Raw genomic sequence first — 144179 nt, forward strand, 5'->3', positions numbered from 1 at the left:
TATTTTATGGCTGAATCCCTTCTCATATAATCGGCGTATATTTTTTGTTGACAGTGTAATCTGCCTTCGGTACAGAATCTAAGCCGGTTTGGTCATTTGCTTAGAGAAAAAATGAAATCGGTATTATGCGCTCTAACGGTTTCCTTCACCTAGCAACATGCTGCTGGTTTGCTTTGTCCCCTGGTGGATGCTGTATGTGGGCTTGTTGAATGAATACATGATTGCATTGGAATGTTATGCTATATCCGCTCCTTCCGAGAAGCTCATTAATGGTGTGTGAGGAAAAGAACTAGCTGTGGGCCACATGAATGCATACATTCATCAGGGTAAAATCCCAAAGGAGTACCAATTACCAAGTTAATGCAGCTTCTATTTAAAGTTAGATTGCAAAGCCACGGTATAAAGCCTGGTGCCTTCAAAGGGAACCAGTTTTAATTGATCAACCTGTAGTCCTTGAATCCAAATGAGCCCTGTTCTTATTCCATGGGAAACCCCCCTACTTTGGAGGGCAGAACCCTAATTCCAGGTCAGCCGAAGAACACTACAGAGAAGTTCACAGGATGGTTCATTCAAATGCTTAACGTTCCTTAAATGGACTTGATCAGAATGGGAGGCTTTTTGTAAATCCTCTAACTGCTCTTGTTAAAAATGAGGGATTCGTTTGGGAATTTATCATTTCTCATGCCCTGGGCCCAACTTGTAAAATTCTACTGTGTCATTCAGTTACTCAGCAAGTAACCTTGGAAGCAAAACTCATTACCTTCCAATTGAAATGTAAAAACCCCAAAAATCCATTGCTGTGGAGCCATAGCGACCCTCTAGGTCAGAGTAGAACTGCCCCATAGGGTTTCCAAGGAGCACCTGGTGGATTCAAATTGCCGACCTTTTGGTTAGCAGCCATAGCTCTTAACCACTACGCCACCAGGGTTTCCCTTGAAATGTAAAGATCATTAAAAAAAAAAAAAAAAAAAGAGTGGTTGAAATGGACCGGAGAGCCTTGTGTGCTCCTGGTGACTTCTCTGCTCCCAAGGGAGACACTTGTCAAGGGTCCCACGAGGTCATGAAACCTGTGGGGTCTTCCTCCCAAAAAAAACCATGGGGGGGTTAAACAAGGTGATTTGATGGGCGAATTTAGTCTGTGTTCCCCCAGCACCTAGCATAGAGTCTGACGCTTAGCAGGCACCCAGGAACGGTGGGCGGAGTGGAGGTCCTGTTATACTAGAGACTCACCTTTCAGCAGCGTCTAGGCTAACTGTACTATGTCCAGCATGCACGCTAACAACTGGGCATCATACCTTATCTTTAGTGACTCGGACTGGCGGTGGCTCTCGTTTTTTTTCTCTCTCTCCTAATGAAATTTCTTCAACTACTTGTACCTTGTCCCCCCCATTGGAAAAATTGTGTCATAATGGGTCGTTTACAAACCTATAAGATATATAATGCTGTTTCAACGTGATGTATGAGTTTTTAAAGAGCCCATTTAGAGTGAAATGTGTGAATTTTTCAAATTATAACTTCACTGAAAGCAAAGCCTTTTCCCCTATATTACACTCAACGTGCTGTCCAATGATGACAGAACATGGAGCTTCCTAAATCCCACATACAGTGAATTTGAGTCTGAGAATAAAATACCTATGAAATTGAAAACTCTATCCAACTTGTCTAATGACTTTGGTCTGTATTATGCTGCACATGTGACTTGGCAGGCTGCATTAAGAGTTGAAGACAATTTTTCTAACGTCAAACCAGAATTGAATTTTGAAACTGAAAATGGCTCACTTATATTTAAACAGAGAGAATGCTGAGGTAAATTTGAAACCCTTCCTGACAACCGCAGTTAGGAAGTAGTAGGACGGCCTGGGCAACACGAAGACGCATTCTTGAGAATCTGCTCTAATGACAGATTAGGCTGACATATTTGTTCTGATTGCTATCACCCACCACATACACATATATCACACTTAGGTCCGCAGGAGAAGCAGAGCCCAGTGCAATGCCTGGGACCTATGACCAGCAGGGCCCCTTCAGGAAAACCTAAACTCAGGCCCCCTGAGTCTGCAGCCAGTCACATGTGAGGGCAGTGATTGTCCAGCTTGTGGAGACCCAGCTCTAGGAAACAGATGAGCAAGAGAGTAATTTCTATTTGGCATCTTTAGAAGTATATCTGTTTTGTTTTTTTGTTTTGTTTTTAATGGCAGGCTCTGAAGCAAGAATAAAAGTCATTTAGCCTGATGGGGGGCAATGAGTTTATGTTAATGGGGAGAAATAATTTGGAAAAGGAGGGTGAGAATGGCTGTACAACTTGAAGAATGTAACCAGTGTCACTGAATTTTGTATGCACAAACTGCTGAATTGGGGTGCGTTTTGCTGTTTATATTTTCAACAATTATAAAAAAAAGAAAAAAAAAGTCATTTAGCCTGGGAAATGGTATTAGGGACTCTACATATCAGGTAGGTGGCACACTTGCCTTCAGAACAGTGTGGTCTTTACAACCCTTTCCCCTAAAGCTTCCTATTTGGAAGTTTCCCAAGCATTTCAGAAGATCATAAGCCCCTAGAGGACCACGAGTGATTAGTTTTGTTTATGGTAGTATTGTGTGTTGAGTAAGTTTACATCAAGCCTCTCCCTCCTCAGCAGGAGGAGGCCTGGTTCATCTTTTTGTGGATAGCTAAGGTATGACCTGCCTCTCTCTTTTGTCCTGATCCCTAGGCTTTACTTTATTGTGACCGATAATGAACTCTATTCCATCTGGGCGAGGGGAATTTGCGAGCCTCTATGGGAGTAAAATGCACTCATGATAAAGGTCATCCTCGTAGGGAGGAATATCAATGATGTCCAATTCCTCCGGCAATATGTAACTTTATATGCAATGATCAGTCAGCCATGTTTTTACCCATGGCACCCAGTTCCGAATTAGAAGCCCCCACTTAGGCAATGTGGCATTTGGCTGTCTCTTACATCTCATTTCTCTTCTTGTTTGGGAATATGCAACTATCTGAGGATATGAAAATTAATTTAGTCTGGATTCACATTTTCGTTTACTCAAGTATTTATTTGAACTCGTAAAAAGTGTATTGACATAATTTAAAAGGTGAAGAACTAAAATACATTCCAAATATTGACCAAAATATTGTGGGAAGTAGCTTACAGAAGTTCTAATCAAAATCATTGTTATGCACATTTTCTTACCCCTCTCCAAAAAATCATATCCTTCCTCAAAACTACACCCTCCAAGTGGTGAATTCATGGGCTGGTTTGCTCTGCAAGGTGCCAAAAATGAAGACAAATTAAGAAATGCAGCCAACTAGAAGGAAAAGATATAAATATACAAATAGAACATTTCTTTTAGAGTCTGAGGCATTCAGGAGATTCATAATCTTCATACAAATATATAAAATTTTTTAGTGAGCCATATTCATTTGAATCCATTCTTTCTCTTCAATTCTTCACATCAAACCTGCATTAAAAAATAAATAAATAAAACAACAAAGGAACCATTAGTTTTCATGGAACCATTAGTTTCCATATTTTTAGGAACAGCTTATAAATCAGTATAATAGGAACAAGTCAAAAATGAAGGGCCCATTTTAACTTGGAAACTTCATTCTCTCAATTTCATGAATGTGAACTATGAGTAGAAGGTGTGACCATCAATTTTGCCTCTAGTGATTTAAGTAATTCCAACCTAAATTAGGCTGGCTTCCTTCTGAAGGATTAGAGTATAATGCTAATTTTACGATTAGGACTTTCAAGACCCTTGTTGCCTGTGGTAAATTTGCACTGTTGTCCTTGTTAGTTGCCCAGTCTACACAACTCATGGTGTGGCGACCTTACCTGTAACAGAACTAAACGTTGCCTGGTCTTGCACCATGTTCATGATCATTGGTGTGTTTGAATTCATTGTTTCAGCTATTGTGTCAATCCATCTCATTGAGGGTTTCCCTCCTTTTTGCTGACAGATTTGCATTAATGGCTTCAATTCTTCACCCCAGCCTATATCCACACCCATTGCCATACACATTTACATTTTCCCGCTCTTACGGGATTTTTTTTTTAATAGAAATTATCGATTTTCAATCCATGCCAGTCTCCAAGACAGAGCAAGATAGACCCTTCTTCTCAACCCAGGATTCCCAGGTGAAATGTATTATGGATTGAATTGTGTCCCCCTCCCCCGCCAAAAAAAACATATGTTGAAGTCCTAACCCCTGCACTGGTGAATGTGACCTTGTTTGAGGAAATAGGGTTTTTCTTTGCAGATGTTATCTAAGTTAACAAAGTCATGGTGGAATAGGGTGGGTCCTAATCCTAGACCCTTTTGAGTGGTGTCTTATAAGAGAAGGATAGACCTGAAAACAGAGTTACACACAGGAAGAAGACAGCATGTGAGGATCTATCTACAACAGCAAAGGAACACCAAAAATTGCTGGCAGCCACTAGAAGCTAGGAGAGGGGCATGGAACACTTCCTCCCTCAAAGCCCTCTAAGGAATCTACACTGCCAAGATCCTGAATTTGGATTTCCAGCCTCCATAAATGTGAGAAAATAAATTTCTGTTCTTTAAAGTCACCCACTTTGGGGCAGCCCTATGAAACTAAGACCAAAACAAAAACCAAACTCGCTGCCATCGAGTCAATTCCAACTCATAGCAACCCTAGAGCACAGAGTAGAACTGCCCCAGAGAGTTTCCAAGGAGCGCCTGGTGGATTCAAACTGCCGACCTTTTTGTTATCAGCCATAGCTCTTAACTGCCGGGGGCCAGCCTCAGCAAAGAACAGGGTCACCAGAGGAAGGGTAGAGTTTGGCGAAAAAGAATGAGACGTAGTGTGTCTTATATTTTCATTCTGCAGAAAAAAAAAGCCTCCTCTTTATTTTTTACATGGTCTTTTATATCATAAGCTTACATAAGCATAACATTGCATGATCAACAAAGGGGCAGTACAGGATATAATCATCATAGATAACATCATTTTCCAGAGACATAATTTTCCAAGTGACACGTAGTACAGTTCTGCATACGCACACAAATACAATGAGTTTCTGTTTAATTGAAGAGAACATTTTGTTGATTTATTTTTACACAAAGTAACAATTGACTTCATACTGCTTTACACTTATGCTTAATCTTGCAACACCTTCCACAGTTTTTATAACAATTAATCTTTTTGCAAAACCATTGCCACATAGGCTTTGTCCATCTTGTCCAGGGTGGCCAAGTTCTTGAAGTCCAGCCACTTTGGGTTACGTCATATCGTCCACGATTATGCCAGGGACAATTAGCCCAATCTCTACACCCCCAAGCCTGTTTTGGAGTAATAAAACTTCCTTTTACTCTATATGGTCTCCAATCAGCGTCATAATCCCAATTTCTTGCCAATAGAAATTCAAAATATTGTTTTTCCACTTTTATGGGATCATGTGTGGGTGGTGGTTTAATCACAAAAGGGCCTCAGTAAGTACCAGGATTCCACCATCCTGTTTTTGTTTTCCATAGTTGAGCTATTCGTTTTCCCTCTAAGACAACTTCATGTTGATCCCCAGGTAATACACGGGCTGTCCCTACCCGGGATTTCACCAGGGGATTATGAGTAGGACGCCCCCCTCCAAAGGTCCCTAAATCTATAATGGAATTTTATGCTTATACATTCTGCTATACACAGGCTGAAAATGAAACAGAAACAGAACACAGATGACAGAGATATTCCTGACTTTTCAGGAATTCTTCGATGTTTATGCTGGGGGCAGTGGGTGCAGAGGGGCCGCCCTTGCAGCCTGGCTCCCAGCACTTAACCACTACACCGACAGGATTTCCTGAAACTAAAACAGTGAAGTATATTTCCTCATGCCTGAGTTTAGCTATGTGACTTGCTTTGGCCAATAAAATGAGGCAGAAGTGATGGTGTACCAGTTCTGAGCCTAGGCCTCAAGAGTTATCACGTGTTTCTGCTTATTCCTTTGCACCATTGCCACTGCCATGAGAAGGATATACCCAGGCTGGTCTGCTGATCCCAGGAGAAGGATGAGAAACACATGGAGCAGAGCCAACCCAGCTAAAGCACCCCAGCCAAGCCCCGTCTAGAGCTGAACGCACAGCCGAACTGCAGATGCTTGAGCCCAGCCAAGATCAGCCAAGTCCAACCTAGATCAGCTAAGCCACAAACACATGGCCTATAATAATAAATTATCTTATTTTAAGCCATTGAATTCCGAGAGTGGTTTGTTGTTAACAATAGCTAATTGATATGGTGCCGTTTCTTTTAAAGGCTCTTGTAAAGCAGGGATTCTTGAACATTATTTACACATGTGTTTTTCATTCTTCTTCGTCATTCCTTGTGTTTTACTTATGTGGATGGGCTGATTCTTTTCCAAGAAATGGGATGCTCACATTTTTTTTTAATTATTATTATCAATGGCTAAAGAAAGAAAACTTCACAGTCAAGGGCCCTGCCCTGCTGTGACAGACACTATGGTTGGCTCTTTCCACATCTATTCCTTACCACCTTCTTCCTTGGTTTTCTCTACTACAAAGGCTGGTAAACCAAACACTATTTCCCAGGCTCTCTTACAGCTGGGGGTAGCCAAGGGACCCAGTGCTGGCCAGTAAACCCTAAGGAGAATTCTGCAGCAGAGATCTTTCAGAAACTTTGCTTTCCTCTATTTGCTTTAGAGATAGCAAAGCCCATTGTGTCATTTATAGCACTGCTGTGATGTAGGTTGTATTATACTTATTTTTGAGATGAAGTACACAGAGATTCAAAAAGCAAAGTGACTAGCTCAAGTCTAAATAGCTGGTAAATGGAAAAGTTGGGATTTGAACTCAGGTGTCCTGACTCTGGGGCAGGGCTTTGAACTGGTTCCACTGGTTTGAACCCCTGCTGAGAATTTGCATTTCCACCCCAGATATACTGAATCAGAATCTACAGTTTAACAAGATCCACAGGTGATTCTTGTGTATAATAAATTTTGAGAACCACTGCTCTACTAGTGGTCCTCAGAATTGGTCCCTAACCAGCAGCATTAGCATAGCTGGGAACTTGTTAGAAATGCAAATTCTTTGCAGGGGTTCGAACCAGAGTGAACTGGTTTGAAGCCCTGCTCTGGGGCTCTTCCAACTCCACTAACAAGGAAGTTTTGATGGTTCTTAAACCAGAGGGAAAGATACCAAAAACTATACCCATTGCCGTGGAGTCAATTCCAACTCATGGAGACCCTATGGGACAGAGTGGAACTGCCCCATAGAGTTTCCAAGGCTGTAATCTTTACAGAAGCCAGCTGCCACATCTTTCTCCTGTGGAGCAGCTGGTGGGTTCGAACTGCCAACCTTTCAGTTAGCAGCCGAGTGCCTCTCTCCTCTCAGACCTCTCCCACTATAGTTGTCCTGCCACTAGACTGTGACCTTAAGGGTATGAACAGGTCTGTCTTAGTCATTTAGTGCTGCTATAACAAAAATACCACAAGTGGATGGCTTTAACAAAGAGAAATTTATCATCTCACAGTCTGGTAGGCTACAAGTCTGAATTCAGGGCACCAGCTCCAGGGGCAGGCTTTCTTTCTGTGTGGGCTCTGGGGGAAGGTCCTTGTCATTAATCTTCCCCTGGTCTAGGAGGTTTTCAGCACAGGGGCCCCAGGCCCAAGGTGCACACTCTGCTCCTGGCTCTTCTTGCTTGCTGTAATGAGGTCCCCCTCTGCTCACTTCTCTTTTGTATCTCAAAAGAGACTGACTAAAGATGCAACCTGATCCTGTAGATTGAGTCCTGCCTCATTAACATAATTGCCTCTAATCCTGCCTCATTAACATCATAGAGGCTTGGATTTTCAACACAGGATAAATATATCAGATCACAAAATGGAGGACAATCACACAATCCTGGGGATCATGGCCTAGCCAAGGTGACACACATTTTTGGGGAACACAATTCAGTCCATAGCAAGGTCCTATTCATTTTTACATCCCCATCGCCTATCACAGGACCTGATACATAGCAGGAGCCCAGGGATGGATAGATTGGACCACTGGATAGGTGAGAACAGGAAAAGAACCAGAGTTAGAGTTACAGCCAAACCCACATTCTTCCATGGGAGGCTGCAGGAATGAAAGGGGCACAGACACAGTATGATGTTATGTCCCCACAGGGGTATCGTCTGCTCTAAGTCCTACCCCAGCCCCATCGTGGTCTAGGTGTGCTCAAGCCATTATACTGCTGCAGTCACTGTGCTGGGTGATACATGGCCAGTCTTTCAGGCTAAGGGAGAGGCATCCTGCCTTTGAAGGTGAAACATTCCTTGGGCTTCTCTGAGCAGCACAGAAGGGGTGATGATCCATAGCAAATTGTCACTGAAGCATGTTCTATGAGATGTGATTTCTCTCCAAGCATTCAGATTGTAAAATACAGAAATGGCAACCGTTTATATGGCAAATTGGATATGGACTTTGTCCACCAAATATCTGTCGCAGGTAGGCACTCATGGCTACTTAGAGAAAGGAGGAGCCATATGCACTGACCCACACGATACCCCTGACAATTGGGTTCACCTTGTGGGCCTCTCTGTGAACAGGGAAATCTTGATCCAGTCTGCCCAGACCATCGTGGCCACTGGAAGAGGACCATATTATTTTAAAGAATCAATGCCTGAATTCTTTACACAGCATGAGACTCAGGGCCCATGCTCTTCCCATCATTCAATGTGACCAAGAGCTAGGCAAGCAGGGACAACTCTGGTTGAAGAAGGGGTGTGGGGGCAATGCCACCAGCTTGTGCTTCTATCCCATGGGGGCGGAGATGGTGCCAGATTTGACCATTCTACCATTGACTATACATGACTATATATGAGTCGATTCCAACTTATAGCCACCCCTATAGAACAGAGAACTGCCCCCATATGGTTTCCAAGGAGCAGCTGGTGGATTCGAACTGCAGCCAAACTCTTAACCACTGCACCACCAGGGCTCTGACTATATACAGTCACCCCATCTAATCTACAGAGTGACTCTGATTCTTCCTTGTAGAAGGAACCAGCAGGTGACAGCAGATGGGTAGAGGACCCACCAGGGTGTCCTGCAGATCACAGCCCTCTCCCCCTCACCCAGGTTCCAGGAGAGGCCAAGAGGGCACAGCAACCCTAGACCAGGCCCCTCCTGGTGGCTAAGGTCAGATCTGGTCCTTCTCAGTGTACACAGCCCCCAGGGGACCAGTCTCTACCCCGGCCCCTGTGAGAGTTGGCATGTGCATACAGGCATGCCTATATAATCCTGGAAGACGTGAATTCAGGGTCCCAGAGGTCTGGGCCCACTGCTTGGTCTAGGCTTGGGAAGCAAGGGGAAGGGATCCAGAGCTAAAATTGCCCGTGCTGTAAAGCACACTTGTTTGTCGGGTCATTGGAATGCAAGTGCGCTGGGCAGTATCCCGGGCCACACTGCTCTGCTGCCGAGACAACAGCTGTCCCCTATTCTCCTGTGTCCTCTTCAGGACATTTGTGAGAACCATGGGGACTGTGGGCACTCTGCTGAGATGTCACCGTCTAGCTACCCCATATACCTTTTGTACCCAAATCGAAAAAGACGCAGAAGCCCAACTTGGAGTTACCTTTGGGGAAGGCCCACTTTGACTGGCGCAGGGATGAGACACTGAATATCTCCCTCGTGTTGTCCTAAGTCCAGACTGAGAGCATGTGATGTTTACGCCTTGCCATGACCCATTTATAGCTGTGTAACTCAGAGTTGCCACAGCACCACATGCATCATTTAGGAAATGGAGTCCACTCAACACTTGTCTGCATTTGGTCCTTAATCAGACACTTGGGGGCAATGCAATGATTACTTCCTCCTATGTGGTGCTAAATCATAGAGTCATAAACACAGTGACACTCAAAAGTAGCCGAGGCCAAGGCTGGTTCCACGTGCAACGACCAACCCGCACACCCGTAGCTGACTGGTCAAAGCTTTGGAGTAGTCCGAGGGCACCAGAAATAAGAAGCATGCCTGGCATTTGTGCCGTTCTCTCTAGTTCACAAAGCACGTTCACACACACTGTCCCCTGTCATGATCACGACCATACCGTGAGGCAGCAGGCAGGTGAGCATGCCCCCAGTCATGCTAAAACTGAGGGACAGATGCAAAGTCACACACCCGAGGGCAGAGAGGTGGCAAGTGCACCCCAGGAACTCTGACCTGGAACACTTCTTTTATCCCAAACGGCTACTCATAAAGTAAAGGAACCAAAAATCTAAGTCAAAACTCGGAAAAGCTGTTTCTCAAACTATGAAGCAGCCACTAAAATTGGGTTTTGCACGTCACGATGCTTTTGGTGGCTAATGTGAAATCATTTCTACCAGTAACTATTAAAAACAGGGAAAATGAGGAAGGGACAAAGAGAAGGACATACTTTTGTAAAGTTCTGGCCCTGAAATCCAGATCAAAACAGTGTTATGTGCAGGACATGGAGAATTTAGTTGAACTCTAGGAAAAGGCAAATAGCATATCTAGGTCAAATCTCATTAAAATAAATTCAAAAGGAATTTGACAATTAAGGAGCCCTGGTGGCACAGTGATTAAGCACTCAGCTGCTAACTGAAAGGTTGGTGGTTTGAACCCACCAGCTGCTCCTCAGGAGAGAGATATGGCAGTCTGTTTCCATAAAGATTTATAGCCTAGGAAACCCTACGGGACAGTTCTACTCTGTCCTATAGGGTTGTTATGAATCAGAATCAACTCAACAGCATACAACAACAACAACAATGTCATACATATTGAAATTTTCTTGTACTGGATGCCAGGCTGGGGCTGGTGGCTGAGGCCCAACATTGAATTTGCGTGGTGAGCTATTGGTGGAGAAAGGTGTATAATCCCAGGCCAGTCACCACTGCCAGCTCCGGTTCTTATAGTCCATTTCGCTCAATCCAGCAGAATATATTCCTCCCCCTTTTTAAAGGAACCATAGACTTCCTGGGAGAAACAATGACCCAAAGCTTTCCTAGCAAAGCACAGGTCAATGATACCTAGAGGTAGAAGAAGTGATAAACAAGGAGACTGCTATCTTAACCAAGAGGCTTGCGGATTTTCCAAAGATGGCAAAGCCTATGTTGTTTACGCCTTAGCAGCCCAAGGCCTAGAGACGATGATGCTTACATCAGAAATACCCAACCACCCACCTCCCCCGCAATGGAAAACCAATTTCTTGACATGTAGTTAACAGAACATATGAAACACATGTAGACATCCCTGTCTTTCTCCAACAATGCATTCCTAAAAACCATGTGTCACAGAGATTGCCTTAAAGCTGAAAAGCCGATCATCTGTTTTTAGAGTAACAATGATAGTAGTGAGTAGTCCAAAGACTCAATATTCAAATAAAAAAATATGGCCATTCATGTACTATCAGGCAAAAATGTAGCTATAAAATATATAGGAAATTTCAACAACAAGACAAAAAAAATCCAATTAAAAAATGGATGAAGGACATGAACAGGCAGTTCACCAATGAGGACATTCAGGTGGCCAGCAAATACATGAAAAAATGCTCACAATCATTGCCTTTTTTTTTTCCATTAAAAACATTAGAGAGATGCAAATCAAAACTACAATGAGATGCCAATCTCACCTCTGCAAAAATGGCAATGATCAAAAAAACAGAAAACAACAAATGTTGGTGAGGTTGTAGGGGGACTAAAACTTTTACATTGCTCGAGGGATTGTAAAATGGTACAACCACTATGGAAAACAGTATGGTGCTTCCTCAAAGAGCTAGAAATAGAAATACCTTATGATCCAGCAATCCCACTCCCAGGTATATATCCTGGAGACAGGAATAGACATATGCACACCTATGTTCATTGCAGCGTTATTCACAATAGCAAAAAGATGAAAACAACCTAAGTGCCTGTCATGGATTGAATTGTGTCCCCCCAAAATATCTGTCAACTTGGCTAGGTCATGATTCCCAGTATTGTATGATGGTCCACCATTTTGTCACCTGATGTGATTCCCCTATGTGTTGTAAATCCTGTCACTATGATGTAATGAGATAGATTAGTGGCAGTTGTATTGATGAGATCTACAAGATTAGATAGTGTCTTAAGCCAATCTCTTTTGAGATACCAAAAGAAAGAAGCAAGCAAAGAGACATGGGGACCTCATACCACTAAGAAAGCAGTACCGGGAGCAGAGCACATCCTTTGGACCTGAGGTTCCTGTGCTGAGATACTCCCAGACCAAGGGAAGACTGATGACAAGGACCTTCTTACAGAGCTGATAGAGAGAGAAAGGCTTCCCCTGGAGCTGGTACCCTGAATTCAGACTTCTGGCCTACTGGACTGCGAGAGAATAAACTTCTTTTTGTTAAAGCCATCCAATTGTGGTATTTCTGTTATAGCAGGACTAGATGACTAAGGCAGTGCCCATCAACAGATGAATGAATAAATGAATTGTGGTACATACATACAATGGAATACTATGCAACTATAAAGAATAATGAGGAGTCTACAAAACATCTTGTAACATGGATGAATCTGGAGGGAATTACGCTGAGTAAAATAAGTCAACCACAACAGGACAAATACTGTATAGTCCCACTCACATAAAAAGCCAAGAATAGGTGTACACACAGAAAGCACTATTCTTTGATGGTTACCAGGGATGGGAGAGGGAAGGAGGGGGAACCACTTTGTAGATATTAGACACTTCTTATTTTTGGTTATGGGAAAGGCAATACACAATATGGGTGAAGTCTGCACAACTTGTCTAAGATAAATGAAGACACTAAGAAGTATGCAGGAATAAGGGACAATTTCGGTAAATGCATAACATGATTTTGCAACAACGATAATAACCCAAAAAAAATGTGTATTTATGGCCCCCGGACACCCTTTTAACTCAGTACTGAAGTCACTCCTGAGGTTCACCCTTCAACCAAAGATCACACAGGCCCGTAAAACAAAATGAGACTAAATGGGCACACCATCCCAGGGGCAAGGATGAGAAGGCAGGAGGGGACAGGAAAGCTGGTAAAGGTTGAGAAACGGAGAGTGCTGACATGTCATGGGGGTTGGCAACCAATGTCCCAAAACAATATGTGTATTAATGTTTTAGTGAGAAACTAATTTGCTCTGTAAACCTTCATTTAAAGCACTCACACACAAAAAATATGTTACACAGGTAGACATGTATGCACATATATGTATATGAAGGCACATGTGAGGACACGGGGTACATGTGTGCAGGCATATCTGTAGGCATATGTATATACATGTTTATGTGCACTGCATATATATTCATATATATATAAGAAACCACATAGGGGGCATAGTTATGGATACTTCCTAGATATAACCAAACACCTCGTGGTATTGGTTTACTGAGTTTGAAGGCTTGGGACCATAGTCTCGTGAGACAATTCAGTCAACTGGCATAACATAGTTCATAAAGATAATGTTCTACATCCTAATTTGGTGAGTAAGGAAGAAACTAGTCCACAGGACTAATAGCCCACTTGAACCACAACCTCATCTAGCCTGAGACTAGAAGAACTAGATGGTGCCTGACTATCACCACCAATTGTTCTGACCAGGGACACAATAGAAGGTCCCAGATAGAAGGTGAGAAAAATGTAGAATAAAACTCAAATTCCTAAAAATATGCCAGACTTACTGTACCAATAGAGACTAGAGAAACCCGCAAGACTTTCACCCTAGGATACCCTTTGAACTTGGAACTGAACCTACTCCCAATGGTCACCTTTCATCCAAATAATAGACTGGCTTATAAAATAAACAATATCACCCAAGAATACTGTGCTCCCTTAAATAATCAACTATATGAGACCAAACAGTCAACATTTACCCTAAAGCAAAATATGAGACACTAAGGGGGGGCGGGAAGCTAGATTAATGGAAACAACAAAAAGGATGGAAATAATGCGAATGTTGAAACATTGTGAAAAACGTAACCAATGTCATGGAACAAGTTATATAAAATTGTTAAATGGGTACCGAATTTGCTATGTAAATTTTCAACTAAAACACAAGAAGATACTTTTTTAAATCTATAGCTATAAAGGTTTATAATCTTTTAAAACAGTAAAACTACTTTCAAAGATGAATGGAACTCAGGTTTTAGAACTACTCTTCATTTTAGAAATTAGGAAATCAAAATCCAGAGAGGCTGACTCACTTGTCCAAAGTCACACAGCTAGTTAATGACTGATGGGGCATTAAAAGCCTGTCTGGAGCTCTTTCCCCTACCCTAAACTCTCTTTTTCAAAGCTCGTGTAAAATGGGCATAAACAATCTGTACATATTGACAGTATCTTCGAGGCCCCTTGCATGAAGCGAACACCTGATACACAGAAATAGATCTGCAGTGTAGCAAAGATTGGACCTAACAAATATTCATATACTTCTTCTAATGAACACCAAAATTCAGTATTTCTTGCTTTCTCAGAATTTTTAGATTTTTTTATGAAGTAAAATGCACAAATCTTAAGTGAAAAGCTTGATAAGCTTTTCTGTATGTGCACACCTATATATGGCTTTCATTTTCACATAGCTCTTAAATACTACTATATATACCAGCATATTCTTAAGGTTTTGTTTGTTCACTTGTTTGAGAAATATCAGCTCCAAAAGATGATAAAACAAGCTTTAGTTTTGAAAGAGAGAATGAGATAGAGGGAAAGAGAGAGAAAGAGGGAGAAAAGAGGAGAGAGAAACCTTCCATGATCAGATAAATTGAGAGACACTGGGTTAAACAAACCATTTTCTTAGTTTCGGGGCTCCTCAGAGCTTTAAGTATACAAATGTATACTGTATATGTTGAGTGTGGGGACGATACCATGTAGTATTTTCAAAATCCATTACTGAACCTTTTTTTCCCATTTTCTGTTTGTATTCTTTTTTCATTTATCATTCATTAGATTCTACTTTGGAACCATATTTCATCAGGTGGATGCATCACAGTTTAATTGTAATCCTATTATTGGACACTTAGGCTCTTACTCTGTTTTTACTGTTATAAATGAATAAAACTTTTTTCCCATTAACATTTTCTTTAGGATAGACTTCCATCAAGGCATAACTGAGTTGGGGGATATGTAAATCAACGAGGGCTTGGAATTTCTATTATTAGTCTATTATTCTATTTCTTTATTATTATTCTTTATTGTACTTTAGATGAAGGTTTACAGAACAAACTAGTTTCTTATAAGCAGTACACATATTGTTTTCTGACAATGGTTAACAACCCCACAACATGTCAATACTCTCCCTTCTCAACTTTGGGTTCCCTATTACCAGCTTTCCTGTCCGACCCCCACCCCTTCCAGTCATTGCCCCTGGGCTGGTGTACCCCTTTAGTCTCATTTTGTTTTATGTACCTGTCTAATCTTTGGCTGAAGGGCAAACCTCAGGGGTGACTTCATTACTGAGCTAAGAGGGTGTCCAGGGGCCATACTCTCAGGGTTTCTCCAGTCTCTGTCAGACCAGAAAATCTGGTCTGTCTTTTTGAGTTAGAATTTTGTCCTACATTTTTCTCCAGCTCTGTTGGGGACACTCTTTTGTGATCCCTGTCAGAGCGGTAAGTGGTGGTAGCCAGGCACCATCTAGTTGTACTGGACTCAGTCTGGTGAAGGCCGTGGTAGATGTGGTCCATTAGTCCTCTGGGCTAATCTTTCCCTTGTGTCTTTAGTTTTCTTCATTCTCCCTTGCTTCCAAAGGGGTGAGACCAGTGGAGTATCTTAGATGGCCACTCACAGGCTTTTAAGATCCCAGATGGTACTAACCAAAGTAGAACATAGAATGTTGTCTTTATAAACTGTTATGCCAATTGAGCTAGATGTTCTTAGAGACCACGGTCCCCACAGCCCTCAGCCCAGCAATTCCATCCCTCAGGGAGTTTGGATGTGTCTATGGAGCTTCCATGACCTTGCCTTGTACAAGTTGTGCTGGCTTTCCCAGTATTATGTACTGTCTTACCCCTCACCAAAGTTACCACTTATCTGTTTCTATTTATTAACCTGTGTGTCTCATCATCTAGGCTGCTGGGGAGCTGCTGTAGACACTCAGTATTTGTTGGAATAATAAGCACATGTCTGTTTCATGATCATTTTGCCACTCATCTTTGTGAATTGTACGAGAGGAAAATTGGAGACTCTGTTTCACTTAGCATCCCTTTGATTACTAGTAAGGCCACACGTTTTCTCATGCTGCTCGGCTAATTATAGATCCACTTTGGTTAATTGTGAGTTCGTTTCCTTTTCGTCTCAAAGGCAGTGGGTATTTATCTATTAAGGTGTTAGTGTTTTGCTTCCCAACTTGTATGGGCTCTTTATATAATTATACAGTTTATGAAAGCAATTTTCTTGATAGAGTTCGCTATTTAATGTTTATTTTTTCAAGTACAGATTTTTTTTTTTTAATTAGCAAGGTTTTGAGGGATGATTCTGAAGGCTCTTATTAAAAAAAAGCCATCTGGTCAAGCATAAATCAATGCCTTCATTTTTCCCCCTCAAATCATTCCAACCATTATTTTAATAGCAAGTTAGAGCCAGATCCTACTTTTTCACATCATCATCAAAGGACTTTAATTTTGTAATCTTAAAAGGGACCAAAAAAAACCTAAGCCCATTGCCATTGAGTCGATTCCAACTCATAGCGACCCTACAGGACAGAGGAGAACTGCTCCATAGGGTTTCAAAGGGGCACCTGGTGGATTCAAACTGCCGACCGTTTGGTTAGCAGCTGTAGCTCTTAACCACTATACCAGGGTTTCAAAAAGGGTCCAAAAAAGAAGGATGTTCATGGAAAGCCAAGAAGGATCCACTCTGGATCATTTGGATTTGTTTATAGGCTGTTGTAAATCCCTCGCAAAGTCGTGGGGGTTTGGTTTTGATTTGTTTTATTTTGAAACTGCCCAGAGTGGGAGCTCAAACTCGGCCACACATTAGAGTCACCTGGGGAGTTTTCAGAACTCCTGGAGCCCAGGCTGCCCCAGACCAATGGCATCAAAATCTCTGGGGCTGAGGTCAGGTGTTTTTAAAGCTCCCCGGTGCTCTGATGTGCAGCCCAGGTTGAGAACCACTGGCCTGGGAGCATTTCTCAGACTTGAATGTCCTCATGAATCCCCTAGGGATCTGGTTAAAATGCAGATTCTGACTCAGTGGGTCTGGGTGAGGCCTGGGACTCTGCATTTCTAACAAGCTCCCAGGGAATGCTGGTTGCTGGCAGTCCATGGACCACACTTTGAGAATCAAGAGTCTAGAGCAATGGTTGGGGGAGGGGAGCTGTGATTTTGCCCCCTAGGGGACATCTGACAACATCTGGAGACATTTTTGGTTGTTACAACCAAGAGGAGGAGAGCACTAGTGGCATCTGGTGGGTGGAGGCCAAGGATGCTGCAAATCACCATCCTACAGTGCACAGGACAGCCCCCGCCACAGAGTTATCTGGCCCAAATGTCAGTAGTGCCAAGTTGAGAAACCCTGGCATAGAGGGAACTGTTTCTCTGAGAGAAACTAATCTCAAGCCTGAGCCAGGACAGAACTTTGTGTTCTGGTGTGGTCACTGGTCACTTCTGGGAAACATTTCTGATCCACTTTAATGAGATCAAGAGTCCCTTCTGGGAAGTTAGGTTTACCTGCCCCAATACGTTAGCCTTGTAACAAGAGTTTCATGATCATTTGTACCTGGTCTAACAATATTATTAAACACATTTTTTTCCTCTTCCAAGTTTTTGAACTGGCTTTCTGAAGTCTCTTTAGTAAGCAGCTTTGAAATGAACCTTTGACATGTGCTTGCAATCAGTTATCAGAGAAATTGCTTTCACACCCTTTGCCTTGCCAGCCTCCAAGCTGGTTCTCAGGTGGAACCTGTCCAGACTTTCAAATCGTGTCCACTGTGGGCCTACTGCAGAGACATTTTAGTGGCAGACTCCGCCTCAAAGCCCAGCTCTCCTGCTCCCTCACTATGTCACATTGGGCAAGTTACTGAACGGCTGGGCCCCAGTGTTCCTCTGAAGTACACGGAAACAAGAGTATCAAGCTCATAGAACTGGCATGAGGATAACATATTAATACATTTAGCAGAGTGCCTCCCCCATGGTACGTGCTTAATAAATATGAGCTGTTTTTTTTTTTATTATCCTGAGACAAAGACCCCATAAAAGGCTTATAAATAAGACACATCCCTTCCTCCTCCTTTGCCTTCCAATCAAGAGTCAGTCTTTGTCACCCTGGCTTCAAGCCCTTTGTGGTGCTGATGGTTGGGGGCGAGGGGTGTCTAAATGGGTGGAGAGGAGAATTGAGAGAAGTGAATTGAGTCTACCTTAATATTCAACCAACCAACCCATTGCCATTGAGTCAATTCTGACCCATAGCGACCCTATAGGACAGAGTAGAACTGCCCCCATAGGATTTCCAAGGCTGTAAATCTTTACAGAAGCAGACTGCCAAATCTTTCTCCCATAGAGCAGTTGGTGGGCTTGAACTGCCAACCTTTTGATTAGCATCCAAGTGCTTTAGCCACTATGCCACCAAGGCTCCTCCTTGTATTAATACACATTTTTAAAAAGGGCAAGGAGGTGATTAAGGAAGAAAAGGGCTGAGAGATCAATGGAAAAACTGGATTTTTTGGAAAGAAGCGAGCTTTGAAGTAAGAAGCCTCTAGGATGAAGGGAACTGGGACTGATAGTGAGTCAAAAGGATTTTCAGGTAGTTGTACTGTGTATTTTGCAATATCAATCTTTCTTAGGTGAAGATTTGCATTCCTTTTTGGGGGTATTTTTGGAGTTTATGTTTCTTTTGGGTATGCTCTGTGCTTAAATGTGCCTAAATGGCCCCAAAGGTGGAAACCAGAACTTCCGGTTTTATTTGGGTTACTTACATTACTGCCAGAAAATGTGTTGTGCACTGTGGATGATGTTGTTGTTAGTTGCCGTCAAGTCAATTCCTACTCATGGCAACCCCATGTGTGTCAGAGCAGAACTGTGCTCTATAGAATTTTCAATGGCTGATTTTTCAGAAGTAGACTGCCAGGCCTTTCTTCTGAGGCACCTGTGGGTGGGTTCAAACCACCAACCTTTTGACTAATAGTCAAGCACTTAACTGTTTATGCCACCCAGGGACTCCAGATACACTTGAGAATAAGCCAGACAAGTTATCCCCTTTTGTGGAACTGAACACCTAGAAGGAAAAACAGACAATGCAATCCAAAAACCCATTGCCATCAAGTCAATCCCAACTCATAGCAACTCATAGTTCTATAGGACAGAGCAGAAGTGCCCCATAGAACTTCCAAGGAGCGGCTGGTGGATTCGAACGGCTGACCTTTTGGTTAGCAGCTGAGCTCTTAACTACTGCACCACTAAGTGACATCAATCCTCTCACCCATTGTCCTGGGTGCTACTATGATGGGATGTGGATGCTTTATCCAGTTGAAGGACAAGGCTTTTCAGAAAGAGCATTTAAACCGAGACCCGGATAATGGGTAGGAAGGAATCAGCCAGCTAATGGGTGGGGAAGGAGAGAAAGATTAGAAAAGAATATTCTGAGTATATGGAAAGGCTTAGCATCAGCATGGAAACCCTGATGGCACAGTGGTTAAGAGTTCGGCTGTTAACCAAAAGGTCGGCAGCTCAAATCCACCAGACGCTCCTTGGAAACCCTATGGGGCAGTTCTACTCTGTCCTATAGGGTCGGTATGAGTTGGAATCGACTAGATGGCAATGGGTTTGGTTTGTTTGTTTTTTGAGAGTCAGCATGGCAGGCACCTCCATGAACTAAGAGCAGCTGGCTAAGGTCGGAGCAAGGAATGTTCTGGGTGGAGAGAAATGCAAGATGAGAAAAGACTGGTTAGTCTGAGCCAGTTAGCGCAGGCACTAAGGGTAACGGGGAGTCACTGCAGGATGTTCAGCAGGGGAGTGACATTATCGCTGTTTTGTTTGCTTTTTTTTTTTTTTTTGAAAGCTCTGTTTGCGGCATAGCTCTGGCAACTAAAAATAAGTGAGAAAGGGCCTTGAGGAGTGAAGTACATAGGTCACTTTGACAGCTGTGGGGCATTAATGCTCCAGTTCTTCGGTGAGGTCACCTGTGTGACAGCAACAAGAACAGTGGATAAATGGACTTTGCAAGCCTTCTTTCAAGGTGAAGAGAGAGGTCAAACATATCAGAAATTCACAGCATTGGTCCAAGGGCTCTTGTCTGATTATTGAGAAGGGAGGCCCTTCTCAAGGCAAAGGCCTGGGGGCTCCTCTCCAAAGCATTTCAGCTCCACCTTAGGAAAATCCCCACAGGCCACACAAGCATTGCTTGGAGGAGTAAATCCAAGGCAAATCACCAGTGACCACAGACGGCTGGGCAGGCAGTGGGAACTCACACTGAGCGCTCACCTGTCAAGTCACAGGATTTTGCGGGTTGGGAATAATTTGAGCTGAAATAAGGCAGAAATGGACAGTTTCCCCAATCCACAGGTTAATTTATTGAACAGTATAGGAAATAGGCCTTGTGAGGGAGATAGATCCATTCCTAACGATTTAACAATTAATAAAATCCTGCTATAAATGGAACTCAGGAGAGAAGGTAGCTTGTCAGAGGGCAAAGAAGAGCATCCCATTAGAAAAAATAGGTCAGGCAGGGAGAAAGTTGTCGTGTTTCCTGCCTAGTTATGTTGATCTGAGACGACAGGCCTTGCCGGTTTTTAACCGATTGAAAAGGGATAGAGAATATACAAGAGGCTTCTTCCTTGTTTCCCTTCTAGAAGATGGCTGTTTCAAAGAGGATCCTAAAAAGAAAAGATACATTTATCACAGTTTTGAGTTTTACGCTTAAAAGCCTCTGTATGTGTGTGTGTGAAAAGATACATTTATCACAGTTTTGAGTTTTATGCTTAAAAGCGTGTGTGTGTGTGTGTGTGTGTTCACAAACAAGTTTCTCACAGGAAAAAAAAAATCTGTGCTTCTCTTAAGGGGTCACTCTGGATGAACCTTTCTCTTTCATCTGGGATTAATAAAACCCCAACTCCTGGGGAGGGTTCTTCCATCCACTGGTTTGATTTCTGGTGATACTCTCTGCTTTGTTCTTGTTGTTGATCTTGTTGTCACCCTCAGAAATCAAAAGAGAGAGCAGGAAAGCTATTGCACAGGGGAGCAAACCAAGGACAGGCAACAATGTGCAAAAGCCAAAACTGATCCCTCCAGCACTGGAGGTTTAGTTCCCTTGTGGATTTGCCTCCCCTTCGAGGTTCTGCTTTCCTCTCTCCCTCTGTTTTGGATCACCTTCCCCTCACGACTCAAGAAAGTGAAGGAAAAAGTTCCCCCATGGCTCAGGCTGTGCACTTTGCTTGTATGTTGTTTGATTTATAAAGGCTTCCTCTGTTAGAAGCATCAGGGAAACTGGCTTCACATCTGGAAATAACTTTCTCATCTCCCCAAGGATAAACAGCATTTGGTATTTTAAATAAATGTAAGATACTGTGGGTGGTGAGGATCAGCAGGGTTGAGAGCAAAGCGAATACTGAAATCTTAAGGCTATGGGACATTGGGCAAATTTCACTTCTCTGGACCTCAGTTTCCTCATCTATCAAAAGAGGGGTAGGCTGCTGTAGTCACCAACCTCCAAGGTGGGCCCCAATGAGTCTTGCCTCCTGGTAAGTCACACACCTGTGTAGTGTCCTCCAACACCAAACAGGCTGACTTGTGTCACCAATAGCATATTACAGAAACAATACAGTGTGACTTTCAAGGCTAAAAAATATTGCAGCTTCTGCCTTGCTCTCACTTGCTCTGAGGAAAGCCAGCTGCCACGTTGTGAGGACACTCAAGCAGCCCGATACGGAGGTCCCCATGGGAAGGAGCCCAGGCCTCCTCAAATGAGTCATCACCAGTTTGCCAGCAATGTGCGTGAGCCATCTTGGGAGAGGATCCTCCAGTCTTAGTCAAGGCTTTAAATGACTGAAGTCCCCACTGATATCTTGACTTTAACCTCCTAAGAGACTCCAGGCCAGGACCCCCCAGCTAAACCACTTCTGAATTCTTGGCCCACAGAAACTGAGATAATATTTACTGTTGTTTTAAGCTGCTAAATTTTGGGTAATTTGTTACACACCAAGAGATAACTAATACAACTGCTTTAGGCCAAGTCCAATTAGTATATATTATGTGTCAATGAATAGGTATTACTGGTGGAAATCGTGAAAGTTTGGTGTTTCATTTGACATGTCAAAAATTAGGATACTTGCTGCAGTATAGGACCACATTGCTTTGGGCATTTCTGAAATGGGGAGAAAAAGTGAGTAGCCAGATGCTGGAGAGCTGGCATCCTGAGAACTTAAATATTCGACTTTATGGAAACAGGCTACCATGGCTGGCTGACCTTGAACCAAAACTCACAGTGCAACAGCTCAGTGCCTCACAATTACTCCTTAGCACATCATACCAAAAACAAAACCCACTGACATCATTTACATCCAGAGACTGAACTTATTAAAAGGAACTCCAGTGGAATGGGGACTTACTTGGACTCTCCTTTTAATGAGTCACTCCAAAAGGTGCAATTGAGATTATTTGGAGGGGATGGCATCCCTGGCAGTTTTTAAAAAGAGGTGAATTGAGGTGGGGGTTAAAAGTTGCTGAGTTCCTGGTTAAGTCCAAGTGATTCTCCAGGGCAGGGGGCATATCTGGAAAGCAGGGAGTATACAGAGGACCTCTGCATTGGGGTGGGTGTTAACTGGACTAAATGACATTGATGGTCCCCTGACCTGTGAGAATAAGGCTACATCTCGGGGGGACACACGCAGCAACAATGATAATACATACAACAGCACACTCACCAGTGGGAGCCTGAGTGTCTCCAGCCCCCTCCAAGCCCAACATGGCTACTGTTCTGGACCCACATGGCAGTCTGGATAACTTAGTCTGTCTTCCCCATGCCCTATCCCAAACAGAGGCTGTGGCTCACCACTGGTGGTGGTGGTTGTTAGCTGCTGCTGAGTTGGCCCCGACTCATGGCAACGCCATACACAACAGAACAAAACGCTGCCCAGTCCCGTGCCACCTCCATGATTAGTTGCGGATTAGACTGTTGTGATCCATAGGGTTTTCAGGGATGATTTTCAGAAGCAGATCAATCACCAGGCCTTTCTTCCTAGTCCGTCTCAGTCTAGAAGCTCTGATGAAACCTGTTCAGCATCCTAGTAACACACAAGCCTCCACTGAAGGACGGATGGTATTTGAGCATAAGCTGCCTTGGCTGGGAATCCAACCTGGTCTCCTGTATGGAATGCGAGAGTTCTACCACTGAACCAACCATCACCACTGGTCAGCCCTATAAATCAGGGTACGTCTATGCTGCCTGGCTTTCTGAAAACACTTGACTGCTTTCCACATTTGGAGACTTTCTTCTTAGCAACCTTGTCACTCAAACAGAGATGTAGTTTTCCAAGGAAGAAAGACTTCAGTCTGGTTTGTCAAGGCAGGATCTGAAAAACTCTCAGTTCTTCTCAACCCCAGTTGCACATGAGAATCACCTGGGGATCTTGTGCAATATACCCATATCCAGGCCAACCCATCCCCCAAAGATTTCATGGATCGGGCTGGGGCTCAGGGAAGTCCAAGTGATTCTATATGCAGTTAGCACTGAGGCTCACTGCTCTAACTGGCTACGGATTGACTTATCTAACGTTTGCTGCTGCCTGACTCTGGGACTAAGATAATTAGAATAAAAGCGATTCTCACCCAAAGCCCAAGGATGGACGACTCAGCTGTTCAGAAATTTGCTTCCATCTTTATGCCGTGATATTTGTAAAATGCTATGAAGCCGCCTATCAATCAGCCCAAGGAGCTGTGATCCTTTGCTCCCGTCTTCTCTTGGACTTGAAAAGTGTTCAAATTTAGAATCTCTATTGGGTTGTACTTTCACTACCTGGACATCCATAACAGGATGCTTGAATGAAGATTCTCAAACTTGGCTTTTTGGTCTCTGCATATATTTGAACCTTGGCAAGGCCTGCCTTAGACATATTTCCAGAGAGATGGGAAAAATGATTTCTCTCTTCTCAATCACTGCATCCAGGCACGACACCACATACTGCCCAGGATTATTTAGCTTTACATGAACTGAAAACACAACAACAATACTTGATATTTACAGAGAAACTTTCAGTTCCAAAACTTCAAACATATGATAACACTTTTAGAGAACTGAGTATTTACATGTTATAAAGTACTAACACTAAATGACAGATTAGGAAAGCTTAGAGAACCTTCAGATATTATTTCCTAAGATTGGCCCCAATATTCTCCTCTTCTCCTAAACTCTCTCCCTAGATGGTCTCATCCAACCTCATGGTTTAAACTATCATCTGTAGGCTAAAGACTTCCAAATTTTTATCTCCATCCCAGCCCTCCCCTCAAGCCCCAGATCCACATATTCAGCTGCCTCCCTTGCAAATCTTATATGCCTCTCCGCCTCAACGTGTAGTTCGGCAAATGGCATTATCTCTCCGCTGCTCGTGCCAAGAAACTGGGGGTCAGGAGAGAGAAGTTTTCTTCTTCCTCCAATCCACATCCAAATACTCTCAAGTTCTGTCAGTTCGTCTCCTAAATACCAATCTTTATAATCTCCACTTCTCTCCATCTACCCAGTTTCAAGGCACCATTCCAATAATAACGTCCTAATTGGGCTCCTCGCATCCACTCTTGTTCCTCTCCGATGCGCTTTCCACACTGCAGCCAAAAGGATCTTTTGGAAACACAAATCTGCTGTTTCATTCCCCGTCTCAAAACCTTTCAATGGCTTCTCATTCCCTATAAGCTAAGAGTCAAAATCCTCAGAAGACCCACAGAGCCCCTGCATAATTTAAATCCTGCCTAACCCTCCAGGCTTCTCTCCCCTCACTCACTAGGCTCCAGTCATATTTGCCTTGCTTCAGTTTCTGGAAAGTACCATATCTCTTCCCACCTCAGGGACTTGGCAATGCCGTTTCCTCTAGAACACTTCACCCACTATTAAACTGGATAACCCCTACTTCTCTTTCGTATGGCTTAATGTCTTTCTCAGGGATGTATTCTTTTACATCGCAGACTAGTTTGGGTCTCATTATATTTTCTCATCCAACCTTGGCCTTTTTAACACTTTTTACATCACTTATTTATATAATCATATACTTACTGTCTGACTCCCCATCTAGTCTTTAATATCTGAGATGACAAAGACTATGTCTAGCTTGCTGATATCTTTCTGTTACTTAACACAGTGTGTGGAATGGGAGTCAGCAACCTTTTCCTGTAAAGGGCCAAAGAGTAAATATTTCAGGCTTTATGAGCCATACAGTCTCTAATGCAACTCTTCAGCTCTGTCGAGGTAGCATGAAAGCAGCCATTGATAATATATAGATGAATGGGTGTGGCTGTGTTCCAATAAAACTTTATTTACAAAAATAGATGGCAAAATATATAACTACCTTACAATCCAGCAATTGCACTCTTGGGAGTTTATCCCAGAGAAATGAAATTTATGTTCACACAAAAACCTGTATACAAATGTTTATAGCGGCTTTATTCATAATAACCCCAAACTGGAAACAACCCAAATGTCCTTCAACGGGTAAACTGTTGAACAAACTGTGATATATCCATACTATAGAATACTATTCAGAAATTAAAAGGAATGAACTATTGATACATGCAACAACTTGGATGAATCTCAAAGGGATTAGGTTGAATGAAAAAAAAATACCAGAAGGTTACATACTATATGATTCCATTAACATAACATTCTTGAGGTGTCAAAATTATAGAAATAGAGAACGGACTGATGGTTGCCAAGAGTTAGGGTCAGGCAGAAGGGAAAAAAGACAGGCAAGTGTGGGTATAAAAGGGCAACACGAGGGATGTATCCTGACTGTAGTGGTAGACACACGAACCTATACATATGATAAACTTGCATAGAAGTAAACACACACACACACACACACACGAGTACAACTAAAATGGAGGGCATCTAAATAAGATAGTTCAATTGTATCAATGTCAGTATCCTGGCTGTGATATTGTACTACAATTTTACAAGATGGTACCATTGAGGGAAACTGGGTAAAGGGCACATGGGATCTCTGTATTATTTCTTACAACTGCATGTGAACCTACGGTTATCTCAAAATAGAAAATAGAAAGTTTAAGTAAATTAAAAAAAAAAAAAAAAACAGGTGGTAGGCCGTACTTGACCCATGGGCCCTGGTTTGCTGACCCCTGGTCTGGAACAGTGTCAGCACTTAAAAAACAGTTACAGAAATTAATGTTCTATCAGTAAGGTTAAGTGACTAGGAGGCAAGATGATGCCACTGTCATAACTCCTCGTCCATTATGTTAGGATTGTCCCTCACAAGTTACAAAGCACATTTCACCCTCATGGAGCCATGCTACATGCCACATGGAGAGTAAGCCTAGGTAGTTGTTGGGAGCCAGACACCTGTGAATACCGGCTTCTCCACTATCTAGTTGTGCACATAACCTTGCTGTGCCTCAGTTTTCTCACCTGTAAGATGGAACACTTATGTGCACTACCTCATTTAAATCTCACAAGGTAAAGTTCTTAGAAGAGTGTCTGACCCTTGGAAGCACTATTACATGAAACCTGTGAGAGCCGAACTCAATGGGACTGCCTCGTTTTTCTGAGTCTCACAAGTTTTCCACCTTTAACAGGAGGCAGTCTTACCACCTTTCTTTTCCTCTCTATTAATGGAAAACTTTTTTAGTTTTCTTTCTCTGACAGGTTTCCGCCTTACACAGGTTCTGGCTTTCGTAGGTTTTACTGTATAAGCATTAGTATTGCTTCACTGACGCTTGAAATACCAGGTTTTCAGCAAGGAATTTTCACCAATATTCTCACTATACCTTTGGACACTAGATATAAAACTCTGGACTAGGCGGTGGGATACTTGGGAGATTCTGAATGTCCAGACTCAAACAATCGGGATTGATGGCTCTAGCTCAGTGGTTCTCAAAGTGTGGTCCCCAAACCAGCAGCAGCATCACCTGAGAACTTGTCAGAAATGCAAATTACGAGACCCCTTCCACATACTGAATCAGAAACTCTGGGAGTGGGGCCCAGCAACCTAAGTTTCAACAAGCCCTCCAGATGATTCTGATGCCAGTAAAAATTTGAGAACCACTGCTCCAGGTCAATCTAAAAAGAGTTTACTTTGTTGCAGCCCACAGGATGCTGTCCTTGGTGCTGCCCTGTCCCCACTCTCTCAAGGTTTCGATTGTTGTCGTCAGCTGCCTCTGAATTGGCCCCCAACTCATAGTGTTGCCATACATAATGGAATGAAACGCCGCCCAGTCCTGCACCATCCCTACAATCAGTTGCAGATTAGATGATTGTGACCCATAGGGTTTTTATTGACTGATTTTCAGAAGATCACCAGGCCTTTCTTCCTAGTTTGTCCTAGTGTGGAAACTCCACTGAAACCTGTTCGAGATCATAGCAACACATAAGCCTCCACTGACAGACATGTGTTGGCTGTACACGAGATACATAGGCTGGGAATTGAGCCCAGGTCTCCCACATGGAAGGCGAGAATTCTACCGCTGAACTACCACTGCCCTCACAGGTCTCAGAGATAAAGAATAGCTTGCTTCCCAAATTGGCAGGTCATACGTACAAAGCCAGCATAGAGGAACAACTGGGCTATTGGATGCTAGCATGTAGACCTGAAATTATCTCAGTAGGCTGGGAGGGCCAGCCAAAACTCATACAATTGTTCTGTTGTTTAATAGGGATAGGTTTATTTTTACCTAACAGAAGTTTCCAATTCAGGTTTCTTGGCATCTTAACTCCTATGTGTTTGATGAGTCAGCATCAACTGAATGGCAATGGGTATGTGTTTCGAGAGGTGGTCAGTGATGATATGGGTATCCAACACCACACTCCCAGCTAGCACCACAGTGAGCTCTACAGGATTGCAGCAGGTGATGGAAGGTTGACCCCAAGTACAGGAGGGAAGCTCTGCCTACCACCTCTTGGTATCTCAGAATTTGATCACCTGGTAAGAAAGGGTGCCACCCAGGTGAACCTGAGTCGGGACTCAGTGATGAAGGGATGGCAGTGGGGGTGGTGAGAAGGTCAAGAATCATTTCAGTGTAGTTGCTCTGCCATTCCTGTTGGTCTCAGAGCATCACCCACTGTTGTGTCTTATCTGGGCTGCCAGCTCCTCTTCCTATGCACTGGGGTCCCTGCCAGCCAGACGCTCTGAGCCCAGCTGGCATGGGGCGGAGACTGCTCCCAGTAGTGGAAGCAGGTCCATAACTGTGTTGGACTTGGCTCAGAAGGACTCTCCAGCTCTTTCTCCCCTGACAGACAACCAGCAGCAAACTCTGTGTATGATTCTGCAGGAAGTCCAGGACACCATTTTTGGCTGTTGGTGACAATGGAATGCTTTACAGAAGAGCTGACTTTAGGGTGATGATTTTGGGGCCATCTTGGAGTGAAGTTTTTCCCAGGACCATTTGTTTGCCTCGAGGCTTTTCTGAAATTAAGACTATTTCAACCTGATTTCCAAATACTGGATCAAATTTGTTGTGTGTGTGAGAGAGAGAAAGAGAAAATAACACAGTATAATTTTTTTAAAAATAGGCATCAAGAAAGCAGTAAATGGGGTAGGAATTGAGATAGTAGGTTTCTTTTGAAATATATCTATAAATAGAGGGTGTAGATTTATCCTGGATATGTTTCTGTCATTAAAAAAAAAAAAAGACTCTTCTGTCCTTGTGAGTCTACCCAGAGCCACGCTGGATGCTGGCCCTGTGTGATGCTGGCCCTGTGGCATGGCTGTAACAAATCCCCCTTCTTGGCACTGGCTGCAGACTATATGGTGATCCTACTTTTCTGATTAAAAGGGATTACACCCATTTTCTACAGATGGGTCTAAATAGGCTTAATTAATAACTAGTCTTAAAATGAACTTTCTCTGGAGGAAGGTAATGTTAAATTCCACAATCTTCCACCCTGCGTGAAATTGGAAAAGTCACATAAGAATTAACTGAAAACTCAATTCCCGCCCTACTGATCTCACTGAACTGTCGTGGGGCTTGAAAGAGAGAATGAACATGGAAATACTTCAGAATTCTTAAAATCACGTGCAAGGGCTTGTTAATATTATTGCTACTATCAGCCCGGAGTTAAAAGATGTGATTTCATTTTTGCCATAAAACTTCAAATAAGCCTCTGTTTCCTTGTTGTTCTGCCCACAATGCCCCCTTACACTGCTATTTCACAAAGTTGCTAAGCTGCCATGTCACTTGGCACCTGCACTTATTATTAACTGCCTATGTGTTTCACTCCTATTGCAAAGTCGACATTACTTATCAACTTAAGTAACATCAGAAAGAGGGAGGAAACACTCCTGTAAGGGTAATAATCCTTGGAAATTGGATGTGAATGGGACAGAAGCCAGCACAAAATGTCACAGAGATGCCCAGGACACGTTTAGATCAATATGGCTCTCATTTTATTTTCTGACCTATCTACGTATCTACCTACCTACCTATCTACACACACACGTACATGCACATACATACAGAGTCTGTGCACAAAAGATGACTAAAAAGACAAGCTACTCCTTCTGGCCATCAAGCCCATTTGAGATGATCAGGAAAATGGTGTATGAAATACATTGTTTTATTTTTCCTTGATGGGAGGGGAATGGCAGCTTAACTCTTCAAATATTTCTTAAACTGATTATCCTCAGAGAAAAATCAGCAATTATAAGCAGATACATTTGCTAGTTAAAAATAGGGGGAGGGGAGGAATCCCTTGAAATCTCCAAAGCAAAATGAAAGTGCTCAAGAGAAATGTCGGTAATTTTGTTGTCTCTCGAGATATAAGAGCTTTGGCAACAGGAGCTGCTGCAAGCTTTAAAAAATGGAACTGCAGTGCCTCCTCCAGGGGAAGGAGGGCACTTGCAGCTTAAAAGTCACCTCACAAACTGGATCAAGTGCGGACCAATTCAAGGCAGGAGGTGACTGAGAAAGATAGCCTCCTGGATGCTTACACGTGCTTCAGTGAGCTCATATTAGGCACGGAAGGTAAGGGGCTTTCACTTTCAGTGAGGCTTTTTCCATATTTCCTGAGGAAATACTCAGTTGCTCTTTACAGAATATTTCATTTAAAAACAAATAGGTAAACAAAGTCCTGCCCTTGGAAGCAAGGGGCAGAGGGCCTAGGGCCTGGGCACATCCGGGGGACAGCAAAGGGAATGAACACTCATTGGATGCTGGCACGTGCCAAGTGCCCAGCTGAGTCAACTCACCGTCTATGTGGTCTCCTCTCAAGATTGGCATTTGAATTCCTATTTATAGGCGTGGCTCAGAGTGATCAGGAACTTGTCCAACGTCACGGAATTACTACATGTAACATAGCTGGAAGTGAACTGCAGGTGTGTCCAGCTCTTTCCATCATGTCCAGCACCCAGGTACTCATGCAAGGTTGGCAAGTAGGCTGCAGGAAGCCTCCCCAGGCTACCTCCCACAGCATGGCTGACTGCGCCACTCCTGCCCTCAGCACACAAGCTCCAAACCCTTCTCAACACAGACACTACCAATGAAACTGAGAAGATGCTCAAAGTGAAGCCTCTTTGCCTTCCCTGGCAAGTAGGAGCACAAAACTGGGAAATAGGAGACTGGGATTTCAGACTGGGTATTGACCTTGATTCAGTTGCTCTCCGGGACTCAGTTTCTATTCCTGACAGATGGAGGACCTCAAATTAAGTTCCTTCTGATGGTAACACTCAGTAGTTAATAATAGCCCCACTGCACTGAGGACTTTCACACATTATGCAATTCAATATTTCTCAACCTTGGTACTACTGACATTTGGGACTGGATACTTCTTTGTTGTGGTGGGGGCTGTCTTGTGCACCATAGGATGCTTAGCAGGATCCCCGGCCTCGACTCACTAGAGCCAATAGCACCCCCTCCCAGGTGTGACAACCAAAAATGTCTCCAGACACTGCCAAGTGTCTCCTGGGGACAGAGTAAAAACCGCTCCCATGAGGTAGGTATTTTTTCATTTTTCAGATGAAGAGATGAAGGCATAGAGATTATGCAAACTTAAGGGCCAAGGGAGTAGCTGAGCCAAGGCGTGAGCCTATGCGTGCATCACCTCTGACGTGTACACCCTACAGCATTTCTTTCAGCAGAATGTCTGTTTTTACAACATCCTGTCTAGAACTTGGAGCTCTGCTGACGCAGTGGTTAAGAGCTACGGCTGCTAACCAAAAGGTCAGCAGTTCAAATCCACCAGCTCTCCTTGGAAACCCTGTGGGGCAGTTCTACTCTGTCCTGTAGGGTCACTATGAGTCAGAATCGACTCATAGAATTTTGAACTCAGTTTTGTCCAAAATGCACTGGGCAGTCAAATGTGTAGTCCTGGTTAAGGGTGAGAGCACCACTGCCAGCTCAGGGCAGGGTTTCTGGGTGGGAGGAAATGTCACTGTCCTTCCTGCAGAAGGACCCTGGTATCTTGCTGTCAATAGGCCATGGTTGCTTTTTGCTGTTTTTCCAGCAGTCAAGATGAATTGTTCTGAGCGGGCCTTCATGCTGCCTGCCTGCATGAAAGAGACTCCAATCTGTTGACTGCTTCGTAGAAATTTCCCTTGGTGAGAAGCCAATTGACCCACCCTATTCTTTTTTACCAGGGATTACCCAGCCACCACCGGCCATCTGCATAAAGCCATAAAGTGGAGGGTGTGGAAGGATCAGTTGGTGGGCAGGGAACGTGGTAAAGGGGGTATGAGTGAAATTGGAAAGTCTTGATGCTCCCTGTTCAAGTAACACGAGTGGAGGAAGTTCAAACGAGCAGCGCTGTCACGATGCAGCCGGGCCTGCCTGATTAGACAGCCTGTAATTCCCTTCCCAGCTTTCTGCGTGGGCTGTGCACAACAGGAGTGGAAATGAGAGAAAAGGAGTCATGGGCAGGAGAGGCTGTACCATGATGACACGGAGATGCCTGACAAGGGCTTGCTCCTCCCGGGCCACAGGCCGCTCCTCCAAGGTTCTGGACAGCTCCAGGTGAGGCTGCCTCGTGCCTAGGATGCCCAAATTGGGGCTGCTCCAGTTGGCTCTTCTTCTTCCCCCCCCGCCCCTTTCCTTCTCTTTCTTCACAGCTCTCTGTCTCTCTGTCACGCTTTCTCAATATTTGTGGACATTGACCTGTGCTTTTGGAAAGACCAGAAAGAGCAAGTGATTTGAGTTTCTATGCAATGTTTTGCCCATTAAACAGTAAACCAGGGTAGACACTGTCTGACCCATATTTGAATTCCGATGCCTGATAGCCTCAGCACCTACTGCATACCTGATGCATAATAAATGCTTGTTGAATGAATGAATGAATATGTCAAGAGTTGTGGTTCGGTATTCTTCATGGAGGTGACCATTCCTACAGTCTCTTTAGCCTTTGCTTGTTTTATTGCTACCCAACACAGAGAAATATTTGCAAAGCCTAGAAGCCTATAAACAAAAGAACATTCGTGTAAAAGGCAGTGGATGACAATGATTAAAAGGATGGCTGTGAGTATGACAGATGAGGGTTTGCATCTCACCTCTATGACTTACAAGCTTTGTGACCTTGGACAGTTACATAAGTTCTCTCAGGCTTCATTCTCCCAGAAACAAAACGGGCAACAGAGAAGATACTCCATGTGCTCAGCACGAGAAGTAAATGAAATAAAGTATGTGAAGCGCAAGACAGTGTTTGGTGTATCAGGAGCATGTAATGAGTAGAAATGATAATGATGACAATAAAATTATGATATTGATGTTGGTGGCAATGATTACTAACGCTTAACATTTATCTTTTAAAAGACTAGTGAGCTGTTAAGATAAACTACTGCTTCCTGGTACATTTGAGATGAAAAAATAACCTACAAAAAAAGAGTTGTATTTGAGGCCTAATACTGTGTCTCAGGAATATTCCTACCATAAGTATTTTTCATTTACCAATTGACAAAAGAACCATAGTTAAGACTGTTTTGCTCCTAAGTCTCTAAGTACTGTGAAGATATTATAAATATTGGGTATTTAGTTACTATCCTTCGTTACTACTTTAATTTCTGTAAGATGCAATGCATTGATTACCTGGAAAGGAAAGTTTGCAACTAGTTGGACATTGGTCCTGACATCAACCTTTCACTATCCTTCGTTACTACTTTAATTTCTGTAAGATGCAATGCATTGATTACCTGGAAAGGAAAGTTTGCAACTAGTTGGACATTCGTCCTGACATCAACCTTTCAAGCAGATAAAGCAGCGTTTCTCAGTCTCGGCACCACTGACATTTAGAGCTGGATAATTCTGTGCTGTGGGGGGCTGTCCTGTGCATTGTAGGATCTTTAGCTGCATCCCTGGCCTCTACCCACTAAATGACAGTCTTAACCTTATCCCTCAGTTGTGGCAACCAAAACCATCTCTGGACATTGCCAAATGTCCCCTGGGAGGCACAATGGCTCCAGTTGAGAACCAGTTGAGCTGGAGTAATGAGTTCCATTGCTCTGGGAGCAGGGTAGGACCAAAGTGTCCTTTCACCAGAGGAAATCTACCTGCCGGTGTCCAAGGTTCTACAGAATAGGATCCTGCTTCACCTCTGCCTCAGATCAAGCGGGCTGGAGCAGATGTCTACTCCCCAAAAGCTCTCTCCCCAATTCCAGCCCCCTCCTGAGGACTCACATACTAGACCTTCCAGATTTCTATTCTAATAGAAACCATCCAGGTCACTTGTGTGTGTTTGCTGTGGAGAGCATTGTGAGGGTCCTTAAAGCAACTGCCACCATCAACTCAAAGGCTCCTTGCATTCACCCTCAAGAGTTCTTTACACCCACATGGGCGGTAGCTAGGGTCTAGACCAAGAAATTTGCCAGGCGAGAAAACAAATGAATAAAGCCCTGATGCAATTCACAACTACTGCAGGACTCGTCTCTATCCTAACTATGTGAAGAGCAGAAAAAAAGAGCATCACAAGTCAAAAGATATGTGGCTTCACGAGAGTGAAAAATCTCAGTACAAAACTGTTTCCCTCAAAGAAAGTGAACTGAGCTTCTGTAATTGGGTCAAAGCATGGAATAATTCAGAATTGAGGACAAAAAATTCCAGTAAACCACAGAGAAGACATTTGGAGGAGTTTTTCTTTTTTTTAAGTTTAGTTCTATGTAAAACAATAAATCAGTCCTCCGTCTTCTGGCAGAAAGAAAAGATTATGAAATCATGAGAAGTCAAAGACTATGAAAAATAAGTCATCTTAATTCTGAAGGCGGTGACATGAAAAAATATTCTTATGATAAAATATAAAGTAGAGAAAGCAAGATACAAAACTGTACGAGTGCTATGATTGATGCTATATAAGAAAAAAGTCAAAGGAAGACCAGTTCCCATTTACTGAGCCTGTATGTACTTTCTAAAGCACATCTCTCTAATTCTCCACAAGCACCCTATGAGGGTGGCACCATTTTTTGCTTTTTATGAAATGAGTAGAGACGTAGAGCTCACAGTTTACAAAGGTAGTAAACAGGTGATCAAACCAAGTCTTCATGACCTCAAACCCCATATTCTTAGCAACTTTGTTGTATTGCATCCAATGTATAAAGCCAGAGGAAAAAGACTGGAAGGGAAGATATCAAAGTGAGTATTATGCTAAACTGGTGACCTTAAGGGCAATTTTAAAAAATTCTCAATTTCTGTTTGTTACATTATTATATTGTTTATGCGATTAGATTTTTTTGAATTATCTTTTACTATTTGAAAGGGATGATATTTCAGTTCACACAACAATTTAATCATCAGCTATTTTATGCACATATGCGTTAAGTTTAAAATGGTAAAGAGTATGTTTCCCAAACGTGGAGTTGCTAATATTGGTTTGATTGATTGGTTATTGGCTTGAGAACTTTCTTCTAATATAGGCTATAAATTTCCCTCTCAGCACAGCTTTCATTACATCCCATAGGTTTTGGTATGTTGTATTTTCATTTTCATTCATCTCAAAGTATTTTCTAATGTCTTTTGTGATTTCCTCTTTGACCCACTGGCTATTTTAAGAGTGTGTTGTTCCACGTATTTGTGAATTTCTCAAACTTCCTTCTGTTACTGATTTCTAATTTTATTCCCTTGTGGTTGAAGACCATACTTAGTATTATTTCTGTCCTTTTAAATTCATTGAGGTGTTTGTTTTATGGTCTAGCATATGGCAAATCCTGGAGAATATTTCATATGTACTGGAGAAGAATATGTATTCTGCTGTTATTGGGTAGAGTATTCTATAGATGTCTGTTAGGTCTAGTTAGCTTATAGTGTTGTCCGAGTTTTCTATTTCCTGTTGATCTCTAGTTCTTCTATTCATTATTGAAAGTGGGGTGTTGAAGTCTCCAAGTCTTACTGGTGAATTGGTGATTTCTCCCTCCAATTCTGGCAGTTTTTGCTTCATGTATTTTGGGGCTGTGTTGTTAGGTGCTAAATGCAGTTTTCATCAAGTCTCTGGATGCATCCATTTGCCCTCCTGCAAACACTCTCAAAATTAGCCTTTGGATCAGCAGGAACAATGGCGATGCGTAATGCTTAACATTTAAGAGTAATGGATACCTTATGTTTTCCTCTATCAGAGATGGCATCTCTCTGGGCTATTGGTTAATACATATGTCTTAGCTAGACACAAATGTTCTTTAAACAATAAAGCCAAAAAAATTCTTGAAAATTAACTTTTTTTCTTCTGGTTTTACACATTTTCTTCCTTTCTGAGGAATATGAGCCAAATTTTACTTTTTCCCTAATTCACATTTCCAAGCCCATCACTGATGGGCTAACAATGTTACCTTCAGCCCTTGCTAGAGAAGCTGGTCTTGCTTTTAACTAGTAATCTTCCTAAGAATATAAGGACTTGGGAAGTCTACAAGAACACATTTCTGGGGGACACCAGACTTGATGTGGCCAGGGTGCGAGTAACATTCTACAGACATGCCCTGTGTACCCAGTATGGACCAGGTGTCCCCCAGCCTTTAAGGAGCTATATCATGGTATCGTGAAGAAGATAAACAAGAAAACCAATATATTACAATTTGGTAAGTATTGTGACAAGTGTGAGCAGAAGATTCCAGGAGTAGGGCACACCCCCCTCAACTGGGCAGTATGATGGTCCTTTCAAAATCTACAAAATCCAGAATCTAGACAGATTGCTGATGTGGCACACGGGCTAGAGACTAACTTGAGATTTTGGGGCTGCTTTTTTGTGGGTACATGAGAGTTGTAGATCATTCCAATTCAGTCTCACTTTTGCCCTACAGCAATGTTTCTCAAAGTGTGGTCCAAGGCCCTGATTGCCCTCAAAGGACTTGCTTTTCTCAGTTCTTAAAGGCAGATGGGGATCAGTTTCATAGGTTTTTGCTTTTAAATGAGACCAAAGGCTACTAAGTTATTAAGAATCACTACAATTTTGCGTTGTTCTGCGTTCCTAGTTTAGTATGTAATCCTGAGGTCTGGCTGCCATACAGCCTGTGGCCATGCTGCAATGCCCAACACAGAAAGGAGGAAGCCCTACAACTTTTCAGAATGACAATTTATTTCTGGTGCCTCAGCAGTCCTAGGGTTTTCAACTGCTGCTACCCTTGTGTTCATTAACATAGCTGTAGAATTATTCTTAGGCTTTACTTTTGTGAATCTCACAAAATGCTTCAGGGTTACCACTTTGATGCTTATTTTGTTCCTCTTCAGTTCTTTATTATCACTGAGTTCTTTTACTACTGAACAAGAGAAGAGATTGTGGAGGAGGGTTTTGGGCTCTTGTCTTGTTCTGCCCAAAAAGTTTAAGAACAATTACCCTAGAGGAACAATTTGGTCTCACCAGGCTGCTGTGTTAATGATATCCTGGACGTTCCATGTGGTGTCCAGAGGTTATCTCTGAGTCTCTGTTTAAATGTTCCATTCCCACTGCCTCCTTGAGATGGTCCCAGACCCCAAAGCATGATGAGTTCTCCCTCTCATAAGTCATAACATTTATTGTCTACTTTAAGTAAGTAATAAGTATCCCTACTTATTAGTGGATCATAAACAGCTATGTGATACCTTGAATCATTGAACTGCTACCTGATTCTTGAATAGTTATCTACCTTCTGAAGTATTTAATTTTATCTTTCCATCAAGACTTAAGTAGCCTAACAGCTGGGGCCAAGTTTCATATATATATATATATATATATATATATATATGATAGATCGATCTTAACCCATGTTACAAGGGTTCTTTCCTGGGCACCTGTGGTCTGATCTGAGAGTTGGGAGGGAATGGAAATGGACACAGAGTCTGGACACCAGCCCTGAGCAGTTCCACAGGTTCCCCCTACCCTTGTCCATGAAGTCCGAGGTGGCATGTGCTACAGTTACAAAGCAGGCAAGCTGACAGTGGACATGGAGGGTTCCTGATAATGCAGCAAACAAGCAGGCATGGGTGTGTCAGAAGTTGCCTGGTTTTCTGACTTTGCTGATGGTCCTGCCTCTTAATCTGGTCCCTGGACTTGCTTGAATCACAACCTGGCCACCTTACATTACAGCCAGGAGAATCCTGAGAGTTATATGGCTGAATACCCTACCTTCCCTGCCCCAGCCTGTCCCAGCCTGCCTTGGGGCCCCATTTGAGATAGTCACTCTTGTGTCACTTAGTTTTGACTCAAGATGTGCTGTCTCTGTGATGCCTGACTTTGGCTCTTGATTGGGTCCAGGCCCTAACTCCTTTCCACAATCCATGATTCCTGATCCCTTACTGGCCAGTCACTGGTCCTTCTGGTTCTCATCCCACAATATTTAACCTATTTCCATAAGCAATTCTAGCTGTGACACATGACATGGAAAGAATCTAGAATTTCAGGTAAAAGGCAGCATTGACCTCAGTTGTAAGGAAATACTGCTTTGCCTAAAACAGTAGTGTAATAACTATAACCTGGATCTTGAACCTTGGATCCCATGGTTTTCACAGTGTTTAACACTACAGACTTATTCACCCCATCTTCAAAGCAACAATCTGTTTGGTCGCATAATTGGACAATACATGGTGAGGGTGGGTGATGAGAAGTGGTAGTCCAAGAAAGAGGAAATCAATCCAACCAGTGATATGTTAAATGATGGCTGGTCCAGGGTATTTAATGCTTAAGAGTCCATTGAGTTGATCAGTGTTAAGAAATGTTCTCCCTCTGTGACTACAGGCCACAACCATGGACGTCTTGAAATCTCAGACATATTTGCAGGAGAAGAACAGATGAGTCAAAAGTAAGCCAGCTCTTACAAGAAATAATATCATTCCTTGTCTTAAAACAATGACTGTACTCATTTGGAATTCAGATCGATTACCCTGACAACTTACATTTTCACATTCCTGTAAGAAAAAGAACAAATAGGCCTCTCCAAGCACTTTTTCATTATTAGAATTTGTTCAGGAGAGAAGAATCATTAAAGTCTTGTTTGAGAAAATGAAGTAAGAAAAAACTTCTGGATACACGGGTACCTTTTTAATATTTTATCAAGTTAGTTCCCTGTAGCCATAGATGCAAGGCTGTTGAATCAAGTTCACTGCTGAATAACACTGCAAGATCCTCTCTGAGCTAATTTCAAAACAGCCTTCCTTTGAATCTTCAAAATCAAGTTCTTCTGAAACTGGAACTGGGGTTAAATTTAGGTCAACATGGGTTCCATAAAAGCAAAGCTCCTTAAAGTTTGCGTTAAAAATTCATGTGCCTAACTGAACAGCCTTGGTTGGGTGATGATAATAAATATTACGAAAAGTTAATTTCCCTTCTCCGGGCTTTCTCACGAGGAAGTTCTGCAGCTTCATCCCGAGCATATTGGAATATTAATCTCAGCTTGGCAACACAAGCAGGACTGAGGATAATGATGATAAAACATCAATTTGTTCCCTTATGTCATAAATAATAACATGTGTGAGTAGTTATACCTCAGGTCAGTTCCCTTTCATGTCACTTGGTTCCCATCAAAGTTCCTGGAATTCATCCTATGGCCATAGAACCCACTGCATTTTATTCTTACTCTTTTATGTAACTATGCTGAAAACACTAGATACTGTTCTTTTATTTTAACTTGGAAGGGCTCCTCTCTTTCTCTAGGCTATAAAGAAATCGTTTCGGCAGAACTAACTTGCAAATGCACTACTAAATCAACATAAGCGTGACACAAATAACATTGCCGGGACAAGGTGGATTGTCTCACAGAACGTTCTGTTCTGGCTTATGTTTACAGTAGAAGGCACAGCAGGGCCCCATCGCTGTGCTTGCCTCTGCCATCTCCGTGGTCAGGAGAGTAAACTCTTAACACCAACAAGGAATGTGCAATGAATCTGTACTGTGGCAGTGAGAGGAAGGCGCTGAAGCAGTATAACGATGGGGAAACTCACTTAGTATTGCTAAGGCAGAAGCCCTGGTGGTGCAATGGTTAAGTGCTCAGCTGCTAACTGAAAGGTCGTGATTCAAACCCACCAGAGCTGCTCCATAGGAGAAAGATGTGGCAGTCTGCTTCCATAAAGATTACAGCCTTGGAAACCCTATGGGGCAGGTCTACTCTGTCCTATAGGGTCACTATGATTATCTCAATGGCACACAATAACAACAACAACATCGCTAAGACTCACCTTAAGAATGCAAGGCAGTAATTGGGTGTCATGAGGTTTAAAAGAAACAGTGGATATAAAGCTCTTTGCACAGTACTTGGCCCATGACAAATGCTTAATAACTGTTTCTAGGGTCCAGCACATAGCAGATACTCAATAAATAACAGCTGAATAAGTAAGTGAATGAATGAATGAGTGGACAATCAACCAGATAAATGCCTGTTTTATATTCCCAGTATAGGTTCCTCTCCTCTAGACTTAAAGTTCTGTTTCAGAAATGGAATAGACTTTGCGTGGGGCAGCAGGGCTCAGCAATTTTGAATAAAGAGTAGATATGCTCCTAGAGACTCCTAGGAAAAAAAACAATGACTTGGGCTAAATTCCAAACCACCCCTGCTGGCACAATTTCCAGTCCAGTCCAGATGGAGGGCAGGGCTGACCCTCACCAACCAAAAACCAAACCCATTGCCATCGAGTGGATTCTGATTCATAGCCACCTGTCCCCACCCACCTCACTGCTGTCAAGTTGATTCTGACTCATAGCAACCTTATAGGACACAGTAGAACTGCCCCATAGGGTTTTCAAGGCTGTAAATCTTTATGGAAGTAGACTGCCACATTATTCTCCCTCAGAACGACATTATTCTCCCATAGAGTGGCTGGTGGGCTCGAACCACCGACCTTTTGGTTAGCAACTGAGTGCTTTAACCACTGTGCCACCAGGGCTCCTTCTTGCACCAGGGAATTGTTACTGAATGGATCCAATAAAAATGAAGAGAAGGTCACATGTCCTGCCTGTAGTGCCTTGTCAGGCACAACCAACGTCAACTCAGAAGTCTACCCTTACCCCACCTACACCTAGAGTTGGTACCAGTCCCCCTGATCTGCCTTGCACACCTGTCTTCCCTGTTTCCCTGCCTGAACTCCTGCAGCTCTGTCCCCTTTATACTTCTACACCTCCTCAGCTCTTTGTTCCTCTGATCCTCCAGCTCAGAATGGCTCATCTCTCTTGGTGTGGTATCTGGTATCTGGGTGGGGGAACTGAGGCATAGAATGGGAAAGGGCTCCCTGGGCTCCAAGATCAAGTGCTCCTCATGGCCCCTTCCCAAGCATCTTTCCTATCCTGATCACATCCTTCCCAACTGAGAAGGGTGATCAGAAAGAGGATGGCAGACAGACATCTTCAACGGATCCGTGACTGGTATGGAATAAAAGAGGCTCAAGGCTCAGGTTTACGTACCAGAAAACCTTTGCACCAGAAATACTGGTCTGAATTGAAGGCCCAGTGAACCCACCCAGTGCTGTCGGAATTGAAGGCCACTGGTACTTAATTCCAGAATCCTTCTGTGGAAGGCTTCCTTAAACCATTTTATAGTGGTTGGTCTTTTTGAAACAAAGGAAATATTTCTTTCACTCACCTTTTTTCTTTCAACTACTGTTCAGCCTTGGGGACGTATTTCAGTTCACTTTTAATATTCTGGATCTCCGATAGGTTGACGGCAGGTCCTGGAAGTTTCTTTGCTCCTGGAATTGGCTTCTTCTCCTCTTCCGAGGTGGGAGGAGCACCCTGAAGACAAAAGAGAAGAAATTCAACTCATTAAAGAAGACATTTGGTCTCCCTGGGTCACAGACATGAATCAGGAAGAAATTAAAGCAAGAATCACATCCAAGTGTGATTCTGGCACAGTGACTTCCCTTGTGCTGCTGAGACAGCCTCAGAGTTCCAACGAGACCTCCTGAGTTTTACAGAGGAATGTGGAATAAAGTTGGAAGAAGAAAACAAGGGGCTTCCACACAACTTAGAAAACAGCAGAGTAGTGTTCAGCATCTGATAACCCATAAAAACTACCACTAGTTAGAAGGATTGGTGTTCCCAAGAGAAGAAACTTGCAAGAACAAAGTTAATGTGGTGTTATATGAGCATAGTAGGCCTGAACAGCCCGGATTTGTCAAATGTGAATGCAGGGCTGGTTCTAAGAATGACTTAGTCCAGGAGTTTTCAAACTTTTTGTTTGGGGTGCAGGGGCTGAAAGCCTTTGTTGCAGTGACATCTTTGGGGAGCATAAATAAACTGAATCTGATATGAGCAATCCGTCTTTGAATATGGGCAAGAGGGAGGGCATGAGAGGACATGACAGAAGAGCCCGTGCGCTCCCCTCCTGCTTTGGGAAGTATTTCAAATGTCCTCCCATTTAATGGTTTTATGTTTTATGTCGCAGCTTTAGGACAGGACCACATCCTATACTTTTCTGTGGCCCCTCCAAGGCCTGGCACAGTGGTGTCTAACTCACCTTGTTGATTGTTGTTTACCTAATCAATCCTGAGAATGTACCATAGTGACAAATCTACGCCTCTGTGTACGTGCGCCACACACACGTACAGTAACTATATAATAATAAAATCCGTTGCTGTGGGTGGCTCATAAAACTCCAAGTCATTACTACAGAAGAAAGTTCTTTAGCCCATTCCTTATATTTGCTGGCGGCAGGGGGTGGGGCATATTCTCTGCTGCTCTGGAAGGAAAGTGTGGAGGAACATTTGATCACCGTGGCAGCCATGAAAACACGTCTCTCAGATCAGTTTACTGCAGGGAGGGGAATTGAATGACAGCCCCAGCTGCTTCATCCCGAAATCCACCCATCTCCATCTCTGGGGTGAGGTCATGCTTCCCACGGCTGCTCCCTCCAATGGCTGAGGGCAGCAGGCACAGGAAGGCAGGCCCATTCCTGGGAGGCGTGGGACTCCTCTGATGAGTAACTTTGGCGCAAGGACTCCCTGAGGGCCTTGAGAATTTTCTCACAACAGCACAACAGTCTAAAGTGTTTCTGCCCAGCCTTCCTGCTTGCCCTTTCTCCTCTACTTCCTTCCCTTTCTCGAGCCTACATCACTGGTGGTCTAACAACTCTCTCAGCCTCCTGTGGCTCCCTCCCATTTTTTTCACAAGTATTTTCCCCAATAAATATCTTCTGGTCTAATCTCATCTTTGGGTCTGCTTCTTGGAGGAACCAAACTAACACAATCACCCATGCAAGAAGAGACTGGCAGAGCTCCATCTGCTTAGCCAACAACTGGGTGAACCAATACGGTTCCGGGAGAATGGAACAAGAACGAGCATTTTTGCCTCAGGTTCAGGGCCTGTACCCCACCCAGCTGAACCAGGGAGCCGCTCGTAACTAGGCATTAAAGCTCTGCTGTGTTTGAGTCCCCAGCTAGTTCCTGTCTTGTTCTCAACCTAAAGGGAAAGGGAAGAAAATGTTCAAGCTACCCCGAACTCCAGCAAACTACCTGGTAGACACGTCCTTTGTAGAAATGTTTTTAAATTGCTTATTTGAGGGGATGAGCAGAAATATAAAATATTGAAGTGCTATTCCTCCGTTAAGAGCTAATGGTTTTTCGTATAGTCACCTTTCTCTGAATCTGGCACACAGCTGATGACACAGCAAACGTGTTACCCACACAAGATGATAAAGTAACTTAATGTAGACCATGCCCGTTGTAAAATATTGTTTCCCCAGGTCAACGTACAGGACCATAGGATCGGCTCTTTCATCATACACACAATTCATTCATTTATAAATGCAGATTTGGAAGCAATCACTAAAACTGTTAAGCATCCAGTTGGAAGGCTCTGTATTCCAAAATGTTCTTTGCAAGGCTTTTGGAAAGTAATCTTTAACAAGGCTAGAAAGTGGTGGTGGTGTTTTTTTTGTTTTTAAATGTGTGTAGCAGTGAGATGAAAAATGCTTCCTCATTTACAAATGTTCCCACAGTTGTTAGGTGGGTAGTGCTTAATAAAGAAGCATGAAGGAGAAAAATGTCTCCGATTCCTTTTGCTAAGTTCCTGGGTAAGACACATTCCCTATCCTTTAACATCAAAACATGATCTATTGGCAAAGTTAACATACAAAGCCAATGCATGTAGTTGTACGCATAGGTGCAAACGTTTATTATGTGAGCATACGCAGATTAATAATGATAATATTTAATATTAGCCACTTTCCTATCAAGTTATTAAAACCTCAATGGACTGTTTTTTTTTTTTAATCAAGGTAAGCCTTTTAGCACTTGTTTTAGTAAGGTTGCATATAACAGAAAATTATAAGTGGATCTATTTAATAATTAGACATTATGACAGTGACTCAGGAAGGGGGAGAGTGGTAGTGTATTTTCTTAACTGACTCTTCTGTCATCTTTTAAAACATAATGGGAATCAGATTCCATTTCTTCTATGAATTCCTTATTATAAGAAGTAAAATTAATTAAAGGCATGACCAAACAGGGTACCAGATGGCCCCATATGGCTAAGCACATTCTTTTTGTCTTTCTTAAGTAGATATTTGAATTGAGAAAGGGACATGGAAGAAATTCATTGGTTTAGACAACAAGAGCATGACAGAAGCCACATAAACTACAATGTCATATAAACCCAGTTCCAGAATGGCTATTGTGAAGGGAAATGTTTTCTTTGAGGGTAACCAAATATTTGTCCAATTTGGCGAAATGGTGACCATTTTCCAGGTATTGCTGTTTCATCTCCCTCTTTACTACCAGCTGCCCTATTGAGTTTTCCCCTAAACTCTCCTATCTGGGGCAATACAGTTTGGTCTTTTCATTCCTGCTCAAAAGCTGAAGACAATAATAATAGCAAACATATACACTGCCTGCTGTTCTAAGTTACATGTACTATTCATTTAATCCTTATATCAACCCTATTAGGCAAATACTATTATTACTAATTATCCTGATTTTGCAAATGCAGAAACTGAGGTCCAAGGGTTAAGAAACTTGCCCAAGGTCACCCAGATAGGAAGTGACGGACTAAATGATATGTTTACACCTTGTAATGGTTTTTTTTTTTTTTTTTTTTTTTTTTTTTTTTAATGGTAGGGAGAGAAATAATTAACAGAAAATCCCAACATGATACTTTCTGGATTAATAATGATAGAATTTTAGTCCAAAAGACAGATTTGAGAGGCAGGGTAGGGACCTGTCAACACCCCTCAAATTACTTCAAGCAACCAGCTGCCTGGTCTTATGGAAAAGACCAGCCCTGCTTATTAATATTTGGCTGTAAGGCCTATGTGTCGGGCACACACCAAACTCTGGCTAGGCCAAGTGGATGGAGGGTGTATTACAGCTCTGTGAGCAGAGCAAAGGGCTCACTGGAGACCATAGGTGGGCCGGAAACACAGCCAGTGAGCACAGGCTTTGTCAGGCAGCCAAAGACTGGTCCTGGCTTCCTGCTGAGATATATCCTTTTCATGCTTGAGAGGGTTTCATGATCAAAAACCTCCCAGGTTTAGATGGGGCACCTACTGGCTGTGATAGAGGTGGCCTGTTCTGTTCAGGCATGGTATGTTATACTCTCCACTTTATACAGAAATTATCTTAATAGAAGGCTAAGCAACAGATTGTAAATCTAAGAAAGTAATTTCAAGCTTGCAAACTGGACAATAACAAAAAATGTTATTTCTTTGAACATGTTATCTGGAGTGACCAGTCCCTGGAGAAGGACATCATGCTTCATAAAGTAGAGGGTCAGTAAAAAAGAGGAAAACCCTCAACAAGATGGATTGACACAGTGGCTGCAACAATGGGCTTAAACACAGCAATGATTCAGAGGATGGTGAAGGACCAGGCAGTGTTTCGTTCTGTTGTACAGAGGGTCACTATGAGTCAGAACTGACTCAGTGGCACCTAACAACAACAATATAAGCTATTTTGAATTCAGATTCCATTTCCCATTCAAACTATCCCACAAAAGGTAGTTGGGGCCTCAAGCCAACCTACAAAATCCTACTTAACCCACATTGTAACCAGACAAAGCTGCCTAACTACTTGCCTTACAATGTTGTTTCCATGAAAACTTATTCTCAGGTCCAGCTCAGAACCTGGGTCATTAGATTCTGCTTCCTCCCTAAGACTCCACAAGTCCTGAGAGTTCAGTTTTAGTCCTGTGGTAAGGAAATACCACCTCTCACACCACCCTTCCACCCCATGCACACCCATTTTGGTTGTGTGAAAGGTGTAGCAGGTCAAGAAATGCTCCTGACCTCTGGGTTTCTATGGATACCTCATTCCCTCCATCCAGTGAAGAATAACGGTTGGCCATTTGTATACATGGCTGGTCATAAAGCAGGTATTCACAAACCAGGCTAAATCAGTTTTTGGCTATTAAACCAACTTTTAGGATGTACTGGAACCATCAGATTGGGGACAATGCAAGAGTGAGAGCAAAGTGCTTCCCCTAACTGGGACACTTGTGTGGAGGAACATACCACATATACAGAGAAGAAGCAAGGGGCCATCTCTCCCACAGAGGAAAGATGAGATGTGATCCTCCAAAAAACTGTTAGATCAGTCCATTTAGTGAGAAAGGAGGTCAAGCTACTTTCCAACTGATCACCATGATAGTGGCAGACACAGCTTAAGAGAAAGCACAGGAAGATAATCTAAGTACAGATAAATGGAGGTGTCTGGAAAATTCCACTGTTCCCCACCCCTTCCCCCATCTTCCCATGTCTTTTTCTTATAACAAACAAAATAATAGGCCCAGGAATCCTTCAAGGAAACTGGATAATGAGATCAACTGATGGACAAGCATTTATTGAATACCTCCTAGGCTATGTCCATTATATCAGAGTCCTCCCTCACAGCCACCCTCTGAGGAAGGGAGGGGATCTTACTTTGCAGACACATACTCAGAAATACTTGACCACAGTCCCATAGGGAAAGCTCATGATCATGCCTTAACCTGATGGCAAAGTTAGCAGCATTGAAATTTGAGGCTGTGTCACCATAAAAGCAGAGTAGGGCCAGGTCTTTTCAACTGGTATGCTCAACATTTTTATTCATCAAAGGTGACTTAGTGGCTGAAATTCCGCAAGTTGGCAATATCACTCAAATACTCCATCTCCTCCTTTCAAAAATTATCTTTCTATAGGACCACGTCAGGAATAGTTGCTGGAGGAAAAGTTTAGATGCAGGGCAGCGAAATTTTATTAGAAAACTTCAAAATGGTGATGGGTATTCTTTTGGGACAAAAAACAAAATTGCCACTGGCAAAAGTGAAAATACCTTTAAAAAAAATAAAGTACAGCATGTTACGCCACATGGTATTATTTAATTCCATTTCCCTTGTCTTATGCTAATGAAATACTTTAAAATCTTTTGTTGTTGTTGTAGTTTTATTTTGTTTTCCAGAATCAGATATTTCTGATTTCATCAAAAAAGTCACAATTGGGGAAGATGTGTAAACATCTGGGGAGGGAACTCTTCTCTATTTGTTACATTTGTTAATAATTTTAGCAATTTTGAGCTCCACTTTAGCAGACCAGGTACTTGAATTTGGGGGAGCAGTAAAGACTTAGAAAGGGGGAAATACAGAAATGCCTATCCAGAGATGGAGCTTTTTTGTTTGAACCCATAAGTCATTTAACAGACTTACTCCCTGCACTCCCACCTGGGTTCATCCCTCATCAGAAACTGTACTAAACACATCCTGCTCAGTAAGATACCAATCTCTGGGGGGAGAACTTGGTCAATCTGGTGACTACTGATGGACCAAGACATGCGAGAGACTCTGCTCCCCTCCCCCTACACAGACACATGCACCCAGTCAACAAACTAGATGTTAACTCAGTATCTTCAAGGACCTGTGCCAGGAATGGAAATTTGGCTGACGGGAAAGAGGGGCAGTGTGTTTCATAGCTGACTGAGTAAGGTGACCAAAGAAATGTGTATACTGTATTATGGTTCCTTGCTCCCTCTCTTGTCTGTGAAAGCCGGCCCTGGCCATGCCTCAGCCCCATTCTAGTGAGCATTTGAGAGGGGAAAGCAGTGCTGAGCTCTGCTAGCTAACTTGTCCTCACCTCCTCCGTTTCAGGAGTAAATTCTTTTTTTCGGGGGGGTTGCCCAGCTCCTGGCCGAAAAGCTCCCATTGGGATATTGATATTTGCCTAAAAGAGAAAACAGGGAAGATTTAGCTCAAGAAAAGAAAGAAGTTGTGATGACACTCTGAGACGGTAACCATTTGCGAGGAAAAATGCATTTGAAAATTACATCATCAAAGCTTTTTACCAGAGGAAAATTGCTATAATGACAGTACAAAAATATGCAAAGGAAAATCTGGCTTCCATTTATTACATTTTTCTGGTGCCTATCCTTAGATCTGCATGGTAGTTTTAGAATCCCTTATTGAATGGAACAAGGAGCCCTAGTGGTGCAGTGGTTAAGCGCTGAGCTGCTAACTGAAAGGCGGGTGGTTCAGACACACCAGCTGCTCCAAGGGAGAAAGATGTGGTAGTCTGCTTCTATATTGGAAACCCTATGGGGCGGTTCTACTCTGCCCTATAGGGTCGCTATGGGTGTCAAGAATTGACTCAACGGTACTGAATGGAAGAATTCGAAGACAGTTTGTTCTAGCTGTTGCCCTCCTGTGGTGCTGAGGACTTTCCTCCTCTAGGATGGGGAACACACAATGCTTAGGAAAGCAGGAAAGAGCATGTACAGCATGCCATCTGCACCTAAGCTCTCCTTCAGGCTCCTTCAGATTTGCCAAGAGGCAAGGGGGGCATTCACACCTCCTAACCCTCCTCCTCCTCCTTTCCATAATGTCTTGCAGCAAACCAAACCCATTGCCGACTCATAGCAACCCTATAGGACAGAGTAGAACTGACCCATAGGGTTTCCAAAGCTGTAATCTTTATAGAAGCACACTGCCACATCTTTCTCCTGTGGAGTGGCTGGTGGGTTCCAACCATCGACAGACATTTTGGTTAGCAGCCGAGTGCCACTGCACCACCAGGGCCCCTTAGCCTTAAAAAAAAAAAAATTAGCCTTAGGTCTCTGTAATTGTCACTCTTCTTAGGTCTCTGTAATTGTCACTCTTCTACCTTCTCCTCAGCCCACTACTGTATGAATCAGTAAGGAGAGTGATAGAGAAGTCAAGTGCCCTGTGTATCACAATTCTTGTCATTAAGATAACATACTAATCTCCATCAGTGGTAAACATAAAATACCCTCTAGTAAACACGAAATACTCTAACCTTTAAATTACATGAGAAACGTTGTTGTTAGGTGGACTCAAGTTGATTCCAACTCACAGCGACCCCTTGTGACAGAGTAGAGCTGCCCCATAGGGTTTCTTAGGCTATAATCTTTATGGGAGCAGATTGCCAGGTCTTTTCTCCCTTGGAGTGGCCGGTGGGTTCCAAATGCCAACCTTTCAATTAGCAGCTGAGCACTTAACTGTTGCACCACCAGGGCTTCTATAAAAAAATAATGTACTGACATAGTAATTTGAACCTGGGGAAGAGAATATGTAAATTTTGTCCATGTTTGGTTTGAAATCAAAAAGCAAAAATATTTAATGCAGACCAAAAACTTCTTCAACCAGTAGTATCACTCACATAAAACAAGCATTACAAACTTTTTTTTTAAAGTAGAACACAATTTTTGTCCTCTTAAAATAAAGCGTTGCCTTATGAGTAATTGTCTATGTGGGCTTGAAAAGCTAAAATTTCACTTTGATGTTATGCATGGAAATGATGCCTGAGCAAAGGGAGCAAAATATTTTGCTGCCTTATGTCACAGATTGGATGATTACAGTATCACACCAAAAGAAATTATTAGGAACTGCCTGGTACGAGCTCTTTTGCCAAGGGAATGTTTAACCTACAACACAGGAAATATCCAGTGTCCATGTTCATGCACATTCACGCATGTTCATGCAACATGGCGGGTCTATGTTCTGGTCCCATCAAGAACAGGAAGTAACTTTTCTAACCTAAGGGCTTTAAAACTCCCCTCCCTACTAAAATAACGCTGATCGCACAGGAAGAAAACAGATCCAAAACGTTCAAGGAAGAGAACAAGAGAGATACGTCACCATAGAGCCATTCCTGGGACCAACTAGCCAAGAAGCATTTTTGATCAGCCTGTACTATATATGCTAGAACACAAGTGCAGTACAATTTTAGGGGGAAGCATTTTGGAAAACCTAAGGCTGAGCCTTTTATGTTATCCCTCTGTGTGGTGGAAATATCAGGTGATTTAGAGTGGGAGAAGGAGGGGACATAAGACAATGGGAAAAACAAATCTTATATGGTGGCAAATATGGCACCATATTTCATAAATTCCAAGATGCACCTCTTTTAATATTTCTGAAATCAGAATGTCTTACAACCCATGGAGTCTTACAGTTTTAATTGGCACATTAGTTTTCTTTCTTGGCAGGGCATAGAAATATGGTGTTTTACTATTGGTAGTTTCTTAGATTTAATAAAATATTGTTAGGGTCCTGAAATCAAAAGCTCAAAACAATGTAAGGAAGATGCACAGAAGTTGTTCTGTATCGGACCAGTAGGCTATTTCTACCACCACAGTTTGGAGGCAAGTGGCAGGGGGAGTCTACATAGAGATTATCCGGGAGAAGGTTAATCAATTAAAAGTTTAGTTAGATCACAACTACCCCCAACCCATTTATAAAGCATCTCCAGGGGACATCTTCCTAATAGTGAATTCAAGTTAACATACTGTTTCTGAAAGACTTGATTGCTAAGCTAACCCATTTAATTAAGTGTGCATGCTCTATAATAGGTTGTAGTTTTCAGTAAAGGAACATGTAAAGGATTACCATTTACCTGGAATCTTTTCCAAATCCTAGACAGGAAAGACTTAGAGTCCATACTACCTGTCTGTAAATATTTTTATCAAGCTGGTCTGAGACTAGCTTTCATCTTAACCTGGTGGTGAGCGTGTGGGGCAGTAGCTAACCCCCTATCCACCACAAACTACCTTATTCACCAAAAACACAAAACCAAAAAACTACAAGTTCAACCTAAGTCATCACAAGAACTCTATCATCACAACAAACTTCTGAGGTTGGTAGTATCATCTTTACTTTACCAATTAAGAAACTGAGCCCCAAAGAGGTTAATTTGCTCAGAGTCACACAAACAGTACAAGGAAAAGCCAGGATTCCCAATCAAAGGTGCCCGACTTTAGGGACAGACCTTTTCACTCTACCAAACCAGGCTCTAAAGAAGCTCTTGTCTCTTGACCAAAATGAGCTCTAACCAACTCTAAGATTCTCTAAACCAGCTCTAAAATGGCAGACTTACACTTTGAGAACGGCCTTCAGAAGGGGGCACACAAAATGGGTAATGCCAGAATAAAAGCCACATTGAAAAATGAGCCATTAACTCATTGACTTTCTTACATGAAGACATTTTTCTTTCTTAAGGCATCGCTCAAAGAAATCAGGAACCTAAATGGGATTTTGACAGCAAATATTGACAAGAACCAAAGCAACCTAAAAACATGTTGACTATTCAATCATTAATGTACATCGATAAGGGAGAGTAAGAAGAGTGCTTTGTAAACGGTGACCCACGCACACTAATAATAAGACAATTAGAGAGGTTTCATTAATTGTAGGGCAGTGACATTTGAATGACAAATTATAGACTATAGTCACAAAAAAAATTCCTTCTAGCTGGAATCCGATGGAAACATGTAGACCTGTAGCTCTTTGTCTTTATTTTATTAGCGAGAGAATTGTGTCATGGTCTTGACTCTTTCACTGACTTACTCTGCGCTTGAATGCAAATAAAATACCTACTCAATGATTTGGTTTTTCCATCTGCAAACTGGGTATGGTATTTGCTACTCAAAATTGGTTTGGAATAATGAATTAACTTTTTAGGAAGGAATGAACAAACACACAAAAAAGTCTAATGAACTAAAGTTGATAATGAGGTTGGACTTTCTTCTCTATATAGATTCTGTATAAATGCAAAGGAAGCAGGCTTTTCTTTTTTTCCTTTTGTAATGCAATCCCTTGTATTTCTTTTCCTTCCATGATGTTTATTCATTTTAGATATTTTTAAATACGCCCCCGACACAGTAGACCTGGTGCATCCATCACTTTCCCAAGCTATACATAATTTGTTACATCCTCGAAGTTGGGAATGGAAAAAATCTACTAGATTATCTTTTGTCAGAACAGGATACAGTTCCCTGCTAGAAGACCTATCTGATGTGAAATTAATACCACACTTGATCTCACCAGGTGACAAAAAGTAGAAAGAATTCCCTGTAAGTTAATTCCACTACTCCCTTAATTATTTGTATTGTTCTTCTTGGCTCCAGGCTTTGAGCCCAGAGGATTCTGGAAACAATATTCCCTCCACAGCCACTCCTGTATGGTTTACAATGGAATGACATCTTCTTTCCCCAGTGGATTGGATTCTGATAGCTGCCAGCTGCTGGGTACTGACAATTCCTATCCAACTTTGCTTTCCATAGCATTGTTCTCTTACTTCCCCCTCCCTTTTTAGCCTCCCTCTGTCTCTCCTTTTCTACCCTACTGTGAGTTTTGTGAATAGTGCCAAGGCTTTTGGAGTTTCCTCTCTTTGTCTATTTGTTTGGGATGATCCCCCACTGATTCTATCTTTAGTTTTCAAAGGTCCCCAGCAGCTCCTGCCAGAACTGACAGCCTCCCCTATGCCACAGGCAGAGAAAAGTCTATAGTGTTGCATTTTTGCAGTGTTTTTTTTTTTTTTTTTTTTTTTTTTTGCTCTTTCCTATTCTCACAGTCCTCATCCTCTGAACGTGGCAGGGTATGACATTTTGAGATGTATAGCATCTTCACAGAAGATGTTCAGAAAGAGGGGAGTTTTCTCAATAGGTGATTAGAAAATGTGATTATTGTTTGATATATTAGCCTAAAATAAGACAGACACACACACATATATACCCCCTACCAACTAAAACATAGCCCAAACCTATTGAAAACCCACACACAATCATGCACCACCTCTAGATGTTTTGTCTTTAGGGACTCTTGAAATATGGAGCGGATTCAGAACATACAAAACATACAAAACTTCCCCACTCAGTACAATTGTGAGAAACTCCCACTCAGCTACTGTTCTTTACCCATAATGTCTCATACTGAAAGGTTCTTTTTTCCTCTGTTCTAAACACTTTTTGTTCTCTTCAGTAATTTCCTGAATGACTCAACTTTAGTCTCGTCATCCAGGGGAAAGCAGACTTCAAGAATGTATTGTACAGCTATTAAAATAACATGCTCAATTGGTTGGGGGCAGGTTATATTTCTGAAGTGCTTGTGAATGTCAGCATCAAAAAATGACATCTTTTCACCCACATGTGGCTGTTTGCCTCATGTTACAAATAAGGAATCCTGGTCAGAGCCGCAGAGATCGTTAGCTGCAGGTAGTGCTGGGCCCGCTGGAGAGTCAGATTGCTCCCTTCAAGTTGGATCAGATCTCCCTGCCACAGGCTGGAGAGATGAACTATTGTTAGTACCACATCAGGAAAAAGAATAAGCCACACAAAAGTCGGCATGGCACTCAAATGAGAAAATGTATTAAAAAGTCTACTAGCTACTGAGCAAATGTTTAAACAGTAGAGTTCCTGACCAGTAGCATTTATGTTTTCTGTTGGTTTTCAGTCACAGTATAATTATTTGTAACAGTTAATCAGAGATGCTTTATAGTTTGAAATACCTTCACATACTTTGTTTCATTTGCTAGCGCACTGATGTAGGTAAGGCTGATGTTATCATCATTCTGGTTTTACAGATCAGAGGTTAAACTGCAGACCTAGCTGGTTAACTAGGTAAGAGGTGGGACTGGGATTCTTATCATTCATTTCGACTATCGTCTTGGAAAATTCCAATAAATATGCAGGCCTGCAGTGATTTTATAAAGTATAAATAGAGTCACCCATGGAGTGTAACTTCAGGGCCCTAAAATAGCTCCCTCACTGAAGCCTGGCAGTCCAGTGCTAATAATTCCTATTTGCATAGAATCCTGGTACTGATAAGGAAAGTGGGAATACTCAATTCAATCCCTTCATTTTACACGTGAAGAAACTGAGTCTAGTAGAAGCTCTTTTCTCTGATATTCCCCAGCCCAGCCCCCAAGACAAGGGACAGATGCTCACTGATGGCCTGCAGCCCTTTGAATACTTAAGGCTGGTAGGGGATTCCCTGAACCTCTTCACTCAAATCTGCCTCAGCTTGCTGAACTCTATGCTAATGAAGAGTTGGTTATGTTCATTCTAAAGCCTGCTTATGCCAGTTGAACTGTTTTTCTAATTATGTAATTTAATGAAACGTTCCATAAACAGCTGAATTGTGGGTACAAAAAGAGTTTTTCTATAAAAATTATGCTGAATGCTTTGGGCAGACTGCATTAGAAAATCGTTATCAAAGTAGGTATGGATGAGGCAACAATTAGGAACAATTTAGTCCCTGTCCCAGAAAGCTCCTGCTCTCAATTTCTTTATAAGTGGCTTTAAGTTCTTGCTACACTTTAAAGAAACACAAGTTGGAAGTCAGTGGTTTGTGTAAGAAAGAAAGAGATTCCTGATCAAAGAAAGGCCTTGGCTGTACATTCAAACAAACGGCAAATAAAGGTTCATTTTTTTATGTTTTAAATTTAAATAAAATATCAATGGAACGCATGTATCATTTTTATAATTCTTAGCTTTAATCACTGTATTTGATTAACTGACCAACCACGGGTCCCAATGGTCTAGTCCTTTGTACCAAGGATTGTCATTTACCTGGAGTCTTTTCTAAACTAGAAATCCTAGGCATGAAAGACTTGGAGTTCATAATGCCTGTCTGTAAATATTTTTATCAGGCTGCCTTCTTCCATGGAGCATTTATGCCCTGGGCAGTACAGGGTAGAATAGCAATCATAAAAGGTGAGGAGGGAAAAAAGTACTAGAAAGTGGGGCATCAAAACCGTCTGTTCCGCACTTGTATTGGGCAGCAACGGAAAACTTCTCGTCGTAAGAAGCCACACACACTCACTAACGGTGTAGGGCTCATGTAATCACTCTCTGAAAATGTATAATAAAGGAGCTAGATTTAGTTTCGCCAGCAGCTTGATTACACCAATTAAGCAGAGAGCTAGCAGTTCAGTGGACACGGGTGTTTGTATTTCAAGGCCGTGTCTGTCACTGAGTCATTTTACTTTGTTCTTTTTACTCCAGGCCAAAAACTTTTAAAAGGAATTTAAGGTGAAGCGTTTGACCACTAGCCGAAAGCTTGGCAGTTTGAACCCACCCCTATGCACCTCAGGAGAGAGGCCTGATGCTCTGCTCCTGAAAGGTCACAGCCTTCAAAACCTTATGGAGTAGTTCTACACTGCACACCTGGGGTCGCTGTGATGGAATCCACTCGATGGCAACCAACAACACCAACAACAATCATGTAGGCTATTCGCTTCTTCATTGAAATACTGACACTGTTTCTAAATGTTGATTGACTTCTTTAAAAGGGAGGCACCCAGTATCCAGAGAATAATTGTCCCTCAAGTAACACCCAGCAGATGGGCTTTTTGCCTTAATACTTATTATTACCCATTGGATGGTCTGCACCGCCCTTCCACCCTTACTCTCTGTGCCAAGGGTGGGGGTGGTAATGAGACTAGACAGCATTGCGGAGTGGTTCAGAACATGGGCTTTGGGATCAGACTGAACAACTGGGTTTGAGTCCTGACTCTCCTACTTATAAGCTGTGTAACCCTGGATGTCATTTCACTTCTCCAGACCTTCCATTATAATCTGTGGAAATCTCATTGCACTATGCCAAGTACATAGTAAACTCTGAATTAACTACAGCTATTATTATCATCCTAATAATAAGCCTCAAGAAGTTATTCTCAAGATGTTCTAGACTATTAGTAGCTGGGTAGAGGCTTAGAGGTCGTTTATCCAACACCCTCCCTTTGCGGATCACAAGGACCAGAAGGGTGAAGTCACATAGCAGAGTGAAGACTAGGGCACAGGATTCTTTTCTGTTAAACCATGAAGCTCTCAGATCTCATGGGAGAGGACAAATAATTGATCACCTTACTTGGATCAAAGGTGGAAAGAAAAGATCAGAGAACATTGGCTCTGGGTGGTTTGAGGCTCTGGGTAGGCCTTTAGTGGTTCCCAAAGGAGGTGTCTTCAGGAGGAAGGGGAAGGACAAGCAGGTGCTGCTGGTGGCTGGTGTCACTTGGTCTCATCAGAGAACGTCACCAAGCAGATTGCTGATAGGATTAGGTGTCCAGGCAGCTCTAGCTTTTCCCACCACCTGTCATGTCAAATTCTTTCATCTAGAGGGATCAGGCCTAGTACACCTAGTATGGTGATGTTTCCTTGGCTGCAACTCTGTTCCCATCAGCAGTGAGTGAGACTTAACAACTGTCCCAGAGAGTACAGAACCAGGGTCATCAAACTAGGGCCAAATCCTGTTCATCACCTGCTTTTCTAAATGGAGTTTCATTGGAACATTCATTCATTTACCTACTGTCTATAGCTGCTTTTGTGCAACCTTTGGTATAGAAATTTATCAACTGCTCAGGAGACAAAGGCCCTCTCCAGGCTCGGGAAGAATCAACTGATTCCTTCAGGATGTTTTTATGCCCCTAACTGAGATTTAATTAATACAACTGCAAAGAAGTGTAGACTTAGATAGAATCCCTTACAATTCAAATGTTATCTTTTCTTCACTGTGGATGTGAAAGCCAACAGCCCATTTCCTCTAAGGGTGGGTCGAGTTCTGACCTCCCTCTTATTCTGGTACTCAGAGGAGATGGAACCAGTTGGAGAGAACACAAGGCCATTTCATACATGAGTTGGATATTTAGAAGAGCCACCTCTTAATGATTTTGTGTACTATAAACCAGGCACTTGCCATACATTATTTTGTTTATTCATTATAACAACCTTATTAAGTAGTATGATCATCCCCATCCAGGTAACTTAGGTCACAGAGTAAGTGGCAGAGCAGAGATTTGTAACTGTTTGGCTCCATGTTGTCTGAAGCACATAGGTGTAGTAATTCAACCTCTGAAATGCCCGGCTGTTAGAAGTATGGTTGAAAGTGGCTTAAGTTTGCTCCATCCAGACAAAAGAGAGATCTAAGTCATTGTTTCTAAAAGTTTGTGCTCCAAAACACTATCCTGCAAGATACTCCTTGAAAAGATCCCATATGTTTAGAAAACACTGCATACGTCACTACCCTCTTGGAAATACATGATGCCATCAGCAAGTTCTGACTCTGAGAAATTCTGTGATAAAGAGCCTGCTCAACTTTGCTTAACTCAGTGTTTCTCAAACACTTAATCATAGAACCCTTTAATTAATATCCCATAAAATTAGTACGCTAAGGGACACGCTTTGGGAACCATTGAACCAGACGATGAGGAGGATGAGGATGATGACAGATAGTATTTATTAAGCAATGATGATGTGCCTGGTGCTGTCCTAAGCACTTACGTGCATAAATTCATTTAATCCTCACAGAAACCCTATGAGATAGGTACTGTTATTATCTCCCCATAGAAATGAGGAAACTGAGGCACAAAGAGGCTAAATAACTTGACCCAAGTCACAGAGCTAGTAAGCTCTGGATACCATGAGCTCCTCAAACTCAGAGATCAGGTATCAGTTCATCTTGGTATACTCAGCACGTAACACAGTGCCTGGCACAGGCTATGCACCCAGGAAGTGACAGTTAAACTGGATTGGAGATAAATAAGATCCTAATAGGAAGAAGTGGTGATTAAAGTGTGTCGAGTAGAACATTTAGGACCTTTAAGTGCTATTTACACAGTGGGGTGCTCCCTTATCAGCTGGGGTTTCTATTTGTTCCCGACAAGACCGCAACCTAGATGATGCTTCTACTATAACCCATTTTGTACAGTATAACCTTTTTCATATGTTATTTAATGTACTCTACTTCAGGCTAATACGAAGATGACAGAAAAAGATCAGATAGTGCAGATCCTATTTAGCCACAAGAAATAATATTTCATTTGAAGATGCATTAAATTGGGCTTTTTGCGTTATTTAAAATATATTGAAGGAGGCAATACCACATCCAGAAGGAGCCACCAAATTGCCTTTGTTGGTAGAATGGATGGATTTTTTTTAATGCAGTGTAACAACAGCTATTGAGAATAGTCAGTAGCAGCTTTTTAAAGACTGCAAATATAAAAATATGTCAAGGTCAAACTTAGTAAACAAAGTACTGGTGAATTTTCAGAGCAGATTTGAGGGAGGCCAGGGAGTACTAAAGGAAAAAAATCCACACACTTTCAGCTTACTAACAGGAAGAGAGAAGCAAAGGCAACCTGGGAGGAGACTATGTGTTTGTGTCCTGCAAAATAAAAAGGAAATTTTATGTTTAGCACTTCAGGAGCTTCAAATGCAGTGATGAGATGGTATTATTTGTCATAACTTTAACATAAAGCATTCCTGAATAATAATTATTACAGTGATTTACAATTAATGAGTGCTTATTAATTTTTTTTTTTTTTTTTTTTTTACTGCGTAGCTTTAAGCATCTCGGATGTGTAGCCCCGGGGGGGGTACTATTATTATCCCCATTTTACAGATGTGGAAATGGAGGCACAGAGGGGTAAAATAATTTTTTCATGATCCAAAAACCAGTACAAGGTGAATGAGGGATTCAAACTCTAGCAATCTAGCTTCAGAGCTCATGCTGCTAACTGCTATGGACACTGGGTAAAAAGAAGGTTCAAAGGCTCAAGAATGCCCACAGGCCAGGGACACAAGATAAATTCCACTACCAAGAAGGGAATGTCAGAGACTCACTGGGCGGACACCAGAGGGCTAAGCATGACAATGGGACTCAAATATTTGCAAAATACAGAGGTCCTTCCCTGGTAGGTAGTTCAGTGATAGGTTTCTGGAGGTTGTTACACATCTTGCCACATAGGAACCCCATCAATTTAAGGATATGCACCTGATGGCGTAGTGGTTAAGAGCTACGGCTGCTAGCCAAAAGTTTGGCAGTTTGAATTCACCAGGTGCTCCTTGGAAACTCTATGGGGCAGGTCTACTCTATCCTATAGGATTACTGAGTCAGAATTGATTCAACGGCAATAGGCTTTTTTTTAGTCACGACAGGGAAAGAGCTGTCCCTCTACCCACCTCCACCACTGGGGTATGCTAGAATTTCTAAAACCCTCAATGACGCACTCACTACCCATCTGCATACCCGCCTCTCCAAAACCCAGTCCACCACTGGTGAACGTGTTTGCGCCATGATGGAGCATCAGATCTACAATATTCAGCAACTGCCGCGTGTCCTGTAGTATTCAGAAGAGTCCAGGGGAAAAAAAAAAGCTTAAAAGTTCCTTTGGAGAAAGCAAAGATGGGCTCCATGTTGATGGAAAGGAAAGATGGAATTTTACAATCAAACATTTGTGCCCAAAGAGTCCCAAAGGGGAAGCCTCTTCAGAGTCAAACAGGGAGCCCTGAAGAGAAATAACACATTAAGTATTAACTGAGTCAAAACAAATACTGACAGTTATTTTCATAATTGTATTTGTGTTCAAAATTCCCCTTTTTGTGTAATACTTAAGTCAGCTTAAACAACCAAAGAATTTGTTTGCTGGGAGGGCTTGAAGAAAAATAATAGCACATGGGCTTTAAAAGATGAATCGTCAAGGCTTGGGAAGAACACTTGACTACAAAAGGATGTTATTTAAAGAAAGGTGTATTTTAAATAGATGGGTCAAGAAACTCAACTGGACATAAAAACAGAAATTTAATTTTAACTCTCTATCAATGATTTCATCAAAAACATACACATCAAGGAAAACATCAGAAAACATACACACTACATTTTCATAGATCGTTTAATTCTCATTCATAAACTCTGCTTGTCTTAAAATTCAGAACAATTCAACAAAAACAGCTTCTCCTTTCTCAGTTGTACCTTACAACTCTTATAAACAACTTACTTTTCTTCTTGAAGTTAACCATCAGTTAGGGGAGAACAATCTCAAAAATTATGATTTATTAAGCCAACAGGCTAGAAGTCACAGAGCTGATGTTAAAACGCAAATGTGCCTACTTACCTGGATGGCTCTGACATTGGAAACTGGCTGTTTCGACATCTTTACGCAGTCTTATCCCTAAAAAAACAAGGAAGAAACTGTTAGAGGTGGCAGCGTTCAGATTCTCGGTCTTGATAAATGAGATTTTAACTCATGTCCACTGGGCCGTCACGCCTTTCACTGGCCATATATTCTTTCAGTCTCAGTTTCCAAAGTTACATAGAGACTCTCCTTCCTAATGCCTCAGGGAGAGGGAACACTAGAGCCCCCAGATAAATCATTCAGGAGAAGAAATGCTGAGATGCCTTGCCCCTGATGCTAATGATAGGCAATCAGAAACTTGAAAGGCGCTATCGTCTCCCTCTTTGCCCCTCTGACCCTCTGTGAGAGCTGCAAAGAAGTTGTGGGAAATAAAACACCATTGGTCAGGCCTCAAAGCTCTCTGCCTGAAACTGAGCTTTTGATCTGAGTTGGTTATTGCCTGGGCTGCTAGGAAGTCCACTGGGAGCACCTCCTCTTCTTTGAACATCTGAAGAGCACTGGCCTGTGCCACTGTCTTACTCCTGCTTCGCTCTCTACTCCATGTGCGTGTGTGTCCCTTCTGCCCAGTGAACCTAAGGGATGCTCTGAGGGTATGGCCACATCTCACCTCTGTATATCCTACGCGCCCTCAGAGAGGCCCTCACACGGTTCGCAGGCTCAGTAAACACAGGCAGATGGCAAGCATCACCTGTCTTCTTTTAACAAAAGTGTCTCAGAAGGCAAACAAGACTTGCGTGACAATGTCAGATTCCCAAGGTCTGAAAGCACTTCTTTCCCAAAGGCCTTTCCGTTTCTTTCAATCTGGGAGACTAGAGCACAGCGACTAGTGCGCGTGCAGGGGTACAGGCTGCAGTTTACTGCACCTCAGGTAGCAGGAAACAGCCCAGCTCTGGCCTGTTATCCCACAGATACATGTTTTTATAGCTTGGTCTATTAAATGTTGACAGGATCAATCGAACAGTTAAACATGCAATGTGTTAAAACATGCTGTTTTTTAAACCCAAGCTGTCAAATAGGTTGGCTGAGTTCTCTCAACTGGTTGGTGAGAGAGTACGTGTTAACTAGGGAGTAAATGAACAGGTGACTCTGGGGTAGATGCAACTCAAAAATGAGTCTCAAGCTCTAACACTAGTCACAGTGGCAGACTTACAGAGTGAGAAGGATTGGCATTTGTCACAAGTCCTGTATAACCTGGGCAATGCCACTCAACATTTCTAGGCCCATTTCCTCTTCCTTAAACTTCACCTGCTTGACAGGTTGTGGTAACAAACAAAACGACAATATTCCTGAAAATGCCTTGTGAGCTATGAAGCACAACACAAATATTTATTCTTTCATCGCTATTGCCCATAGCTAGAAACCGTGGTGGCATAGTGGTTAAGTGCTACAGCTGCTAACCAAAGGGTCGGCAGTTTGAATCCACCAGGCGCTCCTTGGAAACTCTATGGGGCAGTTCTACTCTGTCCTATAGGGTCGCTACGAGTCAGAATCTACTCGAAGGCACTGGGTTTGGTTTTTGTTTGGTTTAGTGACTTCTAGGTATTGTACTTATCTGCAGCTTTAAGTACAGGATAAGGATGGATGGTCACAGTGACTCCCCTCAAGCCCTGTAGGGATAAAAGATCTGAGAACTCTGTGATAACCCTGAGTCTTGAGATCTTCAAATTCTTTGGCTTTACTATATGAAGTTAAACAATTGTATCATTTTTTTGAAACCTCTATAATTAGTGTATCCAAGTATATAGTTACTTAGAACCACAGACATGAAAACAGCAGGATTTAAATTCTTTTCACCTGAATGTTTTAGTAATAGTAATATATAGACAAAGCCTCCATGTATAAAGGTCTAGGTAGATTTATTTTTAACATGATTAAAAAATTGAAGAGCAACAACAATCGAACCATCAGGAGTAAGTTCTGCTTTATGGCACATTTTGGATAGATTGATGTCCTTCCTGTAGTGTGAAAGAGTCAATGAAGCCTTTTTAATTTTTGTATCTAGGACACATAGTTCAATTCCAAAATGAAAAGCTTGGCGGTTTAATCTGTAATGGTTCTATTCCTTAAAAGCTATTAAAAGTCACACAAAACAATAATTCTCACAGGACTTTAAAGGTCTCCTCATCTAGTATTCTCTGTGCATGTAACTAAAGTGTAACTAAATCACTTGGGAACTTTCTTAAAGTTATTGTACATAGATTTGAAACACTGGAATTAGGGATTTACTGTATGTTATTTTTTTTTTATTACAGTAGCAGATTGAAACAAAAAAATCAAGCCATGAATGACTATGTTGCTTATATTGCATTTAGCTCAAAAAAAAAAAAGTGATTTTGTTTTTTTATTGAACTGAGTGCACTAACTGCTGGTCTGCCTGGTTTTTTGTGTACCTCGGAGCCTAACGGATGGATAGACCTTGGGCCTCGTCTCCTTTATAGTTTCTCATTTGCATACAAATTCCTTCGTAACATACATGTTCATCTGGGATACAGACATTTATAGAAAGTTGGTCAGATCCCAACTCTCACTGCTCACCAACAGGCTAGATAACATTGGTGTAAATCAGTTCAGCAGCAGTTCCTGCTGTCCTCATTATTCGCAGAGAAATCAGGGCAAACCACACTGATGAATAAAAATAGACAGTGTTTCCTGCCTGTTTCCCTAGCCCTCCACTCACCCCCGTCAGGGATGGAGAGTGTGGGATGCACCTTCCTTCTTCAGCAGCAGGCTTGGTCTCAGGACCAATAAAGCAAATGCGCCTCAGACACGATAGCCCGCGCTTCCATCCAAAGAGGGACTCTCTAAAGGACTTTATTACTGAGTCCTCTGGTTCTTGCCAAAATTTGGAAACACAAAAAGTTTGACAAGGCACGTATTAACTTTTTTACAAAGCCCATACCATAATGGAAATGCTTGCCAGCTTAGCGCGGCTGAGTTTTCTTGGCAGTTCTGCAAGTCAGTGGGGACCTTTAATGATCTATATGCTAAGTCATGTACCATACACCCCCGCTATTTTTTCTTTGTAATTGGGCAGCACCTAATATCTGACTTCTAAATCAGACTCTTGCACTTACTAAAACTTGGTCAACATTAATGTCACTAATCTAATAAGGGATTCAGAAGTAAATAAATCAATATTTGGAGATAAAGGGCTTTGTGTTTGTTTGTTTGTTAAAGGTCAAGTAAATGGGTAAAGCTAAATCTCAAAGGAAATCATCTTCTGTCCTGCAGCTAAAAATAATTCCAGAGAAGGGTGTAGAAAGATGTTCAGCTGTCTGAACTGACTAACTCCTTATTCACTCTGCCTTAAATATACGAGAGGGAAGAGATACTCTGAGTGTTGCCATGCTTCCTAGCCCGGTGCCCAAGGAGAGAGAGACAGTGAGTACTGCCCTGTGCCCTGCGGGGTACAGGGAAAACTGGGAACAAAATGGAGCTTTCCACAAAATGGTTCTAGAGTATTATTCTATATATGTCTGAAACATCGACAGGACTTTATCACTGAGACCAAGCCTGGTGCTTAGGGAAAGCATTTTCAACTTGTACTATGTAACAACTCTGGCAATAATTTACATTTAGGTAAACCACAGAACTAGCCTTATAGCTTTTCTCTGCCCCAAATTCTCCTGATCCTTCATAGGATTACAGCCCAAATCAGTCTGCACCTGACCAACCATCACCCTGGCCAGTGCAGTTTCATGGTCACAGTTACCATATCTGGAGGGTGGAAATTCTGTTACTGTCACTGTCAATGAAAACTAATTTCAGCTCAATATTCTTTCATCATCCCTCCCCACTCCCCACAATTCATAAAACAGAAGCAGCAACACCACCAATGAACAGTAAATTTACCAGGAAGGTACACCCACTGCTTACAAGCCTACAAAGTTTTAAGCAGTCACTTCAAGTTAGTTATCAAGGAAATTTCCTTTAGAAAGCCCAGTTGCTGCAACTGGGTCCCTCTGCTTACCTGCTTTATTTATTTGTTTACTGCCTAAGGAAAGCCCCAAGCAGCCAGGTGCAAGAATACAAGCCTTCTTGGAGGGTGGAAGGGATGCCCGGTGTCCTCTGAGCTGTGATCTCAATTCCGATGCTTTTCATGTGGCTGAAATAGCTCAAGTGCTCTGTGCCTCACCGGGTATTGAGAGCCGCTCCCGGCTCGGGGCTGGAGGGGAGCTCAGTTTAAGGCTAAGTGTTAAAGAGAATTCCTGTCATAGCTCACAGTTGTTCTTCCTAAATATAGTTTGATACAAGCCATACGCTCGCGGCCTCCGAAAGGCTTGACCGTGCTGAAAGCAGGGCTCAAATGTCAGCCGGGAGGTGGCTACGGTATCTCACTGCCCTCCTAATGCTCTAGAAGATGTGGGCTGCATTTTCTCACATATTCTGATGGGGCATAGTGAAGTTCGAAAAGTAGGAAAGTTTCTATCTTTAGATGTATTACCTGGAGGCCAAAAGATGAGAGTGTTCAATAAGAACTGGGGGGAGGCAGCACGGCATAATGCTTGTCAGCAAGGGTCTGGACAGCAGGCAGGGTTGGAACCCTCGTCTGGGTACTAGGTAGCTGTTAAAGTTATTTAACAAGCAGCAGTCAATAAATGGTCACCAGATGATGATAATTATAACATTTTGTTGAACTCTATGACATTGCCCTTTTTATAGGTCAAAAATGGTGGACTATCGACAGACTCCGATGGTTCTAGGCCCCAGAGTCCGTACTCACTCCCTATACTGCCTCTACTGGTGGCAATGATTTTGTTCCCAGAGAACAGGAGACAACAGAACAACACAAAGAGGAAATATCTATTTTAAATATGACAAGGACCAGGTCAGAGGCAGAAAACTTTTTAAACAGAACACTGCTAAATCCTAAGGTACACGTTCACTAATTTTTTTTTTTTCTGTAAATTTGGAAACTGCTTTTTTTTATTGTGGCAAAATACATATAATGAAACATTTGCCGTTTGAACCATTTTTAAGTGTACAATTCAGTGACATTAATTACATTCCGCATGTTGTGTAACCATCACCACTATCCATTCCCAAATGTTTTTTCATCACCACACACAGAAACTCAGTGCCCCTTTCCCCTCAGCCCCTGGTAACTACTAATAAAGTTCTGTCTCAATGATAAGCTAACTGTTCTTAACGCACGCACGCACTGCCGTTGAGTCGATTCCGACTCATAGAGACCCTATATGACAGAGTAGAACTGCCCCGTAGAGTTTCCAAGGAGCGCCTGGGGGATTCGAACTGCCGACCTTTTGGTTTGCAGCCCTAGCACTTAACCACGACACCACCAGGGTTTCCACTGTTATTAACGCTACTTTTTTTTTTTTTTAACTTCTCCAGTCTCTGAAACTACCTTTACAGAGAACTTCCCTTCAGGAGAAGTATTAAACACAGTCGGCACACTTATAAATCGTCCACTGGATAAAAGTGTACACCATGTCTGAGAGGCAGACAGCATGGTTGAGCCACTGAACTATATCCAGCAACCATGTCCTCCCAGTCTTCTTATTACTTGAGAAAAAGAAGCTCCAATGTGTATAAGCCCCTGAAGTCAACTTTCTGTTCCCTGCAGTGGAAGGCATTCCAAACAGAAGCAGTTGGCTTGTTCTCAGGTCAATGAAAAGAAAATCAACTTTCTGGTAGTTTAGGAGGTCAGCAGATAATCGCAGTTAATGCTTAAGTTCTAGTCATGTGCTGATTAGGAGAATTATGTTTTAAAAATTCAGTTTAGATATCATGCTTTGAGGTCATATGGCACCAAACATGAGTGAGAAGAAAATGTATTGAACACCGTAATATTTCCCCCATATGTTTGGCTACTCCCACGTGTTCAGAGTTCCTTACCAAACAAAAGGTGGCATCTTTTGTATGTGTCTATGAAGTTTCTATGACTTTGCATTGGTCACGCTGTGCTGACTTCTCCTACAATGTGTATTGTCTCTTCCTTCACCAAGGTTACCATTTATCTACTATTTAGTTAGTGATTTCCCCTTCCCACCCCTCCCATGTCTCGTAACCATCAGAGATTGTTTCTTTCTGTGTGTAAACATTTTCTTGAGTTTTTTATACTAGTGGTCTCATATAGTATTTGTCCTTTTGTGAATGACTTATTTCACTCAGCATAATACCCTCCCCCGCCACATCTGTCAGTTTGTCATACTGTGGGGGCTTGCATGTTGTTGTGGTGCTAAAAGCTATGCCACCAGTATTCAGATGCCAACAGGGTCACCCTGGTGGACAGGTTTCAGCTGACCTTCCAGACTAGGAAGGACACTGTGGTCTACTTCTGAAACGAACTAGCCAGTGAAAACCTTATGAATAGAAGCAGAACACTGTCTGATATAGTGCCAGAAGGTGAGCCCCTCAGGTTGGAAGGCACTCAAAAGATGACTGGGGAAGAGCTGCTTCCTCAAAGTACAGTTGACCTTAATGACGTGGATGGAGTCAAGTGTTCGGGACCTTCATTTGCTGATGTGGCACGACTCAAAATGAGAATAAACAGCCGTAAACATCCATTAATAATCGGAACCTGGAATGTACGAACTATGAAACTAGGAAAATTCAAAATCGTCAAAAATGAAATGGAACACATAAATATCAATATCCTAGGCATTAGTGAGCTGAAATGGACTGGTATCGGTCATTTTGAATCAGACAATCATATGGTCTACTGTGCCAGGAATGACAACTTTAAGAGGAATAATGTTGCATTCATTGTCGAAAAGGACATTTCAAGATCTATCCTAAAGTACAATGCTGTCAGTGATATGATGATATCCACAGGCCCTACAAGGAAGACCAGTTAATACGACTATTCTTCAAATTTACACACCAACCACTAAGGCCCAAGGTGAAGAAATTGAAGATTTTTACCAACTTCAGCAGTCTGAAATTGATCAAACATGCAATCAAGATGGATTGATAATTACGGGTGATTAGAATGCAAAAGTTGGAAACAAAAAAGAAGGATCAGTAGTTGGAAAATAGGGCCTTGGTGATAGAAACAATGCTGGAGATCACATGACAGAATTTCGCAAGACCAATGACTTCTTCATGGCAAATACCTTTTTTGAACAACATAAATGGTGACTATAAACATGGACTTCACCAGATGGAATACACAGGAATCACTGACTACGTCTTTGGAAAGAGACGATGGAAAAGCCCAATATCATCAGTCAGAACAAGGGCAGGGGTCAACTTTGGAACAGACCATCAATTGCTCGTACGCAAGTTCAAGTTGAAGCTAAAGAAAATTAAAACAAGTCCATGAGAGCCAAAGTATAACCTTGAGTACATCCCACCTGAGTTTAGAGACCATTTCAAGAATAGATTTGACACATTTAACACTAATGATCGAAGACCAGGCAAGTTGTGGAATGACATCAAGGACATCACACATAAAGAAAAACAAAAAGAAGAGGTCATTAAAAAGACAGGAAAGAAAGAAAAGACCAAAATGGATGTCAAAAGAGACTCTGAAACTTGCTTTTATCGTCAAGTAGCTACAGTGAAAGGAAGAAATGATGAAGTAAAAGAGCTGAACTGAAGATTTCAAACGGCAGCTTGAGAAGACAAAGTAGAGTATTATAATGACTTGTGCAAAGACCTAGAGATAGAAAACCAAAAGTGATGAAAATGCTCAGCATTTCTCAAGCTGAAAGAAATGAAGAAAAAATTCAGGCCTCGAGTTGCAATATTGAAGGATTCTATGAGGAAAATAGTAAACAACCCAGGAAGCATCAAAAGAAGATGGAAGGAATACACAGAGTCACCATACGAAAAAGAATTGGTGGATGTTCAACCATTTCAGGAGGTAGCATATGATCAGGGACTGAGGGCACTGAAGGAACAAGTCCAAGCTACACTGAAGGCATTGGTGAAAAACAAGGCTCCAGGAATTGACAGAATACCAATTGAGATGTTTCAACAAACAGATGTAGCACTGGAAGTACTCGTCTATGCTAAGAAATTTGGAAGACAGCTGCCTGGCCAACTGACTGGAAGTGATCCATATTTATGCCCATTCCAAAGAAAGGTGATCCTACCAAATGGGGAAATTATCAAACAATATCATTAACATCACATGCAAGTAAAATTTTGCTGAAGATCATTGAAAAACAGCTGCAGTAGTATATAGACAGGGAACTGCCAGAAATTCAAGCCAGGTTCAGAAGGGGACACGGAACCAGGGATATCACTGCAGATGTCAGATGAATCCTGTCTGAAAGCACAGAATACCAAAAAGATGTTTACCTGTGTTTTATTGACTATACAAAGGCATTTGACTGTGTGGATCATAACAAATTATGGATAACATTGCGAAGAATGGGAATTCCAGAACACTTAATTATGCTCATGAGGAACCTGCACATAGACCAAGAGGCAGTAGTAGTTCAAACAGAAAAAGGGGAAACTGGGAGGCGGGGCCAAGATGGCGGACTAGGTAGACACTACCTTGGATCCCTCTTGCAACAAAGACTTGGAAAAACAAGTGAATCGATCACATACATAACAATCTACGAACCCTGAACAACAAACACAGATTTAGAGATGGAGAACGAACAAATACGGGCAAGCAGCGACTGTTTTCGGAGCCTGGAGCCAGCGTCCCAGTCAGGTAACCTTGGCGCCGGGCTTAGGTCTGGGCCCAGGGGAGCTGAACTCATAAATCTTGTGACGGCGCAAACAAGAGGTGCAGCCCTACCCCCCTGAACTGAACCCGGGAGGGGGCCCAGCCGGTCCGCGCGGGCGGCGTGGTGACATGGCTGGTGGGAGAAGTCCCCAGGAGGCAGTGACTGGTTTTGGAGCCGGGAGTGCAGCGTCCCAGCCGGGGAACCTTGGCGCCGGGCTTTTGATTGGGTGCTGTCAGGGAGCAAGCACGGGGCACAGCTCTACTCCCCTGAACTAACCCCAGGAGGGGGCCCAGCCGGTCCGCGGGGCGGCGCGGTGACGCGGCTGGCGGGACAAGAAGTCCCTGAGAGGCAGCGACTGATTTTGGAGCCAGGAGCGCAGCGTCCCAGCAGGGGAACCTTGACGCTGGGCTTTGGACTGGCAGCGGAGGATCTGACCGCGGCTTCAGCGGGCCAGACCCCCGGGGGCAATCTCCACACAGCGAGCACACATAGGCGACACGCCCCTCAGGAATCTCAGATAAAATAGTCATTCCAAGCAAGACAAGCAACTCTGGCTATATTCCGAGATGCTACTCTCCTATCTCTCCGATCCCTCCCCCACCCTCCCCAGGCGGCTTCATTAACCTTGGAATTTCCTGAGCCAGAGGGAGAACGGCTCCGCGGCGGCTTTGCTTCCCCCCCCCCTTTTTTTTTCTTTTGGTCTTTTCCTAACCCACTCTTCCGGCCTGAGAGAAGGAACCACAAAAAACCCAGGGACCAAAAATCCATCCCTACTTGGACTAAAAACACAGAACCAGCTACAGCCAAGCATATATGATCCAAATCTTGGACTTTCATCCTTACAGGGAACAAGGTGGCAGTTATAATCCAAAGGCAGTTCTGATAGGGATCTGACTGCATTTTTTTTTTTAGCGGATTTTCTGGAAAAACAAGTTTCCCAGTGATGGCTCGGAGACAGCAGTCGATATCAAACCACATAAAGAAGCAGACCATGACAGCTTCTACAACCCCCCAAACAAAAGAATCAAAATCTTTCCCAAATGAAAATACAATCCTGGAATTATCAGATACAGAATATAAAAAACTAATTTACAGAATGCTTCAAGACATCACAAACGAAATAAGGCAAACTGCAGAAAAAGCCAAGGAACACACTGATAAAACTGTTGAAGAACTCAAAAAGATTATTCAAGAACATAGTGGAAAAATTAATAAGTTGCAAGAATCCATAGAGAGACAGCATGGAGAAATCCAAAAGATTAACAATAAAATTACAGAATTAGACAATGCAATAGGAAGTCAGAGGAGCAGACTCGAGCAATTAGAATGCAGACTGGGAAATCTGGAGGACCAGGGAATTAACACCAACATAGCTGAAAAAAAATCAGATAAAAGAATTAAAAAAAGATGAAGAAACCCTAAGAATCATGTGGTACTCTATCAAGAAGGATAACTTACGTGTGATTGGAGTCCCAGAACAGGGAGGGGGGACAGAAAACACAGAGAGAATAGTTAAAGATCTGCTGACAGAAAACTTCCCTGACATTATGAAAGACGAAAGGATATCTATCCAAGATGCTCATCGAACCCCATTTAAGACTGATCCAAAAAGAAAAACACCAAGACATATTATCATCAAACTTGCCAAAACCAAAGACAAACAGAAAATTTTAAAAGCAGCCAGGGAGAAAAGAAAGGTTTCCTTCAAGGGAAAATCAATAAGAATAAGTTCAGACTACTCAGCAGAAACCATGCAGGCAAGAAGGGAATGGGATGACATATACAGAGCACTGAAGGAGAAAAACTGCTAGCCAAGGATTATATATCCAGCAAAACTCTTTCTGAAATATGAAGGCGAAATTAAGATATTTACAGATAAACACAAGTTTAGAGAATTTGCAAAAACCAAACCAAAGCTACAAGAAACACTAAAGGATATTGTTTGGTCAGAAAACCAATAGTATCAGATATACCAGCACAACACAAGGTCACAAAACAGAACATCCTGATATCAGCTCAAATAGAGAAATCACAAAAACAAATTAAGATTAATTAAAAAAAAACATGCTCATAACAGGGACTCACTGAAGTCAATACGTAAAAGATCATAATAATCAAAAAGAGGGACTAAATACAGGTGGCACAGAACTGCCATATGGAGAGTGATACAAGGTGATATAGAACAATACAAGTTAGGTTTTTACTTAGAAAAATAGGGGTAAATATTAAGGTAACCACAAAGAGGTATAACAACTCCATAACTCAAGATAAAAGCCAAGAAAAACGTAACGACTCAACAAACATAAAGTCAAACACTACGAAAATGAGGATCTCACAATTTACTAAGAAAAACGTCTCAGCAGAAAAAAGTATGTGGAAAAATTAAAGTGTCAAAAACACACATAAAAAGGCATCAAAATGACAACACTAAACACTTATGCTGAATGTAAATGGACTAAATGCACCAATAAAGAGACAGAGAGTCTCAGGCTGGATAAAGAAACACAATCCGTCTATATGCTGCCTACAAGAGACACACCTTAGACTTAGAGACACAAACAAACTAAAACTCAAAGGATGGAAAAAAATATATCAAGCAAACAATAAGCAAACAAGAAGAGGAGTAGCAATATTAATTTCTGACAAAATAGACTTTAGACTTAAATCCACCACAAAAGAGAAAGAAGGACACTACATAATGATAAAAGGGACAATTGATCAGGAAGACATAACCATATTAAATATTTATGCACCCAATGACAGGGCTGCAAGATACATAAATCAAATTTTAACAGAACTGAAAAGTGAGATAGACACCTCCACAATTATAGTAGGAGACTTCAACACACCACTTTCGGAGAAGGACAGGACATCCAGTAAGATGCTCAATAGAGACACGGAAGACCTAATTACAACAATCAACCAACTTGACCTCACTGACTTATACGGAACTCTCCACCTAACTGCTCCAAAGTATACTTTTTTTTCTGGCGCACGTGGAACATTCTCTAGAATAGACCACGTATTAGGTCATAAAACAAACCTTTGCAGAATCCAAAACATCGAAATATTACAAAGCATCTTCTCAGACCACAAGGCAATAAAACTAGAAATCAATAACAGAAAAACTAGGGAAAAGAAATCAAATACTTGGAAAATGAACAGTACCCTCCTGAAAAAAGACTGGGTTATAGAAGACATCAAGGAGGGAATAAGGAAATTCATAGAATGCAACGAGAATGAAAATACTTCCTATCAAAACCTCTGGGACACAGCAAAAGCAGTGCTCAGAGGTCAATTTATATCGATAAATGCACACATACAAAAAGAAGAAAGAGTCAAAATCAGAGATCTGTCCCTACAACTTGAACAAATAGAAAGTGAGCAACAAAAGAATCCATCAGGCACCAGAAGAAAACAAATAATAAAAATTAGAGCTGAACTAAATGAATTAGAGAAGAGAAAAACAATTGAAAGAATTAACAAAGCCAAAAGCTGGTTCTTTGAAAAAATTAACAAAATTGATAAACCACTGGCTAGACTGACTAAAGAAATACAGGAAAGGAAACAACCTGAATAAGAAATGAGAAGGGCCACATCACAACAGACCCAACTGAAATTAAAAGAATCATATCAGATTATTATGAAAAATTGTACTCTAACAAATTTGCAAACCTAGAAGAAATGGATGAATTCCTGGAAAAACACTACCTACCTAAACTAACACAATCAGAAGTAGAACAACTAAATAGACCCATAACAAAAAAAGAGATTGAAACGGTAATCAAAAAACTCCCAACAAAAAAGGGAAAACTGTAAGTCAGGGTTGTATCCTTTCACCATACCTATTCAATCCATATGCTGAGGAAATAACACAAGAAGCTGGACTATATGAAGAAGAACGTGGCATCAGGATTGGGGGAAGACTCATTAACAACCTGCGTCATACAGATGACACAATCTTGCTTGCTGAAAGTGAAGAGGACTTGAAGCACTTACTGATGAAGATCAAAGACCACAGCCTTCATTATGGATTACACCTCAACATAAAGAAAACAAAAATCCTCACAGCTGGACCAATAAGCAACATCATGATAAATGGAGAAAAGATTGAAGTTGTCAAGGATTTCATTTTACTTGTATCCACAATCAACATCCATGAAAGTAGCAGACAGGAAATCAAAAGATGTATTGCACTGGGCAAATCTGCAGTAAAAACCAAACCAAACCCAGTGCCATCAAGTCGATTCTGACTCATAGTGACCCTATAGGATAGAACAGAACTGCCCCACAGAGTTTCCAAGGAGCGCCTGGTGGATTCGAACTGCCGACCCTTTGGTTAGCAGCTGTAGCACTTAACCACTATGCCACCAGGGTTTCCACTGTAAAAGACTTATTTAAAGTGTTGAAAAACAAAGATGTTAGTGTGAGGACTACGGTGCGCCTGACCCAAGCCATGATATTTTCAATTACCTCATGTGCGTGTGAATGCTGGATAATGAATAAGGAAGACTGGAGAACTGATGCCTTTGAATTATGGTATTGATGAAGAATACTGAATATTCCATGGACTGACAGAAGAATAAACAAGTCTGTCTTGGAAGAAGTACAGCCAGAGTGCTCCCTGGAAGCAAGGATGGCGAGACTTCATCTCACATGCTTTGGACATGTTATCAGGAAGGATCGGTCCCTGGAGAAGGACATCATGCTTGGTAAGGTAGAGGGTCAGAGAAAAAGGAAAACTAGATGGATTGACACAGTGGCTGCAACAATGGGCTCAACGTGGCAATAATTGTGAGTGAGGATGGCACAGGACTGGGCGGTGTTTTATTCTATTGTACACAGGGTCACAATGAGTCAGAATCAACTCAGTGGCACCTAACAACAACATAACATCGGCCATTTGTGTATCATCTTTGGAGAATTGTCTATGCAGATCCTTTACCCATTTATCAATTGGGTTATTTATCTCTTTTATTGTTGACTTGTAAGAGTTCTTTATATATTCTCGACTTGTGTCCCTTATCAGAGATATGATTTGTAAATATTTTCTCCATTCTATGAGTGGTCTTTTCACTTTCTTGATGGTGTCCTCTGAAGAACAAGTTTTAATTTTGATGAGGTCCAATTTATCTATTTTATCTTTTGTTGCTTATGCTTTTGGTGTTATATCTAAGAAAAACCATTGCGTAATTCAAGGTCATGAACAATTACACCTATGTTTTCTTCTAGGAGCTCTATAGTTCTAGCTCTTACATTTAGGTCTGTGATCTGTTTTGAGTTAATTTTTTTTATTGTACTTTAAGTGAAAGTTTACAGTTCAAGTTAGTTTCTCACACAAAAATTTATACACACATTGTTACGTGACCCTAGTTGCTCTCCCTATAATGTGACAGCACACTCCTCCTTTCCACCCTGGATTTCTCGTGTCCATTCAACCATTTCCTGTCCCTATTTGCCTTCTCATCTTACCTCCGGACAGAAGCTGCCCATTTAGTCTCATTTATCTATTTGAGCTAAGAAACACTCTCTTCATGAATATCATTTTATGCCTTATAGTCCATATAGTCTTGTAAGACTATAAGGCATAAAATGATACTTTTCTTTGTCTGAAGAGTTGGCTTTGGGAATGGTTTCAGTTCAGGGCTAACAGAGTTCGGGGGCCATGTCTTCTGGAGTCCCTCCAGTCTCAGTCAGACCTTTAAGTCTGGTCTTTTTACTAGAATTTGAGTTTTGTACCCCACTATTCTCCTACTCCATCAGGGACTCTCTGTTGTATTCCCTGTCAAGGCAGTCATTGGTAGTAGCCAGGCACCATCTAGTTCTTCTGGTCTCAGACTGATGGAGTCTCTGGTTTATGTGGCCCTTTCTGTCTCTTGGGCTCATATTTTCCTTGTGTCTTTGGTGTTCTTCATTCTCCTTTGCTCCAGATGGGTTGGGACTAATTGATGCATCTTAGATGGCCACTTGCTAACTTTTAAGACCCCAGACACCACTTATCATAAGTGGGATGCAGAACATTTTCTTAATAAACTGTGTTATGCCAATTGACCTAGATGTCCCCTGAAAAACTACGGTCCCCAAACTCCCACCCCTGCTACTGTGTCCGTTGAAGTATTTGGTTGTATTCAGGAAACTTCTTAGCTTTTGGTTTATTCCAGTTGTGCTGACCTCCCCGTATTGTGTATTGTCTTTTCCTTCACCTAAGATAATTTTTCTCTACTTTATCTAGTTAATTTTTTTAATCTAGTTAGTGAATACCCCTCTCCCTCCCTACCCTCGTAACTATCAAAGATGTTTTCTTCTGTGTTTAAACCATTTCTTGAGTTCTTATAATAGTAGCCTTATACAATATTTGTCCTTTTGCGACTGAATAATTTCACTCAGCATAATGCCTTCCAGATTCATCCATGTTATGAGATGTTTCACAGATTCATCATTGTTCTTTATCATTGTGTAGTATTCCATTGTATAATATACCATAATTTGTTTATCCATTCGTCCATTGATGGGCACCTAGGTTATTTCCATCTTTTTGCTATTGTGAACAGTGCTGCAATGAACATGAGTGTGCATATATCTATTCTTGTGACGGCTCTTATTTCTCTAGGATGTATGCCAAGGAGTGGGATTGCTAGATCGTATGGTACTTCTATTTCTAGCTTTTTAAGGAAGCACCAAATTGATTTCCAAAGTGGTTGTACCATTTTACATTTCCACCAACAGTGTGTAAGTGTTCCAACTCGAGTTAATTTTTGTATATGGTGTGCAATAGGGCCCCAACTTCATTCTTTTGCATGTGGATTTCTAGTCATCCCAGCACTACTTATTGAAAAGACTATCTTTCTCACATTGAATTGACTTGGTACCCTAGTGAAAAATCAATTGACCATATATATAGGTGTTTATTTCTGGACTCTCAATTCTATTCCATTGACCTACGTGTCTGTGCTTATGCCAGTACCAAACAGTCTTGATTATCGTAGCTTTGTAGTAAGTCTTTAAATCAGGAAGTGTGAGTACTCCAACTTTGTTTTTCTTTTTCAAGGTTGCTTTGGCTATTCTGGGTCCCTTGCATTTCCATATAAATTTTAGGATCACCTTATCAATTTCTGCAAAATAGGCCTGCTGGAATTTTGATAGTTTATACCAAATCTGTAGATCAATTTGGGAAGTGTTGCCATATTAAGTTTTCCAACCCATAAACATGGATGTTTTTCTATTTACTTAGGTCTTCTTTAATTTATTTCAATGACATTTTGTAGTTTTCAGTGTACATGTCTTGTACATTTGTTAAATTTATTCTTGAATATTTTATTTTTGATGCTATAGAAATGAAATTTTTTCTTTTTTTATATTGTTTTGTTAATGTATAGAAATACAAGTAATTTCTGTATATTGACCTTATATCTTGCAACCTTACCGAACTCATTTATTAGTTCTAATAGTTTTACTTTTTCTGGATTCCTTAGAATTTTCTTTATATAAGAGCATATCATATATGACTAGAGATAGCTTTACTTCACCTTTCCAATCTGGAAGCATTTTATTTCTTCTTCTTGCCTAATTACCCTGGTGCCCCATTCCTCTTGACCACAGGAAGTCCGTCTTTTGCCAGATGCCCTTTCCCGAGCATTTGAAGGAATCTTCAAGAATATTTAGCACTCACATGTTCGAGAAATCCAGCCCAGTGGCCACTTGCCTCCTTACTGATGGCCTGGCTCCATACTATTGCTCCCTCTTGGCTTAAAACCTGCTTCTCACCAACTGCTACTTTCTTCCTTGTCCCAAATGTAAACACAGGCTCATCCCTTTAGTCCCAGAGCACAACTGAGACCAGATTATTATATTCAATAAAAATGTATGAAGGATTTGGGGGTAACAAGATAATTACAAAGTTTAAAACAAACAAAAACTTAAAACTGGGTATTAGCTGTGATTGTGGAGGCCAAGCTACTTTCCTCCTTAGCCCCTGGTCCTATACCATGATGTCTCCCCCCTTGAAATTTAACTTACTTCTGTAAGTCCCCACAGAGAGGAAAAAAAGGTATTCTATTTAAAAAAAAGTGCAGAGCTATAACTCCACCCACAAGGAATAAAACCTTTTATGTAATTACGCTAAACAGTTTAGCAGCTCCTTTTCTCCAAACTTTCCATTTCAAAAAGGGACCTTTGGGTAACTCAACAGCTTTTCCCCCAAAGCATTTTCCTTCCCCAAATAAAGGCACCTACTGCCTTCAGAAGTGAATTCAGACCTCCATCTCCACAAACATGGTATCTGCTCCTCTGTCCTCAGAGAAATTGCTGGCATCCCCTCCTCAGTTACTTTCTTCTTTTAGCTACGTCATGCTTTCCCATGAAAATAATATTTCATTCATTCATTCATTCATCAGATATTTTATCAAGTGCCTACTATGATTCAGGGACTGTGCTAATTGCTGAGGACTTAAAAATGAACAAGATACAATTCTGTGTTCTAAGAGCCTGTTCACTACAGTCCAGTAGAGGAGACAAGCAAATAACAACACTGTTATTAGTTTTATGTGCCCTGGGAAAGGTAACTGTACAAATTGCTACAGAGTTCAGAGGAAGGAATCCTAACTCTCTCATGGGGTTGAGGGCCTTCACAGAGAAGGAAACATTTGGGCTTGAAAGCCTTGAGCATCAACTAAGTGCTAGCATTGTTCTAGACAACGGGGATAAAACAGTGAACAAGACTGACTGTGGCCCTGCTCTCAGAGCTTGTAATAGAGGGAAATCAGACAAAACCAAGTAAACAAGATAATTATAAGTCCTGTTAAGTGATATTAAAAAAATAAACAAAAGAAGAGAATGATGGGGAGCAGGGGAAGCATCTCTCCAAAAAGAACTGAGATCCATAGGGTGAAAAGGAACTGGGGAAACAACATTCCAAGCAGAGGGGATTGCATGTACAAGGGCCCTGAGATAGTAAAGTATGTTCCCAGAATTAAAAAAAAAAAAAAAACCAATGTGGCCTGAGGAGAGAGGAGAGAGACAGAGATGAGGTTAAAAAGACAGGCAGGGGCTAGATCATACAAGGCCTTTCTTTGTAAGCTACTTTGGAAAGAGGTGCTGGTTTTATTCTAAGTGTAGTGGAAATTCTTGGAAGGTTTTAAGCAGTGGAATTGTCTGGCTTGAGCCTTAAACTCACTATTACCGCTATGTGAAAAATGGACTGTACTAGAACAAAGCGGGAAGTCGGGAAAATGATTAAAAGGCTAAAGACAATGATGACCTGAACAAAGGTGTTGGCCGTGGAGATAAAGAGAAGGGAGGCTCAAAACGTATTTTAGCAATAGAGTCAAAAGTATCCTTGCTAATGGATTGGTGGGATAGAAGGGAGGAATGGAAGATGTCTCTTTAAGTTTCAGGCTTGAATCATGAGATTGAATGGCATGTGGTGCATTGAGGGAGGAGTGAAGGTAGCAGTGACAATAAAATAGGCATGTAAAGTGCTTGACATAGGGCCTGGCACATAGCGAGCTCTTACGGTGCCACATGAAGAATTAGAAAGCCATGACTGACCTCAGGGAAGAGAGCTTCAACAGACTGCGGGATGTTTCAAAAAGATCACTGCAGGTTGTAGAGTGACTAAAGAGTTGAAGCAGCTCTCTGGGGACATCTAGGTCAACAGACATAACACAGTTCATAAAGATAATGTTCTACATCCTAGATTGGTGAGGTCCTGGTTAGAATGGGAGAAAAATGTAGAACAAAACTCAAATTCCTAAAAAAGGCCAAACGTACTGGACCAAGAAAGACAAAAGGAACCCCCAAGACTATCGCCCTAAGATGATACCCTTTGAACTAGGAACTGAAGCCACTCCCAGTGATCATCGTTCATCAAAATAATGTTGTTGTTGTTGTTAGGTGCCATTTAGTCAGTTCCAACTCATGGCGACCTCATGCACAACAGAACAAAACACTGCCCGGTCCTGTGCCATGCTCACAATTGTTGTTATGCTTGAGCCTATTGTTGCAGCCACTGTGTCAATCCATCTTGTTGAGGGTCTTCCTCTTTTTCCCTGACCCTCCACTTTACTAAGCATGATGTCCTTCTCCAGGGACTGATCCCTCCTGATAACATGTCCAAAGTATCTGAGACACAGTCTCGCCATCCTTGCTTCTAAGGAGGATCCTGGTTGTACTTCTAAGACAATCAAAATAATAGACTGGTTTATAAGATAAACAATATCACCCGTGAACACTGTGATCCCTTAAATTAATCAACCATATGGGACCCAACAGCCAATACCTACCCTAAAACATAGGTGAGAAGCTAAAGAGGGGCAAGGAAGCTAGACTAATGGAAACAGAACAAAAAGAATGGAAATGAGAATGCTGACAAATGAGAAAAAGGTAACCAAGTCATGGGACAAGTTGTATAAAAATTGCTAAATGAAAACCTAATTTGCTATGTAAACTTTCACCTAAAACACAATAAAATATTTAAAAAAAAAAAAAAAGCTGAGGCAACAAGTGGATCTACTTCTTCTGAGATCCTTGACTGAGAATAAAAAGGATAGTAGTTGGGTTTGGAGAGATACAATATGGAGAGAAACTTTTTGGCTGTATTTTTTTTCAATACGAGCAATATATAAACATGTTTATAAGCCAAGGTGTAGGGGGTGAGAAAGGTTAAGAGGAGGCTCATTGATGGAGCAAGGTCCAGAGGCAGGATGAATCCAGCCTCTGAAGCAGGAAAAGGGGCTGTTCTTTCCTCTGAGAAGGAGCTAAGGAGAAAGCTGATGCCTAAAAGTTTATAAGAGGCTCTGTGGGACTGGGAGGGGGGGAACAGGGGAGAGCAAGGGGTACCTGTTGGCCTCCCTCAACTTTCTACAGGTCTTGAAGAGGAAATCAGGTATAGGGAGTGGGGAAGAGTTGAAAGGATTACACAGCAGTGTTGAGGGTCCACCTGAGATTGGAAACCTTGCTGGCTGAGAGTGTGGTAACTGCTTTGTGGGGGGGGGGGTCGCTCTACAGACACAGCTTCAGAAGCAGATCTTGAAATGAGAATTAGTGTACCAGTTGTCATTGAGTTGACTTTGGATCATGGTGACCCCACGTGCGCCAGGGTAGAACTGTGCTCCATAGGATTTTGAATGGCTGATTTTTTGGAAGTAGACCACCAGGCTTTTTTCGAGGTGTCTCTGGGTGGACTTGAACCTCCAACTTTCCAGTTAGCAGCTGAGTGCATTAACTATTTGTACCACCCAGTGTACAAGTGATTTTTTAAGGAACCGTTTCCAGGAAACACTGGGGAACAAGGGAGAGATCTCGAGTCCCACAGAAGGTGTCTTTCACCTGAGACTTATACCACAGAGGCGTCCCAACCCAGGCAAAGGAGTGGAGCTGTTATACTGCTGCACTACCAATCATTGGTTAAGGGCTGCCCAGGGAACAAATTCCCAGGGCTTCTGGCTCTCCTTACCAGCTGGAAAGGCAGGCTCCAGAAGGCCTAGGGGAGGCCTCCAAAAAAGAGCTGACGTGTTGGAAGCAAATGCGTACCGAAGCCAGGAGCACATGACAAAGGCAAAACGGAAGCTGAGGGGATCTGGGTGGAGCACAGCTGTCCATTTTATACCACTTGCTGTGGAGATGACTCCGAAATCATGGTGACCCCATGCGCATCCTAGTAGAACGGTGCTCCATAGGGTTTTCAGTGGCTGGTTTGCCAGGCCTGTCTTCTGAGGTACCTCTGAGTGGGCTCAAATCTCCAACCTTTCAGTAGCAGCTGAGTGTGTTAATTGTTGGCACAACCCAAGGACTCCTGTTCATTATCTAGGCCTCAGCAAAGTTGTTCTTAACTACACTGGCATCTTGTTGCTAAAAAGCTTAATTTATTTGCAACAATCTTACAAAGTTATATTTATTGCACAGTTGAGATGGCACTTCTGTTTCTTATTAGTCATTTTCTAATGAGTGTTGAAATGGACTATTTTTGCAGAGTTTTGGCAGCCTATAAATGTATTTAGACTTATGTTTTCCTGCTTTGTTACATGAGACCCCTATAACCTGGCTCTTTTTCAAAAATGAGGTAAGTCTCATCCCATTGGTGACACATGGTAGGTGAGGGGAGGGTCCTCCTCCAGAGTCTAAAGCAGTGACAGTTGCCATCTGGTACGTTCACCAGAGATCTGCAATGTCCAGGAAACATCCCTGCAGCCTAGATACCCTCGAACATACTTTTTACCCAAATGGAATTTTATCCAAAGCCAGGATCTATAAAACTGGGGAGAATCACAATCAAACTATACATTGCAGGGCAATTACCACAGTCTCCTTTCCCTCCTGACCTGCAAAGTTGTTGTTGTTTTTTTAAATAACTATATCTGGGCACACAAATGAGCCACTAAACTCAAACATCTGTGTCCTCCTAGAGAGAAAGAAGAACTAACATCCTTAAAGCATGTGGGAGAGACAAGGCTGTGAGTTCGGCTCCCTGTCTTCTCTTTCTGGCACACGAGGACATTATGTTTCCAGGCTCACTTGCAGCTGGATTGGGGCCAATAAGATGTGGGCCCCACTAGTGTAAACCAACGCAACCCAAAAGTGCGGTCCATGGACCAGTGCCCATTTGTAAATTGCTTGTTTTCTATTTGCCACAAGCTAAGTAAGTAATTAGGAACTTAAGTAATTTGACGTTGCTGCTACATCCAAGCAGCATTTCCTTTTTCTTAGTCGCTCATTTTTGTTGTAGTTTACAAAAGTGTTGGTCTGTGATGGATTAAAAGTGTTTAAAAACCTGGTCCTTCCCTTCAGATCATTTGAGAAGCGCTGCTTTAAGCCATTCCAGGCCTGGGCCTTAAAAACTTCCTGTGCAATCCAGCCCTTCCTTCCCAACCTGTAGCAACCTTGGAGGCCACTGGTCCTAGATGGCCTAGCTGCAAGATGTAAAAGGACCACCTGACCCACATCAGACTCTGACATACTGTGTGAAGCTACAGAAAGTTGGGGGTGGTTTGTTACAGCAGCATAGCCTAGGGTTACTTGGCTAATACTGTATGAGATATCATTGCCCTCATTCTAACTGGGCAGGAATATGTGGGTGTGGTCAATATATACGTAGTGCTGCAAATCACCAAGGTGCCCTCTGCCCCTACTTTCCTTTCCCCTCCAGGTTTCCTCCTTCGTTTTGACCCACAATCCTGGTAGATAATCATGTGACTAGGATTTGGTGAATGTGAGAGAAATGTCATTACAGAGCTAGAGTGCCAATGAACCCTACTTATAGTTTCCTCTTCCCTCCTGCTTTTTGCCCCACTCAATCATACAAACAATCCAGAACATAAAAAAGAATAAAACCTGAAAATCAAGGTTAAAAAAGTGAGCAACACAATGCAGTTGGTTCCCATTCACAGGAAATATACCCACTGCTGAAAAAGAACAAGGGAAAATTATCTCCAGGAAGGCATTATTTTAAGCCTATTGTCTTAGTTACCTAGTACTGCTCTAACAGAAATACCACAAAAGGTGGCTTTAAGGAACAGAAATTTGTTTCCTCACCGTTTAGGAAGCTAGAACTCCAAATTCAGGGTATCGGCTCCAGGGGAAGCCTCTCTGTCAGCTCTGGGGAAAGGTCCTTGTCTCTTTTCAGCTTCTTATCCTTGACAATCTTCATATGGCCTGGTATCTATGTTCTCCCATCTCTGTCTGCTTCTCTGTGCCTATCTGCTCAGTTTATATCTCAGGTGATTGGCTTGAGACACACCCTACACTGATATGGCCTCAATCACATAACAAAGAAAACTCATTCCCAAATGAGATTACAATCACAAGTATAGGGGTTAGGATTTACAAACATTATTTCTGGGGGACACAATTCAATCCATAACACCTATGATGGGAGATGTGGTTGGGTCCAGGGCTACTTTTCACTCTGGGCCTCAATAAAAAGGAGGTGAGCATTGGTCCATTTCTAAGCCTTTGGTTAAAGATTCATAGCTAAGGAGGCAATGGTGTGGGAGTGCTGTCCAGCAGAATAGCATGGGATTTAGAATCAGAAATAAAAGATCGAAATCTTGAGACCCAGCTTTCCCACTTACTAGCCTTGTGACCATGGACAAGATGCTTCATCACTTTCCTTTTATATATTAAAAAAAAAAAAATAGACTTAACCTCCTACCCTCCCTATAGGTCCTTCTAGCTGTCTTGTTAAGCCATTCAAAGCCATTCATGCACCCGTGTCCTGTTGAAAGCATGGCATGATATGAAGTATCAGAAAGCCCTTTGTAAACCCTAAAGAACTCCACCAGGTAGACTGCTATGTATTCTAGTTAGCTAATGCTGCATAATAAACCACACCAACATTTAATACTATAAAAAAAATCCTACCGTTCGATTATGCACAGGCATTCTGTGGGTCAGGAATTCAGGAAGGGCACAACAGGGACGGCTCTTCACTGCTCCACAATGTCTATGGCCTCAGCTGGGTGACTCCATAGCTGGATGCTGGATCAGCTGGGGCTGGATGATCCACTTTCAAGATGCCTTCATCACTCACACATCTGGCACCCCTTGGCAGGGATGGTGAGAGGCTGAGTTCAGCTGGGACCATCACCCAGAGTGCCTACACGTGGCCTGTTCAGAATGGTGGCCTCGGGATGGCTGGACTTCTTACTTGGAGGTTTGGGGCTCCAAGAGCAAATGATGCAGTAAAAAAAAGCAGAAGCTCGTGGCCATTTATGCTGAGCCTTGCAAGTCATATAGCATCACTTCTGCTGTCCTCTATCAGTCAAAGCAGTCACAAGTTTGCCCAGATGCACAGCAAAGGGGACATGGACCTCCCCTCTCTATGGGAGGAGTGTCATCAAATTTATAGCCATGTTTTAGAATCACCCCACCAGGATTATAATTTGGGGGCTCTGGTTCCAGGCATTTTGTATTCCTTTCAAACCACCTGACCCAGAGTCTTATCCATAGCAGGTACCCAGGAAGTGTGTGTTGATAATAAGGAGAGGGGGAAGCCGAGAATATTGCTCCTGTTCTAAGGATAACTGATCCTGTGGTCATTGGGATTTGCGAACGTCATAGTTTATGGATTCGAAGATGCACATGTTCCACATTTTAACCTCTGTGAAATCGACAATTGTTCAATGCATAACTTCTACACTGATATTTAGCAGCGCTTTTCCTTTCTTAAGGGTACATAAAATAATGATGTGCCAGCCAACCAGTAGCTTCCTAGATGAAATACAGTAAATGCCAGTGTTTCTACATCTACCCGTCAGAGGCTTAGCTAATGAGAATCAATGAAAACTAAGTGATGTGAAAAGTCCTGCTACCTCTGAGCTGAAAGTGATGAGCAAACAAAGGAAGCCCAGATGGAGAGTCTGCAGTCACTGCAGTCAGAGATTCAAGACATTTTAAGGAACCCAAAGGGTATAGTGTCCAAACTCTTGCCCCATGGCTGCCCCACCGCCTCACCATCTCCAAATCTACGCTATCTCTGCCCCCCATACCCTACCCAGTACTGTGACCAAAAACACCAGAAACCTTGGAAAATGGCCAGCCAAAGTTCAAATTTGGGTTCTCGGAATCTCAATTTTTTCATCTGCAAAATGGGTATAATAATACCTACCTCTAGTGAGCTACCGGAAATAAAGCAGAGGGCAAGGTATGTAGTAGAGGATGCACCAATGTTATTTTCCATTGCTAAAATCTCCCATTGTTTCCTTGTCTATTTTCTGTGAGTCTTGAGATAACCCTCTTTATTGCTTTGTAGGCCTTGAGTCTCTGTTTTGTGAAACAAAACTATTCTGAACTCAGACTACTTAGTATCCTAAGACCCTAAACCCAAGGCACAAGAATCTGGCAAAATGGTCACAGTTTAACCTAAGTAATATTGCCATCAAGTCATTCAAGGCCTGACCTCCCACCCTCCCTCTAGGCTTTCCCAGGTGTTTCATTAAAGAATTTTCATTAAGCACTGATAAAAGAACACATAACAATGGAATACTACTCAGCCAGTGGGTGAAATGAAGTCTTGATATGTGCTACAATATGGATGGAACTAGAGGACATTATACTAGGTGAAATAAGTCAATCACAAAAGGACAAATATTGTATGACCTCACTTATGTAAACAGACAAGAAAGGCAATGTGTAGAGAACAAAGTTTATCAATGGTTACCAGGGGCAGAAGGGAGAAGAAAATGGAGGTTAACAGTGATGGAAATATCATGTTGATTAAGGGTAGGGTTGCACAGCCAATTATTGTAATTGCTGTCAATAAGTTGCACACCTGTAAAAAGTTGAATTGACAAAAGTTGTGTGATGGATATATTTACAAAAAAAAAAAGAGTAGCTGCTCAGGCTACATATGTACAACCAAACACCTCGTGGGATTTGGTTTCTTAGCGTGGCGGTTTAGGGTCATAGTTACATGGGACATCCCAGTTAATTAACCTAATAACATGTTTAGCGGTTCTGTTCTACCTTCTAGTTCTTTGCATAGTGCCCTGGGGTCTTAAAAGCTTGCAAGCAGCCATCCAAGGCACAACAATTGGTCTCTATTTGCCTGGAGCAACAGAGGAAGGAGAGTCAGGAATAGGAGGAGGATATGGAATGTGTGAAAGAAGAAGCAAGGTTGTCATCTGAGAGTGAGGAGTAGGAAGTAGTTTTGGAATTTTAAGAAAAGACAAGGTGTTAAAAGAGTCCTCTCAGAGAGAAGGTGACAGAAATGACAGGGAAAACGTAGTAGGACCATGAGACAGCTCTTGAGGTCTAATTAAGGATTATGGTCATAAAGCGAGACCAGAATCAATTTTCATTTGAATAGATATTATTTTTATTGTTAATACTTTCTTAATAGTGTGTAGTTTCAGTTTTATTTCCTCTTTGATTCATTATACAGAAGAATTTTGAAAATGTCTAATAAGTTAGAAGTATTTTTTACATAAATAAAGCCACCAAAATATATCAATTATAACTCTTTAAATACTGAAAACATTTTCTTAAAATATATAGAGACTATTTACAAAAAAAAAAAAGTTTTGACAAAGCACCTCTTCAGAATTTGGAAAATCATCTAGTTAAAAAAGGATAGAGAAAATATTTTAATCCTACAGTTATTAAAGTTGATTGCATATATATACATACACACACACACACACACTCACAGGTGATTTTTATTATGTGTAATACATACATATATATATTTTAATATATGTATATATGGGCATAAAACCAAACCTGTTGCCATCGAGTCGATTCTAACTCATAGTGACCCAATAGGACAGAGTAGAACTGCCCCATAGGGTTTCCAAGGTGGGTTCAAACTGCCAACCTTTTAGTTAACAGCCAAGCTCTTAACCACTGTGCCACCAGGGTTCCATATATGTGTGTATGTATATGTATAAATGTATATACATAGATTAAAATCACTTATGAGCATATATATATATATATATATATACACATACATGCTCATAAGAGACTTTTAATTCAACATTCATTTTTACAGCTATGAGGAATTTACAAAAGTGTTTAAAGTACTATGAGGCCAAGAAAACCTCAAATCCCCAATTTAGAAATTCCATTTCCACAATCTCTGACCAGGATGTTAAAAAACTAGAAATTAACAACAAAAAGAAAGAGATCGAACTTAGGAAAATTCTAAATTATTCTTCTAAATAACTCAGGGGCCGAAGAAAAAACCAAAGTTAAAATTAAAACATATTTCTAAATTAACAACAGTGAAAACAACACATGCTCAGAGGAAAATTCATTGCCCTAAAACTCTGTATCTTGATGGAGGAGCTTCAAAATAGTGTGGCCATGCTTTTCAATCTACCACAAAGTAAAGATAGGAAGCCTTAGTGAGGTAAAAAGAAAACTGCTGTAGCATATATCTTCTTGTTTAGATGGTGTTTTGACATCTAATTTAACAATTTCAAATGCTCCCTGCTTAGGAATGAATGACCGGAAGTGGGACCCAGGAGCAGTCAAGACTTGGTCCAAAAGCACTCACTAACATCTCATCCTCAGCCGCTCCCATCTAAAGGGGGTGGCCATACTCAGCAGACTGCCTTGCTACCAAGGTTAGGAAAACAGAGGAATGAGGGATTCTCTGTTCCCCTTCTTTGTCCACTATGCCCATCTAAATAGTTCTTGTTAGAAAAAATAGGGACAACACTAGGAGTCCTAATGCATGGCATAAGCAGTACACAAAACATTACTAGAACTGTACAAACGCCAGAAGAGAAATTAGATAACTGGGAGCCCCTAAAAGTCAAACACCTATACTCATCCAAAGACTTCACCAAAAGAGTAAAAAGATTACCTACACCCTGGGAAAAAGTTTTTAGCTATGACATCTCCCGTTAGCAGCTGATCTCTCAAATCTACATGTTACTGCAAAAACTCAACAAGAAAAAGACAAATAACCCAATGTAAAAATGGGCAAAGGATATGAACAGGCACTTCACTAAAGAAGTAGCTAACAGATACATGAGGAAATGCTCACGATCATTAGCCATTAGACAAATGCAAATCAAAACTACAATGAGATTCCATCTCACCCCAACAAGGCTGGCATTAATCCAAAAAACACAAAATAATAAATGTTGGAGAGGTTGTGGAGAGACTGGAACACTTACACACTGCTGGTGGGAACGTAAAATGGTACAACCACTTTGGAAATCGATTTGGCGTTTCCTTAAAAAGCTAGCTATGGCACAGTGGTTAAGCACTTGGCTGGCTAACTGGAAGGTCAGAGGTTCAAACCCACTATCTGCTCTGCAGGAGAAAGATGTGGCAGTCTGCTTCCATAAAGATTACAGCCTTGGAAACCCTATGGAGCAGTTCTCCTCTGACCTATAGGGTCACTGTGAGTTGGAATTGACTCAAAGGCAATGGGTTTGGGGTTTTTTTTTTTATTTTGGAATGCTTCATTCAGTTCAACTGTAATATCTTCATTGCTGTTTAGTCAATTCCAACTCACAGTGACCCTATAGGACAGAGGAGAACTGCCCCATAGGGTTTCCTAGGCTGTAATCTTTATAGGAGCAGGTCGCCAGGTTTTTTCTCCCATGGAGCTGCTGGTGGATTTGAACCCACAACCTTTCGGTAAGCAACCGAGTGCTTAACCATTGTGCCACCAGGGCTCCTCTGAAACATCCTTAGGAATATGTATAAATATGGAAGACTCCAAATGTGTACAATGGCCAAGGGAACAACTTGGAAGGGTAAAATGCATCATTGAGACAGGGAAAGTAAAGTAGGCAAGGAAATACAATAAAATGCATTGAGTTTATAAGAAACGCACTCGTCCAACTCAATACACACTGCCAGGCACTGGAGAATAAGATATGTAACGTGTCTTCAAAGAACTCACAGTATGGTAGAGGTGCTCCAAGAAAATGTTCATTAAAGTGTTTCCTCTTAGTGGTGGGAAAAGAGTTGAAATCTGGAGTTATCCAATGAGCACATGTATGTGGAACTGTTTGAAAGTGTATAAAGTACCCAACTGTATTATTTTATTTTCTCTATTTATTACTTGATCATAAAATGGTCTTTTTAATGATATATGTAGAAACCCTGATGGCACAGTAGTTAAGCACTGTGATGGTTAAGATTGTGTGTCAACTTGGCTGGGCCATGATTCTCAGTTTGGCAGTTGTGTAATGATGTAATCATCCTCCATTTTGTGATCTGAGATCGTCATCTCCCATTTTGTGATCTGATGTGAGCAGCCAATCACTGAAAAGAGAGTTTCCTTGGGGGTGTGGCCTGCATCCAATATATACCCTCTCTTCACTTACCAATATGGTTGGGTTCCAAAGACAATGTCATTATGCAAAATCAATGTTATTACAAAAATGGAGGATGACCACATCATATCACAAAATAGAGGATGACTACATCATTACATAACTGCCGAATTACAAAATTACATAACTGCCAAATTACATTACTATATAACTGCCAGCTATCATTACATAACTGCCAAACCACTGAGAATCACGGCCCAGCCAAGTTGACACATAACCACTACAGCCAGCGTTACTCTCGCCTCACACTTCAGCATTTGTTACTGCTAAATGTGCTTCATGAATGCACAAAATAGTCAGACAGTAGATTTTTTTACTATTGTTGTAAATGTGAAATGTCAGATAAACAGATAGTTGATAAGTGAGGAGAAGGTGTATATGGATGGTGTGGAAAAGCTCACAAGCTTTAGATCCTGCATCCAACTCATCATCCTCTGACCTCTAGTTTCTGGGATGTGAGCCAGCAGCCTGCTGCCTGACCTAAAGATCTTGGGATTTGCTAGCTCCCAAAACCCTGTAAGCCAGTAGCCTTCTACCTGGCCTGCTGATTTTGGGTTTGTCAGCCCCTGCAACCACATGAGTCAGGAGAAGCCTCCAGCCTGACATCTGACCTACGGATTTGGGTCTTGCCAGCCTCCAGAACTTCGTAAGCCATTTTCTTGAGCTAAATCTCTCTCTATATATTTATATATACACTTCACTGGTTTTGGTCCTCTAGAGAACCCAGCCTAAGATAAGCACTCAGCTGCTAACTGAAAGGTTGGTGGTTTGAACCCACTAGCTGCTCAGCGAGAGAAAGATGTGGCAATCTGCTTCCGTAAAGATTTACAACCTTGGAAACTCTATGGGGCAGTTCTGTTCTATCCTATAGGGTCGCTATGAGTCAGAATCGACTTGACGGCAATGGGTTTGACTTTTGGTTTCATGATATACAGCAGGAGTTGGCAAACTATGGCCTGCTACCTGCTTTTGTAAATAAAGTTTTATTGGGCCACAGCCACGCCCATTTGTTTACATACTGTCTATGGCTGTTTTCCCGCTACAACTTCAGGGTTAAGTAGTTGCATGGGGAGCAAAGTAGAAAAATATTTACTATCTGCTCTTTACAGAAAAAGGTTTGCTGACCTTTGATATATAGTGCCATTCAAGTGTGTTCCCTGGGTTGCTTAATTCTCCTGAAGTGTTTCTTTTCCCTGTGGGCAATACTGTGTTTTCATGTGTGAAAAATACCACCCTTATTCAAAAAATTTTTTATAATCATGTGAAAAGCATGGGATGGTATGTTCCCAGCTGTTCCAACAATAAATTAATACAGAATTATAATTATTGTCTATTACTTTCTATTTTACTGAGTTATTAGAAATAAAAATTTTCTGTAATAAATGAAAAATACATGTATTCTGCAATGTTACCAGTAACTTGTTTTCCAATTTTATTTTTTTAATGAAGCCTTTTTTTTTCCTTAAATTGTAACTATCTGTCTTGTAAAAGAAATAACTGCTTTGTGTTAAAGCAACTTGTTTTATTCTGTTTTATTATTGCTAAGCAACCTCATCATAAATCCCAAAGTTCTACCTTCTTTTAATAGACACAGAGGTATTATCTGAGTTCCAAGAATTTATATTAAGCTCTGACAAAGTATATTACAAACATAGCCCACACAAACACTGAAACATAACCCTGGGACAGCTGTATTGGACCCACTGCTGGTTTCGGTTACCATTTACTCTTTGAATATAGCAAATATCCAGCAGTGAAAAACCCTTTGAGAAAGTAAAATATTAGTTGGCATTGGATTAATCCCACATTGGTATTTGTGATTATCAGGAAACTGGAGCCACAGCCATGTGGCCTAACCAAGATGGCAGCATGAAATTTCTCCTTCCCTGCCAAATATTATTTTAAATTGTACTAAAAAAATTATCGGTCCACCTAGAACCAAAAGATTTGCTATCCTTTGATATCTGAATTTGGTTTTAGGAAGACTTTAGTTTATTTTTTAACTGGACCTTAAGAAATCACTCTGAAAAAAAAAAACTAGTGCCGTTGTTTTTTTTTTTTTTTGAAGCACTGAATAAATAAGAACTAGGCAGACTTCATAGCCCTGGTGGCGCAGTGGTTAAGAGTTCATCTGTTAATCAAAAGGTCAGCAACTATCCACTAGCCTCTCCTTGGAAACCCTCGGGGGCAGTTCTACTCTGTCCTGTAGGACCGCTATGAGTCAGAATCTACTTGAAAGCAGTGGGTTTGGTTTTTTGGTTTTAGGCAGGTTTCAGCTTTGAAAACCTAAAATATAGTAGTACTTAGTATTCATTTGAACATATCAATCCCCAGTCCCTGACTTCTCTTCTAATAGCTTCCTCTAGTCACCAAACAAGGAGCCCTGGTGGTGCTGTGGTTAAAGTGCTTGGCTCCTAACTAAAAGGTCAGCAGTTCAAACTCAACAGCTGCTCTGTGGGAGAAAGATGTGACAGTCTGCTTCCATAAAGATTGCAGCCTTGGTAACCCTATGGGGCAGTTCTACTCTGTCCTATATAGTTACTATGAGTCAGAATCAACTTGGCCGCAGCAGGTTTTTATTCTTTTGGAGTCAGCGGTTTGGGGAGTGTTAGCTCACCTGTTGCAAAGGCTGACATTGTCCCAAAATAGAAAGGAAGAAGCAGCCTATGCCAAAAAAAGGCTTTGTTATGATTTGAATTATGTCCCCCCCAAAATATGTGTTGTAAATCCTAAAGCCTATACCTGTGCTTATAATCCCACTTGGGAATGGGTTTTCTTTGTTGTGTTTATGAGACACTATTAATGTAGAGTGTGTCTGTAATTCAGTCTCTTTTGAGCTATAAAAAAGATTAAACAAGCAAGTGAGCAGGCAGAAATGGGAGAAGATAGATGCTACACCATATGAAGATCACCAGGGAACTAAGGAAGAAGGACCTTCCCCCAGAGCTGACAGAGAGGGAAAACCTTCCTTTATAGCTGGCACCTTGAATTTGGACTTCTAGCCTCCTAAAAAAAAATGGTGAGAAAACAAATTTCTTTCTGTTAAAGCCATCCACCTGTGGTATTTGTTACAGCAGCACCAAATAACTAAGACATATGGCAATACTACCCAAAGCAGTATCTAGTGCTGCTGTAACAGAAATATGACAAATGGATGGCTTTAACAAACAGAAATTTATTTTCTCTCAGTCTAGGAGGCTAGAAGTCTGAATTCAGGGCACCAGCTCCCGGGGAAGACCTTCTCTCTCTCTCAGTTCTGGGGGAAGGTCCTTGTCGTCAATCTTCCCCTGGTCTAGGAGCTTCTCAGTGTAGGGACCCTGGATCAAAAGGACACACTCCGCTCCCGGCGCTTCTTTCCTTGGAACATGAGGTCCCTCTCCTCTCTGCTCAATTCTCTCTTTTATATTTCAAAAAAGATTGACTCAAGATACAACCTAATCCTGTAGATTGAGTCTTACCTCATTAGCATAACTGCCTCTAACCCTGATTCATTAGCAGCATAGAGGTTAGGATTTACAACACATAGGATAATCACAACAGATCATAAAATGGGGGAAAACCACACAATACTGGGAGTCATGGCCTAGCCAAGTTGACACACATTTTGGGGGCACACAGTTCAATCGATCACAGTAACTAAGACAGGCTTTCAACAGAAACATATCCATTGGCATGAGGTTTTGGAAAGTAGATAAGAGTGATGTCTTCAGACCAAAGGGAGGAAGAATTCAGTTTGGTTAGAAAAAGATTCTAGAAAGATTCTTACTAATTCTGAATACATTTTATGTCCAGACGTTATGTGAAGAGAAGAGTTTACCCATCAGCAATGTACTTCTGGGGCAGAGCCAAGCTTTAAAATCATATTTGGCACCTTTCCCATTAGTAGAGTCCCCATCTGTCTTAGGCTGGGTGCTCTAAAGAAGCAAAATCAGTAAAGCATATAAATATATATATAGAGAGAGTGATATTAAGGAAACAGCTCATGCCATTGTAGAGGCTGAACATCCCAAGTCCATGAATCAGGATAGAGGCTTCTCCTCATTCACGTAGCTGCAGGGGATGGTGAACCCAAGACTGGCAAGTCAGAGAGCAGAGCTCTTGTTCACAGGCTGGGAAGATCAACGAATCCCAAATCAGCACTGCAAGTCTTCTCCTGATTCACATAGCTGCAGGGGCTGGCGAACCAAAGATCAGCAGGTCGGAGAGCAGGACTTTTGCTCACAGGCTGTGAAGATCAACAAATCCCAAGACTGGCAGATAAGCTCCTAGCTAAAGTCCCAAGAACCGGAGGTCAGAGGAACAAGAGGCAGCTGCAGGATTCAGAGCAGGCAAAAGCAAGAACATCCACTTATATTCAGATGCAGGCCACACACCCAAGGAAACTCCCTTTCTACTGATTGGCTACTCACAGCAGATCCCGTCATGGGGGTGATAACATATAAGCACTGAGAATCATGGCCCAGCCAAGTTGACACACAATCTTAACCATCATAGTCCACCCCTTGTCAACTTGGCACCTGTACACATCTCCCCAAACCTTACAAAATCTCTGAATAAAGACAATTACGAAGTCATACTTGCACCTAATATAACACAACACGCATACAACCGAAAACACACCAGCCCCATTTACATCTTATATTTTATAAGTGAAGAAAACAGATATATTTGATGCATACATATAAAGCAGAAATACTCATAACAATTACAGTCCTCATTTCTGCAACTGGTCACATGGGTGTAACTGATATTTAGAACTATCTTCTTCCACCACCCATTCTGTATTCCCTTTGCCCTCAGCAAACAGCTCAGCTGGTGGTGATTCTTTACCTGGCGGGGTGGCCCAAACCTTCATTTCTGAACGTCTGGGCCATTAGTAGTCATGTCAGTATCAGGTTGCCGTAGTTTTCCACTGACTTTAATCATAGGGCATGGTAGAACTAAGAGACATCATAAAGGATCTCCTGCATTCCAGACATACTCTTCTTTACCTCCATTATGTAATATTAATCCAATTTCCTCTTTTTTTTTTTTTATCAGGATCAATCACACCAACCAGTATGGTAACTCCCTTCTTTGCCTGTTGATCCAGAGACATAAGGAGCCCAAAGTGGCCAGGTGGCATTCTTAGCTTCCAGTTCAATGGAATCAGTGACGTGTCTCCAGGTGGGAGCATTCCTCCCTTTGGAACTAAGGCCTCTAGACCTGCAGAACATAAGGTCGCAGGGACAGGAAGCAAAAATCTTGCGAGTGGGTCACCAGGAGTAATAGTGACTGGTGCCACTCCCATTTCTACCCCTTGATTCCTGGACCCATGAATCCTGGCTATAGGAGAAATAGCACCATATATTGGACCTTGGTTTAGAGCATGTACAGCATCCTAGAGAACATTGCCTCAGCCCTGCAGGGTATTGCCACCTACCTGGTACCATAATTGTGTCTTTAGGAGGCCATTCCATTGTTCTATCAAGCCAGCTGCTTCAGGATGATGAAGAACACGGTAAGACCAGTGAATTCCATGAGCATGGGCCCACTGCCGCACTTCATTTGCTGTAAAGTGAGTTCCTTGATCAGAGGGGATGATGTGTGGGATACCATGACAGTGGATAAGGCATTCTATAAGTCCACGGATGGTAGTTTTGGCAGAAGCATTGCGTGCAAGAAAGGCAAATCCATATCCAGAGTAAGTGTCTATTCCAGTAAGGCCAAAACGCTGCCCTTTCCATGATGGAAGTGGTCCAATGTAATCGACTTGCCACCAGGTTGCTGGATAATCACCTCGAGGGATGATGGTGCCATATCAGGGACTCAGTGTTGGTCTCTGCTGCTGGCAGATTGGGAACTCAGCAGTGGCTGTAGTGAAGCCAGCCCTGCTGAGTGGAAGTCCAAGTTGCTGGGCCCATGCATATTCTCCATCCCTGCCACCATGGCCACTTTGCTCATGAGCCCATTGAGCAATGCCAGGAGTAGCTGGGGAAAGAGGAGGACTGGTTTCCACAGAACGCGTCAGCCTATCCACTTGATTGTTAAAATCCTCCTCTGCTGAGGTCACTCTTTGGCGAGCATTCACATGAGACAGAAATATCTTCACTTCTTTGGCCCATTCAGAAAGGTCTATCCACATACCTCTTCCCCATAAATCCTTGTCTCCGATTTTCCAATCATGTTCCTTACAAGTCCTTGATCATCCAGCCAAACCATTGGCCACAGCCCACGAATCAGTACACAGTCGCACATTTGGTCATTTCTCCTTCCAAGCAAAGTAACAACCAGGTGCACTGCTCCAAGTTCTGCCCATTGGGAGCATTTCCCTTCACCGCTGTCCTTCATAAAGTTCCCCAGAAAGGAGTTGTAGTGCTGCCCCTGTCCACTTCCCAGTGGTGCCCTGCATATCACACAGAACCATCTTTAAACCGGGCACAAGTTTTCTCTTCTTCAGTCAACTGATCATAAGGAACTCCCCATGAGACTATAGGTGCAGACTGGGAGATGGAAGGTAATGTGACAGGAGTGGAAACCATGGGCATTTGGGCCACTTCCTCATGCAACTTACCTGTGCCTTTAGGTACTGCTGGGGCCCGATCTCATACATACCACTTCATTTAATGATGGAGCGCTGCAGTGCACATCCAACTTTATGACTCTGTGGTTCAGACAACACCCAGTTCATGATAGGCAGCTCAGGCCACATGGTGACTTGGTGTCCCATGGTTAAGCGTTCAGTCTCTACTAAGGCCTGGTAACAAGCCAAAAGCTGTTTTTCAAAACGAGAATAGTTATCTGCAGAGGATGGCAGCACTTTGCTCCAGAATCCTAAGGGTCTACGCTGTGATTCACCAGTAGAGGTCTGCCAAAGACTCCAAACAACATCTCTATCTGCCACTGACACTTCAAGCAACGTTGGATCAGCTGGATCATATGGCCTAAGTGGCAGAGCAGCTTGCACAGTAGTATGAACCTGTTGTAGACCCTTGTCTTGGTCTGGGCCCCACTCAAAACTAGCAGTTTTTTGAATCACTTTATAAATAGGATGGAGTAGCACACCCAAATGAGGAATATGTTGCCTCTAAAATCCAAAAAGGCCCACTAAGTGTTGCGCCTCCTTTTTAGTTGTAGGAGCAGCCAGATGCAATAAACTATCCATCACTTTTAGAAGGGATATCTCGACATGCCCCATACCACTAGGCCACTAGAAATTTCACTGAGGTAGAAGGTGCCTGAATTTTCGTAGGATTAATTTCTCACCCTCTATTTTTAGCACACAAAGGTTTTACCAATAAGTCCAGAATCACTGACACTTCTTCCTTACTAGGTCCAATCAGCATAATGTCATCGACGTAATGGACCAGTGTTACGTCTTGCAGAAGGGAAAGGCGATCAACGTCCCTGCAGACTAAATTATGACATAGGGCCGGAGAGGTGATGTAGCCCTAAGGTAGGCAAGTGAAGGCGTATTGCTGGCCTTGCCAGCTGAAGGCAAACTGCTTCTGATGGTCCTTCAAAACAGGTATGGAGAAAAAGGCATTAGCCAGATCAAGAACTGCACAACAGGTACTGCCAAAATCAAACAAAATCCATTGCCGTTGAGTCAATTCTGACTTATAGCAACCCTATAGGACAAAGTAGAACTGCCCTATAGGGTTCCCAAGGAGCACCTGATGGATTTGAAGTGCCAGCCTTTTGGTTGGCATCCATAGCTCTTAACCACTACGCCACCAGGAGATGTACTCATTTGCTCAAGCAATGAAATTACATCTGGAACAGCAGCTGCAACTGGAGTTACCACCTGGTTAGGTTTTTGATAATCTACTGTCATTCTCCAAGATCCATCTGTTTTTTTGCATAAGCCAAATAGGCAAATTGAATGGGGATGTGGTAGGAATAACCACCCCTGAATCCTTCAAGTCCTTGATGGTGGCAGTAATCTCTGCAGTCCCTCCAGGAATGCAGCATTGTTTTTGGTTTACTATTTTCCTAGGTAGGGGCAATTCTAATGGCTTCCACTTGCCTTTTCCTACCAAATAGCCCTTACACTCTATTTGTCAAGTATCCAAAGTGGGGGTTCTGCCAGTTGCTGAGTATACCTATTCCAATTATGCATTCTGGAACTGGGGAAATCACTACAGGATGGGTTTGAGGACCCACTGGACCTACTGTGAGATGGACATGAGCCAAGTCTCCATTGATAACCTGACCTCCATATGTCCCTACTCTGATTGGTAGGCCACAATGACATTTTGGGTCTCCTGGAATTAGTGTCAATTCAGAGCCAGTATCCAGTAATCCCCCAAAAGTCTGATTATTTCCTTTTCCCCAATGAATGAACAGTCACTCTCATAAAAGGCCATAGATCCTTTTGGGGAAGGCTGGGAGAGAGATTAACAGTATAAATTTTTGGCAGTGTACTGGAGTCCTTCCTCAAGGGTATCTGGCCTCCCCTTCATTCAAGGGGTTGAGGGTCTTTAAACTTGCTCAAGTCTGGGAATTGATTGATGGGTCATGACTCTCTATTCTGGTGATTTGAGTTAGACTGCTGTTCCTCTGACCTACAGTTCATCTGTTTGTACAGATCAAGTAAATATTTACTAGATTTCCTATCTATTTCACTCCTACAGACACCATGACTAAGTAGCCAATGCTGTAAGTCCATAGGAGTCAGACTATTCTGATTACTGCTTTGACTCTGCTGTCCATTACTGTAACCACGCCCACTTTTCTTTGTCGACTGAGTGCCACCACTTGGCCCCTACCACTACAGGATTCAATCAGCCCCACTGTAGTTAGGTACCTTAATTCAGTTAGGGCAGTTTCCACCATCAAATCTGATGTACATAAAATAGCAATCATAGCAGTCTTCAAGGATGCTGGGGCTCCCTTCACAAATTTGTTCTTCACAGTTGTGGTAAAAGGTATGTCCTCTGGGCATTCCACGTGTGGGTCTGTGGGTCTAACCTGATAAATGTACTCTAGCGTTCCAATTTCTCTAAGCCTTTGGATACCTTCTTCTACAGTATACCAAGGCAGGTCTGATACTTCAGCTTGATTTAATGTAGGCCACCGCATTTTTTACCGCATAATCCTTGCTTCAGCAACCCAACCAAATAAACTATTAGATCCTTTCCTAAATTCTGGAGCTAAAACATTTGAATAAAGAATCTGTGCTTAGTGTACCCATATCAATAAACTCAGTCTGATCCATCTTTATGATCCTTGCACCATTATCCCACACCCTCAATACCCATTCCCACGCATTTTCCCCAGGTTTCTGTTTTTACGTATTAGAAAAGTCAAGCAGTTCTTCTGGAGTGTAGCATACCTCCTCCTGGGTCACACATTGTACTTCACCTTTTGGGCCTCACTGGGACTTAAGTCTAGTTATAGATCTAGAAGCCAGAATCAGTAGTGTGGAATTGTTTTGAGAGCATTCAGCATTGTCTTGTACAGCATCTGCCTCAGGCAATGACTCAGGCAAAGGCTCTTTAGAGGCAGCTGGGCTAGGGCTAATCTCATTAGATGGGAGTGGAGGGACTAATGGATTTTCTGTGCAGGGAGGTGTAGCAGACAAACATGAAGTAATCTCTTCGGATGTTAGTGGCTCTGTGGGCAGGAGTGATTCAACGGAATTTAGGGGCTCGGTGTCTCCAGCTTCCAGATTATCTTTTTTTTTTATGTCCCCATCCCAAGTTTCAGGATCCCATTTCTTCCCAATCAATGCCCTCACTTTAACTTCAGACACCTCACAAGGTTGGCAAATGAGCTGGCGTTGTAATTCAGCCACTCTTATAATAAGACTCTAGGTTTGGTTTTCGGCAATACCTGCTCTGTTACCACAAGAAATAAGGCTTTCTTTCAAAGCACAAGTGGAAAATTCGAGGTCATTTATGCGGCAGTTGAGCTTTGACTCTGAAGCCCTGAGTGCTTTTCTCTCTTTCACCAGCTTGTCTAGCAAAAGTAGGACCAACCAACCAGCTTCCTTATACTTCTCATTCTGACAAAACTGTAGGAAGATATCATAAATGGGTTCACCCAGGGCCTCGCCTTTCACCAATACCTGATCTATTGGTGGTGATATTTTGCATATTTCTATTGCCACCTCACACCATGGATTAGCAGTGCCCTCTTAACTGCTGGAAGCAGAGTCATCAACATCTTTAAGACAAACCAGTCTTGAAAACCAATTTAGAAAACTCATCCTTACAATTTTGTTTCTCTAGAACCACTCTCAGTACCAAATGCCTTAGGCTGGTACTCTAAAGAAGCAAAACCAGTAAAGCATATAAATATATATAGAGAGAGATTTATATCAAGGAAACGGCTTCTGCAATTGTAGAAGCTGAACGTCCCAAGTCCGTGGATCAGGATAGACACTTCTGGTTGATGTAGCTGCAGGGGCTGGCCAACCCAAGATTGGCACATCTGTGAGCAGGGCTCTTTCTGTTTGTTTTTTGTTTTTTATTGTACTTTAGATGAAGGTTTACAGAGCAAACTAGTTTCTCATTAAACAGTTAGTACACATATTGTTTTATAACATTGGTTAACAACCCCATGACATGTCAGCACTCTCCCTTCTCGACCCCGGGTTCCCTATTACCAGCTTTCCTGTTCCCTCTTGCCTTCTAGTCCTTGCCCCTGGGCTGGTGTGCCCCTTTAGCCTCATTTTATTTTATGGGTCTGTCCAATCTTTGGCTGAAGGGTGCAACTCAGGAGTGACTTCATTAGTGAACTGAAAGAGTGTCTGGGGGGCATACTCTCAAGGTTTCTCCAGTCTCTGTCAGGCCAGCAAGTCTGGTCTTTCTTTTTGAGGTAGAATTTTGTTCTACATTTTTCTCCAGCTTTGTCTGGGACCCTCTATTTTGATCCCTGTCAGAGCAGTCAGTGGTGGTAGCTGGGCACCATCTAGTTGTACTGTACTCAGTCTGGTGGAGACCATGGTAGATGTGGTCCATTAGTCCTTTAATCTTTCCCCTGTATCTTTAGTTTTCTTCATTCTTCCTTGCTCCCAAAGGGGTAAAACCAGTGGAGTATCCTAGGTGGCCGCTCGAAGGCTTTTAAGACCCCAAACGCTATTTACCAAAGTAGAATATAGAACATTTTCTCTATAAACTGTTATTCCAATTGAGCTAGATGTTCTTAGAGACCACGGTCCCCACAGCCCTCAGCCCAGCAATTCCATCCCTCAGGGAGTTTGGATGTGTCTATGGAGCTTCCATGACCTTGCCTTGTACAAGTTGTGCTGGCTTCCCCAGTATTGTGTACTGTCTTACCCTTCACCAAAGTTACCACTTATCTATTGTCTAGTTAGTGTTTTTTCCCTCTTAACCGCTCCCTTCCCTCGTAACCATCAAAGATTGTTTCTTTTTGTGTGTAAACCTTTTCATGAGTTTTTACAGTGGTCTCATACAATATTTGTCCTTTTATGATTGACTTATTTCATTCAGCATCCATCCATGTTATGAGATGCTTCACAGATTCATCATTGTTCTTTATCATTGCATAATACTCCATTGTGTGTATGTGCCACAGTTTGTTTATCCATTCATCTGTTGATGGGCATCTAGGTTGTTTCCATCTTTTTGCTATTGTGAACAATGCTGCAATGAACATGTCTATGTGCATATGTCTATTCGTGTGATGACTCTTATTTCTCTAGGATATATTTCTAGGAGTGGGATTGCTGGATCATATATTTCTATTTCTAGCTTTCTAAGGAAGTGCCATCTCGTTTTCCAAAATGGTTGTATCATTTTGCATTCCCTCCAGCACTGCATAAGAGTTCTGATCTCCCCACAGCCTCTCCAACATTTGTTATTTCCTGTTTTTTTAATTCATGCCAGTAATACTGGGGTGAGATGGTATCTCATTGTGGTTTTGATTTGCATTTCTTTAATGGCTAGAGATCACGAGCATTTCCTCATGTGTCTGTTGGCCACTTGAATGTCTTCTTTGGTGAAGTGTCTGTTCATTTCCTTTGCCATTTTTTAACTGGATTATTTGTCTTTTTATTGTAGAGGTGCTGGATATTCTTGTAGATTTTAGATATTAGACCTTTGTCTGTTTAAGTAATAGCCAAATTTTTTTTCCCTGTCTGTAGATTCTCTTTTTACTCTTTTGATGAACGTAAGTGTTTAATTTTTAGAAGATCCCAGTTATCTAGCTTATCCTCTGGAGTTTGTGTGTTGTTATTTGTGGTTTGTATCTGTTAATGCCATGTATTAGGACCTCTAGTTGGAAACTCTGTTGGGCAGTTCTACTCTGTACTATAGCGTCGCTATGAGTCAGAATCGACTCGAAGGCACTGGGTTTTTTGGGTGGAGTGTTGATCCTATTTTTTCTTCTATGAACTTCATAGTTTTGGGCTTTAAATTCAGGTCTTTGATCCATTTTGAATTAGTTTTTGCTTATGGTGTGAGGTATGGGTCCTGTTTCATTTTTTTGGCAGATGGACTTCCAGTGTTGCCAGCACCATTTGTTAAAAAGACTGTCTCTTCCCTATTTGATGGACTTTGGGCCCTTGTTGAAGATCAGGGGACCATAGGGGATGGATTTACATCTGGGTTCTCAATTCTAAAAAAAAAAAAAATTTTTTTTTTCTCAATTCTATTCCATTGGTCAATGTATCTGTCATTGTACCAGTACCAGGCTGTTTTGACTACCGTACCTGTATACTAGGTTCTGAGGTCAGGTAGTGCGAACGTCCTACTTTATTCTTCTTCAATAGTGCTTTATTTATCTGTGGTTTCTTCCCTTTCCATATAAAGTTAATGATAAGTTTTTCCATCTCTTTAAAGGATGCTGTTGGTATTTGGATCAGGATTGCATTGTATTTGTAAATCATTTTGGGTAGAACTGTCATTTTCACTACGTTGAGTCTACCTATCCATGAGCATGGTATGTTTTTCCATTTATGTAAATCTCTTCTGGTTTCTTGCAGTAGTATTGTAGTTTTCTTTGTAGAGGTCCTTTACATCCCTGGTTAGATTTATTCCAAAGTATTTTACTTTTTTAGGGGCTATTATAAATAGTATTGTTTTTGTGATTTCCTTTTCATCATTCTCTTATTGGTGTATAGGAATCCAACTGATTTTTTTATGTTTATCTTGTATCCTGCTCTTCTGCTGAATCTTTCTATTAGTTCCAGTAGTTTTCTCGCGGGGTCTTTTGGGTTTTCTATGTTTCATATCATCCGCAAATAGGGACAGTTTAACCTCTTCATTATCAATTCGGATGCCCTTTATTTCTTTTACTTGCTTTATTGCTCTAGCTAGAACTTCCAGTAAATGTTAAATAGGAGTGGTGATAAAGGAAGGGCATCCTTGTCTTGTTCCTGTTCTCAAGGGAAATGTTTTCAGCCTCTCTCCATTAAGAATGATGTTGGCCATTGGTTTTGCATAGATGCCCTTTATTATGTTGAGAAATTTCCCTTCTATACCTATTTTATTGAGAGTGTTTATCAGGAATGGGTGTTGGACTTTGTCAAATGCCTTTTCTGCATCAATTGAGGTGATCATGTGATTCTTTTCTTTCCTATTATTTATGTGGTGGATTACGTTGATTGATTTTCTAATGTTGAAACAACCTTGCATACCTGATATGAATTCTACTTGGTCATGGTGTATTTTTTTTTTTGATATGATGCTGAATTTTATTGGCTAGAATTTTGTTGAGAATTTTTGCATCTATGTTCATGAGAAATATTGGTCTTTTTTTGTGTGTGTGTGGTGTCTTTGCCTGGTTTTGGTGTCAGGGTTATGCTGGCTTCACAGAATGAATTCAGCAGTATCGCTTCCTTTTCTATGTTCCAAAATAGTTTGAGTAGTACTGCCGTAAGCTCTTCTCTGAATGTTTGATAGAATTCTCTAGTGAAGCCATCTGGGCCAGGGCTTTTTTTTTTTTGGGGAGTTTTTTTTTTTTTAATTATCTTTTCAATCACTTCTCTTGTTATGGGTCTGTTCAGATTTTCACCATCATTTTGTGTTAGTTTGGGTATGTAGTGTGTTTCTATAAATTTGTCCATTTCTTCTAGGTTTTCAAATTTGTTGGAGTATAGTTTTTCATAATACTTTGTTATGATCCTTTTTATTTCATTTGGGTCTGTTGTAATGTTCCCTGTTTCATTTCTTATTTGGGTTATTTGCATCCTCTCCTGTTTTTCTTTTGTCAATTTGGCCAGTGGTTTGTTGACTTTGTTGATCCCTTCAGAGAACCAGCTTTTGGTTTTGTTAATCCTGTCTACTGTTTTCCTATTCTCTTGTTCATTTATTTCTGCTCTGATCTTTATTATCTCCTTTCTTCTGGTGGCTGTGGGCTTCTTTTGCTGTTCTATTTGTTGAAGTTGTGTAGCTAATGTTTTGATTTTGTCCCTTCTTTTTTGATGTGTGCACCTATTGCTATAATTGATCTCTGAGCACTGCCTTTGCTGTGTCCCAAAGGTTTTGGTATGATGTGTTTTCATTCTCGTTTGATTCTAGGAATTTTTTTATTCCGTCTCTGATTTCTTTTATCACCCATTGGTTTTTAAGAAGGGAGTTATTCAGTCTCCACGTAATTGATTTTTTTTCTTTGCTCTTGCTCTTGTTAATTTCTACTTTGATGGCATTCTGGTCAGAGAAGATACTTTCTATTATCTCAATGTTTTGGATTTTGTTGAGGGTTGCTCTATGGCCTAAGATGTGGTCTGTTCTGGAGAACATTCCATATGCATTGGAAAAGAATGTGTATTTTGTAGCTGTTGGGTGAAGTGTTCTATATATGTCTATGAGGCCATGTTGGCTGATTGTGCCCGTTAATTCTTCTGTATCTTTGCTGAGTTTCTTTCTAGATGTTCTGTCCTTTATGAAAAGTGGTGTGTTGAAGCCTCCTATTATTATTGTGGAACTGTCAATTTCTGTTTTCAGTGCTGTTAGAGTTTGTTTTATGTATTTTGAAGCCCTGTCATTGGGTGCATAGATGTTTATTATGGGTAAGTCTTCCTGATGGGTCATCCCTTTAATCATTATATAGTGCCCTTTTTTGTCTTTTATGGTGGATTTTGTTTTAAAGTCTATTTTATCTGAGATTAGTCTTGCCACTCCTGCTCTTTTTTGGAAGTTATTTGCTTGGTATTTTTTTTCCATCCTTTGATTTTTAATGAATTTACATCTTTGTTTCTAAGGTGTGTCTCTTGTAGAGAGCATATCGATGGATCCTGTTTTTTTATCCATTCTGTCACTCTCTGTCTCTTTATGGGTGCATTTAGGCCATCACATTCAGCGTAATTATTGATAGGTGTGAGTTTATTGCTGTCATTTTATAGTGCTTTTTTTTTTTTTTGTAGTGCTGACATTTTCTTTGTTCCTCTTAATCTCCTGTGCTGAATTCCTTTTGTTTGTGGGTTTCTTTTTCATTTCTTTTGTTTTTGTAGATTTTGTTTTTATCGAGACTTTATGTTTTTCTTCTTTATTTTGATGAGTAGGTTTGTTAACTTTCTTTGTAGTTACCTTGAAATTTACCCTTATCTTCCTAGGTTTGAACCAGTCTATTATTACTTGGTATCACCTTCCCTTTCTCTCCATTAGAAAGTTCTATACCTACACCATTTATTCCCTTTTATTGTTCTGATATCGTTGTCATTTACAGATTAACCTCTCTGGTATCCTTTTGTAATTTGTTTGGTTTTGGATAGTCCTTCAGAGTTCATTTCCTAGGTTGGAATCTGGCTGGTACAATCTTGAGACCTAGATTCAGGCTGTGGTCTGATGTTTGTTTTCACATTGAAGTATTCCCTTTAATAATTCTTGTAAGTTTGGTTTGGTTTTTACATATTCCCTTAATTTCTGTTTATCTGGAAAAGTCCTAATTTCACCATAATATTTGAACAAGAGTTTTGCAGGATATATTATTCTTGGTTGGCAATTTTTTTCTTTCAAGGTTTTATATATGGCATCCCATTGCCTTCTTGCCTGCATGGTTTCTGCCAAATAATCAGAGTTTAGTCTTATTGTTTCTCCTATGTATGTGACTTTTTGTTTTTCTCGAGCAGCTTGCAGGATTTTTTTCTTCATCCTCGGTTTTTGCGAGTGTGATTATGATATGTTTTGGTGATTTTCTTTTGGAGTTTATCCTATATGGGGTTCACTGAGCTTCGTGGATGGTCAGCTTTTCATCTTTCATGATATTAGGGAAGTTTTCTGTCAGCAATTCTTCAATGTTCCTCTCTGTTTTCTCCCCCTCTTCTGGAACTCCGATCGCTCACCAATTTTTGCTTTTGATTGTATCCCACATAATTCTCAGGATTTCTTCATTTTTCATCATTCTTTTTTCTGACTTTTACTCAGAGTTGTATCCAAGTGTTTGTCTTCCACTTCGTTGATTCTATCTTCCATCGTTTCAAACATGCTCCCTCAGCCCTTCTATGATGCTGTTCATTTCTGAAATCTTGTTTATCTTTTGGATTTCTAATTGTTGTTTTTTAGGATTTCTAGTGGTGAATTTATTTTGGCATTTTGTTCCTGTATTATTTTTCTGAATTTTTCCATTTTTTTGTCTGTACTTTCCATGTGTTTGTCTGTCTTTTCCATGAATTTCTCTATTTTCTCCTCATTTTTGTCTGCTTTTTGCTTCAATTCTTGGATCGCTCTGAATATTAAAGATTTGAATTCCCTATCAGGTAGTTCTACTGCCTTTTCCTCTACTAAAAAGTCATCTGGTGTTTTATCCTGGACATCCACTGGAGCCATCCGGTCCTGTTTTTTTAAATATATTTTTATATTTTCTGCTGTCTTTGGGACATTCAGTAGTTATTTTCTTCATTTATTGATTGTAGTTCTGTTTGTTTCATCCTGCTTTTTTATTTGGTTATGTATGAGCAGGTGGGCTGTGCATTTTTTAACTGTTTACTCATCTGTGGTCATGATACTTTTCACCTCCTTGTCCAATGGTCAAGGCCAGTCACTCAGCTATGGTGCAGCAGGGCACGTCCAGCTGAAGCAGAGGGGCTGGGGTGAGTTGTTTTTGGCACATACTAGGGCCAATACGGTGGGCTGGGAATCAGTGCTGGGCAGGTTCCAGTAGGCCATGCCTGTGCTGCTCAGCACTTGGTGCAGGTAGGCAAGAAGGAGGGGGGTGGTTGTGATGTGTGGAGCTAGTATGGGTATGGGAAAGAGGACAGAGATGAGAGAGAAACAGGAGCGAAAAATAAGCAAAAGAGTGCTAAGGGAGCTTGCCATTGGAGTGGAGAGATGAGAAGCTGAGAAATGAGAAAAAGAAAAAAATAACTAGATAAAAATTTGGAAGAAAAAACAAAAAGAAAAGCCCCCAGGGATCCCATCAGTGTGGCTGTAAAGACCAGAGACGTGGCACTCAGACTACGCAGTATAACCTGGCTAGAGGGGGTAGAGATGTCACACAGCACTAACTATTCAGAAGACAGGAAAAGAAGGTAAGTATAGAGAAGCAAGAACTGAGAAATGAAGACAGAAAGGAAAAAAGAGAAGAAAAAAAAGAAAAAAGGAATGCCCCCAGGGATCCCACCTCCGTGGCTGTGCAGATTGGGGGAATGGCTCCTAAGCTGTGCAGTGCAGCCCTAGAATGGGCTCCCAAGCTGCCAAAAGAAAACAAATAAACAAAACAAAGCAAAAAAAAAGAAAAAAAAAGCCCCAGAGATCCCAGCAGCGTGGTGTTGTGGGCCGGGGGAGTGGTCCCTCAGTCAAATAGCACTTCACAGTCTTTCAAGAGGGAGCAAAGATGGCACACAGAGCCAAGTACTTGAGAGAAAGGAGCAGGAGGTGGTGAGAGGCACAGGAGAAACCAAAAGAAACGGAAAAAAGCAATACCGGCAACAGACAAATGGTACTCAGAGAGCTGGCCAGTGTGTGCAGGGAGAATCCAAGTGGCCCAGGGCTGAAGCAGTTGCCTCTGGGCCAAGAGACTGTAGCCAGCAGGAAGCAGAGGAGGCTGCCGGGTGGGGGAAAGAGTGGGGGTTAGGAAAGCGTATATCACTGGTTATCGGGTGCTCTGTCTCCTGCCAGGAACTTTGTGAAGCTGCTTTCCCATACTCCCTGTCTGCCAGTCTCTGATGTGGGTAGGATGAAACCAAGTGGCATGTATGCTGCACGTCCCAGCCAGCCGAGCCACCACTGCCATTCAGGAAGCACAGAGGTAGAGCAGCGGGGAGAAGATGGGGGGGTGGGAAAGCACGTATCACTGGCTAACAGGTGCTCTGTCTCCTACCGGGAACTCCATGAAGCTGCTTTCCTGTGCTCCCCGTCCACCAGTCTCCAACAGGAATCCAAGATGGTGAATCCCTGCTGCGTTAGCTGATAGGGGGCCTCTGCACATACTTTTCCTCACTCTCTGTTCTCTGTCAGTTTCTTATTCTATTTGGTGTTTGGCTGAGTTCTTTATCTCTTCATTTGACACTTTGGGTTCCAGGACTGATGTTTGTCTCTGTTTTACTTCAGTTTTTGGGTCTTTGCTGTGGAGGGATGGTGTGGTGCTTTTGCCTATGGCACCATGTTGGCTGAAAGTCAGAGAGAGCAGGGCTCTTGTTCAAAGGCTGTGAAGATCAATGAATCCCATGATCAACAGTCAAGACTGCAAGGCTTCTCCTGATTCACGTAACTGCAGGGGCTGGCGAACCTAAGATCTGCAGGTCGGAGAGCAGGACTCTTGCTCACAGTCTGTGAAGATCAACAAATCCCAAGACTGGCAGATAAACTGCTAGTTAAAGTCCCAAGAACTGAAGGTCAGATGAACAGAAGGCAGCTGCAGGATCCAGAGCAGGCAAAAGCCAGAACGTCCATTTATATTCAGATGCAGGCCATATGCCCAAGGAAATTCCCTTTCAACTGATTGGCTACTCACAGCAGATTCCATTATGGGGTGATCACATATAAACACTGAGAATCACAGCCCAGCCAAGTTGACACACAATCTTAACCATCACACCATCAGATTCTCAGTCAGCATCAACATGTACACAGCAGCAGCACTCAAGATTAGAGGGCATCCTCCCTAGGTTAACTCTTCTTGCAGACCACTCTTAGGAAAACTCCAGCTGAATCTATATAAATTTGTGTTCCTATGCATGGTACTAAGGAGCCCTGATGGGGCAGTGGTTAAGTGTCCGGCTGCTAACTAAAAGGTCGGCAGCTCGAACCCACCAGCCACTCCGTGGGAGAAAGTTGTGGCAGCCCGCTTCCATAAAAATTACAGCCTTGTAAACCCTATGGGGCAGTTCTATTCTGTCCAATAGGATTGCTATAAGTCAGAATTGACTTGATGGCAACACGTATATATGGCACTAGATAGTTCACTTTTCCATTCCTCTGTTAAAGCAGCTATTCATTCACTTATAAACTTTTCACTTCTGGTTTCTAAAGTTCTTTGGTAAATGTGTGCTTTCCTTAACTCTCACTGGATTAGAATAAATGTAATGTCTGAACAAAAAGACATTAGTCTCAAATTACAAATAACCAGAATATTCACTGAATGCTTTTCTAAATGAGGATGTGCACAATTACCTCTAGAATATGGCCTCAATTTCTGTTTCTGCTGAACAGTAAATGTATAAGGAATTCCAGCTTTTTGTATTTGAAGAGTTTTGTTTTATCAAGCCAAAACAATCTGACACATGAATTATTCAAATTCTTTCTTAAAAAGTAAAATTAAGGTAATAAAAGAATCCTAATAAATGGATAATAGTTAACTGTCAATGAGTAAGAATGTGTACTCCGTTAAAAAATAAAAGGAAAAGTCCTAGCTAGATCAATAAGATAAGAAAAATAAAAGGTATCCAGTTTGGAAAAAAGAAGTAAAATTATCTCTATTTGTGGATGATATGATCCTGTATGTAGAACATCTCAAACAGTCCACAAGAAAACTTCTAGGGCTAATAGAGGAATTTGGCAAAGTTGCAGGGTAGAAGGTGAACACACAAAATCAGCTGGGTTTCTATACATCAGCAATGAGAAATCTGAAAGGGAAATTAGGGAAATAATTCCATTTACAATAGCATCTAAGAGAATAAAATACCTAGGAATAAATCTAACCAGGAACATGAAGAACTTACACAATGAAAACTATAAAACACTGCTGAAAGAGACTTAAGACTTAAATAAATAGAAAGTGTTCCATGTGCATAGATTGGAAGACTTAATATTGTCAAGACGTCAGTGCTACCTAAAGCAATCTATAGATTCAATACAATCCCAAACAAAATTCCAACAGTCTTCTTTACAGAAATAGAAAAACCAATCCTCAACTTTATACGGAATAGCAAAAGGCCGTGAATAGCTAAAGCAATGTTGAAGAGAAGAACAAAGTAGGAGGACTAACACTTCCTGATTTTAAAACATACTATACAGCTACAGGAAACCCTGGTGGTATAGTGGTTAAGTGCTACGGCTGCTAACCAAAAGGTCAGCAGTTCAAATCCGCCAGGGGCTCCTTGGAAACTCTACAGAGCAGTTCTACTCCATCCTATAGGGTCGCTATGAGTCGGAATCAACTCGACAGCAGTGGGTTTGGTTTGGTTTTCTTATACAGCTACAGTAATCAAAACAGCCTGGTACTGGTGTAACAACAGACACATAGACTAATGGAATAGAATTGAGAGTCTAGAAATAAACCCACACATCTGGTCACTTGACTTTTTACAAGCGTGCTAAGTCCATTCAATGAGGAAAGAAGAGTCTATTCGATAAATGGTACTGGGAAAATTGGATTTCCACATCTAGAAAAATGAAACAAAATCTATGCCTCACACCACACACAAAAACAAATTCAAAATGAATTAAAGGCCTAAATGTGCAAATGAAAATCATAAAATCCCTAGAAGAAAAAGCAGGGCCAATGCCGTCAAGCCTAACTTTCAACAATAGATTAATAACAAAAGCAGAAACAGCAAAAGACAAAATAAATGGGAACTCATAAAAATTAAAAACTTTTGTTCATTGAAAGACCTTACCAATAAAGTGAAAAGACAAGCTACCGTATAGGAGAGTATCTTCGAAACCACATATCTGACAAGAATCTAATAACTGAAGTATATATAATACTTTGACAACTTAACAACAAAAAGACAAATAACCCAATCATAAAATGGACAAAGGACTTGAACAGACATTTCACCAAAGAGGACATTCAAATGGCCACCAAACACATGAAAAGATGCTCAGTGTCATTAGCCATCAGAGAGATGCAAATCAAAACCACAATGAGATACCATTTCACTCTAACTAGGGCTTTTTTTTTTTTTTTTTTTTTAGGGTTGCTAAGATTAAAAAAAAAAAAATCCAGAAAATAACAAATGTTGGCTAGGATGTGGGGAAATTGGAACACTTATCCATTGCTGGTGGGAATACAAAACAGTACAGTCATTGTGGAAAACAGTGTAGCAGGTCCTCTAAAAACTAAAAATAGAACTACGATATGACTCAAGGCACAATAATTCGTTTCTACTTGCCTAGAGCAACAAAGGAAGAAGAATCAGGATAGGAGAAGGATACGGAATATGTGGCTAATCGCCTCTGTGAACAACTGCCTCCTTTGCCATGAGACCACAAGTACAGGATGGTGTCCAGCTACCATTACTGAACATTTTCATCAAAGATTCCGTTGAAGAACTGCAAATCTCATGGACTTTAGACTTTCTGGAGCCATGGACGATGGGTGAACCCCTGAAACTATTGCCCTGAGATAATCTTTAAACCCTAAACCGAAAATATCCCCTGAAGTTATCTTAAAACCAAACAGTAGTTTAGCTTAACTAGTAAAAAAGGTCTGCTTTGACAGCTAACAGATACATGAGAAAATGCTCTCGATCATTAGCCATTAGAGAAATGCAAATTAAAACTACGATGAGATTCCATCTCACTCCAACAAGGCTGGCATTAATCCAAAAAACACAAAATAGTAAATGTTGGAGAGGCTGCAGAGAGATTGGAACTCTTATACACTGCTGGTGGGAATGTAAAATGGTACAACCACTTTGGAAATCTATCTGGCGTTATCTTAAACAGTTAGAAATAGAACTACCATACAACCCAGAAATCCCACTCCTCAGAATATACCCTAGAGAAACAGAGCCTTCACACCCATGTTTATTGCAGCTCTGTTTACAATAGCAAAAAGCTGGAAGCAACCAAGGTGTCCATCAACGGATGAATGGATAAATAAATTATGGTACATTCACACAATGGAATACTACGCATCGATAAAGAACAGTGACGAATCTGTGAAACATTTCATAACATGGAGGAACCTGGAAGGCATTATGCTGAGCGAAATTAGTCAGAGGCAAAAGGACAAATATTGTATAAGACCACTATTATAAGATCTTGAGAAATAGTAAACCTGAGAAGAACACATACTTTTGTGGTTACAAGGGGGGGAGGGAGGGAGGGTGGGAGACGGTTTTTTTATTGATTAATCAGTAGATAAGAACTGCTTTAGGTGAAGGGAAAGACAACACTCAATACATGGAAGGTCAGTTCAATTGGACTGGACCAAAAGCAGAGAAGTTTCCGGGATAAAATGAATGCTTCAAAGGTCGGCGGAGCAAGCGCGGGGGTCTGGGGAACATGGTTTGCGGGGACTTCTAAGTCAATTGGCAAAATAATTCTATTATGAAATCATTCTGCATCCCACTTTGAAATGTGGCGTCTGGGGTCTTAAATGCTAACAAGCGGCCATCTAAGATGCATCAATTGGTCTCAACCCACCTGGAGCAAAGGAAAATGAAGAACACCAAGGTCACACGACAACTAAGAGCCCAAGAGACAGAAAGGGCCACATGAACCAGAGACCTACATCATCCTGAGACCAGAAGAACTAGTTGGTGCCCGGCCACGATCGATGACTGCCCTGACAGGGAGCACAGCAGAGGACCCCTGAGGGAGCAGGAGATCAGTGGGATACAGACCCCAAATTCTCATAAAAAGACCAAACTTAATGGTCTGACTGAGACTAGAGGAATCCCGGCGGCCATGCTCCCCAGACCTTCTGTTGGCACAGGACAGGAACTATCCCCGAAGACAATTCATCAGACATGAAAGGGACTGGTCAGCGGGTGGGAGAGAGACGCTGATGAAGAGTGAGCTAATTATATCAGGTGGACACTTGAGATTGTGTTGGCAACTCTTGTCTGGAGGGGGGATGGGAGGATAGAGAGAGAGGGAAGCCGGCAAAATTGTCAAGAAAGGAGAGACTGAAAGGGCTGACTCAAGAGGGGGAGAACAAGTGGGAGTAGGGAGTGAGATGTATGTAAACTTATATGTGACAGACTGATTGGATTTGTAAACGTTCACTTGAAGCTTAATAAAAGTTATTAAAAAAAAAACATTCTGCATCCCACTTTGAAATGTGGCGTCTGGGGTCTTAAATGCTAACAAGCGGCCATCTAAGATGCATCAGTTGGTCTCGACCCACCTGGAGCAAAGGAGAATGAAGAACACCAAGGTCACACGACAACTAAGAGCCCAAGAGACAGAAGGGGCCACGTGAACCAGAGACCTACATCATCCTGAGACCAGAAGAACTAGATGGTGCCCAGCCACATCCGATGACTGCCCTGTCAGGGAGCACAACAGAGAACTCCTAAGGGAACAGGAGATCAGTGGGATGCAGACCCCAAATTCTCACAAAAAGACCATACTTAATGGTCTGACTGAGACTAGAGGAATCCCAGCTGTCATGGTCCCCAAACCTTCTGTTGGCCCAGGACAGGAAATATTCCCAAAGACAACTCATCAGACATGAAAGGGACTGGACAGTGGGTAGGAGAGAGATGCTGATGAAGAGTGAGCTAATTATATCAGATGGACACTTGAGACTGTGTTGGCATCTCCTGTCTGGAGGGGGGATGGGAGGATAGAGAGAGTTGGAAGCTGGCAAAATTGTCACGAAAGGAGAGACTGGAAGGGCTGACTCATTAGGGGGAGAGCAAGTGGGAGTATGGCGTAGGGTGTATATAAACTTATATGTGACAGTCTGACTTGATTTGTAAACATTCACTTGAAGCTCAATAAAAGTTAATAAAATTTTAAAAAAAATTAAATTCAGCTTCTCAGTCACACTAGTCACACTTCAAATGTTCAACAGCCACATGTGGCTAGTGGCTGGTGTACTGGGCAGAGGCCAGCCTTTTAAATGAGTATCTTTTGTGTGGCCCATTAACATTTAACAATTATCACATAAATGAGACATTATTATCCCTGTTTTCAAATTAGGACATTGAGACTCTGGAAAGTTGTCACTTACATAAAATCACACAGCTAGGAATTTGTTAAGACTCAAATCTAGGCATTTGGACCCCAGGGGCTGAATCCTTGTCCCTGTCCCACTAGCTGAAAGAACAGCCAAATGGAACATCTATGTGAGGTGTGCAAATATCTGGAACTTTCCTAGACATCTGGTTTTCATGGCATATGGTTATGGCTACCAGGTTACCTAAAATAAAAACAGACACATCGTTTTGACAAAAGATTTTTACACTTCCTTCGGGCGTGAAAGACAGTGAGAGAGACATAGTTTGGAAACCAAAATGTTGGAATTTGAGGACATTTCTATAGTTTATGACGGTGGTTTCCAATTTCTTTTAAGCAAAAGAACCCTTGCATCCATGAGATCTTAGATAGAACCCCAATACAGAAAATCAGCAAGAGTGAAGTTGTCCTAGTAAATCAGAGACAAGCTTCACATCCCCCTCTGCTACACTCTCTCCTCACCATGGCAGCCGCTGGGCAATACCCCAGAACCCAGACTCCATGGAACATCTTTTCAAAACCACTGGTCAGAGAGAACTGCTTTTGGAAAGACGACATAGACATACTTTGCCCAATTTCCCCTGCTAAGTACAGCCACAAACCCTAGATGTTATATATAAAAGAAATACAACAAGATTGAGAAGATGGAGAGAAGACAGAAAATGAGCTAGAGACCACAGGGCCTGAGGAACAACACTGTGTCAAGTTCCTGGTTTTGGTGTTTTGTTTGTTTGTTTGTATGTTTGTTTTTGGCCTCAAATATCCCACACTAGCTACTGGAGACACCTACAAACTGGAAACTCCAATAAGTGCAGACCAAAAAAAGCCCCAAGGAACGTCTGTCCTCTCTAGCCAAAGCACCAGGAAAGGGACAGTCTAGCAAGACAAAAAGCATTCAGATAACAACCACTGTACTCCAGCTATACATCACAAAAAATGCCGAACGTGAAATATGGATGGTAAATAAGCACCAGAAAAGATGTTTGATTATCACTAAGCTTCAGGGGGAAATGCTGGTGGTATAGTGGTTAAGAGCTAAGGCTGCTAACCAAAAGGTCGGCAGTTCAGATTCACCAGGTATTCTTTGGAAACTCTATGGGGCAGTTCTACTCTGTCCTATAGGGTTGCTATGAGTCAGAATCAACTCGACAGCAATGGATGGGTTTTTAAGCTTCAGGGAAATGCAAATGAGATACCACTACACTCATCAAAACGGCTAAGATAAAAAAGAGTAACAACACCAACTGTTGGCAAGGATGTAGAGTAACTGCATCTCTCATACACTGCTGCTGAGAGTGAAAGATAGTACAGCCCCACTTGAAAATAGTTTTGCAGTTTCTTAAACGACTAAATGTATCTTATGACCCGGTAATCTCACTTTTGAGCAGTTTCAAAACTGCTTCCACATTTTAGGTATCTGTTAGAGTGGCACCCCATTCTCTCGGTACCAAATTCTGTCTTAGTCATCTAGTGCTGCTGTAACAGAAATACAAGTAGGTGGCTTTAACAAAGAGAAATTTATTTCTTCACAGTAAAATAGGCTGAAAGTCCAAATTCAGGGTGTCAGCTCCAGAGGAAGCTTTCTCTCTCTGTCAGCTCTGGAGGAAGGCCCTTGTCCTCAATCTTCCCCTGGTCAAGTAGCTTCTCAGGCGCAGGGACCCCGGGTCCAAAGGACCTGCTCTGCTCCTGGCATTGCTTTCTTGGTGGTATGAGGTCCCCGTCTCTCTGGTTGCTTCTCTCTTTTATCCAGCAGGGAAATGATCACAACATCATACAACTGCCAAAACACTGAGAATCATGTGTCAGGTTCTTTTGGCTTGATGAAACAAAACTATTATTTGGTTTTAAGAAGACTTCAGGGGATATTTTTGATTTAGGGTTTAAAGATTATCTCAGGGCAATAGTTTCACGGATTCATCCAGCCTCTGTGACTCCAGATAGTCTGGAATCAATGAGAATTTGAAGCTCTGTTCTGCATTTTCCCCCTTTTGATTGTTCATATCAGCTTTATTTGTAATAGCCAAAAATTGGAAACAACCAAAATGTCCCAAATGGTGGAATCATTAAACAAACTTTGGTACATCCATACTATTGAATACTGCTCATCAATAGAAACAAACTATTGATACACAAAACAACTTGTATGGACCTCAACGGCACTATGCTGAGTGAAAAAAGCCAAATTCGAAAGGTTGTAGATTGTATGATTTCATTTATATAATATTCTTGAAATGACAAAATTATAGAAATGAAGAACAAATTAGTTATTGGCAAGAGTTAGGGAGGGTAGGGGGGTGGTGGGTATCACTATAAAGGGACAGCATGAGGGAGATCTTTGTGGTGATGGAACACTTCTTGATTGTGGTGATGGTTATAGTAATCTACATGTGTGATGAAATGACATAGAACTATACACACACCAATCTCCCAGTTTTGGTATTATAGTTGTGTAAAATATAACCGTTGGGGGAAACTAGGTGAAGGGCACATAGGACTACTGTGTACTATCTTTGCTATTTCCTGTGAATTTATGATTATTTAAAAATAAAAATTTTTTAGAACACACACACACACTGGGCAGACTGACTGTGTCAAATGATGGTAAGAATATAACTTTCATACACTCCTGGTGGGAGTAAAATTGGTGCAATCACTTTGAAAAACAGTTTGTCTATACCTACTAAAGCTAGATACCAGTATATTTTTTGGTCAGACAATTCCACTCCTTGCTACATACTCAAGAGACTTAAGAACATATGTCCACCAAGACATGTAAAAGAATATCCACAGCAGTTTTATTTATAATACCCAACAACTAGAAACAACTCAAATGTCTATGAACATTACAACGGGTGAGTAAATTGAGGCATATTCATACAATGGAAACGAGACAGCCTTGAAAAGAACTAAGTACTGCTACCACACACAATCACGTGGAGGAATCTTAGAGACATTTTGTTGAGCAAAAGAAACCAGACACAAAGAATATATATTGTATGATTCTATTTACGTGAAATTCAAGAACTAGCAAAACCAATCAATAGCAGTGATAAGGTCAGAATTTTGATTACCTCAGGCGAGAGGTGTGGGTATTGACTGGGAACAGGCATGAAGAAACCATCTGGAGCTAAGAAAATAATCTATATCTTATTCTGAGTGATGTTTACACAGGTGTATACCTATGTAAAAATTCATCAAGCTGTACACTTAACATTAGTGCACTTTACTGTATGTAAGTGAAAACCTCAATAAAAGGTTTAAAAAAAAAACAAAAAACCAAGCTACTGGTTTTTTGAGTCTGTTCTGCAATGTCTGGGCTATTGGAACACACTGAATATCTTGCCGAGGCACTGAAGTGAGAAACTCTGTGTGATGGACACAGATATACTTCACTGTACTTTGGGACCTCCTGCCCAGAATGCCCTTCCCACCTTGGTGGCCTCATTTAAGCCTCACATCTGCGGTCCCTGGCTCCTTTACCTAAGCAGTGGTTATGCTACACTATACTTTTACTTACTTTTGTTAAAGATGTTATCACACTTTGGGTGATTATCTGCCTACAAATATCTGAAGGGTGAAATACAACAGTGGTTAGGAGTGTGGGCTCTGGAGTCAGGTTGCCTGGGTTTGAATCCCTACTCCATCACCTGCTAACAGGACCTTGGGCAAGTATCTTAAACTCTATGCTCTTCAGTTTCTGCATCACAATGGGTTAATGATACCCAGTACACTCTAAATTAAAGTTAGATGAGATGGGCAAGAATTGTGAAGAATGGGAATTCCAGAACATTTAATTGTGCTCATGCAGAACCTGTACATAGACCAAGAGAAAGTGGTTCAAATAGAACAACGGGATACTGCATGGTTTAAAATCAGGAAAGGTGTGCCATCAGAGTTGTATCCTTTCACCATACTTATTCAATCTATATGCCGAGCAAACAATCTGAGAAGCTGGACTACGTGAAGAACACAGCATCAGGATTGGAGGAAGACTCATTAATGACCTGTGTTATGCAGATGACACAGCCTTGCTTGCTGAAAGTGAAGAGGACTTGAAGCGCTTACTGATGAAAATCAAAGATTACAGCCTTCAGTATGGATTACACTTCAACATAAAGAAAACAAAAATTCTCACAACTGGACCAATAAGCAACAGCATGATAAATGGAGAAAAGACTGAAGTTGTCAAAGTTTTCATTTTACTTGGATCCACAATCAACACCCATGGAAGCAGCAGTCAAGGAATCAAACAATGTATTGCGTTGGACAAATCTGCCACAAAAGACCTCTTTAAAGTGTTGAAAAGCAAAGACGTCACTTTGAGGACTAAGATGCGCCTGACCCAAGCCATGATATTTTCAATTGCCTCATATGCATGCGAAAGCTGGACAATGAATAAAAAATACTGAAGAAGAATTGATACCTTTGAATTATGGTGTTGACGAAGAATATTGCATATACCATGGACTTCCAGAAGAACGAACAAATCTGTCTTGGAAGAAGTACAGCCAGAGTGGTCATGTACTTTGGACATGTTAACAGGAGGGACCAATCCCTGAAGAAGGACATCATGTTTGGTAAGGTCATCAAAAAAGAGGAAGGCCCTCAAGGAGATGGATTGACACAGTGGCTGCAACAATGGGCTCAAGCATAACATCGATTGTGGGGATGGTGTAGCATTTCCTTCTGTTGTACATAGATAGGGTCTCTAAGAGTCAGAATAGACTAGAAGGCACCTAACAACAACAAGACAGGCAGATAATGTGGTAGTCTCTTTTGCTTCAGGGCAGGGTGTAAATTTGATTCATTTTGGTGCCTTTAACACAATACAAGGAGCCCTAGTGGCACAGTGGTTAAAGCGCTCAGCTGCTAACCATAAGGTTAGGGGTTGGAATTCACCAGCCATTCCACTGAAGAAAGATATGGCAGTCTGCTCCCATAGAGATTACAACCTTGGAAACCCTATGGGGCATTTCTACTCTGTCCTATAGGATCGCTATGAGTTGGAATTGACTCGAGGGCAATGGGTTTCAGGTTTAGCAGTTAATAAACACAGTGCTTGGCATATAAAAAAAAAAAGCATATAGTAAGTAGCTAAACAGTCCAATGGTTAAAAGCAAAGACTCTGAAGCTACACAGTGTTGGGTTCAATACCCAGCCCCACCATTTATCAGTTGTGTGACTTTGAGCACACAACTTAGCCTCTCTACTACCAATTTCCTTGTTTATAAAATGAGAGAATTAAATAGTGTAATTCATGAAAGTGCTTAGCACAGTGTTTTTATAAACTAAAAATAAATACCTGTTTAATTAAATTGAACGGTCAAGGGACAAATTGTACCTCTCTGGGTAACCCCACCCTCAAGTCTGCATGGAGTTTAGAAAAAAAATATTTGCCCCCAGAGTATCCATCAGAGCTGAAATGTACAATGTGACTGTTTTTTGTTAACTGCCATCTTTCATTAGCTGACTTTCATAAGCAGATCACTAGGCCTTTCTTCCTAGTCCTGTTTAGCATCATAGCATCACACAAAGCTTCCACGGTCAGATGGGTGGTAGCTGTGCATGAGACGCACTGGCTGGGAATCGAACCTGGGTCTCCCACATGAAAGGGGAGAATTCTACCGCTGAACTACCAGTGCCTCATTCATGATGGTTTAGAGGAGGTAAACTTCTTATACCTCAGACTCAGCCTCTGAGGGGTGATGTGAACTGCTGTCACTGAGGCAAAATGGATAAGCCAAGGGAAGGCAAGCTGCTGCTTCCACCCCCTCCTTCTGGGTAAAAGAAAGCAAACTGCTGTGCGGAAGCTGGTGTGCAGCACCGGGCCCACTAAGGGGTATTGATTTGTTCTTTCCAGGAAGAAATGTACATTATTCATTTTTTAATAGGCTGTCTTGTTCTGGAAGGCAACTCCCGTGACTTTGAAATAACATGGCTTGTGTGTTTTAGGTATCGGCTGCTTTGGAGGGAAGGTGTGCCGTTTTGATTAAGTGGGTACACACGGGAGAGCTCTGTTCTCTGTGCCATGATTAATGGAGGAAATTTCTTTTGTTCTATTCTCTGGCTGGTTCTCGCTGGACTCTCCAGGCACATGATCTCCCCAGAGCTAATTATGACTAATAGCTTGTTCTGGGGCATTGTCTTCTCCCATATGGTCAAATGTGTCATTTTACTCAGCCATTTGAAAAGTTTCCAGTCCAGGGTCACCTCACCTGGCACTCATCACTTTTTCAACCATTTCACATCACTTTTTTAATTTTTTTCTCACAACAACAACCCAGTGAGATAGCGCACTAACCTATTTCACAGCTGAGCAAACTAAAGCACTACCTACCCATTGCCATCGAGTCAATTCCAACTCATAGAGACACCATAGGACAGAGTAGAACTGCCCGTAGGGTTTCTAAGGCTGTAATCTTTATGGAAGCAGACAGCCACAACTTTGTTCCACAGAGTGGCTGGTGGGTTTTAACCGCTGACCTTTTAGTTAGCAGCCGAGTGCTTAACCACTGCACCACCAGGGCTCCTTAAACTAAGTCACAGGGGTAGAAAATGGAGGGCAAAAAGAATGGGAGTTAGCTACAAACAAAAAACCAAAAACTAACCAGAGGAAAAAAGGAGCTACAGAGGTGCTTAGGACCTAATTAATCACTTAATTTTAATTAATTAAATAATCCTACAGAGCATACGGTGCTTTTTCTAATAAGGAAAAAGACAAAATAGATATAGTGCAACACTGAGAATTTAAATCGGATACTTAGGAAAACCTCCTCACGATACATGGACGTGCCCCACTTTACAGAAGAGGGATTCCAAAAAGTTGTACTAACTATAATTTGCTTCTATATTCATGAGTTTATTCATTATTTCTATAACTATCTACTGCATAGATACTGTGAAGAAATGAAAAAAAATGAAAAAAAAACTGTGACCTCAAGAAGTTTACCATACAATAGATTTTTTTTAAGATTTTCTTTTTTTTTTTTTTGATTGTGCTTTAAGTGAAAGTTTACAAATCAAGTCAGTCTCTCATACAAAAATTTATACACACCTTGCTATATACTTCTAGTTGCTCTCCCCCTAATGAGACAGCACACTCCTTCCCTCCACTCTTTCTTTTCGTGTCCATTCGGCCAGCTTCTGACCCCCTCTACCTTCTCATCTCCCCTCCAGACAGGAACTGCCCGCATAGTATCATGTGTCTACTCGATTCAAGAAGCTCACTCTTCACCAGTATCATTTTCTATCCCATAGTCCAGTCCGATCCCTGTCTGAAGAGCTGGCTTTGGGAATGGTTCCTGTCTTGGGCTAACAGAAGGTCTGGGGACAGTAGAGAGATTTTAAGGTATACAAATAAAACACAATATGGGAAGTGCCATTAGGTTTTCAGAGGAGACAGAGGCCCATGGGAGCAGCAAGCAATCCCAGGGAGGGTATCATAAAAGGCATTTTTGAGCCTTGGGGAATTCAGATTTGCACACACGGAGAGGGTCTGAGAACACAGCAGAGAAAGGGGCTGGCCTAAATAAATGCAGCAGAGGCAAGGCGGCACAGGATTTTCTCACAAAATTGGAACTGCTGCAACTGGGCCTAATACTGTGGAGGCCTATTTTAGACTGCTTGGAGGAAGGGAATCTCTAAAGAAACATGAAATAAATTTTCTCATAATGGGGATTCTCCTCCCTTAGGTTATGCATTTTGCAAATTCAAATCAATGTCATATGCTCTCTGGATAGCACTGGTGCCATTCTTTCTGGCAGGGATCTGGCAGAGGAGAGCACCTCTCCTAATTATATCTGGATGCTCTTTTTAGTATAAATTAGTCCCTATGAAGGCTCACAGATTGGGCCTGACTGTGCTTTGCAATTTGTGACCCCAGATAGGATCTGGTCTAGAAGACTCTTTTGAGGGGCACCTGGGGTTTGCAGCTACACTGGCTTTGTACCATCCAAGATCTGTACAGCTTCGTTTGGTGAGCCCCAAAACGTATAGCCATTCAGTCTTGGGCTCAGGGCTCCCCTACATGGGATTTGTCCCAGGCAGCTGTTCTCCTGGCTGTCTTCACTAGGTGACCTTTTCTATTGTTGCCCCTGCACAAGGGATGAACCTAATGATAAGGTGAAAACTCCCTTCCCAGCACGCTGTAGGTCAAGGGGATTAGGACACCACCTGGTTTGTGCCCTCATGGAATTACTGACCGCAGTGGCCCAGAATGGCCTCTGCAGTTATTTTTAAGCCAAGTAGTTGGGATTCAGTCATCACCTAGAATTTAATATGTGTTTCCTGGCCTTATGACAGAAAACTGCTTAGTGCATATGCAATGTATTTACTCGCTGGCGCAAGATATAATACAACTGTGTGGTTCTGTAATGGCTGCTTTGGGATGATCAATCACCTTGAGCCTTTATGCTCATTTTGGCCTCCAAAAGGGAACTGCTTCAGAGATTCTTTTCCACAGGTAGACTTGGTTCAGGATCTGCCTATATCTCAATAACCACCAAAGCTTTTCTCCTTCTTTCAGCAGGAGGGGTATAAGAGGCTTTCCAGCTTGGGGGAATGTTCCACAAGATCAAGGCTCTTTGGTTGCCATGCCCCATACTGCTTCCAAGATGGCTTGTTGGGCCTCTGACCCCTAGTCTGCCCTGCCACTCTGTGCCCATGGCCTCTGGTTCTTTACTGCATGGCCAGCACTTGACCAACAGCTTTAGCCACCCTGCCATGTCCTCTGGGGTCACTGGTTGCCACTCCCTCTGCCTCTCACCTTTCCAGCTGCTCAGTCTCCCTGTCTGTCTGCTAAGCCCAACCCTTCCTGGAGCACCTGCTGTCTTTCTTCAGTGAAACAGTTCATTAGGCTCCTGGCCCCTGGTTGTGCCTTCATCATGGGTCTGCCTGGACTGCAGCATCTTATACCCTAGGAGAAACTCACCATCCACCTCTCCCAACCCTTTCTTCTCCTTGCACTTGGCTCTGATCCATCACTTGACCCCTGCTTCAGGTCTCTGGACATGGTTACATACCCTGTCTGCACAGACTCCTGATGCTTGTGTTAATACTACTGACGCCATGTCTATATGTAAAAACCAGCCTCTATTGCCTGCACAGTATGAATTAGCCCAAGTGGGCTCTCTTCTTTTGGTGCCCCCCACCCACTTTGCCTTTCAGTACATCTGTGGACAGTAGCTGGCTCACAGAAATGCACAGATAGGAAAAATCAATGAGCTTATACAAGGATATTGTTGACTAGACACTAAAGGCATCACCATTTCAAGCAGAGTTTATTTAGCAGGATTGCCATAGCCTTGCAGATTTACAAAGACAAATACACTCAGAAGGGCAAGTGACAGGACCTGTTTCTTCAGACAGCAGAGAGGTAGCAAAGGAAAATGAAAAGGAGGGAAGGCACCTTGCAGATGCCAGAAAGTAGACACTGAACTCATGCTGCCACTCCACCCCTGCGCCCCAAGCGTCTCTCTCAGATCAGCATAACTGTAGGAGAAGCCTCATCTCGGAATAGCCATTCTATCCCTGGCACCATTGCTTCCCCAAGAGGGCAGTGTCTGGAATTTGTCCAAGAACAAAATGGATTTTTAGGGATCAAAGACTTAATTCACATGAAAAGCAAGGTTTACAGCTGGGTAGAATTAATATTTAGTGCTTTTTTCTCCTTTCTGTAATTTATTTCTGGTATGTTAGGAAACCCTAGAGGGAAAATTAATGTGATTTTTTTTTAATTAAGACTGGCTCCTACAAAATTTTCATTATACCCTCCCAAAATGTCAAAATTAAAGTGACACCATGAGCACTTACAGAAATGTCCCTTAATGCTCTAAATGGTTTTTTTTTAAGGTGTACCCTATAGTTGTTGTATCTCTATGTTTAAAATTCAATTTGGAAAATACATAAATGGCAGTGTCGGGCAAAGGATCTGACACTCCATTTTGTGTATGGTAAACAGAAGCACAGAAAGGCATAGTAGCAGCCTATTTTGGTTGATTGGTGTGTGGGAGAGACGGGACTAGAGCCAAGATCCCCTGACTCTTAAAATCTAGGACTCTTCCAAAATACCATTCTAAACAGATGCAATGCAGGGATTGTGAGCCTGTTTCTTGGCCAGGTGCAAAACGATAAGTCAGCGGCATGAGCAATTCTGAGGAGTGAGAGATAAAGCACCTAGAGCTCAAGATCTTCAGGACTGAGAGGAGCTGTTTCCGGGCCTTAACCTTGCTGGCTGTGTGAGGCCCAGCAGTGTGGGCCCGGCTGCCAGCCAGGCTGGGATGTGGCCTTGGCCAAGGCCTCCTAGGGAGGCAGAAGTGTGTGGGGCTAGGATACGGGGCTAACCTTACCTCGGGCAGCCTGTAGTTTAAATCACAGTGCTCACAATAGTAGGGAAGCCTTGGGTCTAGGATAACATTAACACGGAAACAGTGTGATTCAATGCGTGGGGCACCAGGGCAAGGATCTCTAGCCAGACAGTAGCAACCTAGCACTGGTAAGCAGGGCATACAGGGTCTGAGCCGGTGGATGAAGCTAGAGACTCGACTCTAGCACCATGGAGAGAAAGAAATGCCAAGAGCTGGGCAGGTTATCAAAGCCTGATCAAACAACCCACTGCCGTGGAGTCGATTCCAACCACAGCAACCCTATAGGACAGAGTAGAACTGCCCCATAGGGTTTCCAAGGCTGCAGTCTGTACAGGAGCAGACTGCCACATTTTCCTCTGGCGGAGCAGCTGGTGGATTCAAACCACTGACCTTTCGGTTAGCAGCCAAGTGCTTAAGCACTGCACCACTAGTGCTCCTTTGGTCAACAAGAGCCTCCTGAATTCAGGCCAAAGAAGGTACAAATTGAGAAAGAGAACAGCAGTTCAGGTACACAAACTAGACACACGATGAGAGTTAAGGTGTCTCTGGGAATGCTTCTGGTTGTACATAACAAAAAATAAGGAACAGTGGCTTAAACCTTAACATTTGTCATTTACTTAATAAATGAGTCCAGAGAGAAACAGTCCCAGGAGTCATTCAGCAGCTCAACAATGTCACTGAGATTTCAGGATTTTTTACTCCTTCCCGTCTACATTCATCATCATGTTGGCTTTTTTGCTCTTGGATTTGTTACCTCATGATCACAAAATGGCTGCCATGGCATCATATCCTCACATGGCTGCCCCCAAAGGTAGGAAGCAGGGGGAAATATTTCTCAGAAGATTCTCTTTATGTCTCGTTGGCCAGAGTTGTGTCACCTGGCTACCCACAAATACAAGTAATATTTGACCTTTCCACTTCCACAGTGGGAGACAGGCAAAGGAAAAGGAGGAATGGTTATAGGTAACTAGACACCAGCATCTACCACAGTGTGGAAGGGAGGCTGCAGCTCGATGGGATATGCTGGTGCCCAGGGTCTCCCCACCAAGTGCCCCAGACACCAGACTTGGGAAGCCAGACCACTTTTAGACCCCTACTTTGTGGTAGGGATAAGGCTTCTAATACTCTTTTTAGGATGGCTCTGGGCCTCTATGAGACTAAACCTATGGCTGAAGGTCTTTAGCACAGATGTGTATTTTTGGAAAAATCCTTTTAAACTAAAATTGCTTATATGAAATGATCTCTCCATATAAGAAATAGTCACAAAACCTGTCATTATGCCCTTTCCAGGAGCCTGACTGCCGCCTCCAGTTAACTGTCCTTCTATGTAGAGATGTCAGGAGCTGCCAGGCTTGCCCTGGCCCCACTCAGGTGAGGGGAGGCACTTCCATCCTAGGGCTGCCCTCACCCCCCTTCCAGCGAACAAAGTTTACTGAAACTGACCCTAAGGCCCTGGTACTCCTAAGACCTTCAAGGTGCCCCTTGGGAGGCTAGGGTCTCAAATTACTTCCTGTAATGGGCTTTCTAGGTGTCCTCGCAACTGAGTGTCCTACTAAACCAGACAGACACTCTCCCAACAGATGCAATTCCAAATCACAACAACTGTAACCAAAGGTAGTAATAACAGCTAACACTTATATAGCATTTACTATGAGGCATGCCCTTTATAAGGAGGCCTGGTGGCACAATGGTTAAGCACTCAGCTGCTGACAGAAAGGTCGGAGGTTCGAACGCACCAGCTACTCTGCTGAAGAAAAAACTTGGCAATCTGCTCCCATAAAGATTACAGCCTAGGAAACCCTACGGGGCAGCTCTATTCTGTCCTGTAGGGTTGCCATGAGTCAGAATCAACTCGATGGCACACAACAACATGTCCTTTATATGCCCAACTCATTTAACCCTCACAACAACCCTATGAGTAGGTACAGTAATCATCACTCCCATTTTACAGATGAGGAAATTGAGGCACAGAGAGGTTAAGGAATTTGCTCAAGGTCACAGAGCCAGAATTTGAATCTGGGTGGCCTGACCCCAGAATCCACATTCTTAACCGCTACACTGCCTCTTATCCAAGTACATTTTGCAGGGCTTTGAACCAAACACAGCAACAAAGCAGCTCAGAAAGGCAGTAGGAACCATGCAGGTGAAGAAGCAATGCTGGGCACTGCCATTCGTTCATTCATTGGCTTCCAGGGTCTGGTGCCTTTACCTGCTGCTGTGGTGGTAGGTTGTGGCAACACACATCCGGCACTGAGGACCACTCCATCTGAACAGTGGCACACTATGTTCATAAGAAGTTTAAATGGAGAGTGTCTCTAATCCAAATATTTGTGAAAAGACCAGTCCCTGTAGCTGGGCCACTCTGAGCCAGGCAAGATCTGACATGGCATATGTCAGGATAGTGTTGTCACTTGGGTTATACTTACCATTCCCACATAATGGAGTCTTTGTGAATGTTTTTAAATATATAAACAAAACACTTTGTTTCTCATGAGTTACTTCAGAGAGGTTTTATGGCTGCCTGCCTAACGCAGACATGAAATAGCTTTTGTCTTAATTGTTGGAGTCAGTAGTTATCAATACTTGAAACACAAAGCTTGCTCCTATCTGTTTAAATTGCTTTGTGCCTTTTTTGATCCATGAAGTGCCAAATATAAAATTCATTTTAAGAAGGCTTTCTATACACATAGAAATCATTCAGGGCTCGTTTTAAAGTTATTCACTACTTTATAACATATACAAAATGAGAGTTAAAATTCAGTATGAAAAATGCTTAGTGAGCTGATGTCTTAAGGTTGTAATGATAAAAAAATGAATCTCCCCCTGGCTTTGGCAATACCTTGAGGTAAGTAACTCTGACTCTGTCAAGGGGGATACCAAAATTCTAAAAGCTCAAAAATAAGATTTAACCGAAATTGGGCATTTGGGGCTTGCTTCTGATGTGTGAATCATAGGGTGGGTATACAATGTTTTCAGCCAAAGAGTGACTCTCTAGTGACATAATCCAATTCTGGGGCCACCATTACCTCACCTTAAGATGACTCACTTTAATGATATACAGTGGATGACATTAATGACACAATGTGATAAATAATCACCAACAATTACCCTAATTCAACCTCTTTGGTCATTTAAAACTTGATTATGAAAAAATGACCAATATAGAATGAAGATCTCTTTTGGCACTGTTAAGACAGAAATTGGAAATTTTCTATTTAGGATACAGTCCAAAAGGCACCATCTTAAAAGTTCCTTCTACACCCAATTAGGGATAAGAAATGGCCTCCTATGAGGGGGATGGTCACATGGAATGGCATCAGGTAAAGGAGAACCTTCTTAAGGCTCAGATACCGAGCTACCTCTCAAGATTAACTCTACACAAAAGTATAAAGTTAGGAAATTTTTGCCTACGCAAAATTCCCTGCGTCCCTTTCTTGGCTCGGCTCCCTTATCCTCACCTTCCCACCTCCCCCCATTGCTTACTATCTAGTGAGGAAAGGGTAGTCAGCGAAGGCCTCAAGGTCATGGTTCCTTTCTGAACTCCTGGCTCTGATATTCCAGTTATCCAGGTGGACTAGATCCTTTCAGACACTGCTCATGCAACCCAGACTCAGAGGAAATGAATTTGTAGCAGACTTCCAAATTAATAGCTTACAAATTGAAAGGTACTAGACCAATGGATAATACATCACCTCACTTGCAAGAAAGCCCACTTTAAAGGCAGAAGAAAACTTCGATAATCAAGATAAGCTCAGTTAGCCTGCAGTAACAAACAACTCCAAAGCTTCAGTGGCTTACAACCAGAAAAGGGCATTTCTCACTCACACTACATGTCTAGCACAGCTCTGTTCCATGTCATCTTCACTCAGGCTGTTGAGGCAAAAAGAAAAGAGAGATCACAAACCACAGGGAGGGGCACTGAAGAAAAGAAAAAAAAATGGAATATTAGAAGAACAGTGATACAATCCACCACAACAAGTACATAGACTTCTAAGGAGGGCCCTAGGCTTAGAGTCAAAACACTGGGTTCCACGTCCAGCTCTGCTGCCTAACCAGTTCTTGACCTCTCTGAGCCTCACTTTCACAATCAGGAGAATGAGGGGATTAGATTCCATGACTCTCAAGGTGCCTTCCAGCTTGGAGGCTGTGTGTCAGAGGCTCCTAATGGAGCACCAGCCAGGGCCTGGAGCACAACACCAATGTTTTTCTCTAAATTTCTCTTTTTCAGGGTTCCTTTACCTACCCTTTCTCTTCTTAGTCTATCAGAAGGTACCTTAAAAAATCCTTAGGTGGGCTATATTATGTGTCAACTAGGGTTCCATATCAGAAACCCAGAACACAGAAAATCATTTGAGTTAGGATAGTAGATAATGAGTACCATTCTAGATGTACATTCAAGATGGCTTGCTCACATGGCTGACAGTAATTGCTGGGTGCTAGCTGGGATCTCAGCTGGGGCTGTTGATCAGAGTACCCCAGTTTCCTCCATGTGGTCTCTCCCATGTGGCTTGGGCTTCTCACAGCATTGAGTGGGTTATAAGAGGCAGAGTCTCAAGAATGAGTATTCCAAGAGGAGGAAGCATAAGCTGCCAGTCCTCTTAAAAACTGGGCTCAGAAGTCCCAGAATGTCAGTACAAAGCCAGTCACAAGGCCAGCCCAGATTCACAGGGAGGGGAAAAATTTCTACCCCTTGATATAAAAAGTGGCACGTGTACAAAGAGAGAAGGAATTGTTGGAGGCCACCTCTGGAGATAAGCACACTGTCTCTAACTTCTGGGTTCTTAGTGCCTGGTTCTCCAATACCTGCTGTCAAATCACTGTGCTAACTAGATTTTGGAAAATCTTCTACTTATCTGATATAAAACCTGCTGCCGTCGAGTCGATTCCAACTCATAGCAACCCTATAGGACAGAGTAGAACTGCCCCATAGAGTTTCCAAGGAGCGCCTGGTGGATTTGAACTGTTGACCTTTTGGTTAGCAGTCGTAGCACTTAACCGCTACGCCACCAGGGTTTCCCTTACCTGATATAGGGCATGCTATACTGACATTTTGGATCTTGGACAATACAAAGATAGTCATATTCTTCTAGTCCTTTCCTTGTAAAACCTTTGGTTTTGACATTTTCTTTCTTTTGTAAAGATTTGTAAAAACTTTTATTTGTAAAGTTCCTAGAATTATTTTTCTGCTTCTGTTTTTATTTGTAGACGCTGACTGTATTGTTCAGGGTCCAGTCTGGAAAACTGAAACTACACCAGTTATTTTAACAGAGAAAATTTAATGTACAGATGTAGGAAAGCAGGTGTTAGAGGGCTGAGAAGGTGAAAAGGGAACATTGAGGTAACACAAAGATAGAAGCTGCAGGAAGCAGCCACCAACCCTGGGGCTGGGGAAACAAAGGGAAGCAGAGTTATCAGAGCCTAGAAGCTCAGACGAGGAGCCCATGGAGCTAGGACCCAGGCCTCTAAGGAGGGACATCTGTATGGCTGGTACTAGTTCTGGTGTCTCAGAAGCTGAGAAGAGAGGACTCAAGGACTGGGTCCCAGGCCTCTGAGGAGAGCATGAAGAATTTGGTTCCAGGAGTGCTAAAAACAACCTGGAAAGTAGCATCAACTGTTGCCACCAAGAAGTGCGGTGGATGGACTGATGCTGATAGAACAGGAGGCAGGCAGGAAGGAACAGCTCCTTCTCTTCCTCCAACCTTCCAGTCTCCCTCTAGTGCCCCTGTGGGCAGAGCCAAAGGGGAACAGTTAGCAAAGCAGAAGTGTGGGTTGCAGGGTCCCAGCCCCAGCATACAAAGGAAGAGTTTCGAATTGACAAACAATGGCTTAATAACTTGCCCACTGCTTTACCCTGAGTGGCAAGGATTTTACTGACTTTTTTTTTTCCATGAATGATGTTTATAATATTGTTTATGGGGATTGGTGGGGGGAGAGGAGGGCAGAAATTATAAAGCCTGTGAGTGAAAATATACTTTAATTTACATGCAAGGGGCAATTAGTTATGTTGAAGTGTTCTAATCAGTAATCCACGTTCCAGGGTAGCTACTCAAAACATGGCCATCTAAATCTACCCTGGGGTTTTATATTAACTTAGGGGGTGTTAGAAATCATTTTTCATTGGTGAAATAAGGAGTGTTGGAGATAAATCATGGGCTAGAAAGACTGTAGGGGCCTCACGGCACTTGCGTAAATGAGAAATAAGAATCCAACAACCCAGCAGCCTAACATCAGGGTACAGCATTCTATCTGATCTTGTGCCCGGCTCCCTTCACAGGAAAAGGCTTACTCACCTGTCTTCAGAATACTGTTCAATCCACCTGGGACTAAACACTTGGAGCCAGGTGCTTGTTGGAATGCCTGAGGAACTGAGAGTAAGAAGTTCGCTGAACTCACAGGAACAGGTTGCCTGCTTTGTGACGCTTTGTGCTCAGTACTTGCATGTTTGGCAGAATGTGGCCTGTGACTTGCTTTTACAGTTATACATCCACCTGGTTGTGGGGGAGGAGATACATGACTCTCATCTCTCTCTGATCACATTTATCTATGTTAACTTAAGAACCTGACAATTACTGAACATTCACAATGGATTAGGTCCATTTAGAGTCTTGACGGTGGTGGCAATATCACCAGGATGAGAGAACCCGACTGCGTCAGAACAACATTGTTGTTGTTAGTTGCCACAGAGGTGATGCTGACTCATGGCAACGTCACGTGTGCAGAGAATAACTGCTCCATAGGGTTTTCAAGGCTGTGACCTTTCAGAAGCAGATTCCCACGCCTATCTTCTGAGGCACCTCTACATGGGTTCGAACAGCCAACCTTTCAGCTAGCAGTTGAGCACTTAATTGTTAGTGTCTCCCAGGGACTCTCAGAATAACACAGTCAACAGATAATCCATCCATGAAAATTCTCCTTCCAGGGCTTCTCCCTGGAACTTTGGAAATGTTTGTGGGTGTGTTGGGAAGCCAATTCTTCACCTTACAGCTCATTATCCTCCAGTGCTCCAGATCCTGATAAAATCCTTTCCCTCCAGCCCTCATCCCTCTCTCCTTTACCTCCACCCCCCACCTCCTACTGGGGCTCCTCTTTCAGGCCACGGGAACAATTCCCACCTGGACTTTAGGAGGTGGGTGAGGAAATGGGCAGAGGGGATGTCTCCAAGTACATTATTAAGTTCAAGCAGCTTTGCTGAGAGTTTCACGGCAACTTTTTAAAATAATTGGGAGGCGAAAGGTCACAACACAAAGGATGAGAGATAGTATACATTTTGTGGAAAAGGCTAATCATATCATCTGGAGTTCCCCACATCCCTGATCAGGCATTTAAAATGTTATTTCCAAAGTCTCTTAACTATCCTCCCACACACACACACACTCTCTCTCTCCCTCTTCCAAAAGAGATTTTTGAGAAATAACCAATTCGATATTGCCAATCATGCCCTTAAGTTAGCCAGGAAAATCAGGCCAGATTTTAAAAGGGATCAAGCTTTATATAAGAAGAAATTTGGAAAATAAATAAATGTACAAGTCAACTTACTGTAACCTAGGATGATTTGGGCCTTTGGTGGAAATGGAAGCCATTTGGCACCTTCAGTCATGATTTCTGTTCTAATGCTTGGCTGGGATGGGATTTTCCAGGGCATTTCTGCAGTTCATTAAATATGTTATTATGTTGGCTTATGTTTCTCTTTCAATTTAAAAACCCAGCTCCTAGAAAACATTTGCCTGAAATGAGGCCAAATAGCTTAGGCCTCAAAACCAAATCCATTTTGACTAATAAAAAACTAATTCTCTAAATAAAGGAAGATGGTTTTTCTTAAATGAGAAACTGAGTATAAAATGCTATATCCTTAAACCTAGCAAATTACTAGTATAGACATTTCTAAACCTATACAGTTTGGATCAGATTTCTCATCATCAGAAAAAGGAATCATTTATCATCAGAATTTAAAATGAGCTGCAAGTACATGAGACTCAGCTGGCAACTGCCTCTCAAAGCAAACAAATCCATATGCTGGGACCCTGGAAGATTTGGGTCTCTTCCATTATTTTTCCCTATTATTCAAATTTACGCACTAACTGCTAATGCCAAGATGAAGAAATCGAAGATTTTTTACCAACTTCTGCAGTCTGAAATTGATCAAACATGCAATCAAGATGCATTGATAATTACTGGTGATTGGAATGTGAAGCTTAGAAACAAAGAAAAAGGATCTGGAGTTGGAAAACATGGCCTTAGTGACAGAAACAATGCCAGAGATCCCATGATAGAATTTTGTAAGACCAATGACTTCTTCATTGCAAATACCTTTTTTCAACAACATAAACGGTGATTATACATGTGGACCTCACTAGACAGAATACACAGAAATCAAATCGACCACATCTTTGGAAAGAGATGATGGCAAAGCTCAATATCATCAGTCAGAACAAGGCCAGGGGCCGACTGTGGAACAGTCCATCAATTGCTCCTATACAAGTTCAAGTTGAAGCTGAAGAAAATTAAAACAAGTCTGTGAGAGCCAAAATATGACGTTGAGTATATCTCACCTGAACTTGGAGACCATTTCAAGAATTGATTTGACACACTGAACACTAGTAACCGAACACCAGATGAGTTGTGAGGTGACATCAGGAACATCATACATGACGAAAACAAAAGGTCATTAAAAAGACAGGAAAGAAACAAAAGACCAAAATGGATGGCAAAAGAGACTCTGAAACTTGCTCTTGAATGTAGAGTAGCTAACATGAACAGAAGAAATGATGAAGTAAAAGAGACAAACAGAAGATTTCAAAGGGTGAGTCTAGAAGACAAACTATCATAATGAAATGTGCAAAGATGTGGCGTTAGAAAACCAAAAGGGAAAAACACGCTTGACATTTCTCAAGCTGAAAGAACTGAAAGAAAAATTCAAGCCTCAAGTTGCAATAATGAAAGATACTGTGAGCAAAATACTGAACAACGCAGGAAGCATCAAAAAAAGATGGAAGGGAGGCGGGGCCAAGATGGTGGAACAGCCAGACGCTTCTGGCAATCCCTCTTACAACAAAGACCTGAAAAAACAAGTGAAATAATTATATTTATGACAAGCTAGGAGTCCAGAACATCAAAGGCAAAGTTAGAAAATGGACTGAGTGGCATGGGGAGGGAGAGACAGTTCAGAAGCAGAGAGGAATTACAGGACCTAAATCGCCAGGATCCCTCAAGTACCATTCCCAGGAGCGACTGTGGCAGGCTTGTGGTAGCGTTCGGCTGCAGTTTCCACAGGGAGAAACAGCCAGCCACACAGCCTACTCATACCTCCAGAACCAGAGAAGAACAGCGTTATCAGCAAAAGTTAAGTACTTGTGTATATTTTACGGCACCCCCTGCCCCCAAGCTGGCTTCAGTGGCTGTTGATTTCCCTGGGCCTAAAAGAGGCTCTGATGAGAGCCTTCAGCCATTCTCCCAGCCTTGGAGTGGGAATAAATTCAGAACTGGGGAAAAAGATAATTTGCCAGCTCCACTAACCTGGGGAGCTCAGGACAGAAGTAGCTCCTGTCCAGGCATAAACAGTTCATGGACTTTGAATAACTTTCCCCACTGCATGGGCCTGTGCAGGCCTATTTCAGGAGAATAGGCCCTTGTTGGCAGACTGCAACTGTTTCAGCTGTGCAGTAGAGAGGTGGGTATTTGATATTTGACACCACTTTGCCTATTAAACAGGGTCCTCACCTACCCACATCAGGGGCATAAGGACTGGTAGCTCCACTCAGGTCACCCAACCACCCACGACAGGGGTCCAAGGATAACTGGTACCTCCCAGTCCTTACAAACAAAAGCACTGGGTGCCAATGGTCTGTCTACAAAACCCATCCACCTGTATGCTCTATGGAACACAGACGTGCTTTCCTCACATACACTCGGGGGATGGTTGTCAGCTCCCTGCCTTGTTCAGAGCATGACCTCCTGCTGCAACCAGATACCGGTACCCACAGCAATCACCCCTACCCCTCTAAGACTGTAGGACAGAGCCTGTACCACACACTTGATGACCAGCTACCTGGACACCTGAGCTGAATCCATACAAGAAAAGTGAATGGACTCCTAGGCTGATATACTTGATAACCACTATAGCCATGTGGTGACAGGACGTCAGAGTTTCAAAGGCAAAAGAAATCAAGCTAGCTCACTCAACCCAGTGCCGTCGAGTCACTCACTCAAGCAACCCATTTAGGCATATCAAAGCAAGAAGCTAGGATACAGTAAGCAAACATAAAATAAACTAATACGATAGCTTATAGATGGGTCGGAGACAACAGTCAATATCAAATCACATAAAGAAGCAGACCATGATCACTTAAACAAGCTCTCAGAACAAGGAATCTTCTGGATGAAGGTGCCTTCCTGGAATTACTGGATGCAAAATACAAAAGATTAATATACAGAACTCCTCAACACATCAGGAAGGAGATCAGGCAATACACAGAACAAGCCAAGGAACACACAGATAAAGCAGCTGAAGAAATTAAAAAGGTTACTCAAGAACATAATGAAAAATTTAATAAGCTGCAAGAATCCATAGAGAGACAGCAATCAGAAATTCAGAAGATTCACAATAAAATTACAAAATAGGACAGCTCGATAGAAAGTCAGAGGAGCAGAACTGAGCAAGAGGAAAGGAGAATTGGTGAGATTGAATATAAAGCACTTGGCACTAACATTTTGAAGAAAATCACATAAAAGAATTTAAAAAAATGAAGCCTTAAGAATCATGTAGGACTCTATCAAAAGAAATAACCTACAAGTGATTGGAGTACCAGAAGAGAGAGGGATAACAGAAAATGCAGAGAGAATTGTTGAAGATTTGTTGTCAGAAAACTTCCCTGATATCATGGAGGATGAAAAGGTATCTATCCAAGATGATCATCGAACTCCACATAAGGTAGATCTTAAAAGAAAGTCACCAAGACATAATCAAACTTGCCAAAACCAAAGATAAAGAGAGAATTTTAAGAGCAGCTACGGATAAATGAAAAGTCACCTACAAAGGAGTCTTAATTAAAAAAAAAGCTCAGACTACTCGGCAGAAACCATGCAGGCAAGAAGGCAATGGAATGACCTATATAAAGCAGTGAAGGAAAAAAATTGCCAGCCAAGAATCATATATCCAGCAAGCCTGTGCCTCAAATATGAAGGTGAAATTAGGACATTTACAGATAAACAGAAGTTTAGGGAATTCATAAAAACCAAACCAAAACTAAAAGAAGTACTAGAGGGAGTTCTCTGGTTAGAAAATCAGTAATATCAGGTATCAACACAAGGCTAGGACACTAGACAGAGCAATCAGATGTCTACCCATACAGGGAAATCACAAAAATAAATCAAGATTTTAAAAAAAGCTCAAAACAGGGAAACAGCAATGTCATTACGTAAAACAAACGACATTAAAACAAACCAGGACTAAGAAATGTACTCATAGATCTTTCATATGGAGAGGAAGACAAGGCGATATAAAGAAATAAAAGTTAGGTTTAAACTTAGAAAAATAGGGGTAAATATTAAGGTAACCACAGAGGAGACTAACAATCCCACTCATCAAAATAAAATACAAGAAAAAAATAGAGACTCAGCAGAAACAAAATCAACAACAATGAATAAGAAAAGACAATCTATAAAGATAAATTACTCAGCAAAAAAACTTAAGTGGGAAAAAAGAACCTGTCAACAACACACAAAAAAAAGACATCAAAATGACAGCACTAAACTCATAAAAAAAAAAAAAAAAAACTCATACCTATCCATAAATACCCTGAATGTAAATGGACTAAATGCATCAATAAAAAGACAGAGAGTGGCAGAATGGATCAAAAAAAAAAAAAAGATCCCTCTATATGCTACCTACAAGAGACACACCTTAGACTAAGAGACACAAACAAAAACCCAAAGGATGGAAAAAAATATATATCAAGCAAACAACAATCAAAAAAGAGCAGGAGTGGCAATATTAATTTCTGACAAAATAGACTTGAAAGTTAAATCCATCAGAAAGGATAAGGAAGGACACTATATAATCACTAAAGGGACAACACACCAAGAAAATATAACCATAGTAAATATTTATGCACCCAATGACAGGGCTGCAAGATACATAAAACAAACTCTATCAGCAATGAAAAGAGAGATAGACAGTTGCACAATAATAGTAGGAGACTTCAACACACCACTTTTGGTGAAGGACAGGACATCCAGAAAGAAGCTCAATAAAGACATGGAAGATCTAAATGCCACAATCAACCAACTTGACCTCGTAGTCATATACAGAACACTCCACACAACAGCAACCAACTATACTTTCTTGTCTAGTGCACGTGGAACGTTCTCTAGAATAGACCACATATTAGGTCATAAAGCAAGCCTCAGCAGAATCCAAAACATTGAAATATTACAAAGCATCTTCTCTGACCATAAGGCCATAAAAGTGGAAATCAATAACAGAAAAAGCAGGGAAAAGAAATCAAACACTTGGAAACTGAACAATACCCTGCTCAAAAACAACTGGGTTATAGAAGACATGAAGGATGGAATAAATAAATTCATGGAATCCAATAAGAATGAAAACACTTCCTATCAGAAACTTTGGGACACAGCGAAAGCAGTGCTCAGAGGTCAATTTATATCAATAAATGTACACATACAAAAAAAAAGAAACGGCCAAAATGAAAGAATTATCCCTACAACTTGAGTAAATAGAGAGCAACAAAAAGAAACCCTCAGGCACCAGAAGAAAGCAAATAATAAAAATTAGAGCAGAATTAAATGAAATAGAAAACAGAAAAACAATTGAAAGAGTTAACAAGACCAAAAGCTGGTTCTTTGAAAAAATTAACAAAATGGATCAACCACTGGCCAAACTGACAAAAGAAAAACAGGGGAAGAAGCAAATAATCTGAATAAGAAATGAGATGGGCGATATTACAACAGACCCAACTGAAATTCAAAGATGTCAGTTTACTATGAAAAATCCTACACTAACAAATTTGAAAACCTAGAAGAAATGGATGAATTCCTAGAAACACACTACCTACCTAAACTAACACAAACAGAGGTAGAACAAGTAGATAAATCCATGACAAAAGAAGAGATTGAAAAGCTAATCAAAACACTTCCAACAATAAAAAGCCCTGGCACAGAGGGCTTCACTGCAGAGTTCTACCAAACTTTCAGAGAAGAGTTAACACCACTACTACTAAAGGTATTTCAGAGCATAGAAAAGGACGGAATACTCCCAAACTCATTCTCTGAAGCCAGCATATCCCTGATACCAAAACCAGGTAAAGACTCCACAAAAAAAAAAATTACAGACCTAGATCCCTCATGAACATAGATGCAAAAATCCTCAACAAAATTCTAGCCAATAGAATTTGACAACATATCAAAAAAAATAATTCACCATGCCCAAGTGGGATTCATACCAGGTATGCAGGGATGGCTCAACATTGGAAAAACAATTAATGTAATCCATCATAAATAGAACAAAAGAACCACATGATCTTATCAATTGATGCAGAAAAGGCATTTGACAAAGTTCAACACCCATTCATGATAAAAACTCTCAGCAAAATAGGAGTAGAAGGAAAATTCATCAACATAATAAAGGGCATTTATACAAAGCCAATACCCAACATCATCTTACATGGAGAGAGTCTGAAAGCATTCCCCTTGAGATTCGTAACCAGACAGACATGGATGCCCTTTATCACCACTCTTATTCAACATTGTGCTGGAGGTTCTAGCCAGAGCAATTAGGCTACAGAAAGAAATAAAGGGCATCCAGATTGGCAAGGAAGAAGTAAAAGTATCTCTATTTGCAGATGACATGATCTTATACACAGAATATCTTAAAGAATCCTCCAGAAAACTACTGAAACTAATAGAAGAGTTCAGCAGAGTATCAGGATACACGATAAACATACAAAAATCAGTTGGATTCCTCTACACCAACGAAAAGAACATCGAAGAGGAAATCACCAAATCAATACCATTTACATTAGTCCCCACGAAGATAAAATACTAAGGAATAAATCTTACCAGAGATGTAAAAGACCTACACAAAGAAAACTACTGCAAGAAACCAAAGGAGAACTACATAAGTGGAAAAACATACCTTGCTCATGGATAGGAAGACTTAACATTGTAAAAATGTCTATTCTACCAAAAGCCATCTACACGTACAATGCGATTCCGATCCAAATTCCACTGACATTTTTTAATGAGATAGAGAAACAAATCACCAACTTGAAGTGGAAGGGAAAGTAAAGTATTACTGAAAAAGAAGAACAAAGTGGGAGGCCTCATTCTACCTGATTTTAGAACCTATTATACTGCCACAGTAGTCAAAACAGCCAGGTACTGGTACAACAACAGATACATAGACAAATGGAGCAAAATTGGAAATTCAGACATAAATCTATCCACATATGAGCAGCTGATATTTGACAAAGGCCCGAAGTCAGTTAATTGGGAAAAAGATAGTCTGTTTAACAAATGGTCCTGGAAAAACTGGATATCCATCTGCAAAAAAATGAAACAAGACCCATACCTCACTCCATGCACAAAAACGAACTCAAAATGGATCAAAGACCTAAATATAAAATCTAAAACGATAAAGATCATGGAAGAAAAAATAGGAACAATGCTAGGAGCCCTAATACATGGCATAAACAGTATACAAAACATTACAAACAATGCAGAAGAGAAACTAGATAACTGGGAGCTCCTAAAAATCAAACACCTATATTCATCCAAAGAGTTCACCAAAAGAGTAAAAAGATTATCTACAGACTGGGAAAAAGTTTTTAGCTATGACATTTCCAATCAGCATCTGATCTCTAAAATCTACATGATACTGCAAAAACTCAACTACGAAAAGACAAATAACCCAATTAAAAAATGGGCAAAGGATATGAACAGGCATTTTACTAAAGAAGACATTCAGGCAGCTAACAGATACATGAGGAAATGCTCACGGTCATTAGCCATTAGAGAAATGCAGATCAAAACTACAATGAGATTTCATCTCACTCCAACAAGGCTGCCATTAATCCAAAAAACACAAAATAATAAATGTTGGAGAGGTTGTGGAGAGATTGGAACACTTCTATGCTGCTGATCAGAATGTAAAATGGTACAATCACTTTGGAGATCAATTTGTCACTTCCTTAAAAAACTAAAAATAGAACTACCATATGATCCAGCAATCCCACTCCTTGGAATATACCCTAGAGAAATAAGAGCCTTTACACGAACAGATATATGCACACCCATGTTCGTTGCAGCACTGTTTACAATAGTAAAAAGATGGAAGCAACCAAGGTGCCCATCGATGGATGAATGGATAAATAAATTATGGTATATTCACACAATGGAATACTATGCATTGGTAAAGAACAATGATGAATCCATGAAACAGTTCATAACATGGAAGAATCTGGAAGGCATTATGCTGAATGAAATTAGTTGCAAAAGGACAAATATTATGAGCCCTCTATTATAAGAACTCAAGAAATTGTTTAAACAAAGAACAAAATACTCTTTGATGGTTACGAGAGTGGGGAGGGAGGGAGAGAGGGAGTTAGAGGGGTTTTCACTAATTAGATAGTAGATAAGAACTACTTTAGGTGAAGGGAAAGACAACACATAATACAGGAGAGGTCAGCACAACTGGACTAAACCAAAAGCAAAGAAGCTTCCTGAATAAACTGAATGCTTTGAAGGCCAATGTAGCAGGGGCAGGGATTTGGGGACCATGGTTTCAGGTGACATCTAAGTCAACTGGCATAATAAAATCTATTAATATTATGCATCGCACTTTGGAGAGTGGAGTCTGGGGTCTTAAGTGCTAGCGAGTGGCCGTCTAAAATGCATCAATTGGTCTCAACCAACCTGGAGCAAAGGAGAATGAAGAACACCAAAGACACAAAGCAATTATGAGCCCAAGAGACAGAAAGAGCCACATAAACCAGAGACTACATTAGTCTGAAACCACAAGAACTAGATGGTGCCTGGCTACAACCGATGACTGCCCTGACAGGAAACACAACAGAGAACCCCTGAGGGAGTAGGAGAGCAGTGTGATGCAGACCTCAAATTCTCATAAAAAGACCAGACTTAATGGTCTGACTGAGACTAGAAGTACCCCAAAGGTCATGGTCCCCAGAGGTCTGTTAGCCCAAGACAGGAACCATTCCCAAAGCCAACTCTTCAGACAGGGACTGGACTGGACTATGGGATAGAAAATGATACTGGTGAAGAGTGAGCTTCTTGGCTCAAGTAGACACAGGAGACTGTGGGCATCTCCTGTCTTAAGGGAGATGAGAGGGCAGAGGGGGTCAGAAATGGCTGAATAGACACGAAAAGAGAGAGTGGAGGGAAGGAGTGTGCTGTCTCATTAGGGGGAGAGCAACTAGGGGTATATAGCAAGGTATACATGAATTTTTGTATGAGAGACTGACTTGATTTGTAAACTTTCACTTAAAGCACAATAAAAGTTAAAAAAAAAAAAAAAAAAGAAGATGGAAGGAATACACAGAGTCACTGCACCAAAAAGAACTGGTCGATGTTCAACCATTTCAGCAGGTAGCATATGATCAAGAACGAAATGTACTGAAGGAAGAAGTCCAAGCTGCACTGAAGGCACTGGGAAAAACGAGGCTCCAGGAATTGAAAGAATATCAATCGAGATGTCTCAACAAATGGATGCAGCACTGGAGTGCTCACTCATCTATGCCAAGAAACTTGGAAGACAACTACGTGGCCAACTGACTGGAAGACATCCATATTTGTGTCCATTCCAAAGTCAAGTGATCCAACCAAATGTGGAAATTATTGAAAAATATCATTAATATCACACACAAATAAAATTTTGCTGAAGATAACTGAAAAATGATTGCAGCAGTACATCGATAGAGAACTGCCAGAAATTCAAGCCAGATTCAGAAGAGAATATGGAATGAGGGATATCATTGCTGATGCCAGATGGCTCTTGGCTAAAAGCAGAGAATACCAGAAAGATGTTTACCTGTGTTTTATTGATTATGCAAAGGCATTCGACTGTGTGGATCATAACAAATTATGGATAACACTGAGAAGAATGGAAATTCCTGAATACTTAATTGTGCTCATGAGGGACCTGCACATAGACCAAGAGGGCAGTGGTTCAAACAGAACAACGGGATACTGCATGGTTTAAGATCAGGACTGTGTCCTTTCACCGTATTATTCAATATGTATGCTGAGCAAATAATCCAAGAAGCTGGACTGTATGAAGAAGAACGGGGCATCAGGATTGGAGGAAGACTCATTAACAACCTGCGTGATGCAGATGACACAACCTTGCTTGCTGAAAGCAAAAAGGACTTGAAGCACTTACTGATGGAGATCAAAAACCACAGCCTTCAGTATGTATTATACCTCAGCATGAAGAAAACAAAAATCCTCACAACGGGACCAATAAGCAACACCATGATAAATGGGGAAAACATTGAAGTTGTCAAGGATTTCATTTTACTTAGATCCACAGTCAACGCCCATTGAAGCAGCAGTCAAGAAATCGACCTCTTTAAAGTGTTGAAAAGCAAAGATGTCACTTGGAGGACTACGATGCGCCTGACCCAAGCCATATTTTCAGTCGCCTCATATGCATGCAAAAGCTGGACAATGAATAAGGAAGTCGGAAGAAGAATTGATGCCTTTGGATTATGGTGTTGGCTAAGAATACTGAATATATCATGGACTGCCAGAAGAATGAACAAATGTGTCTTGGAAGAAGTACAGCCAGAATGCTGCTTAGAAGCAAGGATGACGAGACTTCGTCTCATGTACTTTGGACATGATATCAGGAGGGACCTGTCCCCGGAGAAGAACATCATGCTTGGTAAAATAGAGGGTCAGTGAAAAAGAGACCCTGGACGAGATAGTTTGACACAGTGGCTGCAACAATGGACTCAAGCATAGCAGATTGTGAGGGCAGTGAAGGACATGCAGTGTTTCATTCCGTTGTACCTAGGGTTGCTATGAGTCAGAAACAACTCAAAGGTGCATAACAACATTATTCCCCCCCACACACACACACACGCACACACATCCTCCCACCCCACCCCACCCACAAGCCAATCACTTTCACATCCTTCATCAGCCTCCTTGTCTGCCCTTTATTGAGGACTAGCAATGGTTCCTGTCTTTAACGAAATTTTCTTCCTCGAATTCCACAGATTTGCTCATATTTTCACGCAAAGCAGCTAATCAGGTGTGACTGATCAACTCTCCCAGCTCTCAGGCCAGAGTCACATAAATGGACACACTTGAAAAAAGAGAATTAACCTGTAACACCTGGGTCTCTTCACTCAGAAATGCATCCATTAAGAACCAGTCTTTTGGCTATAAACAAGTAACTTGGAGCTCTGCATCTCACAAGGGCAGGTCCTAGCACTCTCTCCTGGGGGCGATGCCTTTGTTACCGGGCATCCACTCAGCCATAAGAGCTGATCATTATCCAGGCTACAGTCTTTGAATTGTTGCAAACATTACCAGCCCAGCTCTGCCATTTTTATTATAACCACCGGGTAAACTCTCTTCCAACTACTCCTGTCACTAGTAGGCTGCCTTTCAATGTAGTGTGTAGATGACAAGAGTCTAACAAAAGGGAGAGTTGTACAGAGGAAAAGGAGAGTCAGGAATAGGAGGAGGATATGGAATGTGTGGCTAATTGCCTCCATGAACAACTGCTTCCTTTGCCATGAGACCAGAAGGACTGGATGGTGCCTGGCTACCATTACTGAACATTTTGATCAAAGATTCCATAGACGAATCCTGATCAAAAGGTGGAAAATGTAGAACAGAATTTCAAATTCTCATGGATCCCAGACTGTCTAGAGCCATGGAGGGTGGATGAACCCCTGAAACTACTGCCCTGAGATAATCTTTAAAGCTTTAACCAAAAATATCCCCTCAAGTCATCTTAAAATCCAACAATAATTTAGCTTAACGACTGAAAAAGGTCTACCTTGAGCATTAAGCTCTTTTAAGAACTATCTATATGAGATTAAATTGACAACAGCAACTGAAAAGATTAGATAGGAACCGTAGTGGGCAGTGAGTTTATGTTAATGAGGAAGGAAGAACTCAGAAAAAGAAAGTAAGAATGGATGTACAACTGGAAGAATGTAATCAATGTCACTGAACTGTACATGTAAAAACTGTTGAATTGGTGTACATTTTCCTGTGTATATCCTCAACAACAAAATAAATAAAATTTAGAAGGAAAAAAAAAAACTCCTCTGACAACCAAAATGGAATAAGAATGTTGAGACATTGTGAAAAATGTAATCAATGTCATTGAATAATCTGTGTAGAAATTGTTAAATGGGAACCTAATGTGCTGTGTAAACTCTCACTGAAAACACAATAAAATATTTTTGAAAAAAAAGGTAAAGTTGTGTAATAAAAAATATATATAGCAGAGAGCAGAGAGAGGACTTTGAAAAATGCAAAAGCTGCATCCATTTTTCAACGCCATGAGTCTTATACGCTTGTCTGGATACTAACCAAAACCAAACCTGTCGCTGTCAAGTCGATTTTGACTCATAGCACAGAGTAGAACTGCCCCATAGGGTTTCCAGGGAGTGGCTGGTGGATTTGAACTGTTTACCTTTTGGTTAGCAGCCGAGCTCTTAACCACTATGACACCAGGGCTCAATCTATATACTAGCCTTTTCAAAATAAATTACTTTTGAGCAGATCCTGAAACCAAATTGTATTCTCTATTATTTATTCTCACTCATGTATACATTCATTAAATAAAAATAAAATAGGAGGTGGAGCCAAGATGGCGGAATAGACAGATGCTTCTGTCGAGCCCTCTTTACAACAAAGACCAGAAAAAACAACTGAAACGAATATATTTGTGACAAGCTGGGAGCCCTGAGCATCAAAGGCAAGCTTAGACAACAAACCGAGGGGCAAGGGAAGGAAGAGGCCATTCAGAAGTGGAGAGGAATTACCGGCCCTGAATCGTGGGGAGCCCTCAGGCACCATTCCCGGAGCGGTAGCAGCGGCACCGGGCTGGTCCTAGCGTTCGGCCTCAGTTTCCTCAGGGAGAAGCATCCAGCCACACAGCCCACTCATATCTCAGGAAACTGAGCAGAAGGGCGCTCTCGACGAAAGCTAAGGACTTGTGTATATTTTACTGCGCCACCCCCCACCCTCAAGCCGGCTTCAGCGGCTGAATCCCTGGGCCTGAGATAGACCCTGGTGAGCACCTGGAGCCGTCCTCCCGGCCTTGGGGAAGGAAAAATTTCCAACTTGGGGAAAAAGATAATTTGCTAGCTCCATTCGCCGGGGGAGCTCAGGACAGAAGCAGCTCCTGTCCAGGCATAAACCATCCGTGGACCTTGAGCATCTTTTCCTTATGCATGGACCCGTGTGGGCCTATTTCGGGAGAATGCACCCTTGTTGGCAAACTCCAACCATTTCAGTGGTGCAGAGGAGAGGTGGGTGTTTGCAGTTTGACATTCCTTTTCCTGTTATTAAACAAGGTCCTCACCTACCCACAACAGGGACCTAAGGACTGGTGGTTCCACTTGGGTCGCCCAGCCATCCACGAAAGGGGTCCAGGGATAACTGGTACGTCCCAGTCCTTACAACAAAAACTTTGGGTGCCCATGGTCCCTCTGCAGAGCCCACCCACCAGCACGCTCTAGGGAACAGAGACGCATTTTCCTCAGAGACACTTGGGGGTCGGTTCTCAGCCCCCTGCCTTGTTCAGAACGTGACCCCCTGCTTCAATCAGATATGGGTATATACGCCAATCACCCCTGCCCCTCTAAGACTATAGGACAGAGCCTGTACCACACACTTGATATCAGCTACCTGGAAACCTGAGCTGAATTCATACAAGAAAACTGAATGGATTCCTAGACTGATATACCTGATAACAGCTCTAGCCACCTGGGGCTAGAACACCAGAGCTCCAAAGGTGAAAATAATCAAGCTAGCTCACTCAAGCAACCCATAGGGGTATACTGAAACAAAACAAAGCAAGCAGCTACAACACAGTAAGCAAGCATAAACTAATACAACAACTTATAGATGGCTCAGAGACAACAGTAGATATCAAGTCACATAAAGAAACAGGCCATGATCACATCAACAGGCTCGCAAAACAAAGAATCCAGGGATCTTTTAGATGAAAGTGCATTCCTGGAATTACCAGATGCAGAATACAAAAGTTTAATATACAGAACCCTTCAAGACATCAGGAAGGAAATGAGGCAATACGCAGAACAAGCCAAGGAACACACAGATAAAGCAATTGAAGAAATTAGAAGGATTACTCAGGAACATAATGAAAAGTTTAATAAGCTGGAAAAATCCATAGACAGACAACAATCAGAAATTCAGAAGATTAACAATAAAATTTCTGAATTAGATAACTCAATAGAAAGTCAGAGGAGCAGAATTGAGCAAGTAGAAGCTAAAATTTCTGAACTCGAAGATAAATCACTTGGCACTAATACATTTGAAGA

General features: G+C 41.8%; 1 protein-coding gene across 2 annotated transcripts; it reads right to left on the reverse strand.

Moving 5' to 3' along the window:
* Positions 1-2920: 2920 nt before the first annotated feature.
* On the reverse strand, positions 2921-63739 carry SMPX (small muscle protein X-linked). 2 transcript variants are annotated; one of them, XM_064277682.1, is made up of 5 exons: positions 63537-63708; positions 59546-59602; positions 47501-47587; positions 41048-41196; positions 2921-3458 (listed from the first exon to the last, which is right to left on the reverse strand). In XM_064277682.1, the coding sequence occupies exons 2-4, from the start codon at positions 59582-59584 to the stop codon at positions 41062-41064; spliced, it is 261 nt and encodes an 86-aa protein (XP_064133752.1). In that variant the 5' UTR covers positions 59585-59602; positions 63537-63708; the 3' UTR covers positions 2921-3458; positions 41048-41061. The 2 variants fall into 2 exon arrangements, with proteins under 2 accessions (XP_064133752.1, XP_003416066.1); XM_003416018.3 differs by lacking the exon at positions 2921-3458 and adding an exon at positions 20498-20764 and having other exon boundaries at positions 63537-63739.
* Positions 63740-144179: the final 80440 nt, after the last annotated feature.

The sequence above is a fragment of the Loxodonta africana genome, chromosome X, assembly GCF_030014295.1.
Source record: "Loxodonta africana isolate mLoxAfr1 chromosome X, mLoxAfr1.hap2, whole genome shotgun sequence".
Taxonomy (NCBI): Eukaryota; Metazoa; Chordata; class Mammalia; order Proboscidea; family Elephantidae; genus Loxodonta; species Loxodonta africana.

Bases quoted from the DNA above. Each gene is read 5' to 3' on its own strand.
- SMPX (XM_064277682.1), bottom strand. From the start codon at position 59,584: ATGTCGAAACAGCCAGTTTCCAATGTCAGAGCCATCCAG. The intron at 47,588-59,545 runs GTAAGTAGGCAC...TTTCTCTTTTAG, and splicing joins CCAATGTCAGAGCCATCCAG to GCAAATATCAATATCCCAAT. The intron at 41,197-47,500 runs GTGAGGACAAGT...TTTTGTCTTCAG, and splicing joins TTACTCCTGAAACGGAGGAG to GGTGCTCCTCCCACCTCGGA.